At 39.0% G+C, this 142536-nt stretch overlaps 1 protein-coding gene across 2 annotated transcripts; it reads left to right on the forward strand.

Moving 5' to 3' along the window:
• Window positions 1-38351: 38351 nt before the first annotated feature.
• CNOT6 (CCR4-NOT transcription complex subunit 6) lies at window positions 38352-105245 on the forward strand. Of its 2 annotated transcripts, none has more exons than XM_060008254.1 (12): window positions 38352-38722; window positions 51279-51392; window positions 75405-75591; window positions 77793-77878; window positions 91283-91387; window positions 91470-91538; window positions 92537-92694; window positions 93500-93654; window positions 94400-94554; window positions 95477-95707; window positions 98800-99002; window positions 101159-105245. In XM_060008254.1, the coding sequence occupies exons 2-12, from the start codon at window positions 51281-51283 to the stop codon at window positions 101369-101371; spliced, it is 1674 nt and encodes a 557-aa protein (XP_059864237.1). In that variant the 5' UTR covers window positions 38352-38722; window positions 51279-51280; the 3' UTR covers window positions 101372-105245. The 2 variants fall into 2 exon arrangements, with proteins under 2 accessions (XP_059864237.1, XP_059864238.1); XM_060008255.1 differs by lacking the exon at window positions 38352-38722 and adding an exon at window positions 74593-74647 and having other exon boundaries at window positions 51274-51392.
• Window positions 105246-142536: the final 37291 nt, after the last annotated feature.

Raw genomic sequence — 142536 nt, forward strand, 5'->3', positions numbered from 1 at the left:
CCGTCTTGTCGAGTGGAGTATATGTTAGTGCATGCTTCTCTGCCGTTCATCTAATGGCTGCTGTACTCCCCAGTATGACCGACTGGCTGGTGGAGTGTTTCTCCTACTGATGGATATTTGGGGTCTGGGTAAGATTTTGCAGTTCCCTTCCTTGGGTTAGATGGTTTCTCCTCCATTATTGTAGGGCATCTCTAAACCCCTTTGGCTCCTTCTTCGCTACCTGCTCCATGGCTGGTTCCTCCACTGCCTTGCCGCAACTTTTATCTCTGTGCCAGCGAGCCCACATCTCCACCTCCAGTGGGAACCTTATCTGGCCACCTCTACTGGACTGCCTCCGGGCATAGCTGCCAACACACTAGCCTCTACATTTCATAAGGGACAGTGGCCAATAAACAATTGTTGAGCCAGACACTGTTGGTCATGCTGTGTCCTTCTAGAAGAAATTTTTTTTTTTTTTTTTTTGCGGTACGCGGGCCTCTCACTGTTGTGGCCTCTCCCGTTGTGGAGCACAGGCTCTGGACGCACAGGCTCAGCGGCCATGGCTCACGGGCCCAGCCGCTCCGCAGCATGTGGGATCTTCCCGGACCAGGGCACGAACCCGTGTCCCCTGCATCGGCAGGTGGACTCTCAACCACTGCGCCACCAGGGAAGCCCTAGAAGAAATTTTTAAGGGCAGCCTTAGGGGGGCATGTTTACACACCGAAGGTTTCCTCGATCGCCACTGTGGAGGGCAGCCAATGCCAGGGCCAGCTGTGATACATGACCCAGCCTGCACCTCAAGGAGGAGCCTTGCAGAAAGCAAGAAACCTGGGTCACATCCTGCCCTGCCTCTTCCCAGCTCTGGGCCCCCTTGCCAGTCAGGACCATATCTGAGCCTTGAGGGGGAGATAAAGATTCCAGTTAAATGACACTGCAAGGCAGCCCAGACAAATTGGGAAGGAGGGGACACTCTAGAGGATGACTCATCTGGCTCATGCAGTAAATCAAAGGCAAGAAAAGCAAAAGGGTGAGGAGCACTATAGATTAAAAGAAATTAAGAATTATAACATCCAAATATCCTGTATGGTCTTTGTGTGAGATCTTTTCTTCCCAAAAGAAAAGAGACTTTATTTCTGAGGCCACAGGGAAATATGATCGTGGGTTGGGCATTAAATGACACCAAAGGCTTCTTGATTACTTAGTGTCATAATGGTATTTATGTAAGAAAATGTCCTTATGAGGTATATAGGGGATTTTAGTTATTTTCTGTAAGATGTCTAATTACCAGTGGCCTCTTTATTCATCCATAGTGTAAGAATATTACAAGAAGCAATTTTTATTTCTAAAAATGGAAGAATAAAGCTGTTTGCAAAAAAATTGAAAAATTAAATAAGAATCAAAGTCAGTAATACCGTAGTGAAACCAAGTATATTCATTTACTGATAATGAGAGTGTACAAGCGTATGGGAAGATAATTTGGCAATAAGCAGCAAGAGCCGTAAAAATGTTTGTTCATATCCTCTAGCCCAAGAATCTCACTTCTGGGAATTTACTCTGATGAAATAATCCAAAAGAGGGGGAACCTCTCACAGCAAGGCGTGGCTGTTTGACTTACATACTTTGGCTTGATGGCGTTGGAAAGCAAAGTGCTAAGAGCTGTGTCGCAACTTGGAGGCCTGAGCAATGCACTGTGATTACAGCCACACGAAGGCACGTGTGCCTGGGGTCCATGCTAGCAGAGAGCCAGGAGAGTGAGAGTGCTGCCACGTCTGGGGAAGGGGCAGCCCTGCTGGGAAGCAGGAGCTGGAGGTTTTTCCAAGCTGGTACCATGCTGTCTTGGCCACAAATATAACTTCCTTGGAAATGGATTGTGAGCCTGGAGTGGCTTGTGATTATTCCCTTGTTGAGAATCCAGCACAGCGACTTTCAATAGGGCAAAGCTGGGCTTTCAGGGGTACTGGGAAGCCCTGTCCTTGCCCCATTTCTCCCAAGAGCCCTTCTCCGCCAGTCTTGGAACTCTGACAGGCCTTCCCCGCTAGGGTGAGATTGTCAGACCCTCTCCTGAAATCTTGGGTGGAAAAGGAGGGGAGGAGTGAGGGCCCATAGAGGGGAGAGGGAACAGAATAAAGTAGACTTACTGGTTTAGGTCCTTGGCACAAGTTATCCTGCTACCTCAAAACCTTAGAATGAGGCATGGCATAAAATCTCTCTTCACCATTTCTTCACCATAGTCTACAGTAGATATTATTATCCTCATGTCAAATGGGAAACATGAGGATACAGAGGAAACATGAGTCCACAGTAGATATTATTATCCCCATGTCAGATGGGAAACAGATGAGGAAACTGAGGCTCCAATAGATTGGTAATTTCACTAAGTTTACTGGTTTCATGTGTAAAGCTGAGATGCTAACCCAGATCTGTGTCTTTGGGGTCAGGCTCTGGGGAGCAGGCACTGAAGATAAACAGACATGAAGAACCAGCCCTCACCAGGTTGTCTCTCTCTACGGTGTCCTCTGGGACTTCTAGAACAGGAAACTGAGGCCAAACCCTTACAGGCGTGCACAGGTGACTGCACTTCCAGCTTCCTCGATTCTTACCCCATAATCTGATTTCAAACCCTACTGTCAGGGTTCTGGGCCCTTATGTCCCATTTAAGTATGGATTTAAGGCTTACAGAGCTTTCTGCTGATCACACTTGTCATCTCTGAGGGTCTCAGAGAGGAGACTTAAGAGATGGGTCATGTACAGGGTCTTCCACAAGGAAGTGGAGGAACAAGGACTTGAGCCCTGACTACTGATCATGGAAGGGACGTATCATAAGATAGATTCGTATTTTACTTTTATTAAAAATTGTGGTAAAATACACAAAAATTTACCATTTAAGCCATTTTAAAGCATACATTTCAGTAGCAATAAGTATATTTATAATGTTCACCCATCACTACTATCTAGTTCCAGAACTTTTTCATCATCTCAAATGAAAACCCCACACCCATTAACAGTCACTTCCCATTCTTCCCTGGCTCCAGCCACTGGAAACCATTAATCACTTTCACCTGACAACCACTAATCTGCTTTCTATCTCTATGGATTTGCCTATTGTGGATTTTTCATTAAAATGGATTACAATATGTCATCCTTTGTATCTGGCTTCTTGCAGTTAGCATAATGTTTTTCAGGTTCATCCAAGTTGTAGCAAGTGTCAGCAATTCATTCTTTTTTTAGATGAATAATATTCCATTGTATTCATAAACTGCCTTTTGTTTATCCATTCATCTGTTGGCAGACATTAGGTTATTTACCCATTTGGGCCATATTGAATAATGCTGTTATAAACATTAGTGTACAAGTATTTACTTGAGTACCTGTTTTCAACTTTTTTGGGTATATACATAGGAGTGGAATTGCTGGGCCATATTACTGTATGACATTTAACTTTTTGCGGAACCACCAAACTGTTTTCCACAGTGACCGCATCATTTTCCAATTTCTCCACATACTCGCCAGCACTTGTTATTTTCTGTTGTTATTATTATTATTGCCATCCTAGTGGATGTGAAGTGGCATCTCATTGTGGTTTTGATTTGCATTTTCCTAATGATTAGGGATGTTGAGCATATTTTCATGTGTTTCTTGGCCATTTGTATACCTTCTTCTTCTTTGGAGAAATGTCTATTCAAGTCCTTTGTTCATTTTTAATTTTTTTTTTTTTTTTTTTTTTGCAGTACGCAGGCCTCTCACCACTGTGGCCTTTCCCATTGCGGAGTACAGGCTCCAGGCGCGCAGGCTCAGCAGCCATGGCTCATGGGCCCAGCCACTCCGCAGCATGTGGGATCTTCCCGGACCAGGGCACGAACCCATGTCCCCTGCATCGGCAGGTGGACTCTCAACCACTGCGCCACCAGGGAAGCCCCTTTGTTCATTTTTAAAATTGGATTGTTTGTCCTTTTTGTTGAGTTATAAGAGTGCTTTATATATTCTGGATATTAGACCTTTATCAGATATATGAATTGTAATACTTTCTTCTGTGGGTTGTCTTTTCACTCTTTTTTAAAAATTAATTTCTAAATTGAGGTTTAATTGAAAATTAAGAATTTTCTATACTTAAGATGATTAATTTAGATACAATTTGATGATTTGATATACACTGGGAAATAATCACCACATTCAAGCTAACATATCCATCTCTTCAGATAGTTAGCATTGTGTGTGTGTGTGTGTGTGTCTGTGTCTGTGTGTGGTGAGGACACTTAAGATCTAACCTCTCAGCAAATTTCAAGTATACAATCAAGTGTTGTTAATATGGTCACATTGTTATACTTTAGAACTTTAGTACTTATATATCTTGCATAACTAATATTTTGTACTCCTTGACCAACCATCTCCCCATTTCCTCATCCCCCATCTCCTGACAACTACCATTTTATTCTCTGCTTCTATGAGTTCAACTATTTTAGATTCTACATGTAAGTGAGATCATGCAGTATTTGTCTTTATATCTGGATTATTGCACTTAGAGTAATATCCTCCAGGTTCATTCATGTTTCCATGTTGTCACAAATCACAAGATTTCCTTCTTTTTTACGGCTTGAATAATATTCCATGTGAGACATATATATATATAGGTATCTGTATGTGTATATATATATATATCTCACATTTTCTTTATCCATTCACTTGTTGATAGACATTTAGGTTGTTTCCATAACTTGGCTTCTGTGAATAATACTGAAATGGACATGGCAGTGCAGATATCTCTTTGAAATTCTGATTTCATTTCTTTTGTATATATACTCAAAATTGAAAGATTGCTGGATCATAAGGTAGTTCTATTTTTAATTTTTTGAGGAACTTCGTAATGTTTTCTATTAAGGCCATACCAACTTATGTTCCCACCAAAAGTGCACAGGGGTTCCCTTTTCTCCACATTCTCACCAACACTCGTTATCTTTCATCTCTCTGATAATAGCCATTCAACAGATATAAGGTGATAACTCACTGTGGTTTTGATTTGCTTTTCTCTAATGACTAGTGAAGCTGAACATCTTTTCATATACCTGTTGGCCATTTTTATGTCTTATTTTGAGAATGTCTATTCACATCCTTTGTCCATCTTTCAATTGAGTTATTTGGTTTTTTGTTATTGAGTTGTTCATGTTCCTTTTTTATTTTGCGTATTAACCCCTTATTAGAAATATGGTTTGCAAATATTTTCTCCCATTCCATGGATTGCTTTTTCATTCTGTTGATTGTTTCCTTTGCTGGGCAGAAGCTTTCTGGTTTAATGAAATCACACTTTCTTTTTGGTTTGGTTGCCTGTGTTTTTGGTGTCATTTTCCAAAAAATCATTGCCTAGACCAATGTCAAGAAGCTTTTCCTCTATGTTTTCTTCTAGTAGTTTTATGGTTTCAGGTCTTACATTTAAGTTTTTAATCCATTTGGGCTTGACTTTTTGTGTATGGAGTGATATAACTATCCAACTTCATTATTCTGCATGTGGATATCCAGTTTTCCCAACACTACTTATTTAAGAAATTATCATTTTCCCATTTTGTATTCTTGGTACCCTAGTCAAAGATCAATTGACTGTAGATGTTTAGACTTATTTCTGGGCTATCTATTCTTTTCGTGGTCTATATGTCTGTTTTTAATGCCAGCATCATACTGTTTTGATTATTGTAGCTTTATCACATATTTTGAAATGGGGAATTGTGGTGCCTCCAGCTTTGTTCTTTTTGCTCAAGATTGCTTTGGCTATTCATGGTCTTTTGTGGTTCCATATGAATTTTAGGATTTTTTTTTCTATTTCTGTAAAGAATGCCATTAGGATTTTGATAGGGATTGCATTGAATCTCTAGATTGCTTTTGGTAGTATCACAATCTTAACAATATTAAGTCTTCTAACCCATGAGCACAAGTTGTCTTTCCATTTATTTATGTTTTTTTAAATTTATTTCAGCAATGTTTAGTAGTTTTCAGTGTGCAAGTCTTAAACCTCCTTGATTAAATTTATTCATAAGTATTTTATTCTTTTTGATGCTATTGTAAATAAAATTATTTTTCTTAACTTCCTTCTCAGATTGTTCAGGCTAGTATACAGACATGCAACTAGTCTTTGTATGTTTTTGTTTGGGGGTGTTTTGTATCCTGCAACTTTACTGAGGTTTTTTTTTTTTCTTTAGTCCTAGCATGTTTTTTTTTCTTGATTCTTCAGGATTTTCTACACTTAAGATAGTGTTATCTGTGAATAGAGAGAGTTTTACTTCTTTTCCAACTGCATATCTTTTTTTCTTTTTCTTGCCTCATTTCTCTTGCTAGAACTTCTAGTATAATGTTGACTAAGGCAGCAAAAACAAGTTCCTTGGTCTTGTTCCAGATCTTTGGGATCAGTTCTCTGTTGAATATGTTGTTAGCTGTTGGGTCTCCATATATGGCTTTTATCAATTTGAGAAAGTTCCTTTCTCTTCCTAGTCTTTTGTACTACCGTACGGTCAGCATTTTTTATCATGAAAAGGTGTTACATTTTATCAAACACCTTTTCTGCATCAATAGAGATGGTCATTTTATCCTTTATCCTATTAATATGGTGTATTGTATTGATTTTCATACAGAACCATTCCTGGGACAAATCCTGCTTGATCATGGTGTAAAACCCTCTTAATAGCTGCTGAATTTGGTTTACTAGTACTTTGTTGAGGATTTTTGCATCTGTTTTCATAAGAAATATTGGTGTGTACTTTTCTTGTTATATCTTTATCTGGCTTTGGTATCAGTGTAATGCTGCCCTTATATAATGAGTTCAAAGTGTTCCCTTCTCTTCTATTTTTTTGGAAGAGTTTGAGAAGTGGTGTTAATTCTTCTCTAAATGATCAGTGGAATTTACCAGTGAAGACACCTGGTCCTGAACTTTTCTTTGCTGGGTGGTTTTTAAGTATTAATTCAATCTCTTTACTTGTTATAGGTCTATTCAGATTTTTAATTTCTTCTTTAGTCTGTTGTTTGTGTTTCTAGGAATTTGTCCATTTCATCTAATTTGTTGGCATACATAGTATTCTTGGTACGTAGTATTCTTCTATAATCTCTTAAATTTCTGTAATGTTGGTAGTAATGTTCTCACTTTTATTTCTGATTTTAATAATCAGCGTCTTTGTTTTTCTTAGCTAATTTAGCTACAGGTTTGTCAATTTTGTTAACCTTTTCAAAGAAACAACTTTTGGTTTTGTTGATTTTCTATGTTGTTTTTGTATCTTCTGTTTCATTTCACTTCACCCTAATCTTTATTATTTCCTTCCTTCCACTATCTTTAGTTTTACTTTGTTTCTTTTCTCACTTCCTAAGGTTGAATGTTAGGTTATTGATTTGAGACCTTCTTTTTCTAATGTAGGTTTCTTTTCAGCTATAAATTTCCCTCTGAGCAGTGCCTTTACTGCATCTCATAAGTTTTGGTATTTTGTGTTTTCATTTTTATTTATCTCAAAGTATTTTCTAATCTCCTTGGTAATGTCTTCTTTAACTTATTGCTTAAGAGCATGTTGTTTACTTTCCACATATTTGTGAATTTTCCTTCTGTTATAGATTTCTAGTTTCATTCCATGTGGACATTCTCTGTCCTAGAGAATGTTCCATGTGCACTTGAGAATACTGTATTCTGCTGTCATTATATGGACTGTTATGTATATTTTCTCCTTGGTCTAGTTGGTTAATACTATTGTTTAAGTATAGTTGACCCTTGAACAATACAGGGGTTGGGGCACCAACCTTCCACACAGTTGAAAATCCACATATAATTTTACAGCCAGCCCTCTGTATCTGCAGTTCCACATCATGGATTCAACCAACTGCAGATCATGTAGTACTGTAGTATGCATTTAGTGAAAAAAAATCCACATATAAGTGGACCCATGCAGTTCAAACTGAGGTTGTTCAAGGGTTAACTGTATGCTATTTATTTATTGATCTTCTGTCTCATGTTTCTATCATTATTGAAAGAGGTGTATTGAGGTCTCCAACTATTATTGTAGAACTATCTATTTTCCCTTCAATTCTGTCAATTTTTGTTTGGTATGTTTGGGGACTTTATTGTTAGATGCATATGTGTTTATAACTGTTATATCTTTTTATTTTTACAATTTTTATTGGGGTATAGTTGATCCACAATGCTGTGTTAGTTTCAGGTGTAGAGCAAAGTGAATCAGTTATACATATACATATATCCACTCTTTTTTTTAGATCCTTTTCCCATATAGGCCATTACAGAGTATTGAGTAGAGTTCCCTGTGCTATACTATAGGTTCTTATTAGTTACCTATTATATATATAGTAATGTATATATGTCAATCCCAATATCCCAATTTAATCCCCCAACCCTTATCCTCTGGTAACCATAAGTTTGTTTTCTGCATCTGTGACTACTTCTGTTTTGTAACTAAGTTCATTTTTACCCTCTTTTTAGATTCCAAATATAAGTGATATCATATGATATTTGTCTTTCTGTGTCTTACTTCACTAAGTATGATAATTTCTAGGTCCATCCATGTTGCTGCAAATGGCATTATTTTGTTCTTTTTTGTGGCTGAGTAATATTCCATTGTACCCATCTTCTTTACCCATTTTTCTGTTGATGGACATTTAGGTTGCTTCCATGTCCTGATTATTGTAAATAGTGACGTGGTGAACATTGGGGTACATGTATCTCTTTGAATTATGGTTTTCTCTGGGTATATGCTTAAGGGTGACATTGCTGGGTCATCTGGTAGTCCTATTTTTAGTTTTTTAAGGAACCTCCATACTGTTCTCCATAGCGGCTGTACCAATTTACATTCCAACCAACAGTGTAGGAAGGTTCCCTTTTCTCCACACCCTCTCCAGCATTTATTGTTTGTAGCATTTTTAATGATGGCCCATCTGACCAGTGTGAGGTGATATCTCATTGTAGTTTTGATTTGCATTTCTCTAATAATTCTCTAATATTAGAGATGTTGAGCATCTTTTTATATGCTTTTTGGCCATGTATGTCTTCTTTGGTGAAATGTTTATTTAGAGCTTCTGCATTTTTTGATTGAGTTATTTTTCTGATATTGATCTGCATGAGTTGTTTGTATATTTTGGTGATTAATCCCTTGCAAATATTTTCTCCCATTCTGAGGGTTGTCTTTTTGTTTTGCTTACATTTCTATCATTATTGAAAATGGTGTATTGAAATCTCCAACTATTATTGTATTGTATTTTTATTTATACAGTATGCCTGAGAGCTTTATTGTTAGGTGCATAGGTGTTTATAATTGTTATATCTTTTTGGATAGATTTAAACTTTTAGCAGTATATAATGCCATTCTCTGTCTCATGTAAAATTTTTTTACTTAAAGTCTATTTTTTCTGATATTAGTAGAGTTACTTCAGTTTTCCTTTGGTTATTATTTGCATGGAATATCTCTTTCTATCCTTTCACTTTCAATTTTTATGTGTCTTTGGATCTAAAGTGAGTCTTTTGTAGACAGCATATAGATAGATCACTTTAAAAAAAAATCCATTCTGCTACCTCTACCTTTTAATTTGAGAGTTTAATTCATTTACATTTAAAGTAATAACGATAAGGAAGAACTTAATGTTGCCATTTTTCTGTTTATTTCCTTATGTCATACCTTTTTTGTTCCTCAATTCCTCCAATACTGCCTTCTCTTGTGCTTTATTGATGTTTTGTAGTCTACTATTGATTCCCTTTTTATTTCCTTTTCCGTACACCATGTAGTTAATTTTCTTAGTGGCTGCTTTGGGGATTACAATTAACATGTTAAAGTTATAACAACCTAGTTTTAATTAATACCAACTTCTTTTCAACAGAATACAGAAACTCTGCTCCTGTATATGTCCATCCCTCCTCTTTTATTATTTATTTATTGTCACAAATTGCATCTTTATACATGTGTGCTCACTTACATAGATTTATAACCATTGTTTTATGTATTTGTATTTTGAATCATATAGGGAAAAAAAGAGGAGATGCAAACAAAAAGTACAAATATACTACCTTTTATATTTACCTATGTAGTCACATTTACCAGTGTTTTTTATTTCTTCATATGACTTTGACTTACTGCTTATGTCTTTTCATTTCAGTTAGAAGAATTCCATTTAACATTTCTTGTAGGACAGTTCTACTACCAATGAACTCCCTCAGCTTTCCTTTATCTAGGAACGTTTTAATTTTTCTTTCATTTTTAAACTATATTTTTCTAGATAAAAAATTCTTGGTTGACAGTTTTTCTTTTCTTTCAGCATTTTAAATATGTCAACCTTCTGGTCTCCATGGTTTCTAATGGGAAATAACCTATTAATCTTATTGAGGTTCCATTATATGTGACTAGTCACTTCTGTCTTGCTGCTTTCAAGAGTCTCTCTTTGTCTTTGTTTTTCAACATTTTCATTATGTGTGTCAGTGTGGATCTCTGAGTTTATGCCACCTGGAATTTGTTGAGTTTCACAGGTGTGTAGATTTACGTGTTTTTATTAAATTTGGTAAGTTTCTAGCCATTATTTCCTCAAATATTCTTTTTGCTCCTTACTCTCTCTTCTTCTGAGACTTCTATGATGCATATGTTGGTATGCTTTATGGTGTCCCATAGATCTCTTAGGATCTGTTAATTTTTCTTCATTCTGTTTTCTTTCTAATTGTAAGACATTTAGTTTATTTGAACTATTTTTAAGTTCTCTTATTATTCTTCTGTTAGCTCAAATTTGCTTTGGTCCCCACTAGTAAATTTTTCATTTTAGGTTTTGTGCTTTTCATCTCTAAGTCCATTTGGGCTGCCATAACAGAATATCATAGACTGGATGGCTTTTTTTTTTTTTAAGCATTGATTAATTTAATCCTCACATCCACGGTGGCATTAGTACTTTTGTTTTAAATTAATTTATTTATTTTTGCTGTGTTGGGTCTTCGTTTCTGTGCGAGGGCTTTCTCTAGTTGTGACAAGCAGGGGCCACTCTTTATCACGGTGCGCTGGCCTCTCACTGTCACGGCCTCTCTTGTTGCGGAGCACAGGCTCCAGGTGCACAGGCTTAGTAGTTGTGGCTCATAGGCCTAGTTGCTCTGCAGCATGTGGGATCCTCCCAGACCAGGGCTCCAACCCGTGTTCCTTGCATTAGCAGGCAGATTCTCAACCACTGCACCACCAGGGAAGCCCCTGGATGGCTTTTAAACAAAAAAAATTTAGGAGGAATTCCCTGGCAGTCCAGTGGGTAGGACTCCGTACTTCCATTGCAGGGGGTATGGGTTCGATCCCTGGTGGGGGAACTAAGATCCCACAAGCCACGCAGCACAGCCAAAAACAAACGAACAAACAAAATTTACTTCTCACAGTTCTGGAGGGTGGAAGTCTGAGAGCAAGGTGTCAGCAGATTTGGTGTCTGATGAGAGCCCACTTTTTGTTTCACAGACTACCATCTTTTCACTATACCCTCACATGGTGGAAGGGGCAAGCAAGCTCTCCAAGGTCTCTTTTATAAAGGCAGTAATCCCATTCATGAGGGCACTCCTTTTCCTCAAAAGTTCCACCTCACATTGGGGATTAGGTTTCAACACGAATTTTGGGGGGACAAAAACATTGAGTCTAAAGCAATCTCTAAAATTTCTATTTGGTTCCTTTTTATATTTTCTATTTCTTTATCAATATACTCTATTTGTTGAGACATCCTTCTCCTGGTTTCCATTCACTCTTTGTCCATAGTTTCCTTCTTTTTTTATTTTCCTTTGAGTATAGTTATGACAGTTAAATTAGTATTTTTCTAGTAATTCCAATATGTATGCTTCCTCAGGGACACTTTCTGTTAATTTTTTTTCTTGTTAATAGGCCATAGTTTTTGGTTTTTTGAATGACTCATTTTTTTTGTTGTTGTTTAAAAAAGTGGGCATTTAAAATACTATGCTGTGGTAATCTGGAAATCAGATTCTACCTCTTCATCAGGATTTTTTGTTGTTGCTTGCTGTGAGTTTCAGCTGCTTGTTTGTTTAGTGACTTTTTAAAACTACTTTTGTAAAAACTGTATTCTTTGTTATGTGTGGCCTCTCAAGTCTCTGTTTCTTTAAGTTAGGCATCAGCTAGTGGTTCAGTAGAAATTTTTTCAGATGCCTTGAGCTGAGAGAGAGAGAGAGAGAGAGAAAGAGACAGAGAGAAGAAAAAAGAACAAAATACTGTTCAGGTCTTTGCAGATTGTCTCTGTGTTGAGGCACCCTGTCAATGCTTAGCAAGGTCATTTACAACTTCATCTTGGCCTTCACTTCATGCTTTTGTGAAGCCTAAGGTCATCAAGAGGTAAAAGCTTAGGGTCTTCTCAGGAATTTTCTAAGCACAAATCTTTCCTTGGGTATACACAAGGTTTTTTAGGTCCCTCATTATATGTGGGAGCTTTTCAAAGCCCTTATTCTTCAAAGTATCTCATCTTCCAACTTTTCTTCCCAGGTTTCTGGCATGTCTATTGTTTGCCCCAATTGTTATTTTCTTCCTCAGGTGATAGCAACTTGGTTCACTTGCCTTTCAATGTTTTTGATGAATATCCTCAATGCAGCCACTTCTCCACCCAGAGAGTTTGAAGTTGGCAAAACAAAGGCAAGTCCCTTGCATTTGTCCTTCAGGGAACCTCATAGATACGTCAAAACAGGCAAACATACATCCTTGGGAACAGGGTTCACTCTGTTCCTGGATACCACACTGGGAATGCGGACTGCTGTTTTCAACTACTGCCACTCCAAGGAGGGAATTGGGAAAGGGTATGTTAAACTGCCACAAAGCTCTCCCATAATGTTTCAGTGGCCTTTCTTTTGGTTAGGCTTTTGCTTGGTTGCTGTAAATATTTGACTATTTTCTAGAGTTCTGATAAGGTTGCTTTTAGAAATTTTTGCCAAGTTTTTTCAGTGTTTTGGGGGAGGAATGGACCCCCAGAATTTCCTACTCTACCATTTTCTGTAATGCCACCCATATCTTACTTTTTAAGAAACTGTCAAACATTTCCAAAATTATTACACCATTTGACATTCCTACCAACAGTTTTGAGAGTTCTAGTGTCTCCATATCTCAGCCAACACTTGGTATGGTCAGTCTTTTTAATTCTAGCCATTTGTTCAGATTGTCTCCTATTCACCCTGTTGGCAAGGGAGGGAATCCCACCTCAAATAGCATGAGCTGGCCGAACACATGACACCTAACACTGGACAGATGAGACAGACAACAGTTTATTAGTCACATATACTCATAGCTCAGGGAAAGAGGATGTCATATGCCATGCAGGGCCACATGGGGCCTGCACTCAGGAGCAGAGTGAACCAGCAGGGGCTGTGGGACACAGGATTTGTAGTGACAAGAGGGTGGACTGACCCTTTGCTCCTGTGGGAGGCTGTGATTGGCTTGTTTGAATAACTTCATGGGCTAGCAGAGAGATGAAACCGCTTAGGCTGTGGACTGGGTGGGGTGTAGCTGGTCTAGCTGATAGAGGAGCTAGCTGGGTCGGGAGCTTTTCCCTCTGGATGGGGGCATGTCTGACAAGAGCAGGGAATTCACAGTTAGGCCTTTTGGTTCCCATGAGGCTCAAAGATGTCAAGTCCTTATAATACACCATTCAGTTAGGTGAGTGTTGGCATCACATCATAACTTTAATTTGCATTTTCCTAATGACTGATGAGGTTGAGCAACTGTTCACATGCTTATTTGACACCCATATATTTCTTCTGGTGTAATGACTGACTGAATAGATCAACTCATTTTCCTACACATGAACAAGGTATATGCTTCCATTTAGTTAGATCTTTTAAATTTTTTGTCAGCAATGTATTGTTGTTTTCAGTGTACAGGTGTCATGCATCTTTTGTTTGATTTATTTGTATTTCACTTTTTTGTTGCCATTAAAAATGTTCCTTTAAAATCTTCAATTTCTTACTATGGAGGTTCTAGCCAGTTCATTAAGGCAAGAGAAAGAAATAAAACCAATCCAGATTGGAAGAGAAGAAGTAAAAGTCTTTATTCAGAGACCACATGATTGTCTATCTATGTAAAATCTGGTAGAATCTATAAAAAAGCTACTGGAACTAATAAATGAATTTAACAAGGTTGTGGGATACAAGATCCAAATACAAAAGTCAATTTTATTCCTATATATTAGCAATGAACTATTGCAGATTAACATATTAATTCTCCTAAAATTAACCTTTAGATTCAATGCAATCCCAATTAAAATCCAGCAAGCTGGGAGTTCCCTGGTGGTGCAGTGGATAAGACTCCACGCTCCCAATGTAGGGGGCCCGGGTTCGATCCCTGGTCAGGGAACTAGATCTCACAGGCACACCGCAACTAAGAGTTCGTTTGCCACAACTAAGGAGCCCACATGCCACAACTAAGGAGCCCTCCTGCCACAACTAAGACCTGGCTCAACGAAATAAATAAATAAATATTTTTTTTAAAATCCAGCAGGGCTTTTTTGTAGAAATTGACAATTTAAAAAATTGTAAAATTTAGGAAAATATTAAAATCACACAAAATAGTCAAAATAACTTTGGTAAAGAAGAACAAAATTAGAATACTATCACTACCTGATTTTAATACTAGTTACAAAGCTATATAATCAAAATTGTGCGGTATTTGCATATAGAGAAATAGACCAATGGAACATAATAGGGTTGAGAAATTAGACTCACACACGTATGGAGAACTAATTTTTGACAAATATGTGAAGGCAATTCAGTGAAAAAAGGATAGTTTTTTTCAACAAATGTTTCTGGAAAAATGGGATGTTCATATAGGGAAGAAAAAAGCCCTCAACATATACCTCACATCTTACACATAAATTAACAAAAAATGGATCTGAGACTAAATGTAGAATGCATAAGTATAAAACTTCTACAAGAAAACACAAGAGAAAATATTTGTGACCTTGAGTTAGGCCTAAGGCTGAGTAATTAACTATTTTCCAGTTTTATATATTATAAATAAACCTAGGTTTTTAGTTAAAAATGCTAGCTTGACACACACATTAGACCTCTGCTCCATATAAACATCCCACTAAAATGAAAATAAGCAGGCTTTCAAAAATGCAAAGAATAGCAAATTAAACTCAAAGAACATAGGAGGAGGAAATAATACTGATAGGAGAAAAAATGAATGAATATAAAAGAAGCATACACATAGTGAGAATTTAGAAACTGAAAATATTAGCTATTAGAAGATTATGACATTTATAAACACCTAGAGAGATTGATTAAGAAAAAAAAGAAGACACAAATAACAAGTAACGAAAAAGGGAATGTTACAACATATTCTTTTTTATAAATAAAAATCATGTATATTTAAGGTATACAATATGATGTTTTGATATACAAATCATAGTGAAATGATTACTACAGTTAAGCTAATTAACACATTCTTCTCCTCACAGGGTTACCCGTGTGTGTGTGTGTGTGTGTGTGTGTGTGTGTGTGTGTGTGTGTGTGTGGTGAAAGCACCTGAAATTTACTCTCTTAGCAATTTTTCAGTATTCAATACAGTATGATTAACTATAATGTGCATACTTGATTTATTTATCTTACTTAACTGTAACTTTGTACTCTTTGACCAACATCTCATTTCCCCCACCACCGCCCTGCTTCTGGTAACTACTATTCTCTCTGCTTCTATATATTCAACAGTTTTAGATTCCACATGTCAGTGATGTCATGCAATATTTGTCTTTTTATGTCTGGCTTATTTCACTTACCATAATGTCCTCCAGGTTCATCCACATTGTCACAAACGGCAGGATCTCATATTCTTTAGACATTAAAAATATCATAAGATGTTATGTAAAACTTTACGACAATAAATTTGAAAATCTAGATACAATAGATTCCTGAAAAAAGCACAACCGAAAATAAGTTGTGCTAAGTACAACTTAGCAAAATGGAAAGAATAAAGAATAAATAGAAAGAATGAATAGAAAGAATAGAAAGAATAAATAGAAAATATGAAGAGTTTAAATATTAAAGTGATTTAATCTATAATTTAAGACCTTCCTACAAAACATTGCAGGCCTAGTTGGCTTCACTGGTGAATTGTCCCACACATTTAAGGAAGAAACTGCAATCATCTCACTTAACTCTTCCAGAGAAAAAGAGGGAACATTTTCATAAGAAAAGGTTACAGCAGGTCTGGACCTTTTCTTCAGAGAAGTAAGCCTGCCTGGGAAAATGGCCTCAGTTGCCTTCCTCAGAGCATTGTTTCCTTGAAAGCATATGGAGTATAGATACAGGTAGAATGCCGCTGTGCACCAAGAATTGATGACGGGCCCTGATTACTGCGGATCTTCAGTCTGTGTGACTGTGTCTGGATCAGGAGACCTGTGAATTGGCATGGAGGCCAAGGGCCCAAGTGACTGGAGGGAAACCAAGGCAGTGGCTTCTCTGTGTTGAAGTGTGATAGATTTGTATCGTGTCGAGTTAGCCAAACTAAAACTGTTTCCCAGAATTTCCATCCCTGCATAGTTCCAGGTTATCATGGGTCTTGTCTTGTTCTTCATGCACCGACCTCAGCTTGGAAGCCCTGGGCAGCTGGCACACTCTGCTTTTGGCAGAGATGGAGGTGGGCTGCAAGGACTAACAGGAGGGAGGAGAACCTGGGGCCCTGAGCCAAGGCCCTGCCCTGCACTCAAGATAAGAATCGACAGAGCTAAGGGGAGAGGGTGACAAAGGGGGCCACCCCATCCAGCTGTTGTGCAAGAAGAAAGGAATGTCTCTGGTCAAATTTCAGGGCTAATGGGAACTGTTTTCTGGTCCTGGCTCAGCCCCAGCAGGCCCCCTCCTCACTGGCCCAGAAGATCTGAAGTATGGAAGGTAAGAGAAGCATTTCTCATTGTCAGGGAGAAGACATTCTCACCCCAGTTTACAGACAAGAAAACTGGAACTCAAGGAGTCAATAAAGCAGCCAAAGGACCAGGCAGGTGGGAGCAGGCTGGAAGCAGCCCAGGGTTGCTAACTGCTGACACTGGGCTGTGGAAGGAGGAGCTGGATGGGCTCATGCTGGGAAAGGACAAACCTCTGCAGCAGTTGTAATTACTGACCTGGAGAACAGGAGGTCTGAGAGTCGGGAAGGCCGACAGGAGTCAGGGGCACAGAAGCCAAGGTGAGCTTGGGCCAGCAGGGTCAGAGCTGTGCTGTGGACTGACCCAAAGGGCATGGTCAGGTCAGGAGGCAGGGCATCGGAGTGGCCCAGGAGTATCACCTGGATCCCACTCAGAGGCCTCTGGGGCTTCCTGGGCCCGACATGGTCACCCAGTGTTTGAGGCCCTCTGTGTTCACATCCCTGAACCCCTCCAGTCATTCCCATGATTCTGCCTTTATAGGTCAGTCTCTTCTCTCTCCATAAGCACAGTTCCATCTCATCTCACAATTGACCCCGCCTGAAATAGTCTGTACTTACAAACTACAGCTTACTAAAACCCTGAGCTTCTGTCCCCTACTTCCAGCTTTATCTCAGGAAGGCCTTCCAGGGATCATTTCCTGACCACTCCTACCACAGGAACCTGGAATTTCTCTGGATCCTGGAACATGTCAGTGAATCACTCAACACTGGCAGAAAAACTAGTGTATGCTGGGCACTCATGGAGAAAAGAGCACCCACCATCCTCACTTCTTGGAGCTGACAGTTGTGGGGGAGACAGACAAGCAGGGGAAGGAGCAAATATACCATGGCAACTTTGACATGGTGATGAAGGGAATGATCAGTGTGCTGAGAATGGAGATGAGAGCTGAGGCCTCTCTGAGGTGGGGAGGTGGGGAAGGAGCCTGCTACAGAAATCTGCTGGCATTCCTGAGTGGGCCTGAGATGCAGCAGGAAGGTAGGAGGCTGGTGCTGCTTGTTGGGGGGAGAGGTCCAGGCAGAGTGGGACAGGTTGCATGTGCTGAGGACCTGGTAGCACATTTGGGCTTTGTTCTTAGATCAATAGGAAACCACGGGTAGACTCCTGGGAAATGTGTAGGAACCATTTGCGTTTGGGAAACTTACTCTGGCTGCTGGGAGTGGGGAGAATGGGAGAGGTTAAGACTGGATCCTGGGACATACCTGAGGCCATGGCAGTCGTCTGGTAAAGATGACGTTCTTGGACCAGGGTGGTGGCGGTGGGAATAAGAAGCAAATGGATTTGGGGAAATCCTTCAGTGCTACCCACCCTTCCAGACGGATTTCATCTGCACTCAGGACTTAGCCGTCACAGGTATGCTCCCAGTTCCCACACCCTGCACCTCTTGCCAGATTCAGACCTACTCCCAGGATCCTCCCAGACACTACACCCAGGCGTCCTCAGGCACCCCTGAATCCCATAGGGCCAAATGAAACTTACATAATCTTCCCCCACCCCCAACCCCCTGCTCACTGCTGGCTCCTGCTTCTCCTCTTGCATCCTCTATCAGGGTGATGTCACAAAAGCCAGAAAACTAGTCAGCACTCTAGACCAGGGCTTTCAGACTTTAAGGTACACATAAATCACCTAAATACAGGTTCTGATTCAGCAGTTCTGGGAGGCCCCAAGTTCTGCATTTCTGACAAATCCCCAATGCTATTGGTCCTCGGAGCCCAGTTGGAAGAGGGTGGCTTTTGGTCTTCCCTCTCCCTCATCTCCCCCTCCACATTCTGAATACTTCCTGGATCTGTCCCCTCTCCCCTTCTCCTACCACACCTGTGTTCAGGTCCCATGGTCTTTAACCTGGATTGTTTCAGCACCTCCTGACCAGTCTTCCTTTGGTTCATGTTGCTAAGTAGTGTTCCTAGGAGAAATCAAATGTTCCATGAGAAGTATTACTTATCCAGGCGCCTTGGCCACAGTTGCCAACAGGGTTATGACCAAGGGCAGGCTGCTGTCCAAGATGCTCCTTACCACTCATGCTGTACAAGCCTGGAGGATGTGCACAAGGTGGAGTCCTGGAGGGACTATCAAGATCAAAGCCAGGAAATGGACTCTAATGGGGTCATCCCATCAACCCTCTGACAGTGGGCCTGAAGGTCCTGAGCCAAAGCAAGAGAGAGCCTTTTTTGTTTTTTCCGTTTTTTGGGTTTTTTCAGTGTGGAAATTTAATTTATTTCCCTCCCAAGTAGCCAGAATATACATACCCTCTTAGCTCTGAGAAATGTGATAATGAAAATACCAACAGGATCGATCATACATTAAAAAAAAGAAAGAAAAGTACATACTGCACAGGAAACATCCCTCAGTCCACCCTAACCTAGTAGTGCAAGTTAATGGTATGTTTCTGGCATTGTCACCTTTCACTTGATTTATAATAATTTTACAGGACATATTTAAAGCAAAGATTTTTATTTTATTTTTTAACCCTAGCAGATTTTTTTAAAAAGAGGTTATATTAAATGACAATACATTCTGTTTTTTTTCTTTTTTTATTAATTTTTAGTGGAGTATAGTTTCTTTACAATGTTGTGTTAGTTTCTGCTGTGCAGCAAAGTGAATCAGTTATACATATACATATATCCACTCTTTTTATTTTATTTATTTATTTATTTATTTTTTGCGGTACGCGGGCCTCTCACCGTTGCAGCCTCTCCTGTTGCGGAGCACAGGCTCCAGACGCACAGGTTCAGCGGCCATGGCTCACGGGCCTAGCCGCTCCGCGGCACGTGGGATCCTCCCGGACCGGGGCACGAACCCGTGTCCCCTGCATCTGCAGGCGGACCCTCAACCACTGCGCCACCAGGAAAGCCCTATTTCTTTCCTTTTTATGGCTGAGTAATATTTCATTGTATATATGTACCACATCTTCTTTATCCATTCCTCTGTAAATGACAATACATTTTGAATCGGGGTAAGAAAAAAATTTAAAACTGCAAACTTCTATCAGTTTACTCAAAATAAAAATACACATAGAATTATGGAAATATAGGTTGACTATTTCCACTATGTAAATTTTGAAAGGCTTGCAAATTATTTTTCAAGTTTTTTTTTTTACATCTTTATTGGAGTATAATTGCTTTACAATGGTGTGTTAGTTTCTGCTTTATAACAAAGTGAATCAGTTATACATGTACATATATCCCCATCTCTCCTCCCTCTTGCGTCTCCCTCCCACCCTCCCTAATTTTTCAAGTTTTTAAAGTACATCTTAATCCCTCAGTAAAGTATACCTATATTTGCTGGGTGCTAGTTTCTGGGAGGGAAACCACCCCATGTGCTCAATCAGTGGGTTTCAGATTTTCGTAGTGTGGACTAAAATCACTTGTTAAAATACAGATGCCCTAGCCCCCAAAAAGATTCTGATTCTGTCTCCCTTGGGGAGTTAGTATTTTAAAAGAAAAAAACAAAAGCAATTCAGGAGATGCAGATGCCCACCCAACTTTGGTGCTGGCTGCTCTTCTTCACTGATGTCAATGGCCCCACCTGGCGGTCTTAGGGTGAGTTACACGCACTCCTAAAGGGAGGTTACCAGTGAGTCCCCTTCTTGGACATGGGATAGGCTCGTTACACACAGTATCTCTTCTAATTTTCCCCAAAACTCCTTACATGTGATATCCTCATCCTGTTTCACTGATGGGGAAAATAAGACTCAGAGAATAGAGGTGACTAGCCTTATCGTGATGATCCTTTTGCACTATCTACAAATATCATTATGTTGTACACCTGAAACTAATATAATGTTATTTGCTAATTATACCTCAATAAAAGAAAAGGGAAAAAAAGGAAAGAGAGTGTTGACAGTTAAAGATTTCCACAGAGGATTCGGGAGTGTGTGAATTGGGCTGCAGCAGAACCTCCTGGGACCCTCAAGCCCACCCAACCCCGGGGGAGTTCGGGAGCTTAGCTGTCTGTGGGGCCCAATAGTACCAGGCTGGCCAAGGCCGGGACACCTGCCCTCTCCCAGGACAAAGTCAGCTCTGTGGTGGCAGCTGCCAGCCAGCAAGCCCTGTGCACAATATACTGGTTGTTTCTTCCCTGTACATGCGAACGGAAGAACAGGAGCCACCTGGCACTTGAGGAAAAACTAATTAGAATCCTCATATTGCATTTTTTATCCTCACCTAAAAGATGTCCACAACTTGCTTTTTTCTCTCGGTGTGGTTTTTGAGATTTACTCATTGTAAATAAATCAAGTAATTAAGTTTTTCAAAATGCCTTTGTATGCACGTTTCACAATTTATTGAATGACATTTAGGTTGATTTGGTTTTGCTTTGTTTTGGTTTCTGCAATTACAAATAATGCTTAATAGCCCTGTGACTTTGGAAAGTTACTTTGAACCTCTCTGGGCTTCTGTTTACAGAAGCTAGGCTTATAGCTACTTATCTGTAAAATGGGGGTAGCAGTAGGTTTGTGATTAGGATTAAATGAATTCATAAATGTAAACAATGTGTCTCAATCAAGGGCAATTTTGTACCCAGGGAAAATTTGGCAATGTCTGGAGACATTTTTGGTTGTCACAACTTGGGGAAGGAGGCTGCAGCTGTTATTGGAATCTGGTAGGTAGAGGCCAGGGATGCTGCTAAACATCCTACATTGCACAAGACAGCTCCCATGCACAAAGAATTATCCAGCGCAAAATGTCAGTATCACCAAAGTTGAGAAACCCTGGAATAGTGCATGGCGCAAAATAAGCACTCAGTGAATATTAGTTATTTTTCAAGAGTGGCAGTGAAAATTCTTTTTCTTATTTTCTATATACAAGCATGAGTCTCTCTCACAGAAACAATCACTGCCTACAAGTACTCACGGAACACTTACCAAAATTGTTTTACTCAGCCATAAGGAGCACCTCAGTAAATTTTAAAATAGCAATTGTGCAGAGTACTTTCTTACCAAGAAGCAATAATTGAGAATATAATTACAAAAAGAGAGCTTCTTCCTGCCCCACCCTTATTCTCTCATACCTACTAGAATTCCAAAGCCACCAGAATTTTATTTTTTGTTTGTTTGTTTGTTTTGCGGTACGCGGGCGTCTCACCGCTGCGGCCTCTCCCGTCGTGGAGCACTGGCTCCGGATGCGCAGGCTCAGTGGCCATGGCCCACGGGCCCAGCTGCTCCGCGGCATGTGGGATCTTCCCGGACCGGGGCACGAACCCGCGTCCCCTGCATCGGCAGGCGGACTCTCAACCACTGTGTCACCAGGGAAGCCCCGCCACCAGAATTTTAAAATTTAACAAGTAACTATTTTTTAAAAGGAGTAACATAGAGTGAAATATTAATTTATAAAGTAATATTAATAATAATATTATATATTAAAAGATATAGAGTCCAAAGGAAAACACAGGAAAAAAACCCACAACAATCTTATGAAATTTTATAAAATCCAGAAAATTTAAAACAAATGAGGTAAGCATTCACTCTAGAAAGAAAATAAATAATAAAATAAATACCAAGAGTAAGAGGAGGAAATTAATAAAAATTTAAAAAGAAATCAATGAAATAAGAAACAAAAATAGCCCCAATAAATAACTATTTTTTGAATGCCAGTAAAATAGACAAAACTCTGACAAATGCACCTTTAAGGGGGAAGAAGCTAGAAACAGAAATGAGCAATATTGGGAAAGAATATGACCTTAGATTTATAGGAGATTATAATTGTAAGAATTCTGTTTGGATAGAGTATTGTCTGTATGTAGTTGATTTCACTGCCATGAAAACCACAATAAAGGGATGAAAAGAGGTAAATAAACCCACAAAAAGAAAAGGGGGAGAATTGAGAGGGAAAAACATCAATAAAAATTTGGAAGCTAGAAAGCAGATATTTGAATCATAATTGACTTACATTCCAGATAATCAAAACAATAAGCCAGGAGTGAGGAAAGCTGAGAAACTTGATTAAAACCTCAAACTAGATTAAAACCCTGTACCACAACATGGACCATGTGATCCACCAGCAGCTGCAGATCAGCAAAGCCCCTTGGTTACACCAGCTTCCACGCCACAACCAGTGCACAGGTGATGGTGATATCTGCTTGCAGCAGCAGCAAAGTCTTGGTGTGTCCTGGATAACACTCTACAACCAGGGACTAGTTGGCCCTGCAATGGCACCACCAGGAAAAAAGCTATGCCTCCCTGCCCTTCACCTGGTGGCCTAAGGTGACCCAGGTCCAGTATCTTCTGTTGTAGACACCCAGAAATAGCAGGTAAACCCAGTAAGCACCTCCTGCCCCCGCAGACGGCACCAGCCAGTGCTGAGCAGGAGCCCAGCAGTACCAGAAGAACAAAGCTGACCAGAATGCATGGCAGGGCTCAGAAAACTAAACTGTCATTGGAACTAAAGTCTACAAAAGTAGACAGAACCCACAGACAAAACTGGTGACTGCCTGATAGCATGGAAGATTGAATGGGACTGAGAGTTCCCTCACATAACAACCCAAATGGAAGGGTGCTATAGAAAGTCACTTGTCATACCAAGAGGCAGGAAAACCACTATCCAAATGAGAAAAGATAATCAAGTGAGGCCAATACTGAGATGAATCAGATGTTGGAATTATCTGACAAGGATTTGAAAGCAGCTGGCATAAAAAAAATGCTTCAACAATCCATCACAAATTGTCTGGAAACACATGAAAAAATAGAAAGTTTCAGCAAAGAAAAAAGTTATTAAAAAAGAATCAAATGAAAATTGTAGAACTGAAAAATACAACATCCAAAATTTAAAAACTCACTGAATAGACACAACAGTAGAGTGGAGATGACAGAAGATAGAATTAGTGAACTTGAAGACAATCTGAACAACAGAGACTAGACTGAAAAAGTAATGAACAGAGACTCAGGGACCTGTGGGTCTATATTAAAGGATCCATATAATCAAGTTTCCAGAGGAGAGGAGGAAGATGTGGGACCAAAAAGGCATTCAAAGAAACAATAGCTGAAAATTTCCCAAACTTTGTGAAAGACATAAACCTCCAGATTCAAGAATCAGAGAGAATCCAAAATATGAGAAACCCAAAGAAATCTACACCAAGACACATCATAATTATACTTCTGAAAACTAAAAACAGAGGAAAAAATCTTGAAAACAGCTAAAGTGAAATAATGTACTACCTACAAAGGAACAGCAATTCAAATGACAGTGGATTTCTCCTCTGAAACCATGGGGGCCAGAAGGAAGTGGCACAAAATTTTTCAAGTGATGAATGAAAAACTGTCAGCTCTGAAGCATAAATTTGGTGATACTGTCCTTCAGAAAATAGGAGGAAATAAAGACATTCTCAGATAAAGAACATCTAACAGAATTTACTGCCAGCAGACCTATCCTTAAAGAATGGCTAAAAAGAGCTCTCCAGAAAGAAAGGAAATGATGACAGAAGAGAGCCCTCAGAAAGGAAAGAAGAACAATAAAGAACAATAAAATTAGTAAACAGAAGTAAGCACAATAGATTATCCTTCACCTCATGAGTTTCCTTTATTATATTTTATGGATGAAGCAAAAGTTATAGCACCACTGGGTGTTATAACTTTTAATATATCAACAGTTGCTTTAAATGTAAATCGTCTAAATACACCAATTAAAAGATAGAGCTTTGGGAAAAAAGACAGATATTTGGAAGAGTAGATTAAAAAATAATAACGCAACTATATGTTGTTTATAAGAAATTCATTTCAAACATGATGACAGAGGTAGGTTCAAAGAAAAAGGATGGAAAAAATAGTATCTCCAAGCCCAGACATTCTCTCATTGGAGTATTTTACCGAACATTCAAATAATTAATAACTGATTTTAATCTATTTCAGAAAATAGGAGAGGAAGGACACTTCCCAACTATTTTTATGAGCCTGTATTATTCTGATCCCAACATCAGAAAAGATAGCACAAAAAAGAAAACTACAGACCAATATCCCTCATGAATTTAGATGCAAAAGTCCTCAAGAAAAATTTAGCAAATTAAATACAAGAACATATAAAAAGACGATACACCACAACTAAGTGGGATTTTTTTCCAGTTATAAAAGTTGGTTAAATATTCAAAAATCAAGGATGAAGGTCATATGATTATTCCAATTTATGCAGGAAAAACATTTGACTAAATTCAACTACCTAACCATTCATGGTAAAAATTCTCTGGAATAAAAGGGGATTTAACCTCACAAAGAGCATCTACAAAATCAATAGCTAACATCATACTTAATGGCATGACCTTTCCTCTAAGACTGAGAAAACAAGGCAACGATGTCTGCTTTCACCACTCTTAATCAACATAATACTGGAATTTCTAAACACTGTGACAAGGCAAGAAAAGGCAAAAAAAAAAAAAAAAAGTCATACAGATTGGAAAGAAAGAAATAAAACTGTCTCTACTTGCAGACAACATGATTGTCTATGTTGCAAAATTCCAAGGAATGTATAAAAATCATCTAGAATAAGTGAGTTCAGTAAGATGGCAGGATACAAAGTTACCATGAAAAAGTACTTCTATATACTGATGACACACAAGTGGAAGCCAAAATTAAAAATACCATTTAGAATTGCTCCAAAGAAATGAAATACTTAGGTATAAATCTAACAAAACATGCACAAGATCAGTATGGTAAAATTTATAAAATGCTGATGAAAGAAATCAGTGAAGACATAAATAATTGAAGATATATACCTTGTTCAACATTTGAAAGATTCAACACAGCAAAGATGCTAATTCTCCCCAAACTGATCTACAGATTTACCACAATCTCTATCAAGATCTTAACAAACTTTATTTTTATAGATACAGAAAGCCTTATTCAAAATTTTAGATGGAAAAGGAAAGGCCCTACAATAGCCAAAACAAAGTTTAAAAAGAAAAGTAGGAGTAATCATTCTTTGAGATGTTAAGCTTTTACTATTAGCTACAGTAATAAAAACCGTATAATATTGGCAGAGGGATAGTCATATAGATTAATTGAACAGATAGAAAATGAAGAAACAGACCTACACAAATATGTTCATTTATTTTTAAACAAAGGAACAAAGCATTTCAAAGAGAGAGAGATGAGCCTTTCAGTAAGTGGTGCTGGAGCAAGTAGATACCCACAGCAAAAACAAAAAACCTTGAACTAATCCTCCAATTTTATACAAATTTTAACTCAAAATGGACCATGGACCACGAAAAATGTACTTCTAGGAAAAAAATAGGAGAAGACCTATTCAAGACCTAGATTAGGCAAAGAGTTCTTACCTGAAAGCATGATCCATAAAAGGAAAATTTGATTAATTGGACCTCATAAAATTTAAAACTTTTGTTGAGAAATTGACCCTATTAATGAATATGAAAAGACACATTACAGACTGGAAGAAAATATCTGCAAATCACATATTTAACAAAGGACTTGTATCTAGAATATACAAAGAACTCCTCAAACCCAACATTAAAAAGACAATCCAATTTTTAAAATAGGCAAAAGAAATGTGTAGACATTTTATCAAAGATAAAGATATATGAGATATACAGTTGGAAAATAAGCACATGAAAAGATGTTCAACATCATTAGAAAAATGCCAAATAAAACTATAATGAGGGCTTCCCTGGTGGCGCAGTTGTTGAGAGTCCGCCTGCCGATGCAGGGGACACGGATTCGTGCCCCGGTCCGGGAAGATCCCATGTGCCGCGGAGCGGCTGGGCCCGTGAGCCATGGCCGCTGAGCCTGCGCGTCCGGAGCCTGTGCTCTGCAACAGGAGAGGCCACAACAGTGAGAGGCCCGCGTACCGCAAAAAAAAAAACCCAAAAAACCCCAAAAAACTATAATGAGACATCACTACATACCATTGAGAATGACAGAAATAAAAATAGTAATAACACAAATGATGGTGAGGATGTGGAGAAACTGGGTCCATCATACATTACTGGTGGGAATGTAAAATAATACAGTGTAATATAATTTTTAAAAATGCTGTCTTGACCCAGTTTTGAGGCCCTGGCTAGAGGTTGGTCAGTTCTCCTTCTTGAGCAGCCAATTAAGCCCATACTCCCAACTATTGAGTTTACTGGGCTTTCATTCATACTATTAGACACTATACACCTGCCCTAATCACCCCAAGGCCGGGTACCATACAACCAAGGACAGACCCTATGCCCCAGGGCTGACTGAAATTACTCAAATTATCCAGTGCTAAACCTGCTTACCTTGCCTGAACCATTCCTTCCTGCAGAAACCACAATAAATATGCTTGCCCACAATTCCCCCGTCCCTCTGCCTCCTAACTGACCCTAGTACTTCCTTGTGTGGCCCTGTGTGAAGTGCTCTGTTCTCTCCTATTGAACTTTGATTAACCATTTTTTCTCTCTTGACCTGTGTCTGGCCTCACCATATCCCACTCGAGGTAATATAATTAAAACATACAGGTACTCTGGAAAATAGTTTGGCAGTTTCTATTAAACTAAAAATGAAATTACCATATGAACAGCAATTAGTCTCTTGGGCTTTTAGCATAGAGAAATGAAAACTTGTTTTTATGCAGAAACTTCCACATGAATGTTCTAGCAGCTTTATTCATAATAGCACCAAAATAGAAATGACCCTAATGTCTTTCAACTGACGAATGTTTAAAGAAACTATGGCACATCCATACCATGGAATGCTATTCAGCAATAAAAAGGATGGAACTATTGATAACATGCAACATCTCAGATGAACATAATGGAAATTATACTGCACTAATCTCAAGAGGATACATACTGCATAATTCTATTTATATAACATTTGTAAAAGAACATAATTATAGAGATTAGTGGCTAACCAGGCCAGGGCTGGCTGTGGAGGGGAGGATGTGACTGTAAAGGGGAGCACAACGGAGACTTGAAGTGATGGTACGGTTAAGTATCTTGATTACAGTGTTGGTTCCCTGAAGCTACACATGTGACAAAGTTGCATACAGCTACACATGCACACGCATGCATGCACACATATGCGCACGAGTGCATATACTAACTGGTGAAATCTGAATAAACTCAATGGTTTGTACCTAATGTCAGTTTTCTGGGTTTGATATTGTTCCGTAGTTTTGCAGGATGTAAATATCAGGGGTGGTAGGGTGAAGGGTGCATGGGACCCCCTGCACATTTCTTTGCAACTTCATGTGAATCTATAATTATTTCAAAATGAAGTTTTTTTTAAGGGGAAAGGGGACTCCTGTGAAGGAAAAAAAAAAAAACTTCAAAATCTTCAAAGGTCTCAGAAATTGGCATCAGCTACAGCTGCACCTGAAATTTATACTTTTTTTTTAAGTGTAGGGGAGGATAAAATCAAGAAGGATGGGAGAAAGCACTTTGAGAGGAAATTAGACCTCAGATTCTCTCCCTCCCTCTGCTTAGCCAGGTGTCTGCCCCTCCCTACTCGGAGGGTTTGTTTTCTGTTGAGAGTAAAGCAGAGGGTTTTCTAGATATTTATTCCTACTCAACTCTAAGAATGCTGGCAAGTAAAGGGAGGGTGGGAAATTTCATCTTTGTGCTGGAAAAAGAGTTATCCTGCAGTCCTGGTACAACTTCTCTCTTTGGCCTCCTATATATCCATGTGCACCCTTCTTCCCATACACAGAGCACTCTCCCCAAGGGGGCAACATAGAGGCCAGTGTAGCTCAGAGTAGCCAGCAGGTCCCAATGTGGCTTCTTGTGGTCCAGTAACCTGGGAACTAAAAGACGACTGCCTCCAACACACAGAACATATAACTGTCGGTAGGAATAGGACAATTGTAGCAAACAAACAAACACAGTCTAATTCAGAAAGTGGGAGGATGGTAGACATACAGTAGTCACTGGTTCTTGCCCACTTGGTTTTCTAGGAACACCACAGTCTCCCTTCTCTGGAAGTAGTGTTATTGATCAGCCCACCTAGCAGTCTTTTGTCCACTGGCTTCTAAAGCTTTGTCCCTGCCTTCTGGCAGTTATATTTTCTTTCATGGTCACATAAGACTTGGGAATTAAAGCATCTGCTTCCTGCTGGTGCATGTGTGGGAGATTGGGCACATCTTTGGGGGTTAAAAGATTATAGAACTGTAGGTGGTCTCTTTGAAATTTCCCTAAAAAACCTAGTAGGCTTCCAGTCTACTCTCATCCTATTAGTTCCATGTGACAGTACCCATAGCCAAAGGTCTGCCTGGACATAGTTTTTAAATTTTAAGACTTGCATCATCTGCCTTTGTGGTCTGCTCATTACCCAATTTCATGGCTTAATGAATCTGAGGCCATTTTTAAATTAATCAACTTAGTTTGTAAAGCAACACTCTCAATCTACTTTCTGCCAGCAAGCTTCTGGTTTCTGAATGGCAGGGCATCAATCTTATCTCCTGCCAAATATTACCATGATTTTGGAGGAATTCAACCTAGAACTGGTGTGGTGTCTGCTCCATGAAATGTTCAGAAACCAGGCTTCTTTCAGCTCCCTTTCTTATTCTGATATCATGGGCCTCATTCTCGTGGTCCAAGACAGCAGCTCCACATTCTAGGCAGCAGGAAAGAAGAAGGACTAAGGGGAAGGTTGCAGCAATGGATGGGGCCTTCTTTGGGGACAGGAAGAATAGGTGCCATTTGTTGGAAGAAGCATAAATGGGGATGTTTGGTAGTCACAGGGGTGGATGGTGGCAGAGATATTTATCTGCTCAAAAAAATTCATTTTTTCCTTCCATTGTTGCTGAGAAGCAGCTGCTCAGATGGGACTAAGTTATTTCCAAGCTTGTGAAAACCTTTCCCAAGTCTTCTTCACATTTGGTGGGGATATGTGACTAGTTCTTGCCAATTGAGTGTGAGGAGAAGTGCTGTGAGTGACTTGAGGTTGAGCTAGTTAAGAAGCATTTGTGCTTTCTCTGCATCTCTCCTCTCTTTACCAGTGGATACAGAGGTCTCCAAACCAAGGGCAGGAGTTCTTGACAGTTTTTTTGATATGAGCCTCTTGGCAGACACCCTGTTCATAATAATGTTTTTTAAAATGATAAAATAAGGGGGAGAGGGATAAATTGGGAGTTTGGGATTGACATATACACACTATTATATATAAAAGATAACTAATAAGAACCTACTGTATAGCACTATTCAGTGCTCTGTAATGACCTATATGGGAATGGAGTCTAGAAGAGAGTGGATATATGTATATGCATAACTGAATCACTTTTCTGTACAACAGAAACTAACACAACATTGTAAATCAACTATACCCCAATAAAAAAATTAATTAAAAAAAGCATTAAATAAAATACTGGGTTGGCCAAAAATTTCCTTTGGTTTTTAAGTAAAAATAAAAGACGCATTTTTCATTTTCACCAAGAATTTTATTGAACAATATATTCACCATTTTGTTCCACTACCTTCTGCCAGTTTTCAGGCAACTTCATAATTCCATCTTCCCAAAACTTTTTATCTTTTTAAGCAAAATACTGTTCCAGGTGCCTTTTACAGTCTTCCAGGGGATTGAAAGTTTTTCCATTAAGAGAATTTTGTAAAGACTGAAATAAATGGAAAGCCAAAGGTGCAATGTCTGGTGAACACGGCAGATGAATCAGAACTTCCCAGCCAAGCTGTAACAGTTTCTGCCTAGTCATCAGAGAAACATGCGGCCTTGTGTTATCCTGATGGAAGATTACGCGTTTTCTGTTGACTAATTCCAGACGCTTTTTGTCAAGAGCTGTTTTCAGTTGGTCTAATTGGGAGCAGTACATGTTGGAATTTAATCGTTTGGTTTTCTGGAAGGAGCTCATAATAGAGGACTCCTTTCTAATCCCAGCACATATAAAACATCACCTTCTTTGAATGAAGACTGGCCTTTGGTGTGGTTGGTGGTTGTTCATTTCGCTTTACCCATGATCTCTTCTCATTCTATATTATTGTACAGTTCCACTTTTCATCAGCCGTCACAATTTGTTTCAAAAATGGAAAGTTTTCATTATGTTTAAGTAGAGAATCATATACAGAAATACAGTCAAGAAGGTTTTTTTCACTTAACTTATGTGGAACCCAAACATCAAAGCGATGAACATAACCAAGCTGGTGCAAATGATTTTCAGTGCTTGATTTGGATATTTTGAGTATGTCGGCTATCTCCCAGGTGGTAAAACGTTGATTGTTCTCAATTAATGTCTCAATTTGACCGTTATCAACTTCAACTGATCTACCCGACTGTGGAGCATCGTCCAGTGAGAAATCTGCAGCACGAAACTTCGCAAATCACTTTTGACACGTTCGATCAGTCACAGCACCTTCTCCATACAATGCACAAATCTTTTTTTGCATTTCAGTTACATTTATACCTTTCTTGAAATAATAAGGCATAATATGACAAAAATGTTGCTTTTTTTCTTCCATCTTCAATATTAAAATGGCTACACAAAAATTCACCAATTTTGAGAAGCTTTTTTTAAATGCATTCTGATATGACAACTGTCACATACAACCTAACAAAATTGTTTCAAATGAAGTTAAAGACAACTAAGAGCTACCAGAGCCACCTTAAGGAAAAAAAACAGATGAACTTTTAGCCAACCCAATACAGAGGATTACAAAGGAAACCAGTTATATTGAAATAGTTACCAAAATATTTTAAGTGTTATGACATAATAGTATTTATGCATTTAAATAGCATGTTAAATGCATGTTCTACTGGTGGGTCTAATATCTACCACATTTTCAAAGTCGTAAATGAGTGAAAATGATATTTCTAGATATACCTAACATTTTCCTTTAGGATGATGAAACTGTTTTAGAAATAGAGAGAGATATGGTTGCACAACATTGTGAATGTAGTAAATATTACTGAATTGTGCACTTTAAAATGGTTAATTTTAAGTTATGTAAATTTTACCTCAATTAAAAAAAGAAAAAATGAAATTGGAGGAAATGATCTCTATTGTACAATTGTGAGAGGATATGAAAATATCAGGCTGAGGTTTGTCATTGGTTATAGTCACATCCTACTGTGGTTTGTTATTTAGACTCAAAATGGCAGGAAAAGCTAAACTTGACCCATCTGGGTTTGCTGCACCCCTCCCTGATTTCTATCCACAGATCTCTTGGGGGTACATGGACCCCAGAATGAGAACCCCTGTCCTAGGGGATGACAGAGCCGTAAGAGGAAAGGCCCCTGAGTCACTAGTAGGAAGAAAAATCACCTGCTGAATGGTTACATGAGCAAGAAATTTTGTATCTTTATTAGAGAAGCTAGTATTATCCTGAGCCAATACACTCCTATTTCTGCTTAAATTACTTCAAGTCAGGTTTCCAACACCCTATATCCCATAATAAGCAGCAAAGTAACAAAATGTTTTTTGTCCAGGGCAGTATCAATGATTAATCTGCCTGTAGGCCTTAAATCAAACAGCCCTAAAGGCTGCCCTACATTTGGACTTTCAGTGATGGGAGTCAGTAAATATCCTTATTCGGTACGCATGTTTGAGAATGTTTTGGTTTGTTTATTTTATTTTGTTATTTAAGGCCAAAGCCTTGTAAACAATTCAAATCTTTGAGGAGTGTGGCTGGAGTCGGGCCAGGGATGAGACCTCCACTTTCTTATTCATGCCTTTCTGTAATTTAGTCTTTTTTTTTTAAACCATGACCACAAATTATTTTTATCACAATGAATAAGGTGGTTTAATCTTAGGGAAAAAAAACTATATATGGACAAACTTCAGAGATATTTTGGGTTCAGTTTCAAACCACTGCACTAAAGCAAATATCACGTTAAAGTGAGTCACACAAATTTTTTGGTTTCCCAGTGCATATAAAAGTTATGTTTACACGGTAGTGTATTTAGTGTGCAATAGCATTATGTCTAAAAAAATGTACATACCTTAATTAAGAAATACCTTACTGCTGGGACTTCCCTGGTGGTCCAGCGGTTAAGACTTCACCTTCCAATGAAGAGGGTGTGGGTTCAATCCCTGGTGGGGGAGCTAAGATCCCACATGCCTCGCGGCCAAAAAACCAAAACATAAAACAGAAGCAATATTGTAACAAATTCAATAAAGACTTAAAAAAATTTTTTTTAAAAAAAGAAATGCCTTACTGCTAAAAATTGCTAACCATCTGAGCCTTCAGCAAGTCATAATCTTCTTTTTCTAAAAAAATAATTTATTTTTGGCTGCATTGGGTCTTTGTTGTGGTGCACGGGCTTCTCATTGCAGTGGCTTCTCTTGTTGCAGAGCATGGGCTCTAGGCACACGGGCTTCAGTAGTTGTGGCTTGCGGGCTCTAGAGTGCAGGCTCAGTAGTTGTGGCGCACGGGCTTAGTTGCTCTGAGGCATGTGGGATCTTCCCGGACCAGGGCTGGAACCCGTGTCCCCTGCATTGGCAGGTGGATTCTCAACCACTGTGCCACCAAGGAAAGCCCAAGTCATAATCTTCTTGTTGGTGGAGGGTCTTGTCTTGATGTTTATGGCTGCTGACTGATCAGGGTGGTGATCGCTGAAGGCTAGGATGGCTGTGGCAATTTCTTAAAATAAGACAATAATGAAGTTTGCCATATTGATTGACTTCCTTTCATGAACCATTTCTCTGTAGCATGCAATGCCATTTGATAGTGTTTTGCCCAAAGAAGAGCTTCTCTCAAAATTGGAGTTAATCCTCTCAAATACTCTTGCTGCCTTATCAACTAAGTTTATGTAATATTCTAAATCCTTTGTTGTCATTTCAAGAATCTTCATCAGGTGTAGATTCCATCTAAAAAAACCATTTTCTTTGCTCATCCATAAGAAAAAACTCCTCATCCATTAAGTTTTATAATGAGATTGCAGCAATTCAGTCACATCTTCAGGCTCTTCTTCTAATTCAAGTTCTCTTGCTACTTCCATAACATCTGCAGTTACTTCCTCCACTAAAGTCTTGAACCCCCTTAAAGTCTTCCATGAGTGTTGGAATCAACTTTCTTCAAACTTCCATTAATACTGATATGTTGACATCTTCTCATGAGTCATGAATGGCATCTAGAATGGCGAAACTTTTCCAGAAGGTTTTTGATTGACTTTGCCTTGATCAGACGAATCACTATCTATGGCAGTTATAGCTTTATAAAATCTGTTTCTTAAATAAGAAGACTAGAAAGTCAAAATTACTTCTTGATCCATGGGCTTCAGAATAGATGTTGTGTTAGCAGGCATGAAAACATTAATGTTGTACATCTCCATCAGAGCTCTTGGGTGACCAGGTGCTCATTGTCAATGAGCAGCAGTATTTTGAAAAGAATCTTTTTTTCTGAGCAGTAGGTCTCAACAGTAGTTTTTTCAGTAAACTGTGATTCAAACAGGTGTGCTGTCATCCAGGCTTTGTTGTTCCATTTATATAGCACAGGCAGAGTAGATTGAGCATAATTCTTAAGGACCCTAGGATTTTTGGAATGGTAAATGAGCATTGACTTCAAGTCACCAGCTACATTAACCCCTAATGAGACAGTCTGCCTGTCTTTTGAAGCTTTGAAGCCAGGCATTGACTTCTCCTCTCTAACTATGAATGTCCTAGATGACATCTTCTTCCAATATAATGCTGTTTTGTCTACATTGAAAATCTGTTTAGTGTAGCCACCTTCATTCATTATTTTAGCTAAATCTTCTGGACAACTTGCTGCAGCTCCTACATCAGCACTTGTTGCTTCACCTTGTACTTTTATGTTATGGAGACGGCTTCTTTCCTTAAACCTTGTAAATCATCCTCTGCTAGCTTCAAACTTTTCTTCTGCAGCTTCCTCACCTCTTTCAGTCTTCATAGAATTGAAGAGAGTTAGGACCTTGCTCTGGATTAGGCTTTGGCTTAAGGGAATGTTGTGGCTGGTTTGATCTTCTATCCAGACCATTAAAATGTTCTTCATATCAGCAACAGGGTCGTTTCACTTTCTGGTCGCTCATCAGTTCACTGAAGTAGCACATTTAATTTCCTTTAAGAACTTTTCCTTTGCATTCACAGCTTGGCTAACTGTTTGGCATAAGAGGTCTAGCCTTCAGCCTATCTCAGCTTTTGACATGCCTTCCTCACTAAGCTTAATCATCTCTAGCTTTTGATTTAAAGTGAGAGATGTGTGACACTTCCTTTCATTTGAACACTTAGAGGCTATTGTAGGGTTATTAACTGGCCTAATTTCAATATTGTTGTGTCTCAGGAATTAGGGAGGACTGAAGAGAGGTATAAAGACAGAGGAAAGGCTGGTCAGTGGAGCAGTCAAAACACACACAACACTTATTAAATCTGTTGTCTTACGTGGGCCCAGTTCGTGGTGCTTCAAAACAATTACAAGAGTAACATCAAAGATCATTGATCACAGATCACCGTAACAAATATAGTAACAATGAAAAAGTTTGAAATATTGTGAGAATTATCAAGCATGACATAAAGAGACATGAAGTGAGCAAATGCTGATGGAAACTGATGCCAATAGACTTGCTTAATGCAGAGTTCCCACAAACTTTCCATTTGTAAAAAATGCACTATCCTTGAAGCACAATAAAGTGAAGTACAATAAAATGAGGTATGCATTTGCAGCTGGAGCTGTTAGAATCTAAGCCTGTAGATGCTAGTGGCCATCTTTCCTGCCTGGTTGCACAGTCCTTGTGAAGCCAGTGGGGAGGAAAGCTGAGTGGAGGGTGGAAGAGTGAGATTGGATTGATTCTTTTTTTTTTTTTTTTTTGCGGTACGCGGGCCTCTCACTGCTGTGGCCTCTCCCGCCGCAGAGCACAGCCTCTGGACGCCCAGGCCCAGCGGCCATGGCTCACGGGCCCAGCCGCTCCATGGCATGTGGGATCTTCCCGGACCGGGGCACGAACCCGTGTCCCCTGCATCGGCAGGCAGACTCTCAACCACTGTGCCACTAGGGAAGCCCCTGGATTGATTCTTGTTGATATTTTAAGATGTCTGAACTTTTCAGTTATGTGATACCTGAATACATAAATGACCTCTTTCTTCATCAAGCCTATTTGAGTTTGGGTTTTATAACTTACACAGGGAAGTCTTGCCTAATATGAGGGGCACTTTGATCTGGATCTGGAAAGGCATTTGGTGGGGTTCTCTTCAGATATTCAGAAAGAAGAGGATGTGCACAGGCAGGGCCACCATTGGTTCCTTCTCTGTGGTAGCTAGTCTACTGAGATGGCCCCAAATAAGTCTCTCCTTCCCTTTATGTGCATGCAGCTCCTGCACTGCTTATGTCCTCTTCTCTTAAATCTGGACTGGGCTTGTGACTGTTTTGACCAATAGAATACAGAGAAAGTGACATTCTTCAAAGGGTCTTCCACTTCCTCTCTCTTGGAGCCCTGGGTTGCCATGAAAGATGTTCAGGATAACCTGCTAGAGAGAAGCCACAAAGAAAAGTGGGAGGATAAAACACTACAAAGGGAGGGCTTGCTGGGGACATGGAGGTGCCAGAATCCAACCCCAGCCACCATCTCAGTAGAGGCATGAGAGACCCCAAGTGAGACCTGGAGCACTAGAATAATGAGATGTAATAAACTCATGGTTCTATGCAAGTTTTTTTGTTATGCAACTGGACTTCCCTGCCCCCATACACATGGTACCAATCACAAAAAGTAGCTCCTTCTGGGCAGATGAATTACAAAAATTCACCCCTCTCTCCAGGCTGGAGCACAGGTTGCCAGGGCACAGCATTCTCATGGGGTGCAGAGAGTGCCACTGGCTCCTCCCTCAGTCTGGTGAGACTTTGTAGAGCACAGGGACTGCACAACCCCAGTATTCAGAAGCCTGGGGTTGGAGGCTGTGGAGGGATGCCCACAGGCAGCCAGTCAGTCTGCACTTGTTCTTAGCAACCCCCTACCTCTCCTGGGCTTTCATGTTACCCTGCTGTTGTCTAGTGTCCTCTGATACTAGAGCACTGGACCGTTGATGCTGAAAACTCAGCCTTCGTGCACTGGTGCTGAATTGAATCTTGGAGTTTTGGGTGAAGAGGAAAAGAATAGCTTTATTGCTTTGCCAGGCAAACGGGGGACACAGCAGGGTTGTGCCCCTGAAAAACTGTGTGTCCCAACCTGGAAGGATTTGGTGAGGAGTTTTATAGCAATGGTTCAAGGGCAGGGTTGCTGATAAGATTAGGGTGTGTGCAGGGCATTCACTCCTTTAATCTGGTCTCTGGTAATCTCTTGATGAGCTTCTCTGGTTCCTTTAATCTGGCCTCAAGTGGTCTTCTCTGGAATGATAATGCTGACATCTTCTATTTGTTGGGGGTTTTAGTTCTGTAAAGAGTTCAAAGATAGTTATGTGTATCCCTTGAGGCAGTACCAGGACCCTGCCCCAAGGCTGCACTATTATTTCTTGGCTGCTCCTCCCTTGTCTCTGCAACCCCTCCCTTCCCTGATTAGCAACCGTTTGAAAAGCTTCTGTGCCCAGGAGTCCTACGGTCTCAATCTTTTCCTTGCCCTTCTAGCCCTCCTCTGCCCCAAAAGCAGCCAACCATTTCCCATATCCTCTAGCCCAGTATAGCAAGAGAGGGTGTCTCATTTTCTTGCTATTGTTAGTTCCTGGAACCCGTTTCACTCTCATTTCTTCAGAGTTGATTTTCCAGGAAAGAGCCAGGAGCCCATCCTAGTTTGCCATGTAGGTGAGTGGACAGCTATTCCTTTTTCCTCAGGCCATGCCTGTCCTCATGCACCTCTAATGAGTTTTAACAGTCTGTTGAGTGTTTCTCTTGTCCCTAGGCTGTGAGCTTACTGAGGGCAGGCCGGGGCCTGATTCATCTCTTTGCCTTGGTCCCAGCACAGGGCCTTGACCACCAGTCAACTAATGTGCACTCATGCAAGCATCATCAATCCTTTCTCTGCTCATTTTCAATCTCCACCTGAATAGAACATCTTGCTCTTTGAACACAGCTGCGGACAGTTACTCCGGGCTAGGATCCCACCAGAATTGTCCCTGAATTTACTGGACTGAATGACCATTAATGGACCGAAACGTGCCATTAATTAGTTTTTTCTTCATATCTGAGGCAGGATGAATCAAGCCACTGTTCACGACTGCATGTCTTGTCTTTAGGCAGCTCAAGATACTGGCTAAGGGTCAAAAGTCTGAGAGCTTGTCCCTGTTTCCATGTAATAAGCGACACGAAAGGGAGGAAGATCAAGGAAATTGAGGGAAGAGAGGAACAAAAATGAACAGCGTGAGACAAAAAAAAAAGAGAAAGAAAGGAAAAAAAAAGAGCTAGTTGAAAAGCGTAGGAGCGTTAAGAAGATGAGAAAGTAGAAGCAACAAGGCAGGAAACGAGCGAGGAGAGCGGGAAGAGGAGAAGGAGGTCTGACCCTGGAGCGCGCCCGGCCGGCTCACTGCTCCCCACCGCGGGGGTGGGGGAAGAGAGGGACGAGCGGAGAGCGACCTCCCCGGATGCTGAATGGTCGCGCCCGGCGGCGGCGGCCAATGGGCGGCCGGGATGTTGGAGCGGCAGCGTCGGTCGCGGCGCTCGCAGGCTTGGGGTGGGTGGGGGGAGGGGGAAGGGGTGGGACGGCGGCCGCCGCCATGATGCTTGTTTGCTTTCAATGAAAACGAGGGGGGCGCAGAGGAGGAGGAGGCGGCGGCGTCGGTGGCGGCGGCGTCGGCTGCGCGAAGGGGAAGGCAGCGGTGGGTGCAGTGAGGAGGGTGAGGCCGGAGGCCGAGAGGCCGGGAGGCCGTAGTGGCGGCCCATCGAGGCGGCTGAAGAGGGCGGCTGACGCGGTGGATCTCGGAGGGAGAACAAAGAGCGGCGGCTGAGGCGGCAGAGGAGCGGCGACGGCGGCGCTGCAGCAGCGGGCGGGACTGGTATGGTGGTTCCACAGGTCAGACCCCGCTGCACTCACAGGGAGGAGGCAGCGGCAGCGGCGGAGGAAGGCGGCGCACCCCAAGAGGTGAGCGAGACCAGTCCGAGGCCCGGCTGGGCGCTGCTCCCCACACTGCTGCCCACGGGCCCCTCTCGGTCGTGTCCCCGGGACCGTAGCGCGGGGGACTCGAGCAAGAACACCTTGAGTTTTGCGTGCAGCGGGCCCGAAGACTGGAGGAGATGGTGGCTGTTGGGGGTCCCTAGACGCGCGGCTGTCGCCATCCAGTTGGTCCCCGGACCGCGCCCCCGCGCCGAGTCCGGGGCTGGGGGGTGTTGTTTGACGGCGGGGGCGGGGCCGCGCAGGGGGCGCCAGGGTTGGGGGATGCCCTGGCTGTCGACCCTGGCTCTGGTCACCCGGAGGAGGGGAGTTGGTGTCCGGGACTCTTGGCTGGGATGGGTGGCAACTTTGGAGAAGTTGGCGGTGTGGGATTGCGCGGAGTGGAGTGTGGAACTTCGCAGTTACCGCAAAGCGGGAAACCAACTGTTTACCCCCTCCCCCAAATGTATTTAAAATTCAGTTTAACACAAATTTTTTGGGGGGTGGGGGGATGGGAATGACATGGTTAAAGAAACCCTTAGCACCAGATGAAGAGATTTATGATATTGCTGAGGACTCAGAGATAGTTCTAATTACTTTAAGTTTTGTGTAATAACCTGAATCGTATCTCTTTTCTTTTTTTCTAAACACCAATCATTATTTTCTTTGGAAATTTTTTTTTTGACTTTTTCTCCTACAGCTTCCCCTAAGAGCCTGCTAATGAACACCTGTAACCTCTTCTTGAACTGTTACTGCAAATGACAACATTGTGAATGGTCATCTTGCTTTTCCTTTTTGGATTTGTTATTGTGTTAAGCTGACGTTTAAATAATCTCCTTTAACATGAGTTCCCATACTTACCTGTTTTCCAGGTGGATTGCCCCATTAGTGGTAGTGTGGAATCTTGCCTCTTTGTGTCTGGGGGTTTTAATTTTGGAGAGGAAGAGAGTGAATATGAACAAGTGAAAAATAAAATGGCATATAATAGCACTTTGTGTTTTTCACAGTGCACTAGAATTTATCATCCCAAAACAGTTTTGTAGGCTTTAGGAGCTGTGTCCATTGATCAAAAGGTTTTGAAGACTTGTTTTATAATTGCTATCAGAGCAATTATCGCAGTCTTTAGAATGTGATGACTTGTAGAATAAAAATTGCTTAATATTTTTAGACCAGTGATCTAGTCCAGTCAACTTGCTTTAAACAAAATATTTGAATAGCTGCTGTTGAGGAAACAGGCCTAGAAAGGTTAAAGTGACTTGCCCAAGATATTACAGTTAAGAGGGAAAGGACCAGGTTTTGTGTAAATGGGAGAGCACATGGGAGTGAGGTACTTGATGGAGATTAGTTTTTTTGGGAGGGCGGAGTGCGTTTTAATGGCTGGAAGTTATTTGAGGTAGTTGAGTCTGGTCAGTTCTCAGTAGGTGAATAAGATACTTAATGAAATGGTCAAAAAACGAGGATGTGACAAAAGACAAAGTTTCCTGTGAGACTCAGAATATTTTGCATAGTTTCAGAAGTGTCTTGATCATTGGTAACGTAGATGAGGAAGTTCTTTTGAATGCCTGTTTGATTTGTAGGTATTTTCAGGTTTCTTAAACCTTGGTGGCAAAGTAAAACTTTTCAGACTCTTGAACAGATATGAGTTGGTTACAGAATTTGGTCCTGGCTACAAATAAAGGCATTTGCTTCTGTACTTATGGTTCATAAATAATACATTTATTTTGGTTAATGTGTAGGCATTCCACCACGTTCATATTAGCCTTTTTTATATTTAAAGCATAAACCTTTTTCATATCATAGTGCAACAGAAAGGGATAATATATGTAAGGCATCCTGGAATAAATGGTCAAGGCTGCTCACAGCTGTAGCCTTTGGGCCATGAGAGGTGAGGGCCGTCTTCAGCACACTTGTAACTTTCCCATATGGAAGGTATACTGGTTGGGAAACTGCTTTTAAAGTGTTTATTTGCATGTAAGATGGGGACTCATTTAGACTGCCTTAATCTTACCCTTCTCTGGGCTTTACCTCTCCCTCATCCATTTTTATTTTCTTGGTAAGTTATGTGCAAGGAATAGTATATGCTGGACATAATGTTAGACCCTGGGAATTAAAAAGTGAATAACACTCATTTGCTGTCTTCTTGTTGTAGTCTTAGTAGGTGTACAGAGTGCTGTGGGGAGAACAGTAGAGAACGATGAAATTTGTAGAATGTGTGGGAGCAGTTTACAGAAAATAGCACGGAATAGGTGTTTGTCAAACTGGAGAGATGGGGTCATTTCAGACAAAAGGAACTGTGGGTGCACTGAGGTGCCAAGTGTTGGGGTAAGGCCAATATCGATGTGTTACTGAAACAGGGAGAGATGAGACACTCTCTCATCTCTCCCTGGAGAGACTGGAGATGAGCCTGCAAAGGTGTGTCCATCCTAGATTTTGAAGAACCATACTTACTAAGCTAAAAGTGAGGTTTATATCTTTATTCTGTAGCAAAGGAGTGAGCCAAAATATTTTTCATAGGGGAACAAGGTGATTTAGAGATCATTTGGGCATCAGTGTGGAGAATTAAGTGGAGCCATACATATAAAAAAGTCACATTTGAGATACTGTGGAGTTAGTGACTCTGAATCTATTTTAAACTTGGATATAGGGTCTTTTGTGTCTGATCCATTTTATAGTGGGCTTGAGGGCTCGGTTCAATTGCTCTATAATACAGGGTAATTTAAAATCAAAATGTTTTGGAAAAAAGTTAAGAGCAATAAAAAAAATGAAACCCATATAATGGTACATGTGAAAGTTCAGGCATTCAGAACTTGTCTTCTGAGTTAGGCTTAGGCAGACTGTAGAGCTTAAGCTGGAAAAATCAACTCTCTGCTCACCAGAAATGAGAGCCACCAAGCTTAACGGTTATGGCTGTCCTAATGGTCTGTGAGGATATGGACTGTAAACATTTTGTGAAATTGGGGAGAGGGCAGAGTTTTTTCTCCTGTATATTATTGGAATTGAAATATTGAAAATTTCTTAAAACCTAAGAACTCCTCATACAGCTGTTAATTTATATAGTCAGTTCTGCTGTAAAGCAACATGTGAGTTCCTAAAAATCACCATGATATGGAAAATTGTGCAGTAAAAACTACAGGCCTTTTGGGAAAAGTGGAACTAAAGCACAACACTCAAAACTTTGTCAGTGACTTATTTTAATAAAAAGGAACCTGGTGGGCTTCCCTGGTGGCACAGTGGCTGAGAGTCCGCCTGCCGATGCAGGGAACATGGGTTCGTGCCCTGGTCCGGGAAGATCCCACATGCCGCGGAGCGGCTAGGCCGGTGAGCCGTGGCCACTGAGCCTGCGCGTCCAGAGCCTGTGCTCCGAAATGGGAGAGGCCACAACAGTGAGAGGCCCGCGTACGGCAAAAAAAAAAAAAAAGGAACCTGGTAAAAATGGTAGCATAGTTTTACACATGTTAAATGGTTATGGTATACATAAATACTACAATAAATGTGTCACTTTACCTTGAAAAAGACCTGGTTTGCTTGTGTTAATGGGCATCAGAAAGGTTGCTGCTTGTGAGTTACTGTACAGTGGTGGAAGGAGAGTTACCTGAAATCGAATGGAATGTTACAGTAACACCAGAGGTGGGTGGGTGTGGCTCAGCTCTTGTGCACACACACACAGTGAGCTGATGTAGCTGGTAGGTGTTTTAAGGTGTGTGTATTTTGTGTATTTCTATGCAGCTCAGTTCAGCTGGGGGCAGGTTTCTACCTTCGTCTAGTTTTTTTCACAGAAAAAATCACACATAAGCAAATGGGAATTTTGTGTTAAGCTCAAATTTTCTAATATATCGGTTACGTTGGAACAGATTATTTTCAGAATAAGTGATACAGCAGAACTGATTGTACTTGAACACAGCATTTTAAAATAGGGCTAAAACTCAGTTCCAAAATTACTGGAAACACCCATGTGTCAGGCACCATAATAGACTTGCTCCTCTAATAGGGCTTATGCTCTTTTATTCTAAATGGGTTTATAATGGTATGGAGAGAAAAACAGATAAACCAATAAAGTGCTCATCAAGTTATATAGTAATGAGAAATACACAAAGCATTTGGGGCATGCTAAAGAAGGAGCAACTAATTCTGCTTGGGAAGCTTGAGGGGGTCATCTCAGAGGTCTTTGGGCTGAGCTTTGAAGGTTGAATAGAGGTTTGTTAGACTGAGTAGGACCTTTTAGTGAGAAGAAAGAACATGTGCAAAGTCAAGTTACGTACAACTTGGGCTGTGAAACATAGGATGCAAAGATGAAAGGGACGGGAGGAGTGACCAGAAACAGTCTGAATAGTCTTAGGCTTTTTCTTAAAGTGTTGAGACTTTCGTCTGTATATAATAGGGATTCATTGAGAGTTTAGGTGGATAGGGGTGGGGAAATTGTGTGTGTGACATACTTTTTCAGGAGACACAGTAAAAATGTGAAGGCTGGATGAAGGAGGCGGGGCCAAGAAACTGGGGTCAGAGAGTTCATTTAAGCCCTGTGAGAGAAATATTCTAGAGTTGTTAAAGGCTTCTTGATGATTTATAAGGTCAGCATTTCATGAATAATTTTCTTTCTCAGTTTTTAGGGGAAAAAAAGACTAGTGGGTCAAAACTCATTGCTACTGTATTAGAACTTCCCAAAATGATTGTATACGTGAATTAGCAGCTAGAATAAATGTTGAATGCCTCAAAAGGCCAAAATTCCAACTAGATAAGGGTAGCTAGAATACTGTGATTGTAAGAGTGGGAGGAGCAAATAGATTATGGTAACTGGCAAAAGATAAGAAAGAAATGAAAAGATTTCTGTTGGTAGCCATCATTGCTGAAGGTGTAAACTAGACGGCTGTTGCTTGTCTCATACTAAGAGAACAGATTTAATATTGATGGCTCCCTCTCCTTTCCTTTTTGATCTCGGTGATGTTTCATCACACAAATCATGGTTTGACTTAATGTTAGTAGGCCCTCAGCTTTGCTGGCTAGATCATAAATCTAAATTGTCCTAATATGTTCTTTTGTTCCATACTTTATATTTGACTTAAAATATAGAAATTAAAAATTTTAAGCTAAGAAGTGTTTGTGTTTTAAATTGAAATTTGTGGATGACCTATACTTGGTGTATCTTTATAGTTCTATTTTGAGTTAATTTATTGAGTTGAATGAAATTGCTAGTATTTGACCATTTTTGACCTTCAAAATTGGTAGTTTCCTGTGGTGTTGCAGTACACTCAGGCTTCTCTCTGACTGTATTTTATATTCACTTGTGTTATTAGGCACGGGCACATGATTAGAATTGCATTTTAACAGCAGTCTAGTAAACTCTTATGGGCTGTTGGTTATTGGCTGGGCACTGCGGATGCAGATGGGTATGCCGGTCTTCTTTTAGAGCTTAGACTAACTACTACATCTGCTGTTTGACTCTGTTTTGGAGGAATATTTTATCATAATTTAAAAATTTTTTTTCGCAGAGGTCTTACTGATTGGAAATTTTAGTTAAACCAATATGGACTTAAATTTATTCTTATTCTACTTGAGAAAAGGATTTAAGGAATTGAGATTTTGGGAGGCAGGAGGAGGTGGCTACAGAAACCTTAAGTTCTTAGAAATATTACTAAGATTATTTGCCTTTTTCATACTCTTATGAGTATACAGTGGAGTTTTCCAGAGAATGACAAAATGATATGTAATATCTGATCAGTTGAATTCAGAGCAGATAGGTGAATCCAGCTGTCTTCTAGCGTGTCAGACCTTAAAGATTTGCAAAAATGTAAGACAGTGTCACTCTTCTCACAAAATTTTACTTTTTTTTTTTTTTTTTTTTTTGCGGTACATGGGCCTCTCACTGTTGTGGCCTCTCCCGTTGCGGAGCACAGGCTCCGGACGCGCAGGCTCAGCAGCCATGGCTCATGGGCCCAGCTGCTCCGCGGCATGTGGGATCTTCCCGGACCGGGGCACGAACCCGTCTCCCCTGCATCGGCAGGTGGACTCTCAACCACTGCGCCACCAGGGAAGCCCTACTTTGTTCTTGAAAGTAGTTACTTTTCATAAAAATGTTAACATGTGATAGGTTTTATTATATTTAATGAGTAATACATATTTTAAAATTCCTTATTTCTAATTTCTAGTATGGTAAATGTTGATAGATATAACCCACACAATTGAAAGGTCTTTGAGGTACTTGAGTATAAGGGTCCTGAGATGATAGCATTTGAGGTCTGTTGTGTTAAGTATTAGGCAGAGTTTGGGAGTAGAGAATACAGGTAAAGAGTAGTTTGGAAAGGTGATACATCTGAGAAGGAAACTCAGGGGCTCATGGTCTTAGCAATATAATATTTGGAGAATGAACACAAGATCTTGGTTTCATCAGTGACAGAATTCTAGACTTGTGTGAGGCATTGGAGTACAGCTTTGCAGCTAGATTGTCTCAGGTTCAAATCCTAGCTCTACTACTTACTAAGTGTGTGCAACCTTGGGCAAGTTATTTAAACTCAGAGTCTCAGTTTCCTCATCTAAAATAAAATGAGGATAGTGTCTGCTTCATGGATCGCTATGAGAATTAAATCGAGATAATTACCAGTAAATTATTGCATAGTGGTTGAAAGCATAGACTTTTGGATCAGACTTGGGTTAAAATCACAGTTGTGCCAGTAGGATCTCTGTGATCTCAGGTAAATGACTTATTTTCTGGACCATTCTTTCTTTATGTATGGAGAATAATACAATAGTATTTACTCATAGGAGTCCTGAGGGTTAAATGAGATAATGCATGTGAAGGGCCTGCCAGTTGGAGAGTGCTCAAAACATGTTAGCTGTTATGTGCCTAGTTTAGAGTATGGCAGATAGGCACTCCAACACAGTTTTGCCATTACCCCCACCTGTTTGAGGTTTGCTCTTATTTTGCCATAGCATGTCACTAAGATTATGTTTATACAGTTTTACCTTTAAGTTTGTCCCTTTGCTTCATATCCCAGCCTATCCTAGAGCGAATATTCTCAGCCTTTGGTCACTTAGGTCCTTTCTGTCTGGTTTCTCTAGATTTTGCCTTCAAGATTAGAGGCCTATGTTAGTTTTTCTTACTCCTGGTAACATGGGCACTGCTTCTGTTAGCATACTTATCTCTTACACAATGTTTGCTTTTTTTACTGTCCCAGCTTATCCCCTTAATTCTTATAAGTATTCACCAAACACTATTTGCCAGGCTCTGAAAATATAAAAATATTTAAAATGTAAGTGCAAAGACCCTATATTAGAGTAGGTGAATGAGACATGTCAAAAAAAATTAAGGTGGGATTAAAGAATATAACATTAGAAATATCTTCAAGGTTCAGGATAGCTCAAAGCTGGGAATGATAAACTCCTGTGTTTATGAGGGGTAGGGAAGAAGTCCTAAATTAGAGTGATGTTTGTAAAAAGGGTTGTAGTGTGATTACATCGTCGTAAGATTTTTGTTTGCACCCCCCAGTAGATTAAGATCCAAGATCATGTACGTATTTCCTATTTATTCTTTATTCCCAGAACCTGGCAGAGTGCTTGGCACATAGAGGCAGAAGGTGCTTAGTATATATTGGTTGAATGAATGATTCTGTAAAGAAAGCTCCCTTAAGGAAGCATGGTTTGGATGTACTGAATTGGTTTTTTTGGATTTTTCTTTGAAAACCTGATTTTGAGTCATGAAGGAATGTTTAGACCAGTTTATTAGTACAACATGCTAGGTCTTACACAAGACACTGGGAGATACAAACTGGGGTGATAGATGCTGTAGTAAATGTATGGTGTGCAGAGGAAAGAGTAGTGAATTTGTGCCTTTGTTGGGAAGGGCTTACAGGGACTCTGACATCTAACCTGAGTTGCCGTGAAGCGGGTGAGTAGGAGTTTAGGGTGAAGGTTTCCTTTGGTGAAGGGATTAGCATGTGTTATTGAAAGACTATGCCTTAGAAGTAGGTTTGCTTTGATTAATTTAAGACTTTATAGGGTAACTTGTGTGTCAGTGGCTGAAGATGAGTGAGAAAGTAGTTGGCCTAAATCCAGATTGTAAAGGACTTTAGCTAGGTAGGCAGAAAAGGCCATCTTAGATTTTTAAGCAGGAGAGTGACATGAGCAGGCATCTATCAGGAAAGTATAGAGAAGGTTGTTTAAAAGTTGTAGCTGAGAAATGAGGGTGTAAATTAACTTCAGTAGCTGTGAAAATGGAGAAGACAGGTTTAGAAGTCCTGAAGAGGTAAAAATCAGTGGGATTTAGTGAAAAATTGGATAAGACGTAGTGAAAATTTGGATAGGAAGAAGTAAATTGGCAACAAGGCTAGTGGCACTACCTTTTCATATATTCCATAACTTGTAGCTTTGTGAGGCTCCTGATCATCAAATAAAAGGATTTTTCTGCACATGAGTTTATTTCTTCCTTCTCCCCTCCCTTCCTTTCCTCTGCGCCTTTTCCTTTTTTTCTCCTTTGTATATGTAAAAGAAGTAAAGCACCAAGAATGGAGGAGAAAATGTAACAAGCAAGGAAAGAAAAAGAGGAATTTAGCATTTTATCTTGTCAGTTAAGATTGGCTATAACTCAGCCTCATTTCCCTTGGAAAAAAACCTGGCCAATACAATTTAAAATAAATTGTTTAACTTCAGAGTGCCTTTTAACAAGAAATGCATTTTTGTACATTGCCAAAATAACATGATCTCATAATAATTCATTAATATTTCAAAATATGAACTAGGTATTAAATGTTTCTCGAACAGTCCGCAGAATGTCCTTTGTTGCAGATTTGTGGATCCTATATAGGGACCATTCATTGCATCTCATTCTATATATCCCTTAATTCTCTTTAAGTCTAGAATAGTCCTGACACCAGCTTGTTAAAGGTAGCAGACCATTTACCCTGCAGAAAGTCCTGCATTCCAGTTGCTTCTTTGGTGTCATCTGGCTAGTTCCTCTAGCTCTTAATCAACATAAACATTGTTGGTGTGTATTTCATATTCTGTCAGATCCGAAGACCCACAGTATCTGGTTCTGCCTCCATTAGTGTTGGGAAGATTGATGAAGGGGGTAACAGTTTATTCCTCTCTCGAACATTTTCTACCCTATAATTAAAAAACAATCTGGGTGGTGGTGTTACCTTAGCATTATGCCAGTGCCAATGATTCATCTAATGGTTTTAACCCAGTTTATAAATCCTGTTTTAAAAAGGCTCATTAGGAATTATGAAATGATGTTGTTTTTGTTTTTTTATTAATTCGTTAATTCTTCATTTATTCTTTTGTAAAATAGGACACGTTTTCACCTGGGGCTATTTGATGACTATTTACAGTACCCACTGAAAGGATAAAGACTTAAATCTTTCTCTTTAGTACCAATTTTCTTAGTTTAAAAGCTGCCTCAAATGGTGGCTGACTTGCACTTATGGTCTCTCCCCCGCCCTGCGCCCCCCTGCGTCTTCCCTCTTACCCCCCTCCCCTGTGTATTTTTTAAGCCATTTCATAAAATGTTTAATAATGAAAGCATATCTTTCTCTGCTGGTAAATAATGTCCTGTATTTCTTTAAGGTAAATAATTATTCTAAGATACTGAAAAACTGTTTCTCTGAGATCTAGATCAGGGACAGATTTTATGCTGCCAGGATCAGTAGTGATGTTTGGCACTGGACTGGAGGAATTAGAGATTGAATAGTCAGGGGCTGTATACCTGCTGACTCTGGCCTACCTATTTTTTAAAAGTCTTTTAATTCTACTTGACAGTTTTCAAGCCTCTTTTGGAAACATTTTATTCTTTTTAGGTAGTAATCTGCAGTGGCATACTGTATTTTTTAGAGAGTAAGATCTGCTTGTTGATTTCAAGCCTTGGGAAAAATCCTAAATTGTTTGTATTCTTATATCCTTTTCTCTACCTAGTTTCCAATACTATGTTCGGTTGGACTCCAAGAAAAATGGGTGGGGTTGCTCACTGGGCAGATAGGCTCCTCAGAAGGGCTTGATTGTCTAATTTGCTGCCGTTTCTTTTATTCTATCATATTCTTTTTTCCCCCCACTTCCTAATCTGCACTGTCAGGGATTTGGAAAATAAAGAAGGTCTCCTCACTGCTTTCAAGTAATGAGCTGTCTCTTAAATTTTAAGGCAACACATCATATGTCATGAAAACCAAGAAAGGGCATGGTTGGCCGCTTAGGCAGGAATCATGACTCTTTGATGGAATGACCCCAGGTCTAGGGCTTGGATTTCAGATTTCAGTTCAGTAATACTTGTATTTATTCTCTGAAGTGTGATCAAACTCCGGACATTGATTCACACTAAATAAGCTCACATGAGAGAGGTAAATCAGACTTCTGAACTTTCACTAAGAAGTCAAATGATTAATAATTAATAGTAACTCAAAATACTAACCTCAGCTGGAGAGAGCAGCTTACCATTATTAAATTCTGTTTGGAAAAGCCAGTGAAGATCACACGGTCGTAAGTAAAATCTAGTCAGAATAGTGGCATTTGGGTGATCTTAAGGAATCTTAAGGGATGTTGTCATCAAGCTCTGGTAACCTTACACAGCATTTTGTTATTACTGGTATATTCATATGATTCAGAATGGGCACTTGCTTCACCATATTGTCCTCTAGATGGAACAGGAACAGTTCTTGACTGTATAGCTTTCTCTGTTAGGTATTTTTTGTATTAGTCTAAAAACTTCAGGCACTGTATTTCTGTTTTGGAGAAATTAACGTGTAGGAGAACAGTTTTATTAACAGTATTTGACAAAACAAAAACGTGCTGTTTCTTATACAGATGATTAGTCTCACCATTTATATTTTTACTTTCTTCAAAAAGCTTTTCAGGATTACTTATCTCCTGTGTTTTGACTACATGGTCAAAACCATTTCTATGTTTGAAAGATAGCTCTACTTCTCATCATTAGAGGAGCAGCATAGCATAATGAAAGTTGCTTTAACTTTTTTCCATTTTTTTTATTGTAGAAAATATACATAACATAAAATTTACCATCTTAACCATTTTTAAGTGTAGCATTCAGTGGTATTAAATACATTCATAATGTCGTGCAGCCTTCACCACCATCCATCTCCATAACTTTTCTTCTTGTAAAACTAAAACATCGAACCCGTTCAACAGTAAGTCCATTTGACGTAAGTGATTGCTGACTGGCTTACTTTAAATTCACATGATGGTAGGTTTTTCTCCAGCTTTATTTAGCTGTGTAGGTATCCAGAGTAGGTAGAGACTTGGTTAAAGCAGATTATGGCTTATCCAAACACATAAGGTGAAGTGAGACTGGAGCAAGGCGTTTGGGAGAATATGCAAGGAAGTGAGATTTCATTTCACCTGAATATTTCAGAATGTTTCTATAAGAATAAGAATTTAAAAAATAACCACAAGCAAAATGAACAATAGTCCCAATATCAACTTAGGTTTAGTTCTTCTTCAAATTTGTCCAATTCTCAAAAATGTTTTTTACACTTGATTTGGTCAGATCAGACCCAAACAAGGTCTATACATTTCATTTGATTGTTGTGCCTCTTAAGTCATTTAATATCAACTTCCTCTTACTACTCCTTTTTCATATCATTCATTTGTTGAAGAAACTGGGTCTTCTGTCATATTGAACTTTCCATGGTCTGTGTCTGGCTGGCTGTATTCTTGTGGCATTATTTTAAAATTAAGAAAAAAATTTTTAATCATGGTAAAATTATAACAAAATTTACTATCTTAATAATCATTTTAAGTGTACAGTTCAGTAGTGTTAAGTATATTCACATTGTTGTGCCTCGTGTTATTTTTAACATGTTCCTCTGTCTCCCTTACTTAGTGTAAACTGGTACTAGATCTAGAGAGGCTGATTTGATTCAGGTTCAATTTTACTTTTAATTTTTTGCATGAAGGGGCAAGGGCATACATAGTGTTGGCATGTAAGTCTAGTTGTCCTAATACTGAGATCGATCCTTGGGTTGAGGTCTTACAGCCTGAGCTATCTATTTAAAATTTTTTCATTGGATTTTTTTCACCTAATACTTCTATTAACCGTTGATGGTCATCCATTTTTTCATTAGAGATTGTGAAATAGTGTTTTTTCTAATTATGTAACTCTTTTTACATTTATTAGCTAGAATTCTGTTAAGAACATTTCCTCATCTAGTTTCTGCCAGAAATGCAGGATAAATGCTTGATTCTTTCCCTTTATTTTCCAATTTTCGGGTGACTGCATTTTTTTTTTTCTCCTGTTAAAGTTTTGGATTCATGCAGTTTGAAATGTAGTCTTTCTTTTGATGTTCAGATTGTCATGTCTGTGGCCAGTGGGACCTCTTCAAGCTGGCTCCTGTGTCCTTCACAGCCACAGCATCTTTCTTAGTGTCCAGGCTTGTTTGTATTTTTCCTATCTCAGACGTGAAATCCTCCATTTCTCCAAGGAGCTCCTAGTTCCTTTTAGTGGGAAATTGTGTTTAGAGATATAATATGGGTGTCTACTTTTAAAAAAGATGTTATTTTCAGTTATTTGATTCTTCTGGGTATTGATTGGTTTCTTTTCTTAATTCAACAGGCATGCCCAAAGAAAAATATGAGCCCCCTGACCCTCGGAGGATGTACACAATTATGTCCTCTGAGGAAGCAGCAAATGGAAAGAAATCACATTGGGTGGAGCTTGAAATAAGTGGTAAGACATGCAAGCAAAAATTTATGGCATGGAAGTTAAGATATGGTAGAAAATTGTTTTCTAATGCTAATACACAAGGAAAGCAATGTTATGTTTTACCAGTGCTAATTTATCTTAGAAGCTGGAAGTTTCAGTAGAAAGAACATGGTTTGTGTCAAAGTTCAAAACCCATTCATTGCTTATTCTCTCACTATCAGTGTCCTTTTATAAAATGGGGATAATAATATCAAGGATGGAATGAAAATAACACATGTGAAATGCCTAGTGTACAAAGGTTTGTTCTGATACTTAATTCTGTAATAAAGTAGGATAGAGCTTTTACATTATCAAATTACAGGTTTCCAATGAAGTGGGAAATGCCGGTTCTATTATAGGTTCTGGGATAGATTTGTTTCTCCTTATTTTCTTCATTTGCTTTTTCAGTCTTAGTCTCTGGGGACAGCCTTATTCAGAAACAAAATCTTAAAAGCGATTGGAACAGCTCTCAAAGTTCCCTTCTGCCTTTAATTCAGTCTTCAAAAGTGGCAAAGGGACATTATTACTTCTCAAGGCAACCAGTGCTAAAGAAAGTTTGTGTTCATGTTGGCCTCCCCATACTTTCCTTCTAGTTTGTCTTGGTTTTGCCTTCTGAAATAATACAGATCAAGTTTTCTCTTCTTTCACCTGACTGCCCTTGATTTTTCTTTTTTAATTAATGCAGCAAACATACTGAGTATATGCTATTTGTAAAACATTTTGCCAGGTGCTATACTAGGCATATGGAAAATATATAGATGAAAAAAACATATCCTCTTTCATTCTGAAGCTTATGGCATATTAGGGAGTGAGAAGAAGGGAATAAACCAGTGTAAATAACTAATAGACAAAATATAACTGCCAAGTCTAAGCAGAAGGGTGCTATACAGAAAGCAAAAAGGAAGTAATGATGATAGTATTTCTCCCTTGTCAGCTTAAAAGTTCTGATTAATCTATTGAGTAAACCTAAACACCCTCCTCTGCAGCCATAGTAGAGGTCGGTGCCCACATGGGTCTCTCCTTTTCTCCCTCTTCGATTTTTGGAGAGCTGGTATGGTGTGATGGAGAGTGAAATTTCTCTCTTCTTTTGCCTCTCCTGTCAAATTTGATTTTCTATGTCAGGGGAGCCTTTGAAGCACAGGCAGTCACCACTCCAACTTCCCCTTTTAATTTCTGCTGCATTGGTATTTAACTATATTTTTCTTTTTTTTCAGTCTGTATTAGCAGTTTTTGAATTACAAGTCCTTTGCTTCTAGAAAGTTTAGGTAATCTAGGAAGTGCTCACTTGGGTCAGTGAGATTGTATGTCTGAGGTTAAGGGGATTCTTCACTCTCTCCTCCCTCTACCTCATGTTGGGAACTCCTTGGCAATTTTGAGTCACTGTTCTCTGCTTACTCTAAACTTTGGGAAGAAATCTGTGTACAAGATAGGAAGGAAGAGGAGAGATTCCTCTAAAGTAACATTCTTAACAAAGTCTTATCTTTACCAAGTATCATGGAGGATAAACTATTGATTGAATAGGTCTGTGGAACAAGACCTTATAATTAAAGCCACTATCAGGAAGGTCACTTTATTGTCTTAGTCAATCCCTAATACATAAACTCCTGTGTGTAGAAATTTTCAAGGCTGAGTTCATTTCATGCTAAGACAGTTATTTCATGAATATGCTCTAGCATCAGTTCCTTAAGATCTGTGATATAAAGTTCCAGGGATTTGAGGTCATTGAATCCTGGACCTGCAGTAATCTAATATACTCTTCTGGTTCTAGGGAGATGGGTGGTTAGATCCTTGTGCCATTTGGAGGTAACCAGATAAGCCAAATGACTATTAATCATTTACTTTTTAAAGAAAACCTTGTTTATTGTAAAATGAAACAGAGATAAAGAAAACCGGGAATTCCGTGGCTGTCCAGTGATTAGGACTCTGAGCTCTCACTGCCGAGGGCCCGGGTTCAGTCCCTGGTTGGGGAACGAAGATTCCCCCACCCCACCCCCCAAAGAGCTGCGTGCTGCAGTCAAAAAAAAAAAAAAATCCTCAAGAAAACCACACAGATATATTAGTGAATTATTATAAGGCCAGAAGCCTTATAATACACAGGTCAAGAATTAGAAGTTTTTCACTTATCCCAGAACCCCTTCCACACCACAGCCAATCATAAGCCCTTCCCTGCTCCCCAAAAGTAACTGTTACCCTGACTTTTATAGTAATCACTTGTTTCCTTATAGTTTTAACACCAAGTTATGTACACCTAAGCATTTTAGTTTAGTCCCCCCCTTTTTTATTTGATGTGTCTTAATTTACATGTTCCCCCTCCATCCTTTTCTTTACAACTTATCTGTTGAACCTGAGCAGTTTGACCTGTTGTTACCCCACAGTCTATATTTTGCTACATGCATTTCAACATATTTCTCATCCATATGGGCAGCAGGATGCAGAGGCTTGATCAGACTCAGAATTTAAGACCCTTGACAGGACTGAAGGTTGTGTTGTGTATGTGGTATTGTCCTTTTACTTCAGGAGGCAGATAAGGTAAAAAGGCCTTCTTTCCTACTGATGTTCAGTGCAGTGCCTAGAGCCATTAATTCTTTGAGGGTTGCAAAATAGCGGTATTCTGTCTTTTTTTTAATTACGTGAGCTGCATCTGTAAAGAGATAATTTCCTTCATTTTTTTAAAATTTAATTTTTATTTTATATTGGAGTATAGTTGATTTACTCCCTCATTTACTAATTGATTACTCAAGGTACAATTTGTATAGGAAAGGCAGAAAAGAATGCTTATTTCTTTCCTTTTATTTACTAGTTTTCAGGATAAACTATTGTCCTTTGAGGGTGACCAATTAGATTTTTAAAGTATCATTATTAACTAGTATATTTTGGTTTCAAACATACGCCATGAGTTGTCATGATTACTCTTACTTTGTTGCTTAAAATTGTCCTGCTGTTGGCAAATGGGAGAGATTCATTAAATGACTTCTGGATTCTTTGATGTAACCTTAGTTGTCTTTGGTAGTTTCCTTGCTATCTGGAAAGATTAAATGGCAAGATTTTCTTGCCTCATCTTGTATTTCCTGCCTCAAACATGAAGTATGTCATTTTTTCCCAAGGAAGAATTGGTTGTTTTACTTGGAAATGCTATTTCAAGACCATAATATCTATTGCTAGGAGTGCTCATTGCTACTGGGTTGGTCATTGTAGGTCTTTTCACTGGACAGTGCTAGGAAATTTGACATATATGTATGTGGTTATATACATTTATGATGAAAGATGTGATAAAAAATATATACGTACTTTTATGATAAAATATCTTTAAAGCTATAAAATATATTTGTATATTTAAAATTAAAATATCTTAAGAAAATATACTATTTTTGACTCAAATTCAGAATAACAGGAGTTTTAATTAACCTTTTTTATAATTACATCTATATCTTCTTTCATACTGAGAGTCCCAGTTCTCAGGGTCATGGGATGCTGGAGTTTGAGTATCCCATAATTACTTAATTGCTTTATCCCATATTACACAATAATCTTACAATAACAGAACTAAAAATACCGCCAGTAATATGAGTTTTTATCCACCTGCCCAATTAAATAGCTGTACTTAATCTACATTGTCATAGTATGTAGCCATTACATACTATCAGCTTTCCCATTTAACTTGCATAAACCCTCCCATTTAGAATTAGTTTTGCAAGTAACTATATATTCAGTACCTCCTACCAGTTCATTTGTTTCCTAATCATTTTGGTTTTCTGGAAGCTTGTTCTGTAGATGTTTCCTTAGAAAGGGCTCATGGGAACAATATTCTGAGTTTCTTGCAAGTTGATAACAACTTGCAAGAAACTCATTTGAGAGTTTATATTTGAGAGTCAGTTTGGTTTAATGAAATTCCTTGGGATTAAGGGAATGTGAATTCTTTCCTTAAGTGTCTTAAATATGTTACCTCAGTTTTGCTGTAGGCTTGATGACAGTGTGATTTTTTTTCCATTATTAGTGATTTGCCCAAAGGATTTTTTCCCCTTAAAATAAGTAATTTTACTTGAATATATTTTGGTATAGGTTGTTCTGCCTTGATATTCTCAGGTATAATATACTCTTTCAGTGTGTAGTTTCAATTTTTTCTCTTTTAATTTCAGGAAAGTTTCCTTGGATTATAATTTTAGTATTTGTTCTGATCCCTTGCTTTAATTTTTCTTTCAGAGAGATTTATTCTCTGAATTTGAGTATTTCCATATTTGTCTCAGAATCACTTTTAAAAATAAAGTACAGGGCTTCCCTGGTGGCGCAGTGGTTGAGAGTCCGCCTGCCGATGCAGGGGATGTGGGTTCGTGCCCTGGTCCGGGAGGATCCCGTGAGCCATGGCCGCTGGGCCTGCGCATCCGGAGCCTGTGCTCCGCGATGGGGGAGGCCACAGCGGTGAGAGGCCCGCGTACCGCAAAAAAATTAAAAAAAAATTAAAAAATTTTTTAAAAGTACAGTAAGTTCAGTCCCTTACTGTTGTACCATTCTTGTACAAGTACAGACAGACAGTCGTGTAACCACCATCACAATTACAATATAGAATGGTTTCATTCCCCCCAGAAAACTTCCCCTGCTCCATTGTAGGTAGACCCTCCCCCCACTTTCAGCCCCTCGCAACTGCTGATTTTTAATTTTTTTTTTTTTTACTAGACTATTTTTTAGAGCAGTTTTCGGTTTACAGGCACCTTTGACATAAAGTACAGTGCATGACCCCTCCACTGTCAACATCCCCCACCAGAGTGGTGCATCTGTTACAATCCATGAACCTACATTGACACGTCATTATCACCCAAAGTTCATAGTTTACATTAGGATTCGCTCTTGGTGTTGTACATTTTGGGGTTTAGACAAATGTATAATGACACGTATCCACCATTGTCATATCATACAGAATAGTTTCACTGCCCTGAAAATCCTCTGTGCTCTGCCTGTTCTTTCCTACTTTGCTCCCCCTGAACCCCTGGCAACCACTGATCTTTTTACTGTCTCCATAGTTTTGCCTTTTCCAGAATGCCACATCCTTGGAATCAAACAGTATGTAGACTTTTTAGATTGGGTTCTTTGACTTAGTAATGTGAGTTTAAGTTCCTCCATGTCTTTTCATGGCTTGATAGTTCATTTCTTTTTAGTGCTAAGTAATATTCCATTGTCTAGATGTATCGCAGTTTATCCATTCACCTACTGAAGGATATCTTGGTTACTTCCAAGTTTCAGCAGTTATGAATAAAGCCGCTATAAATGTCCACATGCAGGTTTTTGTGTGTATGTAAGTTTTCAACTCCTGGGTAAATGCCAAGGAGCACGATTGCTGGATCATATGGTGAGAATATGTTTAATTTTGTAAAAAAAAAAACCCTGCCAAACTGTCTTCCAAAATGGCTGTATCGTTTTGCATTTCCACTAGCAATGAATGAGAGTTCCTATTGCTGTACATCCTCTCCAGCATTTGACATTGTTCTTCTGGATTTTGCCCATTCTAATGGGTATGTGTAGTGGTATCCCGTTATTTTATTTCCCTGATGACATATGACTAAGAGCATCTTTTCATATGCTTATTTACTGTGTACGTATCTTCTTTGGGCAAGTGTCTGTTCAGGTCTTTTGCCCATTTTTTAATTGGGTTGTTTGTTTTCTTGTTTTAAGAGTTCTTTGTATAAATTAGATAACAGTTCCTTATCAGCTATGTCTTTGCAAGTGTTTTCTCCCAGCCTGTGACTTGTCTTCTCATTCTCGTAACAGTGTCTTTCATAGAGCAGAAGTTATTAATTTCAATAAAGTCCAGTTTACTAATTATTTCTTTCACAGATTGTGCTTTTGGTGGTGTTTGTAAAGTCATTGCAAACTCAAATCATGTAGATTTTCTCTTGTGTTATCTTCTAGGAGTTTTATGGTTTTGTGTTTTATGTTTAGTTTTATGATCTATTTTGAGTTAATTTTTATGAAGAGTGTAAGGTTAGTTTTTTGTTTTTTTTGGCTTGTGGATGTCTGGTTGTTCAGCACCATTTGTTGAAATGAGTTTTCTCCATGGCATTGCCTTTGCTCCTTTGTCAAAGATCAGTTGATTGTATTTATGTGGGTCTATTTCTGGGCTCTGTTTCATGGATCTATTTATGTGTTCTTTTGCCAATACCACAGCCTTGATTACTGTAACTTTATGGTAAGTCTTGAAGTCAGATAGCATCCAAATTTTGTTCTCTCCTTCAATTTTGTGTTGGCTATTCTGTATCTTTTTCCTTTCTATATAAACTTTAGAATTAGTTTGTCAGTATCCACAAAATAATTTGCTGGGCATTTAGTTGAGATGGCATTGAATCTATAGATAAATTGAGAAGAGCTGACATTTTGACAAAGTTGAGTCTTCCTATTCAGGAACATGGAATATCTTTACATTTATTTAGTTCTTTGATAGCTTTCATCAGAGTTTTACAGTTTTCCTCATATAGAGCATGTGCATATTTTGTTAGATTTATAACTAAATATTTCATTTTGGGAGGTGCTAATGGTATTGTGTTTTTAATGTCAAATTCCATTTGTTTATCTCTGGTATATAAGAAAGTGATTGGTTTTTTAATCCTTTTTTATTTTTTCCTTTGTGATTTAAAAAAATTTTTCTCTTTTCTAAAAGTGTTCTCTTGTGTGGTTATGCATTATTAAGTTCTTTGTAGTTTAGTTTTCCTTTACTGAGTTTTTCTAAATCTGATTTATGTTCTTTTATTGCATTATCATTTCTTAATACCTTTCAGCTCATTTTGAAATTGTAGGTGATAGTTTTTGGAGTGTGTTTGTGTTATGTTTTTGTTGCCTATAGGGAGTTATTCTAGTCCTTACACTCTTTTTTCTTATACTATCTTTTAAAAATATATAACTACTTTTACGGGATTTGACCTTAAAACTTTTCTGTTGTTCATTTTTATTTAAATTTAGTTTTTCTGAACTTCTAGTTGTGATTCAGGATACTTTTTCTAACTTCCGAGCTCCCTCTTCTGTGTTTTGTTTGTTTGCAGAGTGTTCACAATGTGGGAAATTGTTTTCTGAAACTTTCTGGTTCTGTTCCCTTCTCTCATTTTTATCTGGACCTTTTTTTCCCTTCATCTCTTTTTATACCTATCCTATTTAATTTTATTTCCATTTTTGGAGCTTTTTTTTCTCAGTGTGGGGCCTTGGCTGCTGAGTTTGGAGAATCTCTGGGGCCCAGACTACTTTCAGACTTACTGTGGACACTTTGCACTCATTACTGAATTGCACTAAATTCCTCCCAGTTGTGATAAAGTGGCTGGGTGGGTGGGAGTATTCTCTTCAGATCTCCAGAGCTTTCTATCTGTTTAGGGTGGGTGGGTGGGAGTATTCTCTTCAGATCTCCAGAGCTTTCTATCTGTTTAGTCTCTCCTTTCTGGCCCTCTGCCCTGTGAACTATAGCCACCTTGGCATCTTTGGACTCTCAGCTTTATCTCCTCAACTTACATAATATCGCCAGACTCCACCTGGTTTCTGTCTCCCTGCATTACTTTCTGGAAACTGTAGCAGTAAACTGGAACAGTCTTAAGGGCTCACCTTGTTTGTTCCCCATGTATCAACGATCACTGTCCTGTGCTGCCTGGTGTCCAGTGTCTGAAACTCAATTTTTCATATATTTGTCCGGTTTTTTCGTTGTTTTAGGTGGGAGGGTAAATCCAGTCCATATTACTCTATCTTGCTGAAAATATAAGTCTATATCAATTTTAAAAAAAAATTGTGTTTGGTAACTCCAGTATCTGAATCTCCTAGGGGTTCTGTTTTGTTGTTTCTCTTTTTCTTCTGTTTTTCACTCCCTTGGTCTTATAATTTTTATTAAATACTAGCAATTATATATGAATTGGTAGAATAATTTGATGGTCTGGATGGTATTCTCTTTCTTAGGAGTGAATTTGCTTCTGTGTTTGTCAGGTAGTTGTGAAAGGAATGGGTGGGTGACCCTAATCTAATCAGGGATTCATTCATCTCATTTAAGCCTGGTGTTCAGTGGTTGTAAGAGTTGACTTACTGCAGGGTCAACCCTATTCCATTTATAGATGCCAACTGGAATCTTGATGGTTAACAGAGTCTAATTACTTGGTGGTTCTTCAGTTCCCATTTTGTCTTCCCAAATGTGTAAGAGGACTTAAAGTTGTGCTCAACAACTCAGTCTTTCAGCCCCAGCTTTCACCTCATCTACTTGATTCTGCTGCTTGTGATTCAACATATTCTTCCAGAAGTAACGTGGTGGGATGTGTCTCGCTCATTACTGCTTGTGATTTAACATATTCTTCCAGAAGTAATGTGGTGGGATGTGTCTCGCTCATTACTTCTGTTTGCTTCCCTTTCCTCCAGGTTCTTTGTCTCTCACATCTTTGCTGCCTCTGTAGTCCTCCATTGCTTTTGAGCTCATTTTGGGGCGGGGGGGGTTCTTCTATTTTTACCTAGTTTTTCTTTCCCCCAGTGGGATGATTGGTCAACAACAAATTACTCTCTTGTTATAGGAAACTGAAATCCAGATGTGCACAGATTTGAAAATTCTGCTTAAAGAATCTGCAGATACCAAACAACTCTCAGATTCCTCATTTGGTGGTGGTCTTATTGCTTTTTCATTGTATGGGCGCAACACTGGTTACCTGGTTTTGAGATACATCTGTATTCGAGAACAACTACTTGTTCCAGGCTCTTGAAGTAGCAGTGTAGGGCAAGGAGAATGTACTAACCAGAGCCACATCCAGGAACCTTCCAGGAAATAGGGGCTTGGGTCTGGACTCCTTGGTCATTAAATGATCTTTGAATCAGGTGCCCTGGCTGTAGGCTGCATATTAGTCTTTTCTACTTTGTGACATTTTCCAACATTTTGAAAGCTTGAGTTTATCATGAAAGTAATCTGTATTCACTCTTACTGTTTTTCCATAGGAGAGTGATAGACCATGTCTCTCAAATTCTGGATCAAATACTTCTGATTTTTTTAAAAAATTAAATATTATATTTGGCTCTGTTTTGGTAATGTGAGAAGTGTAGCTCCAGAGTCAGGTAGCTTTAGTTATGTTATCAGCTTGTGCATCTGCCCCCCCCCCCACCCCCTGGACAACCCTGGTGTCTGCTATATGGAAGTTCATAGTGGGGGTGGGTAAACAGGGGAGGAGGGAAACCCAAGTAGAGATAACAGATACTGAATGGTGGCTCTGAGGCCATCATGAACTCATTGGAATCACTTACATGTCACTCATTCATTCATTTATTCTGAAACTTCTGATGGGATATAAGATTTCAGGAATCCAGCAGGCTATAGGAGGAAATTCCCACAATAAGGTAATTATCAAACCATGATAAATACAGGGGAGAAAGCTTGAACCATTTATCATCTTTAAGATTGTCTTAAACAGGGGAAATCATGGAAAGCATCCTTAGAATAGCTGACTCCTGAGTTAATGATGTTAGTCAGAGGAAGGCAGAGTTAACCACATCTTAGGAAGAGGGGACATTTGAGAATATAAAAAAGTATACAGTGGAAGTCTCTCATCCCCCTGTTAAACCTCCTAGCATGCACAGGCATGTGGCCATTCACGTACAGCTTTATTAATTTCTTTTGCATCCCTTTGGAATCCTTCTGTGCATATACAACATAGATTCTTATTCCATACCTTATTTTTAATTCAAAAGGTAGTATATTATACACATATTTCTGCACTGTGCTCTTTTTTTTAATGTAACATGTTTTAGAGCGATTTCTAAATAAGTATATAGATAGCTTTCCTATATGTTTTTAGCTCCATAATGTTCTATCACATGTTACTGTAATTTATTTCCGTGGTACAGTACTGATGGTCAGTCTGTGACAAACAGTGTTGTAGTGAATAACCTTGTAGGTTATTTTGTATTTCTGCTGATATATTTGTAGGTGAAATGGTATATGCGTTTGTAATTTTGACAGAAGTAATGTAATGACTCGTTGGGAAGAAATGTAAAACGATGATCTCTTTCTGTTTTATTATAGGGAGTCAAGTTTAAAAGTGAAGCATGCAGTTAAAACTATAAAGACTCTAACCTTTAATGTGTTTTAGAACTTCTCTTAAACTTAGAGGGATTTTAGAAAATCTTTTGTAGCAAAAGAAAAAGAAAAAAAAGTTTGAAGGTCTATATAGTTCCATTAGTTTTTCATTTTTCCTTTTATTAAATCAAATTAAAGAAGCATGTATAGTTCAGTCCATTTTGATTCCTATTTATTTTTTATATTAACAATATGAATGTGATATAATGGTAGTTATGCTGGGTGATAGAATTTTTTTTAATGGTGCTGTATTATTTAATAAGCATGTTCATCTAAAAAATGTTATGTTTTTAAGAAAAGTGTAAGATTAACTAGTTTAGATGTTAGTGACTCAGCTTTGCAAAAAGACATCTTCTTTTCTTTTTCTTTTTTTTTTTTTTTTTTTGTGGTACGCGGGCCTCTCACCGCTGTGGCCTCTCCCACCGCGGAGCACAGGCTTTGGGCACGCAGGCTCAGCAGCCATGGCTCACGGGCCCAGCCGCTCCACGGCATGTGGGATCCTCCCGGACCGGAGCACGAACCCGTGTCCCCTGCATCAGCAGGCGGACTCTCAACCACTGCGCCACCAGGGAAGCCCCTAAACATCTTCTTTTCTTAAGGGCAGTTATTAAGTGGTAGAGCTACTTAGTGGTAGAGCACAGAACTGTAAAATGTAAGTCCCGTGACTTTGAATGTGTCATTCTTTTCTACATCACACTGGTGGTCATTTTGTTTTGAACTAACATTCTCCCCTTTCTCTCACTTTTTGTCTTCTTCCTAATATTTGGCCTTAGTCTTTCCATTCTCAGGTTCTAGGCTTATTACCTTCAGGTATAATCTTTTACTTATTAGATCTGTTTAATTTGAACAAGCTGCATCTCTCTGTTGCTATGAGGACATGAATTCCTTCCCACCACAGTTCAACAGATGTGTATGTACCTTTGTAATTGTGTTTTCCTTTATCAATCGAAACTTCCATTTGTTAACTCATATGAACTTAACACTTGGTGCATTAAGTTCATTTCCTCCCATGTCAACGCTGCTATTTTTAAACTAAGCATTATTGCTATATTTAATCTGCCAGATGTTTTCCTTAGCACCCTTTGTGTAATTTAATCTAGTTTCTTTCCAAATCTTACAACAGAGTCTTCCTTTTGTGAGGTTGCAGTTTCCCTTGCTAGGAGCCTGAAATCCTAGTCTTGAACTTCATCAGGAGTTGTGACTGGAGAAAAATTCAAATTACCACCTTTTCCAATTATAGTTGATTCTCATTATTCGCTGTAGTTATGTTCTATATAACTACCTGAGTTAGCAAATACTGAACCATTACTCCCAGAGGAAATAAAGAGTTAGGTTCCTATGAACCTCTGGTGGTAACATTTTGTCAGCTGATCAATACTTAAGCTGTTTTGTGTGTTTCTATTTAAAGACACCTTGTTTAATGTATATTGTCACTCATTAAAATTAAACTCATGGCCAGCAGCCCTGTAACTTGTGCCTGAAGGATGCTTTATCTAAGGTACATCACACAGCCTTGCATTCAGCACTACACTTGAGGGCCATTTTATACATCAGAATCACTTAGAAAGCACAAAAATGCAAAAACTGTGGCACTAAATAGTGAAAAAGATACTTGTTTACATTGTGAGAGCTGCAACAAGAAGAAAGAGTGTTGCCTTGTTGGACCTCAGCTGGAAACTTGAGCAACTCCAATTTTTACTACTCTGCGCATATTTGTGAATGACTATGAAATCGTTGTAAGAATTGATTTGGGAATTACACATAAATTTGAAGGAGTGGGCAAATTGCAAATACAGAATCCAGGAGTAATGAAGATCAACTGTAATTCTTATTTCTTCTACGATGTCAGAGTTTTAGAGATTTAGTCAAGATTTCGGGTTTTTTTCTGAATCTGCAAATGTGGAGGTAGTGATCTCTCTGTAGGTAACCGTGATTACACCTGATCTCTTTAGTGCTTGCTAATCACCCCTCTCATTTCAGAGAGCACTAATTAGATTCTTTCTGTCTCCTGATATTTAGCAATAAAGGATTCTGGGCACTTTAGAATGAAATTACTTATCAAAACAGGGCTCTTAACCTAGACCAGGATAATCCCAGCTTTTCTCAAGTCACTATACTGCTTAAACTTGAATGCAAATTTTTGAGTGCTCATGAATATGTTCAGTTTATGGAGAAGTAAATAGATGTCATCAGAACCTCAAAAGTTGTCTTCCTTGTTCATTGCCCTCTACCAGAAAATTAGGAACCTTAATTTCTTGGATAACCTAGTTCTACTAGTAGAGATTTATCTTTCTCTACAGTATGTTACATTCTTTTGCTTCTATAACCTTTGATCTTTTTTTTTTTTTTGGTGGTACACGGGCCTCTCACTGTTGTGGCCTCTCCCATTGTGGAGCACAGGCTCTGGACGCGCAGGCTCAGCGGCCATGGCTTACGGGCCTAGCTGCTCCGCGGCATGTGGGATCTTCCCGGACCGGGGCACGAACCCGTGTCCCCTGAATCGGCAGGCGGACTCTCAACCACTGCGCCACCAGGGAAGCCCAACCTTTGATCTTTTAAACCAAATTTTTTTCAAAAATGGAGTACTATAATATAATGCTTTGAAATTTGCTTTTTTCCTACTTTCTTTTTTTAAAAAAAAACTTTCCATATCAATGTATATAGCTCTACTGCATCCTCTTTAATGGCTGCAGAATTGCATTGTATGTGTGATCCAAAATTTAAGTATGCCCTATTAATGATCATTTATGTTATTTCAAATTTTTCCCTACTACTAACAGTATATATCTTGGCATACTTGAATAGCATTTTCATAAGGTAAACCTCTAATTGTGGAATTGTGGTGGGGCAAAGAATATTCAGATTTAAAATTTTAGTAGCTGTTACTACAGGATTAAAATATGGTTTAAAATATGGTTGTATTTTTCCCATAATGCATGAGTGCATCTCTTTTCCCCTTAGCCTTGTCATTACTGGGTATTAATCTTCTTTGCTATTTTCATAGGTAGAAGTGTTTTATTTAAATTTGCATCTCTTTCATTACTGAAATGAACTTTTTAAAATTACTGATCCTTTGTTTTTTATTGATTGATTTACTTGTTCTTATCTGTTGTTTGTTTTCCTATTGCTGATTGCTTTATTTTTTGTTTTATTGTTTAAAAATTTATTTCATTTATTTATTTTTGGCTGTGTTGGGTCTTTGTTGCTTCGCGCTGCTTTCTTTAGCTGCAGCGAGCAGGGGCTACTCTTCATTGCGGTGCGTAGGCTTCTCATTTGCGGTGGCTTCTCTTGTTGCAGAGCTCAGGCTCTAGGTGCATGGGCTCAGTAGTTGTGGCTCGCAGGCTCTAGAGCACAGGCTCAGTAGTTGTGGCGCACAGGCTTAGTTGCTCCACGGCATTTGGGATCTTCCCAGACCAGGGGTCAAACCCATGTCCCCTGCATTGGCAGGCGGATTCTTAACCACTGTGCCACCAGGGAAGCCCATACTTTTTGTTTTATTTTTTATTATGGAGCTCACATAAAAAATCCTGAGGGTAGGAACTTTGTCTTATTTACCATTCTGTCCCCACACCGGCATACTAGTCACTGAAAGTTGGCTGAATTAATGGATGTTATCTCTTTGGCTGCCGAACATGTTGACATCTCCACCATATACAGTTGACCCTTGGAATTACCGGTTTGAACTGCATAGGCCCTCTTATATGCAGGTTTTTTTCAGTAAATGCACACTGCAGTACTACACGATCCAAGGTTGGTTGAATCCGAGGATGCAGAACTGCAGATACAGAGGACTTACTGCAGGTTATGTGTGGAGCCTCCACATTGTTCAAAGGTCAACTGTAGAGGTTTTAAATTTTAATGAATTCAAACCTGACAGTGCTTTCATTGTTGGATTCTAGGATATGAGTTATGCTTAGATATATTCTCTTCCATTTCTTTTCTGGGTTTTGGTGTTTATAAATTTATTCCAGAACTTTTCTTTTTGGCGTATGGTGGAGATCTGAGTCTTCCCTTCCCTTCTGTCTCCAACCCCTGTATGATTGATGTATTTATATATGATTCCTTATACTTGACTTTTATTTTTCCCTTCCCTTCTTCACAGACTTTCTGGTTTTCTTTTAGGCTACCTTATTGTTTGAGAATTTTATATCCTTCCAATTAAGTTGAAGTATAAAAATACATTTCTCAAGTCCTTTTACCTTTTCTTCTTAAGTAGTACCTTGAGTGTAGGGGGCTGAAACATGTGGTGGGCTCTCAGTAAATAGTTTATTATATTTTAAGTGCTTTATTCATATTGAATATTAGCTGTGTGTTTCAGTTTTATGACCTGAAAATTAAGTAAATCAAATTGAGTTTACAAATAGTCTGTGTCACAGATTCTACTCTTATTATACAGTAAGGAAAAACACCTTCTTAGATCAAGATAGATTTTATTACACAACTTTATTGAGGTATAGTTGACATGTAATAATTGAGTAATGTGATATATTTTGATCTATGTGTACATCTTTGAAACCATCACCACATTCAAGAATGAACATACCCATCATTCCCCTAAATTTGTAATCCATCCTTCCCTGCCACCCTCATTTCTTCATCCCCTCTCCCATACACAGGCAACCACTGTTCTGGTTTCTATAACCATAGATTACATTTTGTAGAATTTTTATGTAAATGAAGTCATAAGGTATGTACTCTTTTATTTTTGTCTACTCTACTTAATTTGAGGTTTATCCATTTTTGTTGGTCAGTACTTCATTCCTTTTATTATCGAGTATTGTTCCATTATTTGGATATGCCAACATTTGTTTATCATTCACTTGTTGATGAACATATTTGGATGATTTCTAGTATTTGGGTATTACAAATTAAGCTGCTGTGAACATTTTATGTGTAAGTCTTTGTGTGGGCATAGCTTTGTTTCTCTTGGGCAAATACCTAAGAATGGAACTGGTCATATGATAGGTGTATGTCTAACTTTTAAAAATACTGACAGACTGTTTTGCAAAGAGGTTGTCTCATTTTACATTCCTGTTACATGTCTTTGATCCATACCCTCACCAACACTTGGCAAGGCAAGTGTTTTTAATTTTAGCCATTCTTCTGGGTGTGCACTGGTATCTCATTGTGGTTTTAATTTGAATTTTCCTAATGACTACTCATGTTGAGCATCTTTTCATGTGATTATTTGCCATCTCTATGTCGTCTTTGGTGAAGTGTCTGTTCACATCATTTACCTGTTTTAGGTTGTTTTCTTTTTATTGAGTTTTGAGAGTTCTTTATATAATTAGTCCAGAAATCAGGTAGTGTTGGTCTTTTAGCTTTGTTCTTTTTCAGAGTTGCTTTGGCTTTTCTGAGTCCTTTGAATTTTCATATGAATTTTAAAATCAGCATGCCAGTTTCAAACTTGTTGGTATTTTCATTGGGATTGTTGACTCTGTAAACCACTTTGGGGAGATCTAACATCTTAACAATATTGAATCTTCTGATCTGTGAACACTGTATCTCTCTTCACTTACTTAGGACTTCTTTCATTTCTCTCAGCATTGTTGTTCTTAGTATACATGGGTTCTGCACATTTTTTTGGTCAAATTTACCCCTAAATGTTTCATAATTTTGATATATAATACAGTAATTGTAAATGTTATGATTTTTAAATTTCAATTTCTGATTGTTCATTGCTAGCATACAGAAATACAGTATTTTTGTATATCGATCTTTTGTTCTATGACTTTGCTAAACTCACATATTGGTAGCATTTTTATAGATTCCATAGGATTTTTAAATAGATGATTTGGTATTTGCAAATAAAGAGCTTTACTTTTCCCTTTTCAGTTTTTAATTTTTCTTGTCTTCTTGGAATGGCTAGGACTTCTGGTATAATGTTGAATGGTAGTGGTGAGAGTAGATACTCTTGCTTTGTTTCTGACCTTAGGGAAAGGATTTATCCCTTAACCACTAAGCTTTTTGTAGATGCCCTTTATCAAGATTGAGGAAGCTCTCTATTCTTAGCTTACTGAGAGTTTAAAAATTTTTTTTTAGTGTACAAGAGGATTCATTTTATTTTATTTTTATTAAAAATTTTTTTCAAATTTCTTATACAATCTTTAGAGGTTACACTCCATTTACAGTTATTATAGAATATTGGCTATATTCTCCGTGTTGTACAATACATCCTTGTGGCCTGTCTTTCACCCAGTAGTTTGTACCTCCCACCCGTATATCGCCCCCGCCCTCCCACCACTGGTAACTACTAGTCTGTTCTCTATATCTGTGAGTGTGTACCTCCTTTTTGTTATATTCACTAGATATATTTTTTAGATTCCATATATAAATGATATCATACAACATTTGTCTTTCCCTTTCTGACTTATTCACTTAGCATAATGCCTTCCAAGTCCATCCATGTTGCTGCAAATGGCAAAATTTCATTCCTTTTTATGGCCGAGCAGTATTTCATTGTATCTATATACCACATCTTTATCCATTCATCTGTTGATGGACACTTAGGTTGCTTCCATGTCTTAGCAATTGCAAATAATGCTGCTATTAATATTGAGAAGCATGTATCTTTTGGAATTAGTGTTTAAAGAGTGGAATTGCTGGGTCATCTGGTAATTCTATTTTTAGTTTTTTGAGAAACCTCATACTGTTTTCCACAGTGGCTGCACCAGTTTACATTCCCACCAACGGTGTAGGAGGGTTCCCTTTCCTCTACATCCTTACCAACATTTGTTATTAGTGTTCTTTTTGGTGATAGCCATTCTGACAGGTGTGAGGGGTATCTCATTGTGGTTTTAATTTGCATTTCCCAATGATAAGAGATGTTGAGCATCTTTTCATGTGCCTGTTGGCCATCTTCATTTCCTCTTTGGAAAACTAATCAGTTCTGCCCATTTTTTAATCGGGTTGGTTGTTTTTGATACCGAGTTTTATGAGCTTTTTATATATGTTGGATATTAATCCCTTATAGGTCATATCATTTGCAAATATTTACTCCCATTGAGTAGGTTGTCTTTTTGTTTTGTTGATGGTTTCCTTTGCTGTGCAAAAGCTTTTAAGTTTAATTAGGTTGCATTTGTTTATTTTTGCTTTTATTTCCTTTACTTTAGGAGACAGATCCCCAAAAAATATTGCTGCGATTTATGTCAAAGATTGTTCTGCCTATGTTTTCCTATAGGAGGTTTTTAGTATCTGGTCTTAAATTTAGGTCTTAAATCCATTTTGAGTTTATTTTTGTACATGGTGTTAGAGAATGTACTAATTTCACTCATTTACATATAGCTGTCCAGTTTTCCCAACACCACTTTTTGAAGAGATCGTCTTTTCTCTGTTGTGTAGTCTTACCTCCTTTGTCATAGATTAATTGACCATAAGTGTGTAGGTTTATTTCTGGGCTTTCTGTCCTGTTCCACTGATCTATGTGTCTGTTTTTGTCACAGTACCATACTGTTTTGAGTACTGTAGCTTGTAGTATAGTCTGAAGTCAGGGGGTATAATTCCTCCCACTCTGTTTTTCTTTCTCAAGATTGTTTTGGCTGTTCGAGGTCTTTTCTGTTTTGATACAAATTTAAAATTTGTTTTTCTAGTTCTGTGAAAAATGCCATTGTTAATTTGATAGGGATTGCATTGAATCTGTAGATTGCCTTGGATAGTATGGTCATTTTAACATTATTGATTCTTCCAATCCAAAACATGATATATCTTTCCATCTGTGTTTGTTGTCTTCAGTTTCTTTCATTAGGGTCTAATAGTTGTTTGGAGTACAGGTCTTTTGCCTCTTTAGGTAAGTTTATTCCTAGGTATTTTATTCTTTTTGATGTGATGCAAAATGATGTTTCTTTCATTTCTTTCTGGTAGTTTGTTGTTAGTGTATAGAAATGCAACAGATTACTGTATATTAATTTTGTATCCTGCAACTTTACCAAATTCATTGATGAGCTCTAGTAGTTTTCTGGTGGCATCCTTAGAATTTTCTATGTATAGTGTCATGTCATCTGCAAACAGTGACAGTTTTACTTCTTCCTTTCTAATTTGATTCCCTTTATTTCTCGTCTGATTACTGTGGCTAAGACTTCCAAACTATGTTGAATAAAAGTGGCAAGAGTGGGCATCCTTGTCTTGTTCCTGATCTTAGAGGGAATGCTTTCAGTTTTTCACCATTGAGTATGATGCTAGCTGTGGGTTTGTTATATATGACCTTTATTGTGTTGAGGTAAGTTCCCTCTATATCCACAACCTCTGGAGAGTTTTTTTATCATAAATGTATGTTGGTTTTTTTCAGAAGTGTTTTCTGTATCTATTGAGATGATCCTATGGTTTTTATTCTTCAATTTGTTAATGTGGTATATCCCATTGATTGGTTTGTGGATATTGAAAAATCCTTGCATCCCTGGGATAAATCCCACTTGATCATGGTGTATGATCCTTTTAATGTGTTGTTGGATTCAATTTGCTATTATTTTGTTGAGGATTTTTGCATCTATGTTCATCAGTGATATTGGCCTGTAATTTTTTTTGTTATATCTTTGTCTGATTTTGGTATCAGGGTGTTGCTGGCCTCATAGAACGAGATTAGAAATGTTCCTTCCTCTATAATTTTTTGGAATAATTTTAGAAGGTTAGATGTTAACTGTTCTCTAAAAATTTAGTAGAATTCACCAGTGAAGCCATCTGGTCCTGGACTTTTGTTTGTTGGGAGTTTTAAAGTTATTGATTCAAAATCAATACTGGTAATTGGTCTGTTCATGTTTTCTATTTCTTCCTGGTTAATTCTTGGGAGATTATACCTTTCTAAGAATTTGTCCATTTCTTACCGATTGTCCATTTTATTGGTATATAGTTGTTCATAGTAGTCTCTTATGATCCTTTGTATTTCTGTGGTATCGGTTGTAACTTCTCCTTTTTTCATTTCTGATTTTATTGATTTGGGCCCTGTCCCCTTTTATCTTGATGAGTCTGGCTAAAGGTTTATCAATTTTGTTTATCTTTTCAAAGAACCAACTTTTAGTTTTATTGATCTTTATTATTTTTTTAGTCTCCATTTCATTTATTTCTGCTCTGATCTTCATGATTTCTTTCCTTCTACTAACTTTGGGTTTTGTTTGTTCTTTCTCTGGTTGCTTTAGGTGTAAGTTTAGGTTGTTTATTTGAGATTTTTCTTGTTTCCTGAGGTTAGCTTGTATCACTATAAATTTCCCTCTTAGAACTGCTTTTGCTGTGTCCCATAGGTTTTGGATCATTGTGTTTTCAGTTTCATTTTCATTTTCACTTGTCTCTAGGTATTTTTGATTTCCTCTTTGATTTCTTCAGTGGTGCATTGACTGTTTAATAGCATATTGTTTGTGTTTTTTGCATTTTTTTTCCTTGTAGTTGATTTCTGGTCTCATAGCATTGTGGTCAGAAAAGATGCTTAATATGATTTCAGTTTTCTTAAATTTACCAAGGCTTGTTTTGTGGCCTAGCATGTGATCTGTCCTGGAGAATGTTCCATGTGCACTTGAAAAGAATGTTTATTCTGCTGCTTTTGGATGGAATGCTCTATATATTTATCAGTTAAGTCGTTTTGTCTAATGTGTCATTTAAGGTCTCTGTTTCCTTATTGATTTTCTCTCTGATGACTTATCCGTTGATGTAAGTGGGGTGTTAAGTCCCCTACTATTATTATATTATTGTTGATTTCTCCTTTTATGTATGTTAATATTTGCCTTATATATTTAAGTGCTTCTGTGTTGGGTGCATATATATTTACAGTTGTTATATCTTCTTCCTGGATTGATCCTTTGGTCATTATGTAGTGTCCTTCTTGGTCTTCTGTAACAATGTTTATTTTAAAGTCTGTTTTGTCTGATATAAGTATTGCTACTCTGGCTTTCTTTTGGTTTCCATTTGGGTAGAATTCCTTTTTTCCATTCACTCACTCTGTGTGTGTCTTTAGTTCTGAAGTGAGTGTTTTGTAGGTAGCGTATATAGGGTATTGTTTTTGCATCCATTCAGCCACTCTGTGTCTTTTGGTTGGAGCATTTAGTCTATTTACGTTTAAGGTAATTATTGATATGTATATTCTATTTGCCATTTTGTTAATTGTTTTAGATTTGGTTTTTTAGGTCTTTTTTCCCTTCTTTTGTTCTCTTGTGATTTGATGACTGTCTTTAGTGTTACGTTTGAATTCCTTTTTCTTTTTTGTGTGTATATCTATTATAGATACTTGGTTTGTGGTTACCATGAGGTTTGTATAGCAGTGTATATGCATTCTAAAAACCCTGCATTTGTACTCTCCTCCCCTTACAATTAGTGTTTTTGATATCACATTTTACGTCTTATTTTTTTGTGTATCTCTTAACTGCTTATTGTGGACATAGTGATTTTACTACTTTTTGTTTTTTAGCCTCCCTACTAGGATTTTGTGTGTGTATGATTTCCTACTTTTACTGTATGCTTGCCTTTACTGGTGAGCTTTTTCATTTTCATAACTTTCTTTCTAGTTGTGGCCTTTTATTTTTCACCTAGAGAAGTTCCCTTAACATTTGTTGTAAAGCTGGTTTGTTGTAAAGCTTAGCTTTTGCTTGTCTGTAAAGCTTTTGATTTCTCCAAATCTGAATGAGAGCCTTGCTGGGTAGAATATTCTTGGTTGTAGGTTTTTCCCTTTCATTACTTTAAATATATTGTGCCACTCACCTCTGGCCTGTAGAGTTGCTGCTGAAAAATCAGCTGGTATGAGATTTTTAAAAATCAGGAATGGATGCTGATTTTGTCAAATGCTCTTCCTGCATTTATTTAGATGATTTTCTTTTCTGAGAAAACATTTTTTAAATTATATTTTTTGAATGTTCAACAAACCTAGCATTTTCTGGCACAAATCTTACTTGGTCATTATCCTTTTAATATATTGTTGGATCTGTTTTGTCAGTTTACATTTATGTTCATGAGGATGTCATTTTGTAACTTTCTTGTACTAGTTTTGTCTGGTTTTGGTGTCAGGATGATGATGACCTTATAGAATGAGTTGGGAAGTGTCCTCTTCAGTTTTCTGGATGAATTTGTGTAGAATTGATACTAATTCTTCCTTAAATGTTTGGTAGTATTCGCCAATGAACTCTTCTGGTTCTAGAATATTCTTTTTGGGAAGGTTTTTTTATCAGATACATTCATAATGTTGTGCATCCATCACTACCATCCATCTCCATAGCTCTTTTCATTTTGCAGTTTGCCATCACTCTTGAAAGTTTTTTTCTGGGTTGCTAGGTCAATAGGACATTTTTCCTTCAGTGCATTAATGTGGAAATTTTTCTGTCTCTGTATGTGTGTGTCTGTCTGCCTCTCTTTTGGTGACAGCTGTAATTGGTAACAGTATAATTCACACAATTCACCCACTTAAGGTGCAAATTCAGTAGTTTTTATATATTTACAGAGTTGTGCACCCATTACCATAGTCAATTTGAGAACATTTTCACTGTCCCCTCAACACATTAGCAGTCATTCCCCATTTCCTCTTAACCATGGTGTTCAACTTTAGAAATTCAATTTGAGTGTGCTATCTTGTATCACTAGTTACTATGTTTAGCCTTCTAGCTTCTGACCATATGGAATGTAATTAAAGTAACTTTTAATGTCTGTCTACTAATTTTATCATCATTATCTTTTCTGGACTGGTCTTAATTGACTGACTTTTCATTATGGATGATATTTTCCTGTTTCTTTGCATACCTAGTAATTTTTAATTGGGTGCCAGATATTGTGAATTTTACCTTATTGAGTGATGTGTGAACCTGGGTGATGTGTGAACCTAGGGGTTGTTACCTTTACTCCTTTTGGGTGTTTTTTTCCTCTGGCTCAGGCAATTTCTCACATACATATGGTGATCAGTACTCAGTTGACAACTTGAGGGGAACCTCAAATCTCCAGACCTTTCTGTTCATCTCTCTCCTCTCTGGTACTCTGCCTTTGTAAATTCTAGTCATCCTGGCTTCCCTGGACATTCGCTCTGTGTCCTGAACTTGCGGGAGATCAGTGTTCTTTCCCTGGAATCCCCTCCCTGTGCTGCTGTTGGCCTGTCTTGTTTGTTTTTCATCCTTCAGGGATCACTCTCCTGTGCCTATTGGATCAATCTCCTGATTGATCTCTGATATTTGTTGATTCATGTATATTGTCTGGTTTTATACTTGTTCAGGTGGGATAGTACATTTGGTCCCTGTTATTCCATTTTGATTAGAAGTCTCTAGACTGCTTTTTCAGCCAATAGAAAATCAGTTTTCAAAGACTTATATTTTCATTACATCCATTTGTTTCATTCTCTCTCAGACTATAACCTGCACTATTAAAAATATTATGGGGAGGGCTTCCCTGGTGGCGCAGTGGTTGAGAGTCTGCCTGCCGATGCAGGGGACACAGGTTCGTGCCCCAGTCCGGGAAGATCCCATATGCTGTGGAATGGCTGGGCCCGTGAGCCATGGCTGCTGAGCCTGCATGTCTGGAGCCTGTGCTCCGCAATGGGAGAGGCCACAACAGTGAGAGGCCAACATACTCCAAAAAAAAAAAAAAAAAAAAAATATTATGGGGAAAATTCTTAGGTGAATTTAGAAACAATTGTCATCTTACCAGGAACTGCCAAAGTACAGATTTAATATTGCATTGAAAGAAATTATTGTTTCTAGTCACAACTCTTACCTCTTGAATCCTATGTCTGTTACTGTTTGATTATGTATAGTTATGACTTAATATCTGAAATGCTTCTGGGCAGGTGTTTTTCCTTTTAATTATACAGTACAGATTTGTCTAATTACATGATTATTGATGAAATTATTACTTTGGTACTCTTGGTTTTAAAAGTTTGCTAAGCTGAGAATATCTCACGTATCTTCTGTTTTAGGCAAAATTCTTGTTTTCTGGAGTATAGATTATGAATAGCCTCTGAGATACTAGATTTGATTTTTTTTTTGCATAAGTCCAAATCATTCATGTTGAAATATTGGACTTATCATTACTATAAATTATTCATGCTTTTTCTTGTCATAGCTGAGGCTAATTTAAAGGATAAAGTCTTAACTATTGTATTCTTAAAAATAACATTGGAATCTAAATATTGATATATTGCCTTAAATGGGTTTTTTTTTTTTTTAGTCTGCCAAGTGGAGAGTTTATAACTTAATCATAGCAGTGAATTGTTCTAGAATCGGTAAGGTTTCTACTATTGACCCCTTTCTCACAATTTTTTGTGTGATAAGTTATTACTCAATATGGGACTTCCCTGGTGGCGCAGTGGTTAAGAATCCACCTGCAAATGCAGGGTATATGGGTTGAGCCCAGGTCCAGGAAGATCCCACATGCTGCGGAGCAACTAAGCCTGTGCGCCACAACTACTGAGCCTGTGCTCTAGAGCCCGCAAGCCACAACTACTGAAGCCCCCTCTCCACAACTGCTGAAGCCTATGCTCCTAGAGCCCGTGCTCCGCAACAAGAGAAGCCACCACAATGAGAAGCCCGCACAGCACAATGAAGAGTAGCCCCCACTCGCCACAACTTGAGAAAGCCCATGTGCAGCAACGAAGACCCAACACAGCCAAAAATAAATAAATAAATTTATTTAAAAAAAATTATTACTCAATAAAATATCTAAAATGTTACTTAATCCAGGGACCAAACTGTAGAGAACACTATATAATTTTTTAACATCTTTATTGTAGTATAATTGCTTTACAATGGTGTGTCAGTTTCTGCTGTTTAACAAAGTGAATCAGCTATACATATACATATATCCCCATATCTCCTTCCTCTTGCATCTCCCTCCCATCCTCCCTATCCCACCCCTCTAGGTGGATGCAAAGCACCAAGCTGATCTACCTGTGCTATGCAGCTCCTTCCCACTAGCTATCTATTTTACATTTGGTATAGAACACTATATAATTCTTACCCCATTTTTTTCTTCTTTTACAGGAAAAGTGAGAAGCTTAAGCTCATCTTTGTGGTCACTAACTCACTTGACAGCTTTGTATCTAAGTGACAATTCCCTGTCCCGCATTCCTTCAGACATTGCCAAGCTTCACAATCTGGTGTATCTGGACCTGTCCTCTAATAAAATCCGGAGTTTACCGGCAGAACTCGGAAACATGGTATCACTCAGGTATACAGATTCAACTTAGTACATAGCTATATACCCCCTAAAAGAATATATTATTATATTGTTAGGAAACACCACTTTGTTGGGAAACGACATTGTCAATTTAATGGTATTTGAACACAATTAAACATGACTATGTTCTTCAGGTAAAGTTTTCTGGGAAAATTGAATGTCAGCTAATAAATAAGTCATTTAGATCCATTGCCTAAAATTTACTTTATTGCTGTTTTGTGTAATATACTTTATTTTTGAAACAAAATTTTTGGACAAAGTGGGGCAAACAAATAGAAGGCACTTGTATTATCCCATATATTCACTCACCTGTGACAGACAGTTGAGATGCTTTTCCCCCACTAAATTCTGGGGCCCTATACCATCCTTAATATGGGATCCAGGAAGCCATTGACAATTAATGATCCCATTTTGGCCATCCCAGGGCTTGTATGCATGACAGTAACAAAGCCAGGACTTGAAAGAAGCTAGAATTAGTGATTGAATATGGGGACCTATAGTGTGGGCTATAGGAGGTTGATAGGATGTGGAGTCACACAGAGTTCAGGTTAGAAACCTGACTCAGTCATTTACAAGTTGTGTGATTTGGGGCAAGCTTCTTACAACCTTGCAGAGTGTTTCTTCATCCATGAAGTTGCTATGATAATGACCCAACTAAGGATGAGATTAGAGATATTTGAGATAATGACTAAGAAACTACTAGCAACACTGCTTGGTACATATTGTATTAGTAAATGGTAATTGCTGTAACCTCTGTTTTATAAGATAGATGAGATCTACCCAGATTGAATATAAAGCCAATTTCCAGCTATTATGTTAATCCCAATAGAAAATCTTGCCCCATTTCATATTACCTCCCCCCCCCCTTTTTTTTTAAAATTCCACTGGCTTTTCTGCTGCCTTCTATCATTTGCTGCATAGTAAAAAGGAATAAGGACCTTGTGAGAGTTTCTTTACCTCTATTGCTTCCATTCCAGCCCTTTGACATTTTTTAGGCTTAATTATTGAGTGTATACCATGACTATTTTTAATCCCCTGAACCAAATTTACTTAAAGGACCTCCTTTCCTGTGTGATATATTTGGAAATAAACAGGAACCAAGTATTCAGAGTGAGTTTTTCTTATTCAGTTTATGGCCTCACCAACCTCTGGTTTACTCAGTGGTAACCAAGCTTCATTTAAATTCCAAGAACCAAGGGCTATAGAAGTATCAGTAGTTCACATTCACATGTGAACATTGACAAATAAAACTTATCATAGGGGCTTCCCTGGTGGCGCAGTGGTTGAGGGTCCGCCTGCTGATGCGGGGGACACGGGTTTGTGCCCCGGTCTGGGAGGGTCCCACATGCCGCGGAGCGGCTGGGCCCGTGAGCCATGGCCGCTGGGCCTGCGTGTCCGGAGCCTGTGCTCCGCAACGGGAGAGGCCACAGCAGTGAGAGGCCCACGTACCAAAAAAAAAAAAAAAAAAAAAAAACTTATCATAGGACATTGCCAATATCTTAATATTGGGTCTTTCTTTTTTTCCTACTGAAGATTCCTTTCATAGTTATATTTTCTATACAAAACAAATCATTAAAATAATCAGTAGTTATTAATATAGCTGCCATTATTTCTAAAGTAAAACTTTAGTATTATTAATCATAAACGTATTGTGCAACTACCATAAACTATTTTGATTTGGTACTATATGATCATTTAAATTTTCTTTTAACAATTCACATGTTAGGCTGCTTTATCATTTCCACTTTCTTAAACATGTGTATTAGACCTCCATGTATGCTAGACCAGTTCTGCTCTCAGGGTGGTATCTGGACTGTGCCATTTTCAAAGTGTGTCACCAGCCTGCAGTGAGATACACAGCAAGTGTCTTTTGAATCCAATACCCTTAAAAAAATTGGGGCTTATATTTTGTTGGTCTTTTTTTTTCTCATCACATTTTTATAGTAATTGATTTTTTTCCTATGTTTTACAAATGTATTGGTCTGTGGCAGTTTGGGGTTTTTTTGTTGTGTCTTTTTGTTTTTTTAACCACATATGATTTAAGAAGCACTATACTAGACATTGGCATATAATACTAAATTTTGTATTCTTAGGAACTTACATCTTATATTCCTAGAAATTATATTGTTGATTTTAGCTGTTAGTTAAAGGTTAATATATCTTCTGACTTCCTGGAATTTTTACATCAACAGGGAACTCCATTTAAATAACAACCTGTTACGAGTTCTACCTTTTGAGCTGGGAAAACTGTTTCAGTTGCAGACTTTAGGCCTGAAAGGTATGACTTCCCATATTTGTGCTTCTTGTGGTTTGTATGTATGTCTTTTGAGTCTAAAGAAGCCATTAAAGGGAATCCTTTTGCCAGGGATTTGCAGGTTCACTCTTCCCCAGAGTTCATCATTTTGTTAGATACAGTCCAATGGTTTTCTTTCTTTTTCACCTATAGATTGTCTGCTAGTCTTCTTATTATTTTTTGCTCCTAGCCCAGCCTTGCTTTTCTAGCCTTTCTTTTAGTCACTTCTATGTTTTGGTGATACATTCCTGACGTCAGACTTTATTTCATCATCCTGTAAAACAGCTTTTTTTGTTTGTTTGTTTTATGTTCAAATCTCAAAAAATGGAGATTCTCACAAAATGCAGAAAGCAAGTAGAAAATTTTGATCTGTTTGGATCCTCTAATAAAGACCAGTATTTAAGCATTTCTTTAAAACTCAAAAATAAAATTGATTTATAAGGACTTTACTAATATTTTAGAACTCGGAGACATAATTAACCTAGTAAGAACTATTGGGAAATATTTTTTTAAACCAGCAAGGTTAAAAGTCCCATTTTAATAATATGTCAAAACCTATAAATTTTTTTATCACATTGTGGTTCTTCACCAGTCTTGTAGATGTATCCAGCTTACTCTATAATTGATTCCTTAAAAAAGATCACAGGGGGACTTCCCTGGCAGTCCAGTGGTTATGACTCTGCCCTTTGCTGCAGGGGGCATGGGTTTGATCCCTGGTGGGGGAACTAAGATCCCACACCCACATGTGGTGTGGCCCCCCAAAAAAATCACATGATGAAGTCTTCAGGAAGTGTACTTTTATTTCTTTAAAATACAGTTATAAAGTGAGGTTTTATTTCTGTAAATCCATTTCATATTATAAAAGTAATGGTATTGTTCACAAAAACAAATGGAAATTGCAAACAATACATTTACAAATATATGTAAAACCATGTTCAACAAACATGAGCTTTATAAATCATTCTTTGGAAAGTTTTTGTCTGTATGGGCTACACTGGCTGAGGCCTCTTAAAATGGAAGTCAGGGAAATGTGAGCTGCAAATGCCTTTTCTGTTGTATCTCCCTATGATAAGTCTAATTTATTCTTATTTTCCTATTTTGAAATTTGAAAAACAAATATATAAAATGTGGCAAAGTGTAATTCATATACAGACTACCAGAATTAACAATTAATATTTTTTCACTTTTGTGTCCATTTTTTAATGCAAAAGAAATAGAACATTACAGAACATTAAGGCCCTCTTCGTTCCTCTTCTAGTCTCTTTTTCGTCCCAGAGGCAGCTACTGTTGTGTGTCCCTCTCGTTCAAGGTTTTGTAATCTTACAGTATATATTTTACAAACCTTAATCTGTATTCATTTCTCTAAGGATTTACAAACTTTATTTGAAGTTAGGGTCATTGCTCACAAATTTTCACACTGATTTAAGTAAACGCTGGGGCCAGGTAGGGAAGTCTTTATGGCACATTTGTTTTTGATTAGTCCTTGGTCTTCCACTTCAGAAAGATCCTTTACTGTTCAACATTTATGCCTTTATGTTTCTTTCTTGGAAGTATAGTTTCACCGAGATAGTTCGTTTATCTCAGCTATTCTGTTGGACATTGTTACATGTCTGTCTGCAATAGCAGTCTTTTCACTTGATTTCACCTTTTTAAGACAAATCCCATGTTATCTTCCTGACTTTGCAACTTACACTTTAATGCTGTGCTAGCTACTTCTTAAAACAGTTACATTTTCCTTGCTCTCTGAAAACTTCTTTAATGATTTCTCATGGCACCTGTTAATTATTTGGAAGAGAAAATGTATCACTTAGTTCAAAAATCATGTCTATTTGCTATTTTATCCATTTGTACAGAGCCAAAGTACTTCTGCCTCATGAATCAGTTCATATCATTTTCTTTAAAGTTGATTGCATAGGGCTAGCATGCGTCACTTTTTTTTTTTTACATTTTTCCATGTTCTTCAAAATTGTTCTACTGTGAAAGATAGGACTAGAACCTTAGATAGTGTATTCTTTTTTTTATTTTGAGATAAGAGATTTATGTGAACCTGTAAGAAATAATTCAGGGAACAATCCATGTGCCTTTTACCAATTTCCCCCCAGTGATAACATCTTTCAAAACTATACTACATAGACTTGCCTGGTGGCACAGTGGTTAAGAATCCGCCTGCCAATGCAGGACACACAGGTTCAAGCCCTGGTCCGGGAAGATCCCACATGCTGAGGAGCGACTAAACCCGTGCGCCACAACTACTGAGCCTGCAGTCTAGAGCCCGCGAGCCACAACTACTGAGCCCACGCACCTAGAGCCTGTGCTCCGCAACAAGAGAAGCAACTGCAATGAGAGGCCCACACACCACAACAGAGTAGTCCCCGCTCGCTGCAACTACAGAAGGCCCCCGCGCAGTAACGAAGACCCACTGCAGCCAGAAAATAAAAAACAAAACAAAACAAAAACTGTAGTACAGCATCACAACCAGGATATTGACATTGATACAGTCAAGGTACAGAACAGTTCCATCACCAAAGGATCCCTCATGTTGCCCTTTGATAGGCACACTTGCTTTCCTCTTGCCCCAGTTCACTCCTGAACTTCTGACAACCACTGATATGTTATCTATTTCTATAATTTTGTTATTTAAAAAATAATATATAAATAGAATCATGCTGTGTGTAACCTTCTGAGATTGGGTTCCCCTCCCCATACCCAAGGTTAATTCTTCGGAGATTCACCCAGGTTGTGGGTGTTTGCTCCTTTATATTGTTGAGTAGTATTACTTGGTATGGATGTATCACAGGTTGTTTAATCATTGACCTATTTAAGGACATCTGGATGGTTTCCAGTATTTTGCTGTTACAGATGAAGCTGCTGTTAACATTCTGTGTGTAGGTTATTGTGTGAATGTAAGTCTTCATTTCTCTAAGATAAATGCCCAGGAGTGCAGTTGCTGGGTCATAGGTTAATTTCATGGTCAGTTTTTTTTAAGAAACTGCCAGGTTGTTTTCCAGACTGCTGTACTATTTTACATTTTTACCAGTAATAAATGAGTGATCCAGTTTCTTTGCATCCTTATCAGTGTTTGGTATTGTCACTATTTGATTTTTTTAACATCTTTATTGGACTATAATTGCTTTACAATGGTGTGTTTCTGCTGTATAACAGAGTGAATCAGTTACACATATACGTATATCCGCATATCTCCTCCCTCTTGCACCTCCCTCCCATCGTCCCTATCCCACCCCTCTAGGTGGACAAAAAGCACCGAGCTGATCTCCCTGTGCTATGTGGCTGCTTCCCACTAGCTATCTGTTTTACATTTGGTAGTGTATATATGCCCATGCCACTCTATCCCTTTGTCCCAGCTTACCCTTCCACCTCCTAGTGTACTCAAGTCCATTTTCTACATCTGTGTCTTTATTCCTGTCCTGCCCCTAGGTTCTTCAGAACCATTTTTTCTTATTTTAGATTCCATATATACGTGTCAGCATATGGTATTTATTTTTCTCTTTCTGACTTACTTCACTCTGTGTGACGGTCTCTAGGTCCATCCACCTCACCACAAATAACTCAATTTTGTTTCTTTTTATGGCTGAGTAATATTCCATTGTATGTATGTGCCACATTTTTATCCATTCATCTGTTGATGGACACTTAGGTTGCTTCCATGTCCTGGCTATTGTAAATAGAGCTACAATGAACATTGTGGTACATGACTCTTTGAATTATGGTTTTCTCAGGGTATATGCCCAGCAGTGGGATTGTTGGGTCGTGTGGTAGTTCTATTTTTAGTTTTGTAAGGAACCTCCATACTGTTCTCCATAGTGGCTGTATCAATTTACATTCCCACCAACAGTGCAAGAGGGTTCCCTTTTCTCCACACCCTCTCCAGCATTGATTGTTTGTAGACTTTTTGATGATGGTCATTCTGACAGGTGTGAGATGATACCTCACTGTAGTTTTGATTTGCATTTCTGTAATGATTAGTGATGTTGAGCATCCTTTCATGTGTTTGTTGGCAATCTGTATATCTTCTTTGGAGAAATATCTGTTTAGGTCTTCTGCCCATTTTTGGATTGGGTTGTTTGTTTTTTTTGATATTGAGCTGCATGATCTGCTTGTATATTTTGGAGATTAATCCTTTGTCAGTTGCTTCATTTGCAAATATTTTCTCCCATTCTGAGGGTTGTCTTTTGGTCTTGTTTATGGTTTCCTTTGCTGTGAAAAAGCTTTTAAGTTTCATTAGGTTCCATTTGCTTATTTTTGTTTTTATTTCCATTTCTCTAGGAGGTGGGCCAAAAAGGATATTGCTGTGATTTATGTCATAGAGTGTTCTGACTATGTTTTCCTCTAAGAGTTTTATAGTGTCTGGCCTTACATTTAGGTCTTTAATCCATTTTGAGTTTATTTTTATGTATGGTGTTAGGGAGTGTTCTAATTTCATTCTTTTACAAGTAGCTGTCCATTTTTCCCAGCACCACTTATTGAAGAGGCTGCCTTTTATCCATTGTATATTCTTGCCTCCTTTATCAAAGATAAGGTGACTGGGCTTCCCTGGTGGCGCAGTGGTTGAGAGTCCGCCTGCCGATGCAGAGGACGCGGGTTCGTGCCCGGTCTGGGAAGATCCCACATGCCACGGAGCGGCTAGGCCCATGAGCCGTGGCTGCCAAGCCTGCGCGTCCGGAGCCTGTGGTCCACCATGGGAGAGGCCACAACAGTGAGAGGCCCGCGTACCGCAAAAAAAAAAAAAAAAAGATAAGGTGACCATATGTGCGTGGGTTTCTATCCTGTTCCATTGATTGATATTTCTATTTTTGTGCCAGTACCATACGCTCTTGATTACTGTAGCTTTGTAGTATAGTCTGAAGTCAGGGAGCCTGATTCCTCCAGCTCCGTTTTTCTTTCTCAAGATTGCTTTGGCTATTCGTGTTTTTTTGTGTTTCCATACAAATTGTGAAAAAAAATTTTTTTTTTGGCGGTACGCAGGCCTCTCACTGTTGTGGCCTCTCCCGTTGCAGAGCACAGGCTCCGGACGCGCAGGCTCAGCAGCCATGGCTCACGGGCCCAGCCGCTTCGCGGCACATGTGATCCTCCCGGACTGGAGTGCAAACCCGTGTCCCCTGCATTGGCAGGCGGACTCTCAACCACTGTGCCACCAGGGAAGCCCCAAATTGTGAAATTTTTTGTTCTAGTTCTATGAAAAATGCCATTGGTCATTTGATAGGGATTGCACTGAATCTGTAGGTTGCTTTGGGTAGTATAATCATTTTCACAATGTTGATTCTTCCAATCGAAGAACAAGGTATATCTCTCCATCTGCTTGTATCGTCTTTAATTTGTTTCATCATTGTCTTATAGTTTTCTGCGTACAGGTCTTTTGCCTCCTTAGGTAGGTTTATTCCTAGGTATTTTATTCTTTTTGTTGCAATGGTAAATGGGAGTGTTTCCTTAATTTCTCTTTCAGATTTTTCATCATTAGTGTATAGGAATGCAAGAGATTTCTGTGCATTAATTTTGTATCCTGCTACTTTATCAGATTCATTGCTTAGCTCTAGTAGTTGTCTGGTAGCATCTTTAGGATTCTGTATGTATAGTATCATGTCATCTGCAAACAGTGACAATTTTACTTCTTCTTTTCCAATTTGGATTCTTTTATTTCCTTTTCTTCTCTGATTGCTGTGGCTAAAATTTCCAAAACTATGTTGAATAATAGGGGTAAGAGTGGGCAACCTTGTCTTGTTCCTGATCTTAGTGGAAATGGTTTCAGTTTTTCACCGTTGAGAGCAATGTTGGCTCTGGGTTTGTCATATATGGCCTTTCTTATGTTGAAGTAAGTTCCCTCTGTGCCTACTTTCTGGAGGGTTTTTATCATAAATGGGTATTGAATTTTGTCGAAAGCTTTTTCTGCATCTATTGAGATGATCGTGTGATTTTTCTCGTTCAATTTGTTAATATGGTTTATCACCATATTAACATTGATTGATTTGTGTATATTGAAGAATCCTTGCATTCCTGGGATAAACCCCACCTGATCATGATGTATGATCCTTTTAATGTGCTGTTGGATTATGTTTGCTAGTAGTTTGTTGAGGATTTTTGCATCTATGTTCATCTGTAATATTGGCCTGTAGTTTTCTTCTTTTGTGACATCTTTGTCTGGTTTTGGTATCAGGGTGATAGTGGCCTCATAGAATGAGTTTGGGATCGTTCCTCCCTCCGCAAATGAGTTTGGGATTGTTTGGAAGAGTTTGAGAAGTATAGGTGCTAGCTCTTCTCTAAATGTTTGATAGAATTTGCCTGTGAAGCCATCTGGTCCTGGGCTTTTGTTTGTTGGAAGATTTTTTTTTTAACTTCTTTATTTTTTTTTTGGGCCGCGTTGTGTCTTCGTTGCTGCGCACAGGCTTTCTCTAGTTGCATTGAGCGGGGGCTACTCTTCGTTGCGGTGCGTGGGCTTCTCATTGCAGTGGCTTCTCTTTGTTGTGGAGCACGGGCTCTAGGCGCATGGACCTCAGTAGTTGTGGCGCACGGGCTTTCTTGCTCCGCGGCATATGGGATCTTCCCAGGTCAGGGCTCGAACCCGTGTCCCCTGCATTGGCAGGTGGGTTCTTAACCACTGCGCCACCAGGGAAGTCGTGTTGGAAGATTTTTAATCACAGTTTCAATTTCAGTGCTTGTGATTGGTCTGTTTGTATTTTCAGTTTCCTAGTTCAGTGTCAGAAGGTTGTGCTTTTTTAAGAATTTGTCCATTTCTTCCAGGTTGTCCATTTTATTGGCATATAGTTGCTTGTAGTAATCTCTCATGATCCTTTGTATTTCTGCAGTGTCAGTTGTTACTTCTCCGTTTTCATTTCTAATTCTATTGATTTGAGTCTTCTCGCTTTTTTTCTTGATGAGTCTGGCTAAAGGTTTATCAATTTTGTTTTATCTTCTCAAAGAACCAGCTTTTAGTTTTATTGATCTTTGCTATCGTTTCTTTCATTTCTTTTTCATTTATTTCTGATCTGATCTTTATGATTTCTTTCCTTCTGTTAACTTTGGGGGTTTTTTTGGTGTTCTTCTCCTCTCTAATGCTTTAGGTGTAGGGTTAGTTTGTTTATTTGAGACATTTGTTGTTTCTTGAGGTAGGATTGTATTGCTGTAAACTTCCCTCTTAGAACTGCTTTTGCTGCATCCTATAGGTTTTGGGTCGTCGTGTTTTCATTGTCATTTGTTTCTAGGTATTTTTTGATTTCCTCTTTGATTTCTTCAGTGATCTCTTGGTTATTTAGTAGTGTATTGTTTAGCCTCATGTGTTTGTAGTTTTTACAGATTTTTTTCCTGTAATTGATATCTAGTCTCATAGCGTTGTAGCCGGAAAAGATACTTGATACTATTTCAATTTTCTTAAATTTACCAAGGCTTGATTTTGTATCATTCTACTTTGTTGAACCCAATTCTAGTTCTAGGAGTTGGGTTTTCTATTTTTTGTAGGTTTTTTAGTAATTAAAAAATTTTTTTCTATGTAGAAAATTAGTCACCTGCAAATAGGGAGAAGTTTATTTATTTCCAATATGTATGCTTTTCTTTCCTTTTTCTTGCCTTATGGCACTGACCAGAACTTGCAGCTCTATGTTGAATAAGAGTTGTGAGAGCAGAGATCCCCCCTTTTCCCCGACCTTAGAAAGTATTCTGTCTTCATTGTTCAGTATAATGTTAGCATGGGTATTTTGTAGATGCCCTATCAATTTGAGGATTTTTACTTCTATCCTTCTTTTTCTGAGAGTTTTAAATCATGAATGGGTATTTAATTTTGTCAAATGTTTGTTCTCCATCAGTTGATATGTGATATATAATTTTTCTTCTTTAGCCTGATAATTAATTTTTGAATATTGAACCAGGCTTGCATTCCTAGAATAAAATCCGCTTGATCATGGTGTACAATTTGTTTATTGCTGGTAAGTGTATGCTAATATTTTAATGATTTTTGACTGTATTCATGAGAGAGATTTGTCTGTAGTTTTGTTTTTTGTTTGTTTTATACTCACTTTGCCTGGTTTTGGTATCAAGGTGATATTAGCTTTATGAAATGAATTTGAAAGTGTTCCCTCATCTTCTGTTTTCCAGAAGAGATTCTGTAGAATTAGAGTTAATCCTTTTTTAAATGTTTAGTAGAATTTTTCAGTACAACAGTCTGGGTTGATTTCTTTTCTGGTAGTTTTAAAATTATGAATTCATTTCCTTTACTAGGTGTAGTGCTATTAAATTATCTACTGGGTGAGTTGTGATGATTTGTGTTTTTCAGGGAAGTGGCCCATATCATCTGTGTTGTTAAATTTATGTATGTAGAGTTGTTTATAGTATTCTCTTATCCTTCTGATTTCTGTAGGGTCTGTAGTGATACCCTTATTCCCTTTCGTTGTTGATATTAGTAATTTTTGTCTCTCTTTTTCTTTATCAGTCTTGGTTAAAGGTTCGTCAGTTTTATTGATCTTGTCAAAGAAACAGCTTTAAAATTTTTTTCCTCCATTTTTCTGTTTTCAGTTTCACTGATTTCTGCTCTTTAGTATTTCTATGCTGCTTTTTCTTTGGGTTTATTTTACTCTTTTTCTCTTGGTTGTTAGGGTAGAAGCTCAGATTATTGAATTGGGACTTTTTTCTTCTGATGTATGCATTTAGTGCTGTAACTCTCCCTCTTGGCCCTGCTTTAGCTGTGTCCAGCAACAAATTTTATTTTCACTAGCTCAGTGCATTTTGAAATTTCCCTTCAGACTTCCTCTTTGACCCATGGATCAGTCAGAATTTTCCAAGTGTTTGCACATTTTCCTGTTGTCTTTCAGTTACTGATTTTTAGTGTCATTCCATTGTGGTTGAAGAGTACATTCTACATAATTTCAGTTCTTTTAAATTTGTGGATGTTTGGTTTTATGGCCCAGGATATGATCTATCCTAGTATTTGTCCCTTGGGCATTGGGCAAGAGTTTTGTATTCTGCTGTTACTGTGTAGATGATGTATACATAGTTAGATCCAATATATTTGTCTGATATCTATTAGATTGATGGTTTGTGGACTTTTGTCTGGTTCTATCAATTTTTCAGAGAGGGGTGTTGACGTCTTCAGCTGTAATTGTAGACTTCTCTATTGTCCTTTCAGTTCCATCAGTTTTTGGATGGAATTGTTTTTGCTTAAAATATTTTGCAGTTTTGTTGTTTGATAGATACACATTTAGAATTGCTAATTCTTCTTGGGGGATTGGCCCTTTATCGTTACATAAGGCCACTCGCAGTGTGGTGATTTTCTCTGAAATCTACTTGATCTGATATTAATATAGTCACTCCTGCTTTCCTCTGACTAATGTTTGCATGATTTTTTTTCCATCCTTTTCCTTTCAACCTGCTTATATTGTTATATTTTAAGTGAGTTTCTTGTTGATAGCATATAGTTGGGTCATGTTTTTAAATCCACACTGCCAATTTTCTGTCTTTTAATTGGTCTATTTAGACCATTTACATTTACTATAATTGTTGATTTATTGGGGCTTACATCGGCCACTTTATTTTTTGTTTTCTGTTTGTTCTCCTTGCTTTTGTTTTTCTGTTTTCTTTTTATTGCTTTCCTATGGGTTATTTGAGCATCTTTTTACATTTCCATTTTAATTTGTCTGTGATGTGTTTGAATTATCTTTTTCAGTGGTTGCTCTAGGTATTTCAGTATATAAACTTAATTTATCATAGTCTTCTGGTGTTACTACTTTACCAGTTTGAGTGACATATAAAAACCATAGCTCTTTTTATGACCTTTTATTTGCCTGTTCCCCCAGTTAACTGCCAAACAAGATTCAGAAAACTTGAGAAGGAAAGCCTATTATATTTGCCCCCCCTTTTATTAAACCATAATCTTTTTTTTCCTTCCTGATATTCCAGGGTTCCTTCTATTATCATTTCCTTTCCATTTAGAGAACGTTCATTAATGGTTCTCTTAGGGGAGGGTCTGCTGGCAACAGAGTGTCTTAGTTCTCTGTCATCTGAAAATGTCTTTGTTTCTCCTTCATTCCCGAAGGATATTTTCGCTGGATATAGGATTCTGGGTTGACAGGTCTTTTCTTTCAGCACTTGAAAAATACCATGCCACTTTCTACTGGTTTGTGATGAGAAATTTGTGGTTATTCATATTGTTTTTCCCCTACAGATAAGGTTGTTTTTCTCTGGCTGCCTTCAAGATTTTTTTCTTTGTCTTTAGTTTTCAGAAGTCTAATTATGATGTTGCTTGGTATAGATTCCTTTGGGTTTGTCCTGTTTGAAGTTTTTGAATCTGTAGGTTTAGGTTTCTTGCCAAATTGGGGGAACTTTCACCATTTCTTTAGTACTTCCTCAGCCCTGTGCTCTTCTGCTTCCGTTGCTCTGAGGACATGAATGTTAAATTTTTTGTTGTAGTTCCACTGGTCCCTGAGGCTCTCTGTTCATTTATTTTTTTCAATCTGTTTCCTTTCTGTTGTGCAGATTGCATAATTGTAGTGTTATACCTTCCAGTTCGCTGATTCTTTCCTTTGACCCTCCATTCTGCTGTTGAACCCATCCAACTGAGTTTTTTATTTCATTTATCCTATTTTACAGTTTTAATATTTCCATTTGGTTTTTACATTTCATTTGTTTACCAAAACTTTGTTTACTGAGTCTTCTTATTTTTTTGTCATTTTATTTCAGGCATGTTTGTAATTTTTCATTGAAGCATTTTTATCATGCCTTCTCTGTTTTGCTCAGATCATTCTAATGTTTCTATCATCTCAGTATTGGAATCTATTATCTTTTTCATTCAGTTTGAAATTTTCCTGGTTCTTGGTATGATTAGTGATTTTCACTTGAAGCTGGACATATTCACATTATGTTATAAGACTCTGGATCGTATTTAAACCTTTTTTGCTGACTTTCTCTATCACTGCTGTGGCAGGGAAAATGGAGAACACCATCTCCTTACTGCCAGGGGAGGTAGGAGTTAAGATTCCACTTAGCCTTTGTTGACACCTGAGGGTCAGCTGGGTACAGGTGGCAGTTTTGGCTCCTTATGTGGTCTCCATAGTCACTGCATTGGGGTGACCTCATTACTGTTGGGAGATGGTAAAAGTCTTGACTCTCCTCAGCATCCCCAGAAGGGAGGTGGAGGAGCACCTCATTACTGCGGGTTGGGGTGATAGTCCAGGCTTCCCTTCTTGGTCTCTGCAGACACCACAGGGCGGAGGAGGAGGTGCTTGTTACTGCCTGGAGGGGATAAAAGTCCCAGCTACCTTCTTGGCCTTCTCTGACCCTACCCTGCTAGGGGTGTTGGGGTACCTCCTTACTTCCTCATAAGGGTGTAAGTCTAAGCTCCCTGCTTGGTCTTTGCTGGCATGAGTAGAGAGGATGCCATGTATGTTTCTTTGGTGTTTAGCTGTAGTAGAGCTGTTACTATCTAAAAGTTTTGTTTTGTTAGGCTGCCCTTTCCTGGCCCTTTGGCGTTTGTTGGAATTTTTTTTCTGTACCCATAGGTGTTTCTGTGTTGCTGGCTTCTTAGCTCTGTGTCTGGGATATATGAGACAAATAGTAAACCCAAGGAATTCACCACTGTGTTGTTCCTCAGGTCCTGAAGTCTCTGAACATTCTGCCTTCTTACCACATTTCAGAGTCTTACATTTCTTTACACATAATTAATGGGATTTTAGTTGTATTCAGCAGGAGAAATAGGGAAAAGTATGTTTACTTCATCTTTCCAGAAACAACTTTTCTCATTCACTTTTGTTCCTTAGTTCTGAGACTCAGTATCATGTTTTAATTCCAGAATTGTATTGTACTTGTTAAGTTTACCCTATGTGTATTATTTTTCCAGGCAATGAAAAGTAGATTAAATTTAAAGGAATTCCAAAGAACAAGCAGATGTTGTGGGAAATATACCATTTGGCTTCATGCATTTATTAGAGAGTCAAAAATAGATGTTTGGGTTTGGGGATGGTTTTTAATTTTATAGAAAGATCTTAGAAGGGAGGATCACATAGTTATAAGTACTCAGCAGTTGCCTTTAAATATTTTTTGCACTAGAAAGTAGTAAAAATAACAGCAGTAATGTAGGTCTAGTTAGAATGGGATGCTTACCTGGTACTGAGAAGTTTTTTGGTTGACTTCATTTTCTCAAGATATCCTTAACAGGGTCCTGGTAACTTTGAGGTTATAGCTACCTATCTCATAGGATTGTGACTAAATGAAAATTTTAGGACTCTGGTATCTGTAAAGAACTGTACACATATGGGGAATGAAACTATTGTTACTTGTCTTCCTACAAATATATACCTTGCACTTATAGGAGCATGTTTTTACCTTTACAGTTCTTAAAATCCTAACTTAGGATTCTTCCCATCCGTGTAATCCAGCTTTTAATGAAGGATACTTCACTACCTCACAGGTCAGGGCATTTCATCTTAAATAATTCTAATGTTTAACAAACACTTCTATTCTGAGCTTGGTCCTCATTCTGCCTTTTGAGTCTACTCTTTCACAAGAGAAAAGGAAAAAAATACTTTTTTCTCTGTGTGGTAATCATTCTTATAGTCCATACCTTTTTTTTTTTTAAATTTGGAATGGCTAAGATCTCTCATCATTTTACCTATCTTCCATCTATAGAATTTATTAGTCTTTCTTAAAATGGAGCATGGGTAGGAACTTTGCTTTTGAAACAGTGTACTATGCTGTTCCTTGTACATAAGAAGTCCTTCTGAGAGAATTTGAGACTATTAACAATACATGTAAATCATTGCATTAGCTTTCATTTTTGGCACTTACGAAACAGTGATTGAATTTACTGTTGGATCACTGCCCTGGGGTTTTCCCCTTCATTAGTGGCTTAATCTTAAACCAGGTCTGTCCCATCCTGTTACTTTATTCATTAGAATTTTAAAAAATCTAAGTGCTAGACAGCATTTGTCATTAGGATGTTTTCTTATTAACTTTGTAGCGTTCTTAAATTTTGATTCTGTGATTCATTATATTGGTTCTCACCTTTCCTTTGCCTAGTCCTTCTTCCAACTCTTCCCCAATCCAGTTTTACTCTCTTTTGATCATTATGAAAGTGTTGATGAGGCAGGGTCAGATGCAGAGCACTATTAGATATCTTCTAGATTGACATCAGTACATTAATAATCATTTTTTGGATACTTCTGTAGAATGTGGTATGAATCTTTTTTATTCTTCACATCAAAAGCTGAAAAAAAATAATATTCTAGTTTGGTATGTTGAGTTAATATAGTTTTTTATATACAGTTATATATGGTTAATATATATAGTTAATATACATTGTTATAGATGATCTGATAATTTTGGTATATTTTTCAGTTTTGAAATATTTTAGTATTTGTCTTGGTTTCATTTTACCTATTTAAAAAACATTTCCAGGAAATCCACTTACCCAGGATATATTGAACCTCTATCTGGAACCAGATGGAACAAGAAGGCTACTGAACTATTTGCTTGATAATTTGGCAGGTACTGCAAAAAGAAGTAAGTGGTCATTTGATTAAACCATTTTTTTTAGAAAGACATGTAAGAATATTGTTTAATTTTGTGTTTTATATTCAACTAGTTTCAACAGAACAACCACCTCCAAGATCTTGGATTATGTTACAAGAACCAGACAGAACACGGCCAACTGGTTGGTAGCCTAATTATTTAAATCTTATTTTTACTTTTTCTTTGTAAACCTAATAGTATTGTTGGTATGCTTTAGATTTTGGGCAGTGTTACAGTAGAATGCTTAAGGTTGATTTGGTTTGGGAGATAATAACGAAGACTTGATTACCTGGCCTCTTTACTATGCTACGGAAAGTCTGGTATAAAGCAGTACTTCTCAACCAGAGGCGATTTTATGCCCCAGAAGACATTTGGCAATGCCTGGAGATATTTTTTGATTGTTAACAACTGGTAGAAGTGCTCTTGCCATCTTGTGGCTAGAGATCAGAGGTGCTGCTGTTGAGGAACTCTGCTCTAAAGTATTGATCAAATTCAGTTATAATAAATACATGAAAATCTTTCTAATACTGTAAGTTTCCAAACTGTACTGTGTTCCAGATGTATTTGATAATACAAAAGTTTAAGATAGCCAAAACACCTACTTAAAAGAGAAATTGAACTAATGACCTCTAATCTCCTTTTAAAATTGTATGAAAATAGTTTGAGCACTTCTGTGATGTGTGCAACAGGATTTGGTCTATAATACCCCTTTTCTTTCATGTGAATTAATAGTAGTTGCTCTGTAGAAGAAAAGTAGAGATGCCTGTTAAGAAAACTACCTGTCGGGTTTCCACATTCTACATTAACAATAGTTGAAGTGGTGGAGGGAACATAGAAATGAGGAGCCCTGGTCTTAGAGGCTGAAGGACTTAAGATCGTATTCTGTTAGTTTTTGAACCTTCTGTGTGTACCTCTGTAGCAGGAAACACATTATTTATTTATATTATAATTTGTTCACGTATCTGTCCTTCATTTATTTTCTAACATTACTTACGCCATGTCTGGCATATAGTAGTTTTTCAGTGAATATATATTGAATAAATAAAGTCAAACTTAGCATTTAAGTGAAAACTATTGAAATTAATTATGTTTTTTTTTTTCTGCCACGTGTGTGAATAAGTAAAGTTATCTTTCCTACAGCCTTGTTTTCTGTCATGTGCTATAATGTTCTTTGTGATAAATATGCGACCCGGCAGTTATATGGCTACTGTCCATCATGGGCACTAAATTGGGACTACAGGAAAAAGGCCATTATTCAAGAAATCTTGAGTTGCAATGCTGATGTCATAAGTCTTCAGGTAAGTCATCAGAAGAGCACTTGTTTAAATTGCAGAAATGCCCCAACATTGATCAAGCAAGGAACAGCTTGGGAACGCATTACACTGACACATATGAAGTCCTAGCTTTAGCAGTTATTAAAATATGGACTTTTTCTGTATTTAGTGAATTCTGGGAGCATTCACTGCCTGCTGTGCTTTGTAGCAGTGTGCTGCCAAATTAAGCAGATGGGTTAAGCTGGATTTTAAGTGTTTGCTATGACAGCTAAATGTTTACTTTTTCCTCCCTGATGCTCCTGTACACTATTTTTTAATTTGGTGGCAATGTTACTAAAATTGTAACACTATCAAGGTATAATTTTGCTTTACTACCAGTGGTAATTGAATAGTTAGGTCAAAGTAGAAAGGGCATTGAACCTGGTGCACAGTAACTGAGTTCTCAGTCCAACTCTCATAATAACTTACATGACCTTGGGCAAGTCACTCTCCTTGTGGTGTGAAATTTGATCTGTGGAGTTCCTGTTACCTCTCTGATTTTTGTTCTACGCCAATTCTAAAATATAAGGAAAAATATATGCATAGGGGTATATGTCTTTCTATTCTTTACTCCTAAACAATAAAGAATTAACCTTATCAACTGGTACCTGTAAAATGACAGGTAGGTGTTCTGATTGGTTTCAGATAAATTACATCGAAAAAATGTAATTCTTCATTCTGCAGATCAGTCCTTTGAAATTCTTTTAAGTTCTTAAACTGTACATATAAAGGTAATGCATAGGACTGATTTTTGTCTTATGAAATAACTCTGCTATTTACAATTTTTCAGGAGGTTGAAACAGAACAGTATTACAGTTTTTTTCTGGTAGAACTGAAAGAACGTGGCTATAATGGATTCTTTAGTCCTAAATCTAGAGCTAGGACAATGTCAGAACAAGAAAGAAAACATGTTGATGGCTGTGCAATATTCTTTAAGACAGAAAAGTAAGTCATCTTCTTTCTTTCTTTCTTTTCTTTTTTTTTTTTTTTGCTGAGCCACATGGCATGCAGGATCTTAGTTTCCAGACCAGGCATCGAACCTTGCCTCCTGCAGTGGAAGTGCAGAGTCCTAACTACTGGACTGCCAGGGAATTCCCAGTCATCTTATTTCTTAAAAAGAAAACTTTCTCTGTTTGCAGGATGGGGGCCAAGGGAATGGATATTAGTTGGCAAATAAGAGAATGAGGCGTTTCATTATTACTCAAGAAAACAGTACTGTTGACTTAGAGGGTTTTGTTTTGATTCATCAGAAATAGTGTTTTGGAGGGCATGTTGAAAGTGCTGCTGTTTCTTCAGGTGTTTGCTAGGGTTTAACTCCAGTTGTTACTTGAAACACCTTGTAATTGCATTCCCTCTGGGATGGTGGAGAGATTCTTAAGCGTGTACTTAGGAAGAGAATTATTTTAAAATTATAGGATGGAATTTTCCAATGTGAAACCTAAACAGAAGATGACTACATTTTCTTAAGTTGTAAAAGTTTATCAAAATGTTATTTGTATCCGTAACAGACTGAGAACAACTTAAATGGACATGGGAAGCTTGGTGTTAAGTGTGGAGGATTTTCCATAATGTAATTTACATGCCATCATATCTGTTAAGGAAGTTGGGGAAAATTGCATTTTCCACAAAGCTAATGTCTTGGTATTCTCAATTTTATATTTGTATGTGTGTGTGTTTGTTTTTGTTTTAGATTTACTTTGGTTCAGAAACACACTGTTGAATTTAATCAGCTAGCAATGGCAAATTCAGAAGGGTCTGAAGCTATGCTGAATAGAGTCATGACAAAAGATAACATTGGAGTTGCTGTACTGCTAGAACTTCGAAAGGAATTGATTGAAATGTCATGTGAGTGACTTTTCCACTTCCTATGAAATTGACCTCCAAAATTTAATAGAAAACAAAAAATTTGTTACATATTAATAGTCTTGTCTAACACCTGAAGAAACTCAGAATTTAAATCTTAGATTCTAAAACCTTATATCCATTTATCTCTACCGCAAAGCTCAAGATGAGGAAACATTGCCCAGAAAACTATGTCAAATCTTAAAAGGCTTAAAGCCAAAGGAAAAAAACAGCTTTCTTTTCTCCTCAAGAATTTTTCACATAAAATGCTGAAGTGTAAATATTAGTTAAAATGACTGCTCAGAGAGAAGAACTCCATACACTTACATAATTTCTTGGCAACAGGGATATTCTGTATGCTGACTTCTCTTCCTGACCTTTTTAGTCATTATTTTAAAGGTCTTGAGTTTTGGAGAAATGGACCACTTATTTCAAATTAAATGTGTGTTTAGAGTGACCTTCATGCTACGAACTGAAACTTCTGTCACTTGAGGAACAGTTGGAAATGGGGATATTTAATCTGAGGGATAGAAAGATGAAAGATGGAACTTAATGACTATCTTAAACATATCTTAAGAAAAAGGGTGTCAGTTTAATTTTATGATGCTCAATTTAGGACATCTAGAAGACCAGAAGTTTTAAGGAGATGGAACTATTTAAAAATCAAGCTGTCCCAAATAGAATGGGCTGTCTCTGTTCAAGTAGTGAATACCCTATTCTGGAAGTACTCAACCGAGAGGTTAGATGTCTATTTCTCAGGTTTGTTGTAGGGTAGATTCAGTCATCAGGTGGGAGATTGTTAACTAAATTTTAGACTTCTTTATTATTCCCAAGATTCTGAGATATTACTTGCTTTCAGACCCTGTGAGCATATATGGGGTTATGGACAGGTTTTGTTTGTTTCTTTTCTTTTTATCTAATATAGCTGGAAAGCCACATCTTGGAACAGAAAAACAACTTATTCTCGTGGCTAATGCTCATATGCACTGGGACCCTGAATACTCTGATGTGAAGTTGGTTCAAACAATGATGTTCCTCTCAGAAGTGAAGAACATCATTGATAAAGCCTCGAGAAGCCTCCAGTCCAGTGCATTGGGAGAATTTGGAACTATTCCACTGGTGTTGTGTGCAGATCTTAATTCTTTGCCGGACTCTGGTAAAAACAAAACAAAACAAAACAATGCTATTTTATATAGAATGCTTACTGACTTAAAATGTTTTTGTAATGTGTTGTTTCTTATAATTCCAAATTTAGTCAAAATGAAAATTCAATTTATAGTGGCAGCTATGAATCAGGTTAAAAAAAATGTGTTGTGGAGTAGGGGAACCATTTTGAAAATGAAATGGTATTATGAAAAACCTCAGGAGGAAGGATGTTAATCATCTTCAGTAAACACGTAGGTGATAACTTGAAGTAACTTATTAAAGAACATATAATTGTATTTCATTATCCCCAGGTTATATGTAATGCACACTCTGAAAAGGTTATTAAGACAGACTCTTCGGGATTCCAGCATGTGGTAATAAAATCCAGTTTAAATTTGACCGTATATTAAAGGATCTCCAGTTTTGATGGGCTTGATTAGAAAAATACACCTCAGGTGGAAATTGAGATTTTTTTTTATTTACACAGATCAGGCAAGTGATTTTAACAAAAAAAGATCAAGAATCTTGATTTTTAATCACAAAGTAGAAGAATACAGAAAGCCTTATTCTTAAATACTTTTCCATAGTTAGTACAGTGAGTAAAAGCCATAGTCCTTGTAATATCAAACTAAGTATTTCTTTTTGTCTTTTGGCTCCTTGTTTATACTTTCTCACATACATACACAAGAATACTTTTCCTTGGACTTACATGCATGCAAGAATGCGCACATTCACACATACACACATTCACACGCTCGGAGTGGTTAAATTCAGTAGCACATCACTGCTATCACAATAGATGAGAGAATAGATAATAAGTTAGAAACTATGTTAAAATTCGTTTTCAGGGCTTCCCTGGTGGCGCAGTTGAGAGTCCTCCTGCTGATGCAGGGGACACAGGTTCGTGCCCCGGTCCGGGAAGATCCCACATGCCATGGAGCGGCTGGGCCCGTGAGCCATGGCTGCTGAGCCTGCGCGTCCAGAGCCTGTTCTCCGCAACGGGAGTGGCCACAACAGTGAGAGGGCCGTGTACCGCAAAAAAAAAAAAAAAAAAAAAAAATCGTTTTCGGGGAAGTAAAGGTGTCTAAGATCCATAATTCTTCTTTCAAAGCCATCTGGGGATTACCGGCAATTTCTCTACATGCCTTGCATCCTCTTTTTAGCTACAAAGTATCTGAGGGGCCAAGAGAGACTCTTGTCAAATAATGTAGATCTTAGGACCTATTTCCATGTTGCAAAATACAGTATTTTAATAGCAAACACATGGGAAAATGTCCAGTCTTGTTAACTAATTAAATGAAAGTTAAATATTTGCAGAACCCATCGTATGCTTCGCATATTGGAAAAATACTGTCCAGGGATGCTGAAGTTGCTCTGTAACTCTTTCAGAGTTGGCTCTGTGTGTGTGTGTGTGTGTGTGTGTGTGTGTGTGTGTGTGTGTGTGTGTATACATTTTTCATTTTCACCAAGAACTTTATTGAACAGCGTATTCACCGTTTTGTTCTACTACGTTCTGCCATCTTTCAGGCAACTTCATAATTCCATCTTCCCAAAACTTTTTATCTTTTTGAGCAAAGAACTGTTCCAGGTGCCTTTTACAGTCTTCCAGGGAATTGAAATTTTTTCCATTAAGAGAATTTTGTAAAGACTGAAATCAATGGAAATCCGAAGGTGCAATGCCTATTGAATATGGCTGATGAATCAGAACTTCCCAGCCAAGCTGTAACAGTTTTTGCCTGGCCATCAAAGAAACATGCGGTCTTGCATTATCCTGATGGAAGATTATGCGTTTTCTGTTGACTAATTCCAGACGCTTTTTGTCGAGTGCTGCTTTCAGTTGGTCTAATTGAGAGCAGTACTTGTTGGAATTTAATCGTTTGGTTTTCCGGAAGGAGCTTATAATAGAGGACTCCCTTCCAATCCCACTATATATACAATATCATCTTCTTTGAATGAAGACCGGCCTTTGGTGTGGTTGGTGATAGTTCATTTTGCTTGCCCCACGATCTTTTCCATTCCACATGGTTGTACAGTATCCACTTTTCATCAGCCATCACAATTTGTTTTAAAAACGGAACATTTTCATTATATTTCGGTAGAGAATCGCACGCGGAAGTTGGTCCAGAAGGTTTTTTTCACTTATGTGGAACCCAAAAATCAAAGCAATTAACATAACCAAGCTGGTGCAGATGATTTTCAACGCTTGATTTGGATATTTTGAGTATGTTGGCTATCTCTCACGTGGTACAGCGTTGATTGTTCTCAATTAATGTCTCTATTTGATTGCTATCAACTTCAACTGATCTACCCGACTGTGGAGCATTAAACATTGAGAAATCTGCAGCACAAAACTTTGCAAACTACTTTTGACACGTTCAGTCAGTCACGGCACCTTCTCCATACACTGCACAAATTTTTTTGCGTTTCAGTTGCATTTTTAACTTTGTTTAAATAGTAAGGCATAATATGCTGAAAACGTTGCTTTTTTTCTTCCATCTTCAGTATTAAAATGGCTACACAAAAATTCACCAATTTTGAGAAGTTTCTTTTTAAATGCACACTGATATGACTGCTGTCACAATCTAACAAAATTGTTTCGAATGAACTTAAGTGCTACTGGAGCCATCTTACGGAAAACACTGAAAGAACTTTTTGGCCAACCCAATGTATATTTAGGCACAATGAATCCTAATCTTGGTATTTTATACTAAGCATAGCAGAAACCTACATACTAAGATGTTGATTATAGTATTCTTTTTTTTTTAAGGTAGAAATAACATGAATTTAAAAAAATAAGGAACTAGCTTAACAAATACTATACATCAGCCCAGTTGTATTATGCAATCATTAAAAAAAAATAATTGAGAAGACATATGAACATAAGTTCATGTGATACAGTATAGAATATTCAGTATACTATGATTAAAACCATGTAAAAATGGGATTATACAAGTTTTGGCAAATGTGAAAAACAGTGAAACATTTTAGAAAGTGGGAATATGTGTGATTTAAAACTTTACTACCGAATTATGTTTTTAGTTATGTGTTGTACACTGTGTATTATACTTGACAGTGCAAAAAGTACATTTATTTTCATTATAGGTGTTGTGGAATATTTGAGCACTGGTGGAGTAGAAACAAATCATAAAGACTTTAAGGAACTGAGATATAATGAAAGTCTTACAAACTTCAGCTGTAATGGGAAAAATGGGACAACCAATGGAAGGATCACTCATGGTTTCAAGTTAAAGAGTGCCTATGAGAGTGGCCTGATGCCTTACACAAATTACACGTTTGATTTTAAGGTGAGTTTTGAGATAATAAACTTTTAAAGCCTTCATTTCTTTAAAGTGTCTTATAACTTTATGATGGCTTTAAATGTTAATGCTCAGAATGGAATTAAGCCATCTCGAACTAGTTGACAGCAGCATTCTTTTATTGCCGGCCTCTCCCATTGTGGAGCACAGGCTCCGGATGCACAGGCTCAGCGGCCATGGCTCGCGGGCCTAGCCGCTCCGCGGCAGGTGGGATCTTACCGGATCGGGGCACGAACCCCTGTCCCCTGCATCAGCAGGCAGACTCTCAACCACTGTGCCACCAGGGAAGCCCTCTTTTATTACTTTTAATGTAGAATTCCATGTGATTAGAGTCCCATCCGTACTTTATAGATCCTATTAGAATCATTTCCAAGGTAAGAAATCAGATGAAATAATGATAGTAAATCCTGAGTTAACTGTCACCTTTTTGGGGCAATTATTTTTTTTTTATAGGCTCATTACTAACAGCTGGATATGCAGGGCCATCATACTTAATTTGCTGTCAAATTTGTTCCATCTCTATTTCAGTTTAACTGAAACTGTACTACTTGAGAACCAAAATGTCTTTTATTATTAGCCATTTTAAAATTTCTAATATATATATTATTTATATGCCTTGTTACACAATTAATGGATTACAATATGGAGCCTTTTCCTTAGTAATTCTCCTCATTTTTATTATCTGTGGTTGTTTAGGACTTGTGTTCAACTGTCCTTTTTAGCCACCTTTTGCATTTACGCTCTCTAAAATCCTAATTTTCCATTTCTAACCTGCTGAGAAAATAATCATTCAGGTTAGATTGTCTATTAGAATAGTGTAAATACTAGTGTTAACTGGTTCTTAATTTTAGAGGGGAGGTTGTTTAGACTCCTTTGAGAAACTGTTGAAAACTGACAATTTTTTTTTATTTGGCTTTGGAGGATCCACAGTACTGTAGATAATGATTTAACCCTGGGAACAGATGAGTGTGTAGAGTTGAAGAGAGACTGGAGTAGACTGGGGAAAACTAACATGTAAATGACAGTAACCAGAGAGGTGGAAAACCAGGACAGTATAGGAACTTAAATGCAAGGAAAGAAAGCCTTTCTAGGGAAAGAGGTGTGTGTGTTAAGCTTCAGAAAGATATTGATAAGAGTTGTTTCACTTGAGAGCTAGTAGTCAGAGAAACTAGAATATGATGAGTTGGAGAATAACTGAGCAATGAGGTAGGAAAAACCAACTTTTAGATTCTTATTTCAAGCAGGTTGATTGAAGAAGAGGTGAGGGTGATAACTAAAAGGTGGGAGAGATTAGGGATTTTTTTTTTTTTCCTCTTGTTCCTGTTCCTGATAGAAAGTTAGGAAGAAGACTCTTGAACATGCTTAAATGTTCTTGGCCAGGAGCATGTAAAAGAGAGTCTGAAGTTATAGGGAGGAAAGGAGCAAACCAAGAGTAACCTAGCTGTGTGCCAGATGCTGTGTCTGGGTACTGTTGAGGTTGTTGAGAGCAGAGACAGCCTGGCCCTCGTGGAATCATGTTCTGGTGGGAGAGATAGGTCTCAACCACACAAATGAGTATATAGTTACACCTTGGGGGAGTGCGTTAGCAAGGGAAAAGAATCAGAGGTGGTAGGAGCTATTAAGTGGGTGAGGGCAGGATTCAGGAAGGCCTTGGGAAAGTGATTAAACTTGGCACTTGAAGGTTGAGAAGGAGTTAGCCAGTTGACAAGTAGAAGAAAGTGTTCCAGACATGTGTGGAGGCCCTGGGGCAGGAAAGAGCTTGGTGCCTACAAGGAATGTACCCCACTTCACACCGCACCCCCCTACTCCCCAAAAAGGGCCAGTATGGCAGTGGAGTAGTGAGCAAGGAAAAGTGTCACAAATTAAGTTAGGAAAGAGAAGCAGAGGCCCTATCATGAAGGATTCTTTAGGTCTTGTTAAAGATTTTGAAAAGATCCAGATAGGAGGAAGAATGATTATCATCCCTAAACTTTCTTCATTCTCACATTTGGGGATGCCATTTGGTTTATGTAGTATTGCCTTTTCCTACAGGCTAATAAGTTTCTTTGTTTGACTCTAAGGATATGTCTTGAAAGTTCTCAGTGTTCAAGTGTTATCTTATGTGGGGCCTTGTCTTTTTTTTCTTTTTGCCTTCTGTTTTTCAGGGTATAATTGACTACATCTTCTATTCTAAACCTCAGCTGAACACTTTAGGCATCCTGGGACCTCTGGACCACCATTGGCTAGTTGAGAACAATATCAGCGGCTGCCCACACCCACTCATCCCCTCTGACCACTTCTCACTTTTTGCACAACTGGAGCTCTTACTGCCTTTCCTGCCCCAAGTTAACGGCATTCACCTTCCTGGCAGGAGGTAGTCAAGTACCTTCAGAGGATGACCTCAGTTTCACTCGTAAACTCGTAAAAAATCTGAATATAGGGGAGTGAGGTATGGCCACTAGGGATTTTTTTTCCTTAATGATGATTTGAGTTTTCAATCTGATTATTTGATAAGGATATAGTATGAAAGCCAGGTGCTAGCAAACAGACAAATTCTGAGCCCGATATGCTTTATATACTGTTAGACAGGGACTGGTGTGTTTGCACCTATCTTTAATTTGTTACAAGTAATTTTCCTGTTTCTTCTATCCAATATAATATTTTCATGCCTTGAAATAGGAAAATGTTTGAACAGCATATTCTCTTTGCACAGAAATCTGTAGCACTACTTTTTTGAGGCCAGTAATAACATCCAGAGATCATTCTTCCATACTTTACTCCCTCCTTTTTCAGACTTGTTTGTAAAATATAGAATTTAAATTTAGCCTTTATGATTGTATATGATCCACAGAAGACCTGATTTATGAAATTTTGTACTAAAAAAATCAGATTTGGAAATGATTGTATTGTAATCTAAGGCTAAGTTTTTTTTACCTGTTTCATGTGTTATAAAGGCCAGCTTGTAAAAGAAGTTGCAACAGACTTTCTCTGCTGATGATTTGCACTGTTAGGGTTTTGTTAGCCCTTTTGTACTACTTTGTTTTTAAATTGAGAACATTGCTCTTTAAATCTAAATCTGTTTAAAGTTTAGGACATTTTCTTGGACCAGAGGCAACTTACCCATGAATTCCTGGGTTTTTACAAAAAACTATCTACCAGGACAGATAAGCTGAGCAGTGAATGATCTGTAGGCATTATGGACTGAATGTAATGGTTGATATATGTACATTCTGATATTTTTAAATCCTCAGCTTTTTTAAGTTACAAAATTACAGCTGCTTAGGGACAGCTTCTTAACTCCTTTTTGAGACACTTCCTGTCCTATCTCCACTGTGCCTGCCTGAATTTGTTCTCACCAAGCACTGCCTGTGCATGCAGAGAAAATCTGTGCATCCTCTTTTATATTTTTAAATACTGTTTAACATTTGTCAGAGTTTTATGAAAATGCTTTTGTATGGGCTGTGGCTTTTTTTCCATTGTGAAGCATTGAATATCACATTTTGGAACATGTTCATAGGGTGGGTCCCTGGGTCTTTACTCACCAGACCCAAGCACTGCTTCTTGGTGTCATTGCACAGTGCTGTTCATCACCCAGAGTACTAGTATCATGTGAATTCTTTTTGTTTTCTATGTATTCCTTAGTTTCCATGTTTTTTAGAAATCATTCCTTTAAAAAAAAAAGTAATTTTCCATTTATGAAGCAGTATAAAATAAATGAGATGTATTTTCAAAACAGGTCCCTAAGACAATACTTCAGATCATTTTAAAAATGACTAAGTCATTTTAACATGTCAACCAAGATAAAAGTTATATTATACCTTGTATTTTGCCCATAGTGCTGTTAGTAGAGATTAAAGCCAGCTTTAACTTTGCAAAGTTAACTCCTATATGTTCTGTTCTCATTCATTCATTCTCTCAAAAAAATCAAATGAATTCACAGGGAACTTGGTCTAACTGCTTTTGTTTCAACTGCAGGCAGGGGAGCAAAAGGACACCATGTATGTGAGCATTAAGAAAAGAAATTGTTGAATGTTAGTAACAGTTTTTATACAGAGAGTGAGTCATTTTGGATAATGACTTAAAATTTTATGAAAAATGTTTAGCACTTAAATGTGCTTATTCTGTTTTTAAGAGAAAATAAAATCTCATACTGTTTAAGTAAATGATTCTTTTTTTTTTTTTTTTTCTTTTTCTTTAAAAAAAAAGAAAAAATTCTCCAAAAGGTTTTGATCTTGAATCTTTGTCTGGGACCTGGTTTTTCCTTTGAAGTTTTTTTTTTTTTTTTTTTAAACATTTTGTTGTGATGGTTTTTTATTTTTTGCTTTTTGTTTTAAGTTGTGCTGGCACTGAACACATCCAGTTTATAGTCAGTACATTGGAAAGCTGGTATTACTGATATAGAACCAATGCATAACTTTTATGGGGTTTCTTTTTGGGTTTTTTGTTTTGTTTGTAAAGTGTGAATAAAAGGTGTGTTTACTCATTTATCCTAAACACTGTGTTGGTAATGTGCATCATGACAATTTCCAGCAAGGGCAAGCTGGAGCTGGTTGGACTGATGAGATGAAGGAAACTGCTTTTCTTATGATCTGCATTATATAATAACAGGTCCAGAGAGCTTTATGGAAGGGGAAGGGGAGAAGCACTTACTCTGTTTATGGAGGATATATTCTTTTCATAGATGCTGGAACTAGAGTGCACTTGTTAGATGCTAAAGGTTTGAGCTTTACATAAAATGTTTTCATCTGTGTTTGTTACTGTCTACAAAATATTTGAATTTGGGGGCAGCATAGTAAGATATAATGGCCTGTTACGTCTTGAAAATATTTGTTCTTGCCTCTTCTAGGCAGACTGCATTCTGTGGCAGACTACCTTCTGTGGGTCAGTTTGAACAGCTTCTCCACCTTATTAGATAGTGATAAATTGAACCAAGAGTGTAGATTTACAACTGTAACCTTTAAAAGAGAGAAAAATATTTTAAGTCTACAGGGAATAAATGGTCACACCAAAATAGACTGATAAGCAAGATTTTGTGTTTTAAGTATCTTCTGTGTCCTGAATAATTTCCAATAATCCGTACTCCCTAAAATGCAATAAAAACTAGTATGTTTTCACAGTATAGGTTTTCTTCAAAAATTCTGTAACAAATATATTTAATGTGGTGTTGCCATAATGTAATTTCAGTATTCTTACTGGATAAATCCATTTTATGAATGTTTTACAGAAAATTCGGGGTATATTTTCTGTTTTTAATGATCAGAAATTTGGAGGTGCTCAGTTCCTTGTAAATCTCTTGAAGTACAGTTTACTGTATTAGTGATAATTATTTATGCTTTAAGAATTTAAACAATGTTCATCAAAATTAATTTATGGCATAATTTAAACTAAAGTTGTAGAAATAAATTGTTGATTGCAACTTTAATAGTCCTAGAAGATAGGCAGGGAACATCTCCAAGAAATGTGCTTTTATTTTTACTTGATTTGGTGACAGCCAGGAAAACTTATTTTGAGTTAGCACTTTGAAACCTAAGGACATTATTAAATTGGGTAGAATGCACTTCTAAATGTTGAAATTAAAATTTCAAAGCTCTTAAAAGATTTCCGGTTTTCAATAATAAACTCCAATTTTAGTATTCCATTTTTTACTATTTAAACTTATAGAATTCGTTTCCATAGTGACTTTTAAGGTTTTGGGGTCATGCTGTATAAGTATAAAAGCCAACCTAAGCAAAGCAGTTATAGCAATTTGCTCTTTTAATGAACCAATAAGAATACCCGGTACAAATGCTGCAGATATTTCAAAGAAAACCTTTAGCAAGTGTTTCTCCCCTACTTGTAAACAGTATTTTGAGATGTTCACTTTGCTCTTCTTTTTGGTTACATAAATTTTAGTAACCAGTATGTTGAAGTAGTGTTTAAAATAGAATATCTAGTCTTTATTTACAATACATTAAATTGTGTAATGCACTGGACTAAGTTTTGTTTACCATTCATGTAACAAAACCCAGCACATTATCTGCACTAAGCTCAAAGAATGTCCCATTTGCCTAGGCAGCTCTTCAATAAGGGTAATGGGAAACTGAATATGACCTATGGACTGGTGGTAACAAGGGCTTTTACTCTTCTTTTCAGTGGAACCTTCTTGGTCAAATTGTAACTAGCTAGTATTATATTTATATACAGGGTCTCTTTTCTTTACCGATGTATTTTCCTACTCATAGTCAACCAATAAATTCAATTACCTGTTTCAAATATTTTTAAAGTGTAATTTGTATAGCTGTAGTATTGAGGTTTGAGAAAATATGTGTTAATCAGCAGACCACCTATTTAAAATTCTGAGTCATCTGGGACAGGGTTATAACTCACCCTTTGAAAGGGAAGAGTGAACGGGGACAGTGCTATGATATAGGGAGATGGTGTAAACTTAAGGATCTCCTTATTGGCTGTGGTATTCTGTATAACACTCATATCTTTGCCAAAGTTCAATTTTATATTTAGGCAACTGATGATCCTTTTGTATTTAGGATTTTTGTTGTTGTTACCATATACCTCATAGTATAAGAAATGGGCTCATGTGTCTTTCATCCTTTGGAAGGAGGTTGACATAGTTTGAATAAATGCTTTTAATACAGTAGCAAACATTGTATTGGTGGGGTTATATTAATTCATTAAATGTTTTAATTGTTACATGTATAGTTTGTTGTATATATAAACTTTAAAATTGTCTGACTTCCCAACTCTTCAGAGCATTGAGTCTATTTTTAGAAACTACTTCTTTAACAAATAAATGTAAATTTTTATATAGATGCTGGAAAAAAAATCCTTTAAAATCACAGCACAATTAGATAAAATGAATGTTTGCTGAGATGTCCAGTTTTTAAAGTAGGCATTTTCTACCTAATCCTTAATATATAATTTTATCTCTCTAACAGAAGTCTTGTTCTTCCTTCTGATTGCCAAAAAAATGTTGTAGAAGTTAATGAAATATGCCCATATTTATAAATTCTAGTTCTGTAGAGGAACAAGTATCTAAGGAAACATGAACTGAAATATATATGCAATAAAGTTTTCAGGTTTTAGGTAAAAATGTTATATATATTGAGAATTCCCTTCTTTGAGTGTTATTTATGTATTCAGATTTAAATTGAGTTTAAAATAAGCTTTCATAAATACTTTAAAGGCAATTTTAATATACAGGTTATATATTATAAGAATCCTTAGAAGATAGTTTTTACTAGAATTTTACAAGAATTTTAGGCTATTTCTGTAAGTTAATAATTTGCTCCAAATAATGAAGAATGTTCTAAATAGATTGTTCCTCAAATGAGTCTAACCAGCTAGTCTATAGCTAGGAATTGAGAAGACTGCTGGATTACCAGGTGACTTGAAGACCAGCTTCTGCAGTTACTTTAGCAACATTGACAGTTTAAATCAAATGAGTAGGGAGATGTCCATTTTCTCATTTTCTTTGAACTGCACACTTCAGTTCACTCTAATCTCAAAAGCTATTAAATTATTTTGGGCCTGTTGTAAGACACTTTGTTTGCTACACCAATGTGACTGGAGGTGGTGTCTCAAGAGCTCCTACTGCCATATACTTTTCAGGCTTACTAGCAAAGTGAATTTAAGCTGTGGGGTCCCAGAGAGCCAATTCAGCATGACTGCTTCATTAATTTATTAATGGCTTTTTTTTTTTCTTTTTTTGTGGTACGCGGGCCTCTCACTGCTGTGGCCTCCCCCGCCGCGGAGCACAGGCTCTGGACGCGCAGGCCCAGTGGCCACAGCCCACGGGCCCAGCCGCTCCACGGCATGCGGGATCCCCCTGGACCGGGGCACAAACCCGCGTCCCCCGCATCGGCAGGCGGACCCCCAACCACTGCGCCACCAGGGAAGCCCTATTAATGCCTTTTGACTGCCAACCCTATAGCCCTGGTGATTTCAGTATCTCCGCTTCATGGCAGTCCTGCTAGTACTATTTTTTCCCAAGCTTTGTGTAATTCTTGAAAGCCTGATCCATGAAAGACATTGAAAAGGGACGCTGGTGTGATCAAATTCAAGGAGAAGAAAGCTGTAAAATGCAGGACTTGCTTTCCTTTTAATATTCATACTGATGCAGGTGGCTCCTTCTCAGGGCAATGATGTAGGTGTGAGGGGTATATGCTCACATTCTGAGCTTTATATAGGGAGTTACCATCTCCCCTCCCCATTAACATGATGCTTGCTAGTGGTGACTTTGAACAGACCTGATGAGTGGGAGGACTATATGTAATTAGTCCATTGCGATGAATCAGAGTTGTCCTTAATCTACTTTTCCTAGTCACAATACTGATCAATACTTATTTAGAATTTCTTCTTGTCAGACACTATGTTTAGATTGGAAATAGAGATTTATCAGACGTTCTCTGACTTCAGGTTGTTCATTGGTCATTATAATCTAGTGTTATAATGTGCTGAAGATACACCAGGTATGGAGGGAGCAAATCTCTGTCTACATGGGTCTATAAAGCCTTCCAGGTGACTGTAGAACTGGTTTTGAAGGACTAAGAACTTGTTTACTGGATGAATAATAGGAGATGTATTAAATGCCTTTGTGAAATGTGTATAGCTATGAATGGAATGGATTTTGAACATGATGAGGGTCTTTCAGTGGGAAGTGCACTAGTGGAGTGTCTGGAACACGGTGGGCACCTTTGAACTTTGAACCATGTACTAAAGTATGAACTTCATCCTGTAGGTGGTGGTAAAGAACCACACAGGGTTTTAAATGGGAGTAGCATTACCCAATTTGTGTTTAGAAAGGTCATTCTAGCAGTGTTGTGGAGGGTGGATTAAGACAATGACAAAAGACAGTGTTTTACAAAAATGAAATATCTTCAGTTAAGCCAGTAACTACCTATAGAATATAAGACCTTTCTAATAGTACTAAAGATTAGTTGATTCAGAATTGAAAAACTGAAACTATATTATCTTTAGATGAGCTGTGATGTAAAAGACACTGCCCAGTTAATACTTCGTATGCTTTGTATTAAAGGAGTTCCAATTTTACAAAAAAATATGAATTCTCAGCCTAAAAAAAAAATCACTTGTGGCATGTTTTTGCATCTTTGACATCTGCAGAAGAATTTTGCTAGATACAAAGAAAAAAGTTACTATCACTACAGAAAGTGCTTCTGCTATGTTAGGTCAAAAATCTGGATCTCTTGGAATTTTTTAATGAGCCTGGATTTCTCTTACTGTTTTGTTTCACCTAGTGATGCTTATTGCAAATAAGTTTTCTGAAACAGACTCTTTGAAAAGTGTCACTATTGTTAAAATTGATCAGTATATAGGTTCAAATCCAGGAACCATAACCAGTTTGTGATAAAAGACAATTTAACAATCTTGTCTTCCTTACTAATGCTCATTGGTTGAATTAAGAATTTTTAACAATGATTTTCGTTTCTATTCCAGTTTCAGATTTTCTTGCAACAAAAGGAATGCCAAGTATTCAGTAATCAAGAGCAAAACATGTCAGTGTAATACACACTTTCTTGCTGATATCACACTGTATATGAGTAAACCAAAATTAAAACTCCAAGGAAAGGAAAAGCTTGTCACCTTCACAGATAGGTACAAAAATTTATGTTGAAATTGAAGCATCATGATATGGATCCAGAAATGCTGATTTTGCATAGTTTCTGACATAAATTTTCATTGTAATTAGCATTTTGTAAATTTGCTGCAAAAGCTATCAGGAAAATTTGAAAAACACTTAGTTGATATTGAATAAGCTTAGAGTTGCTTTTGAAATTATGTAAATACCCCTCCCTTTGAATTTGATTTAATCTAGAGTTGACACAAGAATTAGTACTTAACTTGAGCAGAAAAGTTCTTAACTTGGAGAGAAATTGATAACCTTTTGCTAAAATGTTAAATAGGTTCATATAAAAACACTTTGTTGATATGGATCCAAAAAAATGTTTTAATGATTTTTTCAGTAGTTGATTCAGTTATGGGAAAAGAAGGATATTTGGAGCAATTTGGATACTTGAGTCTACTTTTTCAACTGTGAACTCAATTATGAAACTGCAAAAATTATGAAAGAAAATGTTACACTAGAAAATAGTCAATGCAAAAAAATATATATAAGGAATAAAGGAACAGAAAAGACGTGAGACACAAACAAGTTAAATGGTAGGCTTAAGTCTAATAATAACATTAAATGTGAATGGATTAATCCAGTCAAAAAATAAGGGATCAGACTGGATAAAAATAAACATGATCCAACTGTGTGCTGTGTACAGGAGACACTTTAGATTTAAAGATACAAATAGTGAAAGTAAAAGGATGGAAAAGGATGCAAATAAACTATCAGAAAGTTGGAGTGGCTATACTAATAGATAAAATAGGCTTGAAAACAAAATATGTTAGAAATAAAAGGGCACAGTCTATAATGATGAGCAACACCAATGATAAACAACCCCAAGCTACATGAAACAAAAACTGACTGGAAGGGAATGATGCCAATTCAACAATGACAGTTGGACATTTTAATACCCTGCTCTCAGTGGATAGAACAACTGGGCAGATCAACAAAATAAGAGACTTGAACAACACTATAAGGCAACTAGACCTAACGTGTAGAGCACATAACACCAGAATACACATTCTTCTCAAGTGCACATGGGACGTTATTCAATATTCCATAGGCTACATCATAAAACAAGCTTCAAAATTTAAAAGAACTAAAATCATACAGAGTCTATTCTCCAATCATAATGAAGTTAGATGTAAAGTTGAGAACTTTGGAAATATGTGGAAATTAAACAATACACCTAAAACCAATGGGTCTAAAAACTCAAAAGTGAAATTACAAAATACTTTGAAATAAATGAAAAGACATACTAAACCTGGTGGGATGCAGCAAAAACTCCTTAAAGGGAAATTTATAGTTATAAATACATAGATTTATTAAAACCAAAACAAAAATCCTAACCTTCCAATTTAAGACACTGGAAAACAAAGAGCAAAGTAAACCCAAAGCAAGCAGAAGAAAGAAAATAATGAAATGGAGAAAAGGAACACAATTGAGAAAGGAGCAAGACAAAAGTTAGTTCTTTGGAAAGATCAGCAAAATCAAAAAACACTCAAATTGGGCTTCCCTGGTGGCGCAGTGGTTGGGAGTCCGCCTGCCGATGCAGGGGACGTGGGTTCATGCCCCGGTCCGGGAAGATCCTACATGCCGCGGAGCGGCTGGGCCTGTGACCCATGGCCGTTGAGCCTGCGCGTCTGGAGCCTGTGCTCCGCGATGGGAGAGGCCCGCGTACCGCAAAAAAAAAAACAAAAAAACCAAAAAAAACCAAATTACTAAAATCAGTAATTAAAGGGGGACATTACTACTAACTTTACAGAAGAAGGGTTATTATGGAATACTATGCTAATGAATTAAATAACATAGACAAATACCTAGAAAGACACATACTACCAAAACCAACTCAAGAAGAAATAGAAAAAATTGAGTAAACTTAAAACAAGTGAAGAGGTTAAATTAGTAATGAAAAAAAACTATGGAAAGAAAAGCCCAGGCCCAGATGGCTTCACTGGTGGAATTCTAAGAATATCAGTTCTTTACAAACTTCCAAAAACCTGAAGAAGGAACACTTCTTAACTCATTCTATGAGGCCAATATTACCCTAATATCAAAACCAGACAAAGCTATCACAAGGAAAGAAAACCACACACTAATGTCACTTATGAATATAGATGCAAAATTCTTAAAAAACTAGCAAAACAATCCAGCAAAATGTTAAAAGATCAGACACTATGACCAAGTGGGACTTATCCCAGGAATGCAATCTTGGCTTAATATCCCCAATTAATGTAATACACTATATCAATAGTTTAAAGGACAAAATGACAGGATTATCACATTAGACATGGAAAAGGTATTTGACAAAATTCTACAATGCTTCATTTAAAAATAAAAACGCACTTGCCAAGCGAGGAATGGAAGAGAACTTCCTCAACCTGATAAAGGCATTTACAAAGAACCCACAGCTAACATCCTACTTAATGGTAGGTCCCCCTAAGATCAGGAAGAAAAAAAAATGTGCACTCTTACCACTTCTATTCAACATTCTACTAGATGTTCTAGCCAGGGAAATTAGGCAAGAAAATGAAATAAAAGGCATTTTTTATTGTTTGTAAAACCATATGGCATTTGTTGTTCTTTGGAAAGATCAGCAAAATTGATGCACCTTTAACCATACTGTACAGAACAAAAAACAATTTACTAAAATCAGAAATGAAAAGGATGCATTACTACCAACGCTACAGAATAAAAAGGACTATTATGGAATACCATGAACAAATGTATGCTGATGAATCAGATAACAGTGAAATTGATTGGAGAGGAAAAAGTAAAACCATATTTGGAGGTGACATAATCTTGTACATAGAAAATCTTAGAAGCTGTTACAGTTAACAGGTAAGTTCAGCAAGATTACAGGATAATAAGATCAGTATACAAAAATCAATTGTATATCTACTCACTAGCCATGAACAATTCCAAATTAAGAAAACAATTTCATTTACAATAGCAATAAAATACTTAGGAATAAATTTAACAAAAGAAATGCAAGACTTGTACACTGAAAACTATAAAACATGGAAAAAAGACCTAAGTAAATGGAAAGACATTTCATTTTTATGGATTGAAAAACTTGATACTGTTAGGTTGGCAATACTCCCGAAATTGATCTACAGAGTGAATGCAATCCCTCACAAAATCCCATTGGCTTTTTGTTGCAGAAATTTACAAACTGATCTTAAAAATTCATATGGAAACCTAAGGGACCCCAACAGCTAATCTTGAAAAAGAACAAATTTGGAAGACTCAAACGTCCTGATTTCAAAACTTATTACAAAGCTACAGTAATCAACACAGTGTGGTGTTGGCACAAGGAAAGCTTATAGATCAATGGAATTGAATTGAGAGCCTAGAAATAAACTCTTACATTGTTTAACTGATTTTGAACAAAGGTGCCAAGACACCTCAATAGGGAAAAGAATTGTGTCTCCAGCAAATGGTGCTAGACCACTGAATATGTACAAGTAAACGAATGAAGTTGAACCTCTACCACACACCATATACAGTTAACTCAAAGTGAATTTTAAAAATCTAAATGTAAAAGCTAAAACTACAAAAACCCTTGGGAAAAGACATAGGTAAACATCTTCATGACCTTAGATTAGGCAATAATTAACTTAGATAAGACACATTTTAAAGCACAAGCAACCAAAGATAAAAATAGATTACCTGGACTTTATCAAAATTAAAAACTTTTGGGCTTTCCTGGTGGCACAGAGGTTAAGAATCCGTCTGCCAATGCAGGGAACATGGGTTTAAGCACTGGTCTGGGAAGATCCCACATGCTGCGGAGCAACTAAGCCTGTGCGCCACAACTACTGAGCCTGTGCTCTAGAGCCCATGAGCCATGACTGTTGAGCATGCCTGCCACAACTACTGAAGCCCACGTGCCTAGAGCCTGAGCTCCACAAGAGAAGCCACCACAATGAGAAGCCTGTGCACTGCAATGAAGAGTAGCCCCTGCTCACCACAACTAGAGAAAGCCCGCGAGCAGCAACGAAGACCCAATGCAGCCAAAAATAAATAAATTTTTAAAAATTAAAAACTTTTGTGCTTCAAAGGAAAAAAAAAGACAACCCAATAATTGCAAATCATGTATGAAACTAGTTTCCAGATTATGTAAAGAACTCTTACAACTCAACAGTGAAAAGACAACCCAATCTAAAAATGGTTGAAGGATTTGAATAAACATTTCTCCAATGAAGAGTGACTTCTAATGGGTATAGTTTCTTTTGGGGCTGATATAAATGTCCTGAGACTAGGTAGTGGTGGTGATTGCACTACACTGAATATTCTAAAACCTCTGAATTCACTTTAAAGGGCTGAATTTTATGGTATATGAATTATCTCAAAAATACATAAATGAAATCATTTTGTATGATTTTTTCTGCAACTTGAATTCTTTGGTCACTATGTTTTTGAGATTAATTCATGCTAATGCATGCAGTTGTAATATCTGTAGTTAATTTGTTTTCCCTGTAGTATGATATTGTATTGTGTGAATATTCCAAAATATATTTATTCATTCTTTGCAAGTGTCTTTGAGTTTCTAGTTTTCTTCCACGTTCCCCCAACCCTTACAAATCATTCTGCTCTGAGAATTCTGGTAGGTCCTGGAGTACAAGAACTTCTCTGGAGTATAAACTTGAGTGTTGGAATTGTTAGGTGATAGAGCATGCACATGTTTGACTTACTAGGTATGCTTAACTCTGTTCAAAGTGTTTGTTCCCATTTACTCTCCCACGAGCACTTTGTGAGTTTTTTCATTGTTCCACAACTTAGCCTATGCTTGTTTTTGTCTGATTTTTAAGTTTTGGCAGTCTTGTGGATATAATAATATTTCATTGTGGTTTCAATTATATTTCAGATTCCTCTTATGATTTTATGCCTATTGAGGGTTTTGTCCTTTTCTGATTGATACGTAATTCTTTACATACTCAGGATACTTACCTTTTATCAGTTATATGTGTTGTGTATATTCTCTCACTTTTAATCTTTTTATTTTTTTGACTTTGTATTTTGAAATGTTTCCAATGTATACTGAAGTCCAGAGAACAACTGAATGAACTCGATTCACCCATCACCAAGCTTTGATTACCATTACATAGCTAATCTTGTTTCAACTATCCCACATGTTGTGCACACCCTAGGTTATTTAAAAGCAAAGTCCAGACATCATATCTTTTAATCTGTAAATATTTCAGTACATATTTCAAAGTGATAAGCATTCTTTTAAAAAATATCAGTTTTCAGAATATTGAGTTAATTTCCTGTGTCTCTAATGGTTACCACATAGACTATTTTCCCCTGTATCAAAATCATATGGATTTGAACATATTTAGTGAATTTCATCCATTGTTTTTACTACCACTACTGATGTTCAAGTTACCCCATCTTTGGCCAGTGGGAGCTTTATTCAGACTGGTCCCTGTGTATTTTTGGCACAATCCCAATGGTGTTTGGTAGCCTCCTTCTATTCTGTATGGAAAGATGTTCCAGGTTCATCTTTCACATTTCCTGCTTCAGGCCTGGAACTAGGCATTCCTCCAAAGATTCTTGGTTCCTTTAGTGGGAAATGTTATCTAGAGGCCACAGTTCTCATTAGTCATGTTACAGGATTAGTCAGTTTCTTTGTCCTTTTAGGCGACAGAGATAAGAGGGGTTTTTTTCCCCCTAAGGATAAAATACATCAGGATAATTATACTTCCAGTTCAAATTATACTTCCAGTTCAAATCTTGAGCTATAAGGTTTTTACTCTAATCATCTCATATCAGTATCTTCTTTCAACTTTGCCAGAAATCTCAGGTTTCAATGACACTAACATAATTACTCATTTGACTTAGAATATGCAAAGAATGACCTCAGTATGGCAATGACACCAACCAGAAAACTTCAGTTTTTACAGTTCTTCTTGTCCTTGGGGTACAGGATGCAGAGTTCCAAATTACTGTGCTTTTGTGTTACTTGAAATAGTTCCTCTCTGCTGATTATACCATCACTGAAAGCAAAGTTAAGTTTATATGTTACTTTAAAAAATTTTTTAATTGAAGTATAGTTGATTTACAATATTATAAATATTAGTTTCAGGTGTACAGAAATAGTGATGCAATATTTTTATAGATTATAAAAGTTAAAGTTTTAAAGTTATCACATTGAAAGTTATTACAGAATGCAGGGGCACAGTCGAGATGGTGGAGTAAGAGGATGTGGAGTTCGCATCTCCTCACAAGTAGAGCACCTACGAGCTGGTGGGGGACCTCGGACATCCTAGGGGATGGGAGGAATCCGTGTGTGACCAGGTAGGACGTGCAAGAGAAGGAGGAGGGGAAGAAAAGTGGAGGCGGGACAGGACCAGCACCCCTGAGGTGGCGCTGGGGGAGAGAAGTTCCCATGATCAGAGGGGGCCACTCATCGTGGGGTATCAGCGGGGATGGAGAGGGACTTTTGGGGGACTGGGGGATCTGAGAGGATGCAGCCAGCATCTCCCCTGCCTACTCGGGCCCTGGTGAGCGTGATGGAGTCCAGGGCCTGAACACACCCCCCCACCCCCCATCCTGCTAAGGCCACTTCCAGCCACATGAGTCCCAGATCTGAGCCCCACCCCCACAAGGCCTCTTCCGGCTGAAGCCCCGCCCCCTGGGTCCCCTCCAGCTGCGTGGGTCCCAGGCCTGAGCCCCGCACCAGCTGGGGCCTCTTCCAGCCACATGGGTCGTGGTGGACCTGAGTACCAGCCCCCACAAAGCTGCTGTGATGTGAGCTTTGCAGGTCCCAAGAGCCCACACACCACCCCGACAAAGCCTCTCCTGGCAGAGTGGGTCCTGGGCCTGAGCCCCACCCCCACCAAAGCCTCCTCTGGCTTTGTGGGAACTGGCAGCCCGAGTGATGCCCCTGACAGGGTCTCTGGCCATGTGGGTCCTGGCGGGCTGAAAGCTGTCCCCCTCCAAGTCCTAGTCCGGCTGCACCAGCCCCTGCAGTTATGCCTGTGGAGGCCTGCATCTCAGCTGTCCTGCGCAGGCACATGTGCTCCAGTCCAACTTCAGGAATAGATGCTGGTGAGAGAAACACATGCAGAGGTGGGGCTGACACAGCACATCCAGAAACCCACCTAGAGGTCTTGGAGGCCTACTGAGGAGGCAGGGGTTGGTTGGCTGTAGCTCACTGTGGGGGCAAGGACACTGATACAGGAGGCACCAGGGAGTTTTAAATTTTTTTATCTTTTTTAGTTTAGTTTTTATTATTTTTTATTCTTATCTTTTAATTAATTTTTTATTTTAAAATTTTCTTTATTTTCTTGCTGTTGTGGCTGTTTTGTTCTGTTGTTGTTCCATTTTTGTTGTTATTTTTCCTAATATATTTTTTATTTTTCTAATTGTATTTTATTTTTTATTCTTCGTTATTGTTCTGCTCTTTTCTGTTTGTTTCTTTTTTCTTTTCTTCTTTCTGCCTGAGTATCTGTGGTGGGAGTGTCAGGTCCAAGCCACTGGACTAACAGAGAACTTCAGGTCCCAGGGAATATTAATCAATGTGAGGTCTCCTCGAGGTCCTCATCTCGACATCAAGAACCAACTCCACCCAATGGCCTGTAAACTCCAGTCCTGGACGCCTCAGGCCAAACAACAAGCAAGACATGAACAGAGCCCCACCCATCAGCAGACAGGCTGCCTAAAGTCGTACTAAGCTCACTGACACCTGAAATCACACCACCTGACGTGGCCCTGCCCATCAGAGGGAAAAGACTCAGCTCCACCCATCAGAGCATGGGCACAAGTCCCTCACACCAGGAAGCCTACACAAACCCCTGAACTAACCTCACTCACCAGGGGAGAGACAACAGAAGCAAGAGGAACCATGACTCAGCAGCCTGCAGAAAGGAGAACATAAACACAATAGGTTAGACAAAATGAGACAACAGAGAAATATGTTACAGATGAAGGAGCAAGGTAAAATCTCACAAGGTCAAATAAATGAAGAGGAAATAGGCAATCTACCCAAAAAAGAATTCAGAGTAATGATAGTAAAGATGATCCAAGATCTCGGAAATAGCATGGAGGCACTGCTTAAGAAGATACAAGAAATGTTTAACAAGGACCTAGAATAACTAAAGAACAAATAAACAGTGATGAACAACACAAAAACTGAAATGAAAAATACACTAGAAGGAAACAATAGCAGAATAACTGAGACCAAATAACCAATAAGTGAGCTGGAAGATATAATGGTGGATAAAACTGTGGAGCAAAATAAAGAAAAAAGAATAAAAAGAAATGAGGACAGTCTCAGCTCTGGGACAATGTGAAACGCACCAACATTTGAATTATAGGGGTCTCAGAAGAAGAAGAGAAAGGGAATGGGCCTGAGAAAATATTTGAAGAGATTATAGTCGAAAATTTCCCTAACATGGGAAAGGAAATAGTCAAGTCCAGGAAGCACAGACAGTCCCATACAGGATAAATCCAAGGAGAAACGTGCTGAGGACACATGTTAATCAAACTAACAAAAGTTAAATACAAAGAAAAAATATTAAAAGCTGCAAGGGAAAAGGCACAAATAGCATACAAAGGAATCCCCATAAGGTTATCAGCTGACTTTTCAGCAGAAACTCTGCAAGCCAGAAGGGAGTGGCAGGACATATTTAAAGGGATGAAAGGGAAAAAGCTACAACCAAGATTACTCTACCCAGCAAGGATCTCATTCTGATTCGATGGAGAAATCAAAAGCATTACAGACAAGCAAAAGCTAAGAGAATTCAACACCACAAAAACCAGCTTTAAAACAAATGCTAAAGGAACTTCTCTAGGTGGGAAATACAAGAGATGAAAAAGACGTACAAAAACAAGCCCAAAACAATTAAGAAAATGGTAATAGGAACATACATATTGATAGTTACCTTAAACCCTCCAACCAAAAGACACAGACTAGCTGAATAGATACAAAAACAGGACTTGTATATATTCTGTCCACTTCAGACTTAGGAACACATACAGACTGAAAGTGAGGGGATGGAAAAAGATTTTCCATGCAAATGGGAATCAAAAGATAGTTGGACTAGCAATACTCATATCAGACAAAACAGACTTTAAAATAACCATTACAAGAGACAAGAAAGGATGCTACATAATGGTCAAGGAATCAGTCCAAGAAAAACATAACAATTGTAAATATTTATGCACCCAACAGAGGAGAGCCTCAATACATAAGGCAAATGCTGACAGCCATAAAAGGGGAAATCAACAGTAACACAATAATAGTGGGAGACTTTAACACTCCACTTTACACCAATGGATAGATCATTCAGACAGAAAATTAATAAGGAAACACAAGCCTTAAAAGACACATTAGACCAGATGGACTTAATTGATATTTATAGGACATTCCATTCCAAAAGCATTAGAATACAATTTCTTCTCAAGTGGACACGAAACGTTCTCTAGGATAGATTACATCCTGGGTCACAATCAAGCCTTAGGAAATTTAAGAAAATTGAAATCATATCAAACATCTTTTATGACAAAAACAAACACTATGAGAATAGAAATCAATTACAGGAAAAAAAACTGTAAAAAAACATAAACACATGGAGGCTAAACAATATGCTACTAAATAACCAAGAGATCACTGAAGAAATCAAAGAGGAAATCAAAAAAATACATAGAAACAAATGACAACAAAAACACAACAACCCAAAACATGGGGTGCAGCAAAAGCAGTTCTAAGAGGGAAGTTTATAGCAATTTAATCCTACCTTAAGAAACAAGAAAAATCTCAAATAAACAAACTAAGCTTACACTTAAAGCAACTAGAGAAAGAAGAACAAACAAAACCCAAAGTTAGTAGAAGGAAAGAAAACATAAAAATCAAAGCAGAAGGCTTCCCTGGTGGTGCAGTGGTTGAGAGTCTGCCTGTCGATACAGGGGACACGAGTTCATGCCCCGGTCTGGGAAGATCCCACATGCCATGGAGTGGCTAAGCCTGTGAGCCATGGCCACTGAGCCTGTGTGTCCGGAGCCTGTGCTCTGCAATGGGAGAGGCCACAACAGTAAGAGGCCCATGTACCGCAAAAAAAAAAAAAAAAAAAAATCAAAGCAGAAATAAATGAAATAGAAATGAACAAAGCAATTGCAAAAAATCAATGAAACTAAAAGCTGGTTCTTTGAGAAGATAAACAAAATTGATAAACCTTTAGCCAGACACATCAAGAAAAAAAGGCGAGAGGATTCAAATCAATAAAATTTGAAATGAAAAAGGAGAAATTATAAAGGACACTGCAGAAATACAAAGGATCATAAGAGACTACTACAAGCAACTACATGCCAATAAAATGGACAACCTGGAAGAAATGGACAAATTCTTAGAAAGGCATAACCTTCCAAGACTGAAGCAGGAAGAAATACAAAATATGAGGAAACATCACAAGTAATGAACTTGAAACTGCCATCGAAAATCTTCCAACAAACGGAAGTCCAAGACCAAATGGCTTCACAGGCAAATTCTATCAAACATTTAGAGAAGGGCTAACACCCATCCTTCTCAAACTCTTCCAAAAAATTGCAGCTGAAGGAACACTCCCAAGCTCATTATATGAGTCCACAATTACCCTGATACAAAAACCAGACAAAGATACTACAAAAAAAAAAAGAAAATTACAGACCAGTATCACTGATGAACATAGATGGAAAAATGCTCAATAAAATACTAGCAAACAAAATCCAACAACACATTAAAAGAATCATACACCATGATCAAGTGGGATTTATCCCAGGGATGCAAGGATTTTTAAATACACACAAATCAATCAATATGATAAACCATATTAACAAATTAAAGAATAAAAACCATTATGATCATCTTGATAGATGCAGATAAACTTTTGACAAAATCCAACACCCATCTATGTTAAAAACTCTCCAGAAAGTGGTCAATGAGGGAACCTAGCTCAATATAAGAAAGACCATATAGGATGAACCCACAGTAAACATCATTCACAATGGTGAAAAACTGAAAGCATTTCCTCTAAGATCAGGAATAAGACAAGGATATCCACTCTTGCCCCTTTTATTCAACATATATTGGAAGTCCTAGCTATGGCAATCAGAGGAGAAAAAGAAATAAAAATTGGAAAAGAAGAAGTTAAACTGTCACTGTTTGCAGATGACATGACACTATACATAGAAAATCCTAAAGATGCTACCAGAAAACTACTAGAACTCATCAATGAATTTGGTAAAGTTGCAGGATACAAAATTGATGCACAGAAATCTCTTGCATTCCTATACACTAAAACAAAAGATCAGAAAGAGAAATTAAGGAAACAATCCAATCACCATTGCAACAAAAAGAATAAAATACCTAGGAATAAACCTACCTAAGGAGGCAAAAGACCTGTACTCAGAAAACTATAAGACACTAATGAAAGAAATCAAAGATGACACAAACAGATGGAGAGCTATACCATGTTCTTGGATTGGAAGAATCAATATTGTGAAAATGACTATACTACCCGAAGCAATCTACAGATTCAATACAATCCCTATCAAACTACCAATGGCACTTTCCACAGAATGAGAACAAAAATTTTTACAATTTGTATGGAAACACAAAAGACCACGAATAGCCAAAGCAATCTTGAGAAAGAAAAACGGAGCTGGAGGAATCAGGCTCCCTGACTTCAGACTATACTACAAAGCTACAGTAATCAAGACAGCATGGTATGGCATGAAAACAGAAATATAGATCAATGGAACAGGATAGGAATCCCAGAGATAAAACACACGCACCTATGGTCACCTAATCTATGAAAAAGGAGGCAAGAATAAACAGTGGAGAAAAGGCAGTCTCTTTGATAAGTGGTGCTGGGAAAACTGGACAGCTACATGTAAAAGAATGAAATTAGAACACTCCCCAACACCATACACAAAGATAAACTCAAAATGGATTAAAGACCTAAATGTAAGGCCAGACACTATAAAACTCTTAGAGGAAAACATAGGAAGAACACTCTTTGACATAAATCACAGCAAGACCTTTTTTGACCCACCTCCTAGAGTAATGGAAATAAAAATAAACAATTGGGACCTAATGAAACTTAAAAGCATTTGCACAGCAAAGGAAGCTATAAACAAGATGAAAAGACAACCCTTAGAATGGGAGAAAATATTTGCAAATGAAGCAATGGACAAAGGATTAATCTCCAAAATATATAAACATTTCATTCAGCTCAATATTAAAAAAACAAACAGCCCAATCCAAAAATGGGCAGAAGATCTAAATAGACATTTCTTCAAAGAAGACATACAGATGGCCAAGAGGCACACGAAAAGCTGCTCAACATCACCTAATCATTAGAGAAATGCAAATCAAAACTACAATGAGGTATCACCTCACACCCGTTAGAATGGGCATCATCAGAAAATCCACAAACAACAAATGCTGGAGAGGTTGTGGAGAAAAGGGAACCCTCTTGCACTGTTGGTGGGAATGTACATTGATACAGCCACTATGGAGCACATTATGGAGGTTCCTTAAAAACCTAAAAATAGAATTACCATATGACCCAGCAATCCCACTACTGAGCATATAGCCAGAGAAAACCGTAATTCAAAAAGTCACATGCACCGCAATGTTCACTGCAGCACTATTTACAATAGCCAGATCACAGAATAACCTAAAGGCCCATCAACAGACAAACGGATAAAGATGTTGTACATATATACAATGGAATATTACTCAGCCTTAAAAAGGAACAAAACTGGGTCATTTTTAGAGATGTGGTTGGACCTAGAGTCTGTCATACATAGTGAAGTAAGTCAGAAAGAGAAAAACATGTATCGTATATTAATGCATATATGTGGAATCTAGAAACAAAACAGATGAACCTGTTTGCAGGGCAGGAATACAGATGCAGATGCAGAGAATGGACTTGTGGACACAGTGGGGAAGAGGAGGGTGAGATGAATTGGGAGATTAGGTTTGACATAAATACACTACCATGTATAGATAGCTAGTGGGAACCTGCTATAAAGCACAGGTAGCTCAGCTTGGTGCTCTGTGACAACCTAGATGAGTGGGATCTGGGTGGGGTGGGGTGAGATCAGGGTGGGGTGGGGTGGGATGGAGGCCCAAAAGGGAGGGGATATATGTATACGTAATGCTGATTCACTTAACTGTACAGCAGAGACTAATGCAACATTGTGCACAATTATACTCCAATAAAAACAAATTAATTAATTTAAAAAATAATGAGCCTAACAGGGAAAAAGTTTCCTCGTTAATTTTCAAATCCAGTTTAATACAGATGCTTGCCTGATCCCTGTCACCTTTCATTATTGGCTCTATGCCACCTACCACATGTCAATTATAATTCTCTCTCTCTCTCTCTCTCTCACACACACACACACACACACACACACACACACACTCTCTCTCTCTCTCTCTCACATAATCTGAGGGCATGGTGTACCTCCTGAGGTGTAGGGACCAACACAGCCTTAGCCCCAGGCTGAGGCCCCTCTTCCTTCACTATTGTTCACAGCAGGGAGAGGAACAGGAATTAGCATAAAGGTGAGAAGACATCAACCCCAAAGCTGCTCTTATCCATGTGTATTGAGAGAATAGGGGAAGGGTACGAATGCTCAGGGCTGGGCAGCAGGTCCCCAGCCTGTAGGTGGCAGCATCTTGTCCACAGGCTGGGATAGTCCAGCCTCAGCTCAGCCAGAGAATGTCAGGGCACCCTGAAAAGGAGAAGCCAAGCTTGAGTGTGCTCCCCCTCCAGCCACTGCCACTGGGAGAGTGAGGAGAGGCCGTAGACACCTGAAGCACCTCAGGGAGGAAGGTACAGCTGCAACTCTAGGGAGGGTTCCCAGGTGGGTCATGACACATACTTTGTGCTGGGACAGGCATGGGCAGCATCCCTGTGATAGGTACGTCCAGTACCTTACCCCTCCGGGCCTCCACAGCCCCCGCTGCCGTTCAGATATGACCATCATCCTGATTCCTGCCCAGGAACAGCTAGCTTCTCCTGGGGGTGGGAAATGAGGTTTCCTTGACATAGGACCCAGATGCCTCTTGTAGGATTTTGAGGAGTGAAGTACTTCCACTCTGCTGGAGGATGGCTGGCGGGGGCTGCTGGCACGGGGAGGGTGCCCACATTACCACAGAGCCTTCAGGGCCCCCATGGCCTCAGGGTCCAGCTCAGCCACACACTTCCTGGAGCCCTCCACGAGATGCTCCACTGGGTTTCCAGTGGAGGCTGGCCAGGATGAACTTCAGAGGGTCGAAGTCTTTGAGAAAGTGGTTGACGGCAGCCCCAGCCCTGGTCTCCACGGCAGGGGAGAGGGCAGCCGAAGGTGGGGCCACAGGCTTGGCTATGAAGTTCACGAAGAAAGCAGCAGCTGCAAACACAAGTAGAGATTGAGAAATGGAATATTTCCTGCCATATCATTAAACAAAAGATGTCATAGTCATCAGCAAATGCAGCCACCAGGAATGTGAGCTGGTGAGCCCTGAGGAAAATCAGGAAGGAAAGAATACCTGCCATCTAGCAGCCATCAGACTGCAGCCACTCCTACAGTGAGCCCTGAGGAAACTCAGGATGTGAAAATACAGGATACTGGCCCCAGATAGCTGAGGCACATATCAAAGGAATGATTTCAGTGAGCTCAGACTCTTGCATCTTCCCATATATAGAAAAGCGCTAAATTCCTCAACTTGGGATATCTGGTTTTCTTTAATTTACAATAAACTCTTGATGGTCAGACCACCTGCCCTTTGTTGCAAAACTTCTATATAACCAGGTTTCCCCCCTCGCCTCCTCAGAGCAGTTTTCTCAGGGTTACTTGAGATGCTGCCTCCTGGGCTTAAGTCCTAAAAATTTCCACTGAATGAAACATTAGGCTGTGCATAGTTTTTTAAATCCACAAGATGAACTGCCCCCCTGGACCTGGGGCCCCAAGGAGGCCTGCTGAAGGCGTGTCCCCTACAGGAGGTGCCCAGGGCGCCTTTACAGCCTAACCAGCATCCCTGGCCACCCACTCCCTCCCTCATTGACAGCTGGCCTGTGCTGCATCCAGGCAGGCCTGGCCGATTGGGAGAGGCAGCTGTATAAGCAGAGAGCTGGTGCCCAGCAAGGAGGTGGCTGGACAGAAGGACATAGGAGGTGGCTTAAGAGTGGAAGGAGGGCTTCCCTGGTGGCGCAGTGGTTGAGAGTCCGCCTGCCAATGTAGGGGACACGGGTTTGTGCCCCGGTCCGGGAAGATCCCACATGCCGCGGAGTGGCTAGGCCCATGAGCCATGGCCACTAAGCCTGCGCGTCTGGAGCCTGTGCTTCACAATGGGAGAGGACACAGTGAGAGGCCCGTGTACCGCAAAAAAAAAAAAAAAGAAGAGTGGAAGGAGAGAAGGTGAACTCTGTGCAAGCAAGGGCAGGCTTCCCAGAGGAAGGGACATCTGGGCTGTGCCTTAAAGAATGAAGCAGAGAGCAGACGAATGTTCCCATACTAGGGCCCGTGCTTGCACCAGCTTAAGGGTGGGAGAGCCTGGTGTTGTTGGGTAAAGAAAAGAAACTGGGGTGGGTAGGGGCATGAGAGGAGGCCTGAGGGCTCAGGTGGGGCAGACCCCACAGGGCTTGAAGACCTTAGGGATGAGCAAGACTTCGTGCGCAGAGGGATGGGGAGCCCTGGGAGGTGGTAAGCAGAGGAATGTCCTGGTTCCTCCAGGGCACTAGACGGACCAGCATGAGGAGCCTGGTGCCCCAGGTGCGGAGGCAGAAGGGTCAGGACCGGCTGGAGTGGAAGAGGGGAACAAGCAGAACCACTGTCAGGGGCCCATGGCGAGGCGCCATGAACCAAGTCCTGAGGGCTTCCCAAAGCGGAGACTGGTTCTGGGGTAAGTGAGGACGATAGCACAAGGCGGGTAAGGAAAATGTGGACACAGCTGAGAGGTTTCTCCCAGTTTCAAACTGAGGAGATTCTGTCTTTCCCCACCTTCCTCTTCCCCATATCAACATGAATCTCCTGCCATTTTCTCAGCCCAAGACAGGGACGTGGAGTCCCCTGCTCTATGTCCCCTCCCAGGAGCACCACCTCTGCTTGGGATGGAGAATATTTGCCCTAAGGAGAAGTGGCTGGGGCAGCTGAGAATTGTCAGTAAAATTTCCTCACTGTATATGTGTGTGTGTGTGTGTGTGTGTGTGTGTGTGTGTGTGTGTGTGTGTGTGTTGGGAGGGTGGTGCTGGCTGGTGCCGGAAAGTTCTTATATGCCCTCTTGTCCCTTTGAGACTTGGGGACATGGGACTTGCAAGAGCAGGTATGGTTCATGCCAGCTTGGGGTTGGGGAGAAGTGTCAGTTTTTCCCAGGGGCCCCCGACTGCTGAGGTCCACCCACAGCTGAAGTGCCCCAGACCCACTGTGGGCCAGCAGTGGTGGGTACAGGGGGGTCTCTGGCCCAGGAGGGCCACATGGAAAGACCGAGAAGGGCTGAGGTCAGACTGCCATTTGCCGTGGGGATTTGAGTCAGGACTTTCTTCAGTTGACATTCTGTTGTGGGGATTGCAGAAAGGACTACACTCCTACAAATGGCACACTGCAGGTCGCGGCATTGTCGGCTTCAGACAGACCCCTTTGTCGTCTGGTTGTCAAAGAGCAACCCTGTCTATAGAGCTTGGACAACACAGCTGAGCATGATTCCCAATCAGAACTGGAACATGGCAGAATTCGGTGTTAGTGGGTCCTCAGAGTCGACGTAATCACTGACCCATTTCACGGCTCTCGGGCTGCATCTAAGCAGCTTTCTTTAGGATACCAGGAGCCACAGCCATGTCCCTAATGGCCAAGATCAGTAGGTCCTGACACCGCCCCAGGCCCAGTAGGTCACACCCTTAGCTGTGAGAAAGAGTGGGTTACAGAAGAAAGAAAAAGATGGACCAAGTCTTCCTACAGGGGAAAGAGATCTCGGCCCCTCTGCTTCCCTGCCCCCACCCCAGCCACTGCCTCCCCCAAAAGATGGCTCCTGCCAGCCAGTTCCCTGCCTTGGATGGTTTGATGGTGGGTCCCCTCAGTAGTCAGCCCACTGCTCTTCCTCTTTTTCCTGGTGCATGTTGTTCATCCAGTGTTGACCTTCTCTGTGCCTTGGCTCTTCTCTCTTGCAGCTACAAGACCAGGGAAGCAGCTCCTTAGACCTGCAGGCTAGGCTCTGGACTCCAATCCAGCATACCAGACCTATGAGTTCAGGACCCAAAATACACTGGCGTTTTGCTTTTCTTTGCCATTGCTTCCTTGGGGGTCCCAAATGGACAGCTGAAGCAAGACAGAATTCCTTGCATTCTTGGCCAAAACCCATCTAATGGCACCCCAATCCTAAAAGCGGCTTCACTAGGGGCAGATGACTTTTTCTAGTGCTTTATCTGACCTTCTGGATCAAATAAATTAATGAGGGCCGGGGCTCAGCCAGGGAAGATGGTTGAAGAGTTGACCTGGAATTACAGAGCCAGGGTGTGCTGGGATCTAAACCTCCATGACCTTCTTCACCAGAGCCACACCACCATCACTGTGTGCCTAACCGCCTCTCACCTTTGCTTCTTGGTGCCAGGGCAAGCAAATATATGTTACATCTGAGATGAGAAGGGCAATTAAAGTATTTAATGAGGTTACATTAAAAACATTTTTTGTAATTTTTTTTCTGATATTAAACACAAGTTCCTCATGTTTTATTTGTGGAGTTTTCCCTGCTGCTAATTGCTGATTCTTCCCAAACTCTCCAGTGGAAAGCTTCATCACCAGGGTCCTCTATGGGATGTAGATTTGTTTATGGAGATGCTTTTGTCAAGACTTCTGTCCTGCTCCATTCCGGTGAAGGGGTTCTCATGGCTGTCCCGTCCTGGGAATTCCCTTTGCTCTCTCCTGGGTGGTATGAGTCCCATTACCCTCCACTTCCCCGGAGAGTCAACCACAGGCTCCAACCAGGATGGGACATTGGAGGTCAGCTGGCTGTGTGGGGTGGGAAGGGGACATGGGCCTCAGCTCCTCCCCCCTCATAGGACTGTCAACTGGCCAGTCCTTTTCCAGCTCTTGCATGGCCTCCCTGAGCCCTGCACGGGGCAGTCCCTGTGCAGACTGTGGGCTGCTAATCCCTCCACCTTCCAACCCCCAGGAAATGATTGTTCTTTTGTTCATCTAATAAAGTTTTTAAGAAATTATTGTTGAGATGAGATTCACATAACATAAAAATAACCATTTCAAAGCAAACCATTCAGCAGCACAATGTTGTGCAACCATAACCTTTATCGAGCTCCAGAACATCTCATCACCCCAAAAGGAAACCTCATACCCACTAAGCAGCCCCTCCCTAATCCTGCCTCCTCCCCGGCCCCTGGCAACTGGCAGTTGGTTATGTCTGTCTCTATGAATTTGCTTATTCTGGATATCTCATATAAATGGAATCATACATTATACGACATTTTTTTGTATTGGCCAGCTTCTCTCACTTAGCATAGTATTTTGGAGGTTTATTTATGCTGTAGCATATGTCAGTGTTTCATTTCTTTTTATGGCTGAATAACATTCTATTGTAAGAATATACTGCAATTTGTTTACCCACTTATCCATTGATGCGAGCTGTTTCCACCTTTTGGCTATTGTGAATAGTGCTGCTATAAACATGTATGTACAAGTATTTATTTGAGTACCTGTTTTCACTTCATTGGGATATATACCCAGGAGTGGAATAGCTGGGTCAAATGGTTATTCTATGTTTAACTTACTGAGGAACTTCCTAACTGCTTTTCCAGAGGGCCTGGACTGTTTTCCAGAGGACCTGGACGGCTATATAAATATAGCAATGTATGAGGCTTCCAATTTTTCCACACCCTCACCAACACTTGTTATTTCTTGTTTTTTTTTCCTATTGTAGCCATCCTAATGTCTATGAAATGGTATTTTATTATAGTTTTAATTTGCATATCCCTAATGACTGGTGGCAAACATCATCTTTTCATGTTCTTATTGGCCATTTCTTTATCTTCTTTGGATAAATTTCTGTTTAAGTCCTTTGCACATTTTTAATTGGATTGTTTGTTTTTTGTTGTTGTTGTGAGTCTTAGAGTTCTTTATATTGATCAATTTTGATTGGTCACTGATCAATTTTAATTTTTTCTTTATTGGGCCGAGCTGCACAGCATGCAGAACTGCCCTGACCAGGGATCGAAACTGTGCCCCCGGCATTGGAAGCCTTAACCACTGGACCGCCAGGGATGTCTCATCACTGATCATTATTGAGTTAATATTTTTTAATTTAATTTTATTTTATTTTTATAAGCAGGTTCTTATTATTTATTTTATACATATTAGTGTATATATGTCAATCCCAATATCCCAGTTCATCCCACCACCAGCACCAACACCACCACCCCTTCCCCACATTGGTGTCCATACATTTGTTTTCTACATCTGTGTCTCTATTTCTGCCTTGCAAATCAGTTCATCTGCACCATTTTTCTAGATTCCACATATATGCATTAATATACGATATTTGTTTTTCTCTTTCTGACTTACTTCACTCTGTATGACAGTCTCTAGGTCCTTCCACATCTCTACAGATGACCCAATTTCATTCCATTTTATGTCTCAGTAATATTGCATTGTCTGTCTGTACCAGATCTTCTTTATCCATTTGTCTGTCGATGGGCCTTTAGGTTATTCTGTGATCTGGCTATTGTAAATAGTGCTGCAATGAACATTGGGGTGCATGTGTCTTTTTGAATTATGGTTTTCTCTGGCTATATGATCAGTAGTGGGATTGCTGGGTCATATGGTAATTCTATTTTTAGGTTTTTAAGGAACCTCCATAATGTGCTCCATAGTGGCTGTATCAATGTACATTCCCACCAACAGTGCAAGAGGGTTCCCTTTTCTCCACAACCTCTCCAGCATGTTGTTTGTAGATTTTCTGATGATGCCCATTCTAACGGGTCTGGGGTGATACCTTACTGTAGTTTTGATTTGCATTTCTCTAATGATTAGTGATGTTGAGCAGCTTTTCATGTGCCTCTTGGCCATCTGTATGTCTTCTTTGAAGAAATGTCTATTTAGGTCTTCTGCCCATTTTTTGATTGGGTTGTTAGTTTTTTTAATATTGAGCTGAATGAAATGTTTATATATTTTGGAGATTAATCCTTTACCCATTGATTCATTTGCAAATATTTTCCCCCATTCTGAGGGTTGTCTTTTCATCTTGTTTATAGTTTCCTTTGCTGTGCAAAAGATTTTAAGTTTCATTAGGTCCTATTTGTTTATTTTTATTTCCATTACTCTAGGAGGTGGGTCAAAAAAGGTCTTGCTGTGATTTATGTCAAAGAGTGTTCTTCCTATGTTTTCCTCTAAGGGTTTTATAGTGTCTGGCCTTACATTTAGGTCTTTAATCCATTTTGAGTTTATCTTTATGGATGGTGCTGGGGAGTGTTCTAATTTCATTCTTTTACATGTAGCTGTCCAGTTTTCCCAGCACCACTTATCGAAGAGACTGCCTTTTCTCCACTGTATATTCTTGCCTCCTTTTTCATAGATTAGGTGACCATAGGTACATGTGTTTATCGCTGGGCTTCCTATCCTGTTCCATTGATCTGTATTTCTGTTTTCCTGCCAGTACCATGATGTCTTGGAATACTGTAGCTTTGTAGTATAGTCTGAAGTCAGGGAGCCTGATTCCTCCAGCTCCGTTTTTCTTTCTCAAGATTGCTTTGGCTATTTGGGGTCTTTTGTGTTTCCATACAAATTGTAAATTTTTTTTTTCTCATGCTGTGGAAAATGCCATTGGTAATTTGTTAGGGATTGTATTGAATCTGTAGATTGCTTTGGGTAGTATAGTCATTTTCTCAATATTGATTCTTCCCATCCAAGAACATGGTATATCTCTCCATCTGTTTGTGTCATCTTTGATTTCTTTCATCAGTGTCTGATAGTTTTCTGAGTACAGGTCTTTTACCTCCTTAGGTAGGTTTATTTCTAGGTATTTTATTCTTTTTTTTGCAATGGTGATTGGATTGTTTCCTTAATTTCTCTTTCTGATCTTTTGTTTTAGTGTATAGGAATGCAAGAGATTTCTGTGCATTAATTTTGTATCCTGCAACTTTATCAAATTCATTGATTAGCTCTAGTAGTTTTCTAGTGGCATCTTTAGGATTCTCTATGTATAGTATCATGTCATCTGCAAACAGTGACAGTTTTACTTTTTTTCAATTTGTGTTCCTTTTATTTCTTTTTCTTCTCTGATTTCCATGGCTAGGACTTCCATGACTATGTTGAATAATAGTGGCGAGAGTGGACATCCTTGTCTTGTTCCTGATCTTAGAGGAAATGCTTTCAATTTTTCACCAATGAAAATGAAAATTTTGCTGTGGGTTTGTTGTATATGGCCTTTATTATGTTGAGGTAGGTTCCCTCTATGGCCACTTTCTGGAGAGTTTTTATCATAAATTGGTGTTGAATTTTGTCAAAAGCTTTTTCTGCCTCTATTGAGGTGATCATATGGTTTTTATTCTTCAGTTTGTTAGTATGGTGTATCACATTGATTGATTTGTGTATACTGTAGAATTCTTGCATCACTGGGATAAATCCCACTTGATTATGGTGTATGATCCTTTTACTGTGTTGGTGGATTCGGTTTGCTAGTATTTTGTGGAGGATTTTTGCACCTATATTCATCAGAGATATTGGTCTGTAATTTTGTTTTTTGGGGTTTTTTTGTATTATCTTTGTCTGGTTTTGGTATCAGGGTGATGGTGACCTTGTAGAATGAGTTTGGGAGTGTTCCTTCCTCTGCAATTTTTGCAAGAGTTTGAGAAGGATGATGTTAGTTCTTGAAGTGTTTGATAGAATTCTCCTGTGAAACCATCTGGTCCTGGACTTTGTTGGAATATTTTCAATTGCAGTTTCAATTTCATTACTTGTGATTGGTCTGTTCATATTTTTGTTTCTTCCTGGTTCAGTCTTGGAAGGTTATACTTTTCTAAGAATTTGTCCATTTCTTCCAGGTTGTCCATTTTATTGGCATAGAGTTGCTTGTAGTAGTCTCTTAGGATGCTTTGTTTTTCTGCGGTGTCCATTATAACTTCTCCTTTTTCATTTCTAATTTTATTGATTTGAATCCTCTCCCTCTTTTCTTGATGAGTCTGGCTAAAAGTTTGTCAATTTTGTTTATCTTCTCAAAGAACAAGCTTTTAGTTTTATTGATCTTTGTTATTGTTTTCTTTGTTTCTCTTTTATTTATTTCTGCTCTGATCTTTATAATTTCTTTCCTTCTACTAACTTTTGGTTTTGCTTGCTCTCCTTTCTCTAGCTCCTTTAGGTGCAAGTTTAGATTGTTTATTTGAGATTTTTCTTCTTTCTTGAGGAAGGATTGTATTGTTATGAACTTCCCTCTTAGAACTGCTTTTGCTGCATCCCATATGTTTTGGGTCATCGTGTTTTTGTTGTCATTTGTCTCTAGGTAGTTTTTGATGTCCTCCTTGATTTCGTCAATGATCTCTTGGTTATTTAGTAACGCATTGTTTAGCTTCCACGTGTTTGTGTCCTTTATGGTTTTTTCCCTGTTATCGATTTCTAATCTCATAGCGTTGTGGTTGGAAAAGATGTTGATATGATTTCAATTTTCTTAAATTTACCGAGGCTTGATTTGTGACACAAGATGTGATCTATTCTGGAGAATGTTACATGTGCACTTGAGAAGAAAGTGTAGTCTGCTGTTTACAGGTGGAATGTCCTATAAATATCAATTAAATATATCTGGTCTATTGTGTCATTTAAAGATTGTGTTTATTTATTAATTTTCTGTCTGGATTATCTGTCCATTGGTGTAAGTGAGGTTTTAAAGTCCCCCACTATTATTGTCTTACTGTCAATTTCCTGTTTTATAGTTGTTAGGATTTGCCTTATGTATTGAGGTGGTCCTATGTTGGTGTATATATATTTATAATTGTTACATCTTCTTCTTGGATTGCTCTTGTAACATTATTTATTTTAAAGTCTATTTTATCTGATATGAGTATTGCTACTCCAGCTTTCTTTTGATTTCCATTTGCATGGAAAATCTTTTTCCATCCCCTCACTTTCAGTCTGTATGTGTCCCTAGGTCTGAAGTGGGTCTCTTGTAGACAGTGGGTCTTGTTTTTGTATCCATTCAGCGAGCCTGTGTCTTTTGGTTGGAGCATTTAATCCATTCACACTTAAGGTAATTATCGATATGTATGTTCCTATTACCATTTTCTTAATTGTTTTGGTTATTATTTTAAATAAATTTATTTATTTTATTTATTCATTTTTGGCTGCATTGGGTCTTCATTGCTGCACGGGCTTTCTCTAGTTGTGGCGAGTAGGGGCTACTCTTCGTTGCAGTGCATGGGCTACTCATTGCAGTGGCTTCTCTTGTTGTGGAGCATGGGCTCTAGGCACATGAGTTTCAGTAGTTGTATCAAGTGGCTCAGGAGGTGTAGCTGGGGCTCCAGAGCACAGGCTCAGTAGTTGTGGTGCATGGGCTTAGTTGCTCTGTGGCATGTGGAATCTTCCTGGACCAGGGCTCGAACCCGTGTCTCCTGCATTGGCAGGTGGATTCTTAACCACTGTGCCACCAGGGAAGCCCTGGGTTTGTTTTTGTAGGTCCTTTTCTTCTCTTGTGTTTCCCACTTAGAGAAGTTTCTTTTTTTTGTTTTTTTTTTTTACTTCTAAAAGAGTGTTTTTATTTTTTATTTTTTTATTTTTTTACATCTTTATTGGAATATAATTGCTTTACACTGGGGTGCTAGTTTCTGCTTTATAACAAAGTGAATCAGTTATACATATACATATGTTCCCATATCCCTTCCCTCTAGCGTCTCCCTCCCTCCCACCCTCCCTATCCCACCCCTCCAGGCGGTCACAAAGCACCGAGCTGATCTCCCTGTGCTATGCGGCTGCTTCCCACTAGTTATCTACCTTACGTTTGGTACTGTATATATGTCCATGCCTCTCTCTCGCTTTGTCACAGCTTACCCTTCCCCCTCCCCATTACCTCAAGTCCATTCTCTAGTAGGTCTGTGTCTTTATTCCTGTCTTTCCCCTAGGTTCTTCATGACATTTTTTTTCTTAAATTCCATATATATGTGTTAGCATACAGTATTTGTCTTTCTCTTTCTGACTTACTTCACTCTGTAGGACAGACTCTAGGTCTACCCACCTCATTACAAATAGTTCAATTTCGTTTCTTTTTATGGCTGAGTAATATTCCATTGTATATATGTGCCACATCTTCTTTATCCATTCATCCGATGATGGACATTTAGGTTGTTTCCATCTCCGGGCTATTGTAAATAGAGCTGCAATGAACATTTTGGTACATGACTCTTTTTGAATTATGGTTTTCTAAGGGTATATGCCCAGTAGTGGGATTGCTGGGTCATAAGATAGTTCTATTTGTAGTTTTTTAAGGAACCTCCATACTGTTCTCCACAGTGGCTGTATCAATTTACATTCCCACCAACAGTGCAAGAGGGTTCCCTTTTCTCCACACCCTCTCCAGCATTTATTGTTTCTAGATTTTTTGATGATGGCCATTCTGACTGGTGTAGTTTTGATTTGCATTTCTCTAATGATTAATGATGTTGAGCATTCTTTCATCTGTTTGTTGGCAGTCTGTATATCTTCTTTGGAGAAATGTCTATTTAGGTCTTCTGCCCATTTTTGGATTGGGTTGTTTGTTTTTTTGTTATTGAACTGCATGAGCTGCTTATAAATTTTGGAGATTAATCCTTTGTCAGTTGCTTCATTTGCAAATATTTTCTCCCATTCTGAGGGTTGTCTTTTAGTCTTGTTTATGGTTTCCTTTGCTGTGCAAAAGCTTTGAAGTTTCACTAGGTCCCATTTGTTTATTTTTGGTTTTATTTCCATTTTTCTAGGAGGTGGGTCAAAAAGAATCTTGCTGTGATTTATGTCATAGAGTGTTCTGCCTATGTTTTCCTCTAAGAGTTTGACAGTTTCTGGCCTTACATTTAGGTCTTTAATCCATTTTGAGCTTATTTTTGTGTATGGTGTTAGGGAGTGATCTAATCTCATACTTTTACATGTACCTGTCCAGTTTTCCCAACACCACTTATTGAAGAGGCTGTCCTTTCTCCACTGTACATTCCTGCCTCCTTTATCAAAGATAAGGTGACCATATGTGCGTGGGTTTATCTCTGGTCTTTCTATCCTGTTCCATTGATCTATCTTTCTGTTTTTGTGCCAGTACCATACTGTCTTGATTACTGTAGCTTTGTAGTATAGTCTGAAGTCAGGGAGCAGGATTCCTCCAGCTCCATTTTTTGTTTAGAGAAGTTTCTTTAGCATTTGTTTTAGAGCTGGTTTGATGTTGCTGAATTCTCTTAGATTTTGCTTGTCTGTAAAGCTTTTGATTTCTCCATCAAATCTGAATGAGATCCTTGCCGGGTAGAGTAATGTTGGTTGTAGGTTCTTCCCTTTCATCACTTTAAATATATCCTGTCACTCCCTTCTGGCTTGTAGAGTTTCTGCTGAGAAATCAGCTGTTCACCTTATGGGAATGCCCTTGTATGTTGTCATTTTTCCCTTGTTGCTTTTAATAATTTTTCTTTGTCTTTAATTTTTGTCAATTTGATTACTATGTGTCTTGGCGTGTTTCTCCTTGGGTTTATCCCGCCTGGGACTCTCTGCACTTCCTGGACTTGGGTGGCTATTTCCTTTCCCATATTTGGGAAGTTTTCAACTATAATCTCTTCAAATATTTTCTCGGTCCTTTCTCTCTCTCTTCTCCTTATGGGACCCCTCTAATGTGAATGTTGGTGCACTTAATGTTGTTCCAGAGGTCTCTTAGGTTGTCTTCATTTCTTTTCATTCTTTTTTCTTTATTCTGTTCTGTTGCAGTGAATTCCACCATTCTGTCCTCCAGGTCACTTATCCGTTCTTCTGCCTTAGTTATTCTTCTATTGATTCCTTCTAGTGTATTTTTCATTTTAGTTATTGTATTGTTCATCTCTGTTTGTTCTTTAGTTCTTCTAGGTGTTTGTTCTTTGATTCTTCTAGATCTTTGTTAAACATTTCTTGCATCTTCTCGATTTTTGCCTCCATTCTTTTTCCGACGTCCTGGATTATCTTCACTATCATCACTCTGAATTCTTTTTCTGGAAGTTTGCCCATCTCCACTTCATTTAATTGTTTTTCTGGTGTTTTATCTTGTTCCTTCATCTGGTACATAGTCTTCTGTCTTTTCACTTTGTCTATCTTTCTGTGAATGTGGTTTTCACTGCACTCGCTGCAGGATTATAGTTTTTGCTTCTGTTGTCTGCCCTCTGGTGGATGAGGCTCTCTAAGAGGCTTGTGCCAGGTTCCTGATGGGAGGGACTGGTGGTGGGTAGAGCTGGGTGGTGCTCTGGTGGACAGAGCTCAGTAAAACTTTAATCCACTTGTTTGCTGATGAGTGGGGCTGAGTTCCCTTACTGTTGGTTGTTTTGCCTGAAGCGACCCAGCACTGGAGCCTACAGGCTCTTTGGTAGGGCTAATGGCAGACTCTGGGAGGGCTCATGTCAAGGAGTACTTCCCAGAACTTCTGCTGCCAGTGTCCTTGTCCCCATGGTGAGCCACAGCCACCCCCCACCTCTGCAGAAGACCCTCCAACACTAGCTGGTAGGTCTGGTTCAGTCTCCTACAGGGTCACTGCTCCTTCACCCTGGCTCCCGATGTGCACACTACTTTGTGTTTGCCCTCCAGGAATGGAGTCTCTGTTTCCCCCAGTCCTGTTGAAGTCCTGCAATCAAATCTGGCTAGCCTTCAAAGTCTGATTCTCTGGGAATTCCTCCTCCTGTGCTGGACCCCCAGGTTGGGAAGCCTGATGTGGGACTCAGAACCTTCACTCCAGTGGGTGGACTTCAGTGGTATAATTGTTCTCCAGTTTGTGAGGCACCCACCCAGTAGTTATGGGATTTGATTTTATTCTCATTGTGCCCCTCATATCATCTCATTGCAGCTTCTCCATTGTCTTTGGAGGTGGGGTATCTTTTTTGGTGAGTTCCAGTGTCTTCCTGTCAATTATCATTCAGCAGTTAGTTGTGATTCTGGTGCTCTCGCAAGAGAGAGTGAGCACACGTCCGTATGTGTCCAACTTCATTCTTTTGCATGTGTATAATCAGTTCAGTTGAAGAGACCTCTATCCACTTTTTATCTTTCAAGAATTTGTTGGCATGTTTTGTCACTGTTTTATCTCCAATTTTCTTTGCCCTTGTGGATTTACAACTTAAAACAATTATTGTTAAGTCCATTTTCTGTAGAAATTTGGGAGAGAGTAAAGTGAATACATGTGTTGAATTTACTATGCTTAATGGGAAATGACAAGAATTAAATTTGAAAATGTCTCTGGTGTCTCCCTAGCAGCTCCATTCTCCTGCTCTCCTCACACTGATGGGAGCAAAGCTTTTCACTTCTAATGACCACTGTCAAATCAAGCACAGATAAAGCAAGACCCACGTTTTCCCAAACAAGTAATGACTAAAGTTGTTCTGAAATTTTCAATGATTTATTGATAGAAGACAAGAGAAGACTTTAGGGGAAAAAATTGCCAGTGTTTACAAAGGCCTGCAGACAATAGAAATCCCTCTTGAGATTTGAAGAGACCTCAGGGATCTAGACTCTTCAAATTCGGACCTCATTACTCTCCCTCTGTGCAAATCTAATTCAAGAAATTAGTCCTACAAATATAAGCAGACATGCCAACAAAAATACCCTATGGGAACGTCCATGACAATTTTTTTTAATTCATTTATTTTTATTTATTTTTGGCTGTGTTGGGTCTTCGCTGCTGCACGTGGGCTTTCTCTAGTTGTGGCGATTGGGGGCTACTCTTCATTGCGATGCATGGGCTTCTCATTGCGGTTGCCTCTTTTGTTGCAGAGCAACAGGAGCTCTAGGTGCGTGGGCTTCAGTAGTTGTGGCACACAGGCTTCAGTAGTTGTGGCTCACGGGCTCTAGAGCACAGGTTCAGTAGTTGTGGCGCACTGGCTTAGTTGCTCCATGGCATGTGGGATCTTCCAGGACCAGGGCTTGAACTTGTGTCCCCTGCATTGGCAGGTGGATTCTTAACTACTGCACCACCAGGGAAGTCCCCGTGACAATTATTTATAAGAGGAGGAAGGCCTGCATTGTGCCTTTTGTGGGCCCCGGGCACTTTTGCCTTAGTAAGTGGGTGTCTTCCTCCATAAAAACTGTTTAAAAAATACAGTTTATGACTGTGTTAGCATAAAGATGAATATAATCCAGGATGATTGTGGAAAACAGTATGAAGTTTCCTCAGAAAACTAAAAATAGAATTGCCATATGATCCAGCAATCCCACTCCTGGGCATATATCTGGGCAAAACTATAACTCAAAAAGATATATGAACCCCTATGTTCATAGCAGCACTATTCACAATAACCAAGACATGGAAACAACATAAATGTCCATCTACAGATGAATGGATAAAGAAGATGTGGTACATATATACAATGGAATACTACTCAGCCATAAAAAAGAGTGAAATAATGCCATTTACAGCAACATGGATAGACCTAGAGATTATCATACTAAGTGAGGTCAGAAAGAAAAAGACAGATACCATATGATATCACTTATATGTGGAATCTAAAATATGACATAAATGAACCTGTCTGTGAAATAGAAACAGAATCACAGACATAGAGAACAGACTTGTGGTTGCCAAGGGGAAGGGGATTGGGGGAGGGATGGAGTGGGAGGTTGGGGTTAGCAGATGTCAGCTTTTATATATAGAGTGGATAAGCAACAAGTTTCTACTGTATACCTCAGAGAACTGTATTCAATATCCTATGATAAACCATAATGGAAAAGAATATTTGAAAAATAACGTATATATATGTATAACTGAATCACTTTGCTATACAGCAGTAATTAGCACAGCATTGTAAATCAACTGTGCTTCAATTAAAAAAATATAATCCAGGCTGGATCCATTATTTTATATACATGTATTCATTACTCTGACATTTTTTTGATTTAAAGAGAAATTAAAATGAAAACCTTTCCATGGCCCTAAGTACATCGCTGGTCCTCAGCTCTGGGCCTCATGTATCTCACAGAGAAGCCATCAACCCTGAGTAGAAGTAACTGGAGAACACCTAGCACATTGTCACAGAGGCTCTATGGGCCTCTCCCAGCTTCTGGTGGCTGCCAGCATTCCTTGGCTTGTGGCCACATCACTCCAATCTCTGCCTCATGGTCACATTGCCTCCTCCTTTTATATGTGTGTGTGTGAATCTCTGCCTCCCTCTTATAAGATTTCATGTGATTGCATTCAGGGTTCACTGGATAATCCAGGATAATCTCCTCATCTCAAGCTAATTAACTTCAGCACATCTGCTAAGACTATCTTTCCATATAAGGTAACATTCAAAGGTTCAGGAATTAAGAGCTGGATAGTTTGAGGGTACTTCTCAAGCCACCACATCCTCCAAGATCTGCATGACTTCCTCCCCTCCAGGTCAGTAGAGGGTGCCCAGAGGGATGTTGGAGCCCACTTGGCCCAGGGCGAGGGTGCAGAGGCGAGCAGAAGCCAGCAGCATCTGCCTGGGCCTCCCCTGTGGCTCTGACTTCAGCAAACACCTGGGGAGGGTGTCTGGCAGTTGTCGCTGTGCTGTGCCACAGGCAGCAAGGCCAGCAGCCCCTTCACATTGGGCTGGGGCCACCTTGCAAGGCACCCACTTCCCGTGAGGTCCCAGGAGCTCTCTTATTCTCTTCTCATTCTCTTTCTGCCAGACCAGCATCTGTGTTTCTGAGCCCTGTCTGAGAACCTGGCTAAGTAAATTATTAAGAAAAATGGAAAGGACTGTGGGCACCAATTCCACCTCTCAGTGAGGAGTATGGACACTCTGGGTCGGCGGACCCAGCTGCGCCTTTCACACCAGTGGGCAGCTGGTGCCTTGGTTAGTGCACATCGTTGGAGGGTCTTTAATGCCCACTTTTTTTTTTTTTACGATAACTCACTATGGTGTACTCTCCTTGTACCTGTGATATTCCTCAAGTATAAACTTCTCCTCTGTCAATATCTGAAGCCAGTGCACACACAAGCCTGGAAACAGCCCTCATGGTGCCCTTCCTCATTCCTCTGTGCTCCTTTCCCACGGAGGCTGGGCATGGATGGGCAGTCCTCAGGGGCTTCCCAGGATCCTGGGGCCCCTTTGCCATAGCCTGGTCTCAGAGACTCCCCCTGCCCATATGGCCACCCTGTCCCCTCCCAGAGAAGTCCTCCTGGGCCAGGACTGCTACACCAACCAACCAGGAGACCCCTCCCTCTCCTGTTCTGAGCAGTCACCATGACTCAGGTCGACATATCCAGGGCTCTCCTGGGAGCCCAGATGAGGCCATCCCAGCAAGGCTTTGGGGCTTTCTCTTATACAAGTTGGAATGGCTGAAGATAAGAAGGCTGGGGGCAGGGCCAGAGCAGGAGGGTTGCGGGGCTCAGAGCTGTGGTGTCCTGCCCATGGTCATGCCATGAATCTATCCCAATAACCCACTGTGGGCTCCTTTCTCTTCCTCATAGCTCAGTCATCTGGGCCCTGGGGCTCTGAACTGTGTTACCAACATGTCTATTCCTGTCTCCATGGGCAGCTTCCCTTGGGTCAATACTGATCGGGCTCCCTCAACTACTTCCTTCTTCCTCTTTCCTGTCCACGGCACTCCTCCCCGCAAAACCCTGCTGTGGGTAGGGTAGACAGGGTCAGCTGCCATCCACATGGTTTTGCTGTGTGGGTTCCCGGCATTGGTGAAAGTGATGGCTTAAGCAAAGACTGAAATTCTGGTTTTTCAGATAGGTGTCTCCCCTGGGGTGACAAGCTGGCAGCCAGCAGTACCAAACCTCAGACACTGTTTCAGGCTTGGGGGACAAGCCACTATCCCCAGAGATCTCCCATGAGGTTCCTCCAGGTTGCACTGCTCTAAGTGGCTGTGCTGACTGCAGTGGCTGTGGCCAAGTTGTGTCCTGTATAATTAAGTCCAGTCCACCTGTTTCAGCCTGGGCTAGAGTGAGGCCCTACAATCCATGGACTGAAGGTGTAGCCAGCAGTCATTCCTTAAATGGAATGGTATCACCCTTACGAGTCAGAAGAAAGGCAGCTCAGAGAAAGTCAGTGACCTGCCAGGGGTCCCCAGGCCAGTTCCAGGTGTGTCTGCACACCTGGCTCTCTTCCCATGCCTTCTACTGCCCCTCAGGACTGGAAGGTCCCCCACTGACCAGCACCTTGTGCTGCCTCCACACACTGGGACTGGGAGCAGCTGCCTGCCAGGTGAGGAATGGGAGCTTGTGGATCAAACCCCAGGGGATGTCCCAGCCCAGACTGCAGATCAAAGCCCAACCCACAGACAGAAATGTTCCCTGCCATCCCAAAGTGAGGACTCTTTGAAGCTGATTCAACAGGTTAAAACCCAAGGGTTTAATAGCAATCCCTTCTGTTACTCCCATCTCTCCAGGCCATGGAGGAAACCATGATACCTATCTGTGCCCAAGGGGGCCAGGCCTTCCATTCTGGGGAGAGGGAGCAGCCTCCTTCCAGGTGGTCCACACCTGGCTGTCTTGCTGCATGCAAACCAGCTCTGATGGACTTCTGGCAGTAGCCCAGAGCAGCCCATCACCCTGGGAGCCATTCTGACCTGCCTAACTGGACCCCGTGTCCCATGGAGGGTGACCGAGGCCTTCAAAGATGCTGCCCCACCACCTTCCAAAGCCCTCAATTCTCTCTCCCCAACCTCTCTGTGTTCCTCCCTCAGCACCTCCATTATCCCTCCTGCCCCCCACATTTGGCTTATGACAAACTTTGCCGCCTATGGCTCCAGCTGGGAAGTAAAGAGGTTTCTATCTGGCTTTGAAGAGACAGAGGTGCACCTACTCCACTGCGGTCCAGGACAGGAACGACTCACTTGCCCTGCAGTGGTACCTGCAGCCAGTTGCTCCAGCAGATCCTCAGAGGCTGCTCACTGACTTCTTGAACTCCCCAGTTTGGTCTCATACAAGGGATACATTTTCTTCTTTTAACAACAGGTTGACCCTAATCCTTCTAAAAACAGGCTTTCCACCTCCCCTGTCTGTTCTCCTCACTGAAGCCCTCACTGATTAGCTGAGAATCACTCTGTCCCCATCCTCCCTGGCTGAAGCCCCAAAAGGTCTCTGGGATTCCTGAAAGGGGCATTTGTGGGTGGGTTGAGTTCCCGTTTATTCAGCCACAGATGAATGGATGGGTGGGGAAATGGATGGATGTATGGATGTATGGATGGATACATGGATGGATGCATGGGTGGGTGGATGGATGGACAGGTCGGTGGATGGATGGGTGGGTGGATTGAGCAGTGGGTATCTGGGGGATGGGTAGGTGGGTGAGTCCATGGAGAGGAGGTGTTGGGGTTGGATACCACTGCAGACAGTGTCTTTCCCAGTTGACTTTTAATGTTGCTTTTGAAGGACATGACTTGGTGAGGGCAGGGCTTCCTCCTTAGTGTGGTCACTCCTAGGGGCATTTCAATTGTTATCTCATCATCAAGGTGGCAAGTCACAAATGAGAAACTAAGGCCCTAAGGGGCAGTGGCTGGCCCAGGGCCACCCAGCCTCAGGGTGCCACATTCTCTACTCTCAGCAGTGAACAGCCTTCAGAGCACAGCCTGGCCCAGGCTCTCTACCTGGAGTCTCATGGCACCCAGGTCTTGCTCAGGGGTCCACAGGGCAGGCCTCCTTCTTGGTGATGCTGAAGTTCCCTCTCTGAACTTGCATGTGGACATCTGGTGGGGTGGACCCCATGACATGGGCACTGGCCAGCACCTTGGACACTCTCTGTAGCTGATTATCTGGGCTGAGGTGCCCAGCCTCAAGAGTTGGCCCAGGCCTCCTAGGGACAAGTGGCCTGGAGGATCCACCATGGGGGTGGGGGAGGCCAGTGTCTGTGCTGGAAGCTGTTTCCTGGGTTCCACCTACTGACAGTGAACATCAAGGTCAGGGACTCTGTAGCCCAGCTTGACAGGGCTGGAGTCCTGACCTACCCACTCTGGGTGTCCCTCTGTCTTCCCCCAGGACATCAGCACTACCACCTCATCCAGAAGATCCTGGGTGCTTCCAGTGCTGGCTCTCTCTCTTTTGAACTATTTCTTCTTCCATTTGGACTTCCATTTGGACTTCCCAGTCCTGAGGAAGCCAGGAAGACCCTTCCTTGGGTGTGGGTCAGGCTCTGTGTCCCCATCCTCTGCTCATCCTCTGGGCTCTTCACTTGGTACTTAGGCGCCTAGACCCTCCTCCTGGACTGAGAACACCCTGGGCCTCAGGCAATGTGGGTGGAGCAGGTCTTAGGACTGGCTCTTGTAGAAGACCATTTAGGAAAAGGGATTTTTGCACGTATCTAACCTGGATAAGGACCCAACTAAGAACAGAATTCCTCTGCCCTTCTGGCGTCTTCCAAAGCTGTCCTCTTCTGCCCCTCACAGCCCAGACTCTCCCCACCCAGGCCTCACCCAGCTCCCAGGAGGTCCTGTTCTGCTCCTTCAAGAGGTGTGTTTCTCAGAGCATAAATGTAAGTCAGAGCTCATCACCACTTTCTCTAAACTTCACCTTAAAACAAGAAACCAACTCCTAATTTTGGGCTCCCAGGACCCATAGGATGGGGTCTTGCCAGCCTCTCCTCTTTACCTCCACCCATCCCCCCAGGTCCCTCCTTCCTTCTGACCCAAGGCCTTCCACACCAATCTTTCTCCTGTGCAGAGCTCCACCCACATGTCACTACTTACAATGGGAACTGTGGACAGGGACTCTGCCATGTCCCAGGGCCTAGGACAATGCGTGGCTCAGAGCAGGGCCCGATGCCAAGGAGCAGTGGTGACATTAGGACAGAATCAAGGGACACT

The sequence above is a fragment of the Delphinus delphis genome, chromosome 3 (genome assembly GCF_949987515.2).
Source record: "Delphinus delphis chromosome 3, mDelDel1.2, whole genome shotgun sequence".
NCBI classification, from domain to species: domain Eukaryota; kingdom Metazoa; phylum Chordata; class Mammalia; order Artiodactyla; family Delphinidae; genus Delphinus; species Delphinus delphis.

Bases quoted from the DNA above. Each gene is read 5' to 3' on its own strand.
- CNOT6 (XM_060008254.1), top strand. From the start codon at position 51,281: ATGCCCAAAGAAAAATATGAGCCCCCTGACCCTCGGAGGATGTACACA. The intron at 91,539-92,536 runs GTTGGTAGCCTA...TCTTTCCTACAG, and splicing joins AGACAGAACACGGCCAACTG to CCTTGTTTTCTGTCATGTGC. The intron at 94,555-95,476 runs GTGAGTGACTTT...TATCTAATATAG, and splicing joins GGAATTGATTGAAATGTCAT to CTGGAAAGCCACATCTTGGA.